This window comes from Arachis hypogaea, chromosome 10, assembly GCF_003086295.3.
Source record: "Arachis hypogaea cultivar Tifrunner chromosome 10, arahy.Tifrunner.gnm2.J5K5, whole genome shotgun sequence".
Lineage (NCBI taxonomy): Eukaryota > Viridiplantae > Streptophyta > Magnoliopsida > Fabales > Fabaceae > Arachis > Arachis hypogaea.
Genome location: NC_092045.1, coordinates 19,462,356 through 19,606,534, shown reverse-complemented (window position 1 = coordinate 19,606,534; position 144,179 = coordinate 19,462,356). Strand labels below are relative to the sequence as shown.

Below are 144,179 nucleotides of genomic sequence, written 5' to 3'. Positions count from 1 at the left end.
TTTAATGAATAACGCATAATTATACTAATATAGAAAAATATATTTATTATAATTATATAAAATCAATATTTAATACATTATTGAACTAATTATCAATCGAAAATATTTTTAAATATTTTAATTATATTCATTTTAATTATATTGATACCCTTCTAATTCTTATTCATTATCTAGTGATTTTATTAGTGGCAAGTTGTTAACCTATTTATATTGATAATAATAATAATTTTATTATGATAAATATCAAATTCTATTCCTAATATAAAAATATAAAATTTAATTCCTTCTATTTTTATTTTACCACTATAAAAGACCATGTATACTAAAAAAAAATATCATTTATTTACCAATTACTCTTTTATTGGATAACTTTTACAACAATTCTTTTTCTTCCTATGAGATGTCGTTGTAAGAAGGCAATTATCGTGGACACAAACTACCACACTCTCCAACTTCCGTGCTCATCATTCGGAGCTATGCATGATATGTTATCCATGAAGTATTATAGACCATGGTGTTATCATGGATGCATAAATAAAAAATGTTTCGTATTTAATTTTAAGTCATTTACCTGTTTGTGGTATATTATAGTGTGAAATTACTTTCCATTTGTGTTGTGTAATGATATTATGCTCTAATTTAAGCTTTTACTTTAGAACTGTATTATGATTTTATCTCATCATTTTTTCTTAGATATCAAGTTGACATATTTTTATTTATTATTATTATTATTATTGAAATGGATGTAATATGAAATGTACCAAAAATAATTGTCACACTCAATTTATTTTATTGTAATCTTCTTTCTATTTTATTTCTTTTCATTTTCTTTTTATTTATTTTATTTTTTATAAATGTTATATAATTCATTATATCTGTTAATTTAATTCATTAATTTATAATATACATAATAAAATAGATCATTTGTTACTTATAACATTAATTCTTCTAAAATTTAAATTCGAATAATTATATATTTACCTTTTGTTATGAACAAAATATTATTAATAATAAATAATAATTAACATTAAAATAGTACCGTTTGATTTTCAAAAATTTTTAAAATTAAACATAATAAAATCCAACCATTTAATTTCTAGATTGTGAATAGAAAAAAAGTAAAATGTACCCTCCAATCTTTCTATTTTACAAAACAAACCTGAATTTATGTAAAATAGTAAAACACAAAAACACCAATTATTATGTAATATATAGTTTTATACGTTGCCCTCCTATATATACAAAGTTAAGCCACTTTTATAATTATATAAAATTATTTTTAAAAAAGTTCCAAAAAATATATATCTAATTTATTGTCACTTAAAAAAAAAAGAAAAAAAATATCACATTTAATAATATCCGGATAAAGTAGTTTAAGAGGTGAAGTAATTTTAGAGATTATTTAAAATTTTTTATAATAAAATATTGTGTTTGGTATCTAAATAGAAGGATTTTTAGATTAAAAACTTCAATAAGATTTTTAATTACGTTATACAATATTATGTTTCGAACAAATATTTTCAAATTCAAATATTTTATACGCATGATAATTTAAAAAAAAAGTTTCAATTAGATTTTTTTGTATTACATATTTTTTTTATTTTAATCAAGTAAATATATTATTTTTATTTATAAAATTTTTGTATGGGTAAAATAATTATATTACAACAAAATTATGCGGGCAAATAATTTTATCAATTAAGTCCTAACCAAATTAGATATGCATGTTTTTTTTATATGTAATCATCATCGTCCTCTTTTTTAATATTGTCATTGTTGTTTTTAACTTTTTTTTCATGGTCTTCGAGATTCTTTTTTCTGTACGTTTCTTCTTCTTTTTCAATAATATTATCATTGCTTTGTGGTTTGTGAGCCTAGATATAAGAGTCAACTCATTTTTTTAATTTATTATTCTTCCTTGACTACTTCATAGAATAAGAATGTATTTTTTATTTTTCATAGAAGTTGATCCTTTTAAGGTATAATTTATAATTTTTATAGTATTTTTTATATATTTATTCTATTATATTATTTTTTTGATAATTTAATGATTGTTCTTACTCCAATTTATTCTTTTCATCTAATGTTCCAGTGCGATTGTGTTTTACCGCAATCGTTTACAATGCACCACATCTATCAAATACCATCTCAAGTTGTATTCACTGATTCAGGTTCTAATTACATGCATGTAAGCGTCTAACGAAGGGACATTAAACTCTATTTTACCAAAGGATATGATGGTTGAATCTACTCACATATTATGACCAACCTAATGGAATGTGGATAAAGTGGGTTTTCTTGGGAGGAGCTCGATTTTTCATTGAAGAATTGTTTCGACGGAGCTTTGTAGGCGAAGTTCAAGTTCCATCCCCTCCATGTTTTTTACGTCTGCCCGAAAATCTTCAAAGTGGAGCACATAATGAGATTGAATTCCCTCAGTTTAAGTTCATTTTTAGTAAATTTGTGTCAAATTCGAAGATGCAATTTCAACAATTGGTAATATATTCAAATTTTCTTATTTTAAACTTTTCATAATTAAAATAATTTTATAACATATTGTGAATTTTTTTCAGAAATTACCGCAATCTTTTGCATCAATAATGCAATGCCATTGAAGGGAATAAATGTTCATAGCATATTTACCAAGGGGATGGTCTGAATTTACAAGAATTCTAAATGTTCGAACTTATGATGTTGTTTCAATTGGTTGTCGTTACGAGAATAATTATAATCTATACGTGTCAACGGACTATAATAGATTAAATATTATTTAAGTAATTTAATTCTAATATTGGTATTTGATTAAATTAGTTTTAGAGAAATTTAAATTGTTACCTCAATTTATATATTACGGCTATTCTTCTTGGATATGTTATTTTTAAATTTTTTAATATAATTTTTTTTCGACTTTTAAGTTTGTTTTCTTTCTTGGATATACGTATCACTTTTTTTATATTTCAGATTAGTAATGCAATTATTAAGAAAGGTATAATTCATCAATAGATTAGAGTGATTAAAAGTTTAATTATATTATATGGACACAAGATTAATTAATTGAGATTAAAACGTGGTAAAAGAAAAAGAGTCACAATACATGATTTTATTTTTCTTGCTAACATACAAAAATACATAAAAAAAATTAAAACATCACTATTTAATTAAAAAAATTTGTTAATCTTGATTATTTTTCTATCACATGAAATTTATTATTTTATTTAAAATTTAAAATTTTTTTGATCTAACATTGCATTGAAAGAATGGCAAGCAAAAAAATGGAAAAAAAATATGGAAACATTCCAAACATAATTATGGCTAATCTTTTTTTTTCTTAGTTTTCAAATATGTTATTTGTTTTATTTATTTACAGTAATAACTAAATTTATTATAACTGTAGTACAATTATCTTTAAATTATTAGTATTATTAGTATATTTTTAAAACTATTGACATATTATAAATAGAATTTAATTTTGATGCACTAGCGTTTTACACAGTTGTGTAAAATTTATCCGTTCTTTTGAATGATTATTCACGTGGTCAATGTAAAAGATATTTATTTTTATTAATGTGTCATTACGTAATTGGATGCACGTGTAAAACTACTTTATACTATCAATACATCAAAATTAAATTCTTATAAATATTTGTAGTTCATATTTTAAGTTAATTTTATAAGTCACCATTTCACAAGTCAAAGACAATTCTTTTTAATAATTTTGTAAATGTTAATAGCTTTTATATTTAATTTATTTTGCAATACGATAAAATTCATTGTTCAATCAAGAATTATTTGGCAAAAATATTTGAGAATGAATTGGTAGAAAGGAAGGTCTATGTCTTCTCAAATTTTGAAATTGAGAAATCAAGTGGAATATATCTTTTAAAAAAGAGTCACATATAATACATACGATCGATGATCGTAAAATTTCGGATAATCATTCTGATTTGCTTGCCCATGCTGATATATTGAAACAAACAAATGAACGATTCTACTTATTTGGTACGTAGTTAATTTATATTAAACCACACAAAATTACTTTCATTCTAATTTTAAGTTTTGCCAAAAAATTGTATAATACCATTATTTTATCGATAACAAAAATTTTAATAGTTTATTTATGAAAATATTTAAAATTATATTGTGACTTTTTTTTATAGATATATCCTTTTATTAATATACTATTGTTAATTTTATCGTTTAACATAAAATAAATCAGTAAATTCTCTTTATTTTATACACGTACAAAGTTAAAATTTCTTATGTTATTCACTCATTTGTTCTTAATTTGGTACTTTTAATTCAATTCTTTTTGTTCAATTAAATGTTATTGGACTTTTGACTGACAACGAAAAACTTATATCATGGCAAAAAATAGAGAAAAATGACCAGTACATTGTGATTGATCTTCATGATTTGCAGTATGTAAAATTTTAATATTTTAATATAAATATTTTTTTTGGTAATAATTAGGGCAATTTACCCAAATAAATAAATTTGTTGAAAGCTTTACACAAATACACAAAACAGATATCCCTTACGTGATTGTGCATTTAACACTTCTATGTAAACCGTGGTAAGCTACCACGGTTTCTGATTATAACATAAACCGTGGCAAGCTACCACGGATTATGATGTTTGTGGTTTGTGTGTAAACCGTGGCAAGCTCCCACAGTTTATGAAGATTGCGACGTGAACGTAAACCGCTATGGGTTACCACAGTTTACGTGTGAGTGCCTATAAATACATAATCCGCTGAAGCTTCTCATGGATCATTTGTGACACAAAGCCAAATTTGGGAGTTGTTGGTTTGAGAGAATCTGTGGAAAGTAAAGAAGGTTGAAAAGAGGTTTAGTTGGTGGAGCATGGAGGATGAGGATCGCTTGTACCGATTAAATGGCGTCGCTCACGTGGCTGGATACATCGACGCCGAGGTTAGTTATTATGATTATTACTAATATTCTTATTATTACTATTTATGTAAATATTGATATTATTATGTTTATTGTTAGTAAAATTATTTTTTTCATTTAATTTTTATTGTTATTGTGAGTACATAGTATTAGTAGTTTTATTGTTATTATTATTATTGTCGTCCTCGTTTCTGATAATGGTAGTTATTATTGTTACTCTTAGATTTTGTTAGAATTGGACCGCTTATTATTATAATCATTGTTATTGCTATAATTAGGGAATTAAGAAAAACAATGTGAGGCTTGTAATAATTTTTTATAAATTACGTTTGATGTTATTAGTAATGGTCGTATATTGAGAGATTTTTTTGCCCACATTTTGCAGCCTGTTAGGGTGATTAGCAGCGTTAGGAGACAACAGAATATGCCCTTACACGACCGGATTATACCCTACCTGGAGACGGCGGGCTTGTATCATTTGGCTAGGCTGAACAGCCAGTGGTTCTGGGTTGATGAGCCTCTCCTTAGCGCATTTATTGAGCGGTGGCGTCCTAAGATGCACACCTTCCATATGCCCTTTGGTGAGTGCAGTATTACTTTGCAAGATGTGGCATATCAGCTGGGTTTGCCGATCGATGGTGAGCCCGTCAACGGGTGCCTGACTGAGTTTGAGAATCTGATGGAGCATGGTAGACCAGCATGGGTATGGTTCCGCGAGTTGTTTGGGGAGTTACCTCCGCAGAGTAAAGTAAAGCAGATGACAGTGTGCTACACATAGTTCCATGAGAGGTTCCGAGTTCTCCCAGCAGATACTACTGATGAGACCGTGCGTATATACGCACGTGCTTATATTCTGACGCTATTGTCTTCTCAGCTGTTTGCGGACAAAATACAAACTAGGTCCACCTTCGTTGGTTGCCTTATTTGGCATCATTGGACGACTTGGGCAGATATAGCTGGGGTTCGGCTGCACTGGCCTGGTTGTATAGATGTCTTTGTCGTGGGACGAACAGAAACATTGTTAACTTGGTCGGGCCGCTACAGCTTCTACAGTCTTGGATTTTCTGGAGGTTTCCCACGTTGAGGCCTAGTGGGCTTGATGTATTTGGGTTTCCTCTTGCCTCCAGATACAGTTTATTATTTTTGGTTCACAAGTTGTTCAACATTATGTGTTATTTCTAGTTATGACATGATTTCAATTAAAATTCTAGGTGAGCTACGTTTCTGCCGAGGAACGATCCAGGGGATCAAAGATTAGTGTCTGCATGCCTTTCCTTGGATCGATTGCGTGTCCACGATGTGAGTCATTTAGTTATTGCTCTTAGTTTCAGTGGTTTATGTTAAGTATCGTGGTCTGACGAAACCCTTACTATTTCGATACAGTTTGTGTGGGAGCCTTATTCTTCTGCCGAGGTTGGTGCTGTTATTCACCCGGAGATACTAGCTGACGAGCACCGTAGGCTATGGACGGCCGTCACTAGCCTGATATATTTTGCTGTGATTGAGTGGCATCAGGTCGACCGGGTTCTGCTGCAGTTTGGCAGTCTTCAGCATCTCCCTGAGCCAGCTCTGAACATAGATTGGCTACGTGCGAAGGATGGCAGGGGTGGGGACAGGTGGTTCCTCACATATTATCGGGAGTGGCATCAGCATTGGGAGAACCGACTTCATTTAGTCATCTAGGTCGATCGAGTCCTTGATCTCGGTCCATCATCAGACTACCTGGAGTGGTGGTGCCGTGTGGCGCATAGATTCCTATCCCCAGATGTTGCATTTCAGGATCCTAGGCCGATTGTGTTGACTGAGGAGGCTCGTCACAGAGGGTCGTCGCAGGCACCTCCTAGAGTGCACGTTTACGACAGACCAGATAACAGGCGAGTAGATCGGCGTCAGCGTATAGGCACCCGTACCACAGATCGAGAGTGGCGAGAGCTGGCTGACCGTTTGGAGGAGGACATCCCTAGAGCTGATCATGGATATGCGACAGATTATCGTGTTCCTCGACGTAGAGGCAGACGACAGGCAGGGCGGGACGGCCGTGGAGGGGCTCGAGGTAGAGTACCTTCCGTTGATGATCAGAGCACTCAGCATGGTGTTGGTGAGGATGTAGTTGGTTCAGCCTCAGCTATGGATCAGCCGACCTACGATGTGGGTAGTAGCTCTCAGCTCTTTGGGAATGTCACCCCACATGCGTTTGCTGGGTATACCACCGTAGCTATTGGGATGGACATCGATGATCCTGTTACTGAGTCAGAGATCTATAGGGATATAGCAGACATGCTCATGGATGATGATGGGACCCATTATAGGCCACAAATACCTGACGACCAGTCCCAGTTTGCTGATCTGCAGCCACAGACTAACGATGTTCTTCCTCAGTTGGCCGTTGACCTCAACGAGCCTGCAGCATCTCCGACTGACCCATGGATCCCATTAGGAGGGACCCCAGCCTCAGCATTCAGCGGCATTCCCGCACAGCCATCAGGACCAGCAGCAGAGCAGAGACCTAGGAGGGTGAGGTGTCCTCCATTGTGTGGCACCGGAGGTCACCTGCTCGGTCAGTTCGACGATGATGACAGTGACACCATTGAGGATTCTGATTAGTTATGTCATATTGTCATGTCCGGTAGGAATTATGTTAGTTTATGTTCTTCGCATGCTATTTAGCCTTATGTATTTCAGACTTCTGTAATTTATTATCTGCCATGTATTTGATAGTTAAAAATGTTTGAGAATTGTCTAATATGTTATCTGCTATGTATTTGATAGTTTAAGCGGTTTGAGCTTCTATTATATACATGTATTCTGTCACAATTATCATGCGCAGTCTAAATGATATCACATTGATGCAATCAAACATCTAAAAATAAATGGTTTATGATAAAAATTCCTCCTTCATAAACCGTGGGAGCTTGCCACGGTTTATGCTTAGCTTTCTCTCTTCGTAAACCGTTAGAGCTTGCCACGGTTTACACACAAACCACAAACACCATAATCCGTGGTAGCTTGCCACGGTTTATGTTAAAATAAAAAACCGTGGTAGCTTCCCACGGTTTACATAGAAGTGTGAAAATGCACATGTACGTAAGGAATTTCTGTTTTGTGTATTTGAGTAAAGCTTTCACCCAATTTATTTATTTAGGTAAATTGCCCTAATAATTATGTGTTGTGGTGCAATTTTTTTCTTTATGTATTACTACTTACTTCTCTTAATTCTCGCTTTCATTCATAAATGAGAAAAAAATAAGATGCACGCTGTGAGATCAATTTACAATCCAATTACTTGATCATCTATGTGATCACCAAGCAACCAAATGTATTCTCTAATTTATAAAATTTAACAAAGACATTGGTAAGCATATTGGTTTCGCATTTATTTATATATTTTATTTATTTATGTTATATTTGTAATTATATTATATCTATTTTTATCAATATATTTTTTTAAAAAAATATCGTTACTGTTAGCACATGGTGTATTAAATAAATTAAATGATAGAAACACGTAACTATTTTCTTTTTCCGTCAAGATTTAGTAAAATATTATAATTTAGACTTGCAATATCAATATATTAATAGTAAAGTGGAAAAAAATGTAATATCATATCAAAGTATTTTTTTTAGATCATAATTGTAATTTATGATTGAAATCATAATTTAAATATTTTAAACGAAAAAATTTTATTTAGAGAATTTTTAATTTAAACATAATTCTTATATACTTAATACCTATATTCGAGTTAATACATTTAATACTATATTTAAAAAATAGGAACAATGCACATCATATTACTTATTTATTAATTAAATTATTACAATTCAAATTAATTTTAATAAAATAATTTAAAATTATAATTTCAATCTTATTACGTGTATAGTACGGGTTATTACACTTTTTCTTATAATTAACCACTTTGCTTATTTGATATGCTTCTAAACTTGATAAATGGTTAAACTAACTTTTATAACTAATAATCACTTGCAAAGGGAGTTGATTCTTTCTACTGTGTCGAATATATTTCAAGCAGGTGAAGCAAAACTAAAGCTTTAAGTCAAGTCATTAGACATTAATATTTTTGGTCAAATATACATTCTCCTAAGGCAATATTACTCAATTATGCTAAAATCCTTTATATGAAAACCCCCAAAAAAGGTTAAAATCCTTTCTGCATTAGATTAGAAGCATATTCAAATTCAAATATACAGTATACCTTTCTTATAATAAAAGAGATGAATCTGGACTGAACAATAGTATAAGTCAAAAAACAATGGTGATAGAAATGTAAGATAACAAGGACAAATTTTTGAGTCACTAGCCGCGCCTAATGGCTATGCTATATGAGTTGGGTTTGGAGGTTCTTGAGAGGACAATTTTGGTGTGATTAAGGTAAACAAGTTGTCTGAGATTTTATCATTTCTCTCTAAGCTCTAGGTAATATGTTGAATGTGAGAGAAAGAGAGTAAGACATACATTATCGTTGAATTATTGAATGTGAGAAGAACGAGAAAGACACAATAATTATGTGTTTTATTTACACATTAGAACTTAGTTGTGTTTTATTTAAACTCTATTTAAAAGTTATTTAATTAAATAAGTGAGCTGACTATTTGACTGTCTAAGTTAGTTCAGAAATTTATATAACCTAAAAGATAGAATTTTGTACATAATTACATGATATACAACCAACCTATTATAACGGATCTTATATTATCCTAGCTTATTTATTCACAAATATTCTAATAATATGCACCAAATAAAAGACGTATACATTTTCAATAGAGTTAAAAGAAATTTTGGTCTTTTGTACCAAATAAAAAAAAAAGTAAAATGAAAGGTGGTCTCTATAATTGCCTTAAATTTTGAATCTTACATATTTTTTATTTGCTATAAATCTCTCTGTAAATTCTTAATATTTAAGCTTTGATACTCAAATTCAAAATAGATAAAATGATAAGAATCGATGTTTTATGAACAGAGAGCACTTCTATGTGAAAAATAACCAACAAAAAGTATCACTGAAAAAAAGAGCTTAGATGTAGAAACCCAACTAAATTTATAGATTAAAAAAACTAAAATATAAAATTACAGAAACCAAAATTAAAATCAATAACAATTAACAACCCTATTGTTTAAACCTTTTCAATATTATGATTTATCCACATCACGAAAATATGTACATGATGAACAAAGGTGGCCTTCACGTAAATACATAAATTAACATGACAAACATTTATCAGTACCAAAGTGGAGGGCACGTTGGTCTACATCATCAATGATCATCAACTATATATATAAACATACACCAGTTTATGAAAATGCATCTTTATTTCTAGTCTCTTAACTCTTTCTAGTTATTTCACTTTCACACCCCGCCAAGTTATGGCAACCATACACTTCAATATCCTTTCTATCTTGCTTCTCATAGTTGCATTCCCTTATACAGAAGCTGATTATAATATTGTTCCAAAAACAACAGAGAAGAAAATAGAGGTGGTGGTGGAATCCATAGTGTACTGTCAAAGTTGTGAGCACCTTGGAACATGGTCATTGAATGGAGCAAAGCCAATTCCTTCAGCAAAAGCAAGTGTAACCTGCAATAGCCATAAGGGTCATGTTAGCTACTACAAGGTCTTTGAGACAGATAAAAATGGTTACCTATATGCACCACTTGAAGGGTTCAAGATGGAGAATTATCTACTTGATCACCCTCTGCACTCTTGTTATGTTAAGCCTATTTGGTCCCCGCTTGAGAGTTGTAACCTTCTCTCAAATTTGAATTATGGTCTGAATGGCGCTTTGCTTCGATTCGAGAACAAGAGATTGCGTGGAAGCAAATATGAGGCAGTTATCTATGCTGCAGGACCCTTGGCTTTCCGTCCCTCTGACTGTGCCCAGGTTCACTACTAGGATCTAGTTGCGGGTTGAAGTTTTGGAGAAGGAATCAAAGAACAAAATAAACGGGGGAAAAGTTTCCTTTACACTTCAAGGCTTCCCTTTCTTCCAAATTCTCCAAAATTAAAACTCAACTCAAAAACACTTTTTTAATGTATCAAACAATTAGTCAATTACCCTTGACCCAAGCATTCATATATGCTTCATCAAGTTTTCTCTTCTCCCACCCCCTCCCCCTCTTCTGTTTTTTCCCTCTTGGTTTATCTTTGCTTGTAATATTCAATATATAAAGTAGAGAGACAGAGACCGAAATAAATCTCAATATTCTATTTGGTGTAAAGTGAAAGATAGAAATTAAAACGAAAATGAAGCTCTAATTTAATTTGTACAAAGGATAAAATTAGAATTAATTAATTAAAATAAAGGTATTTTAGGTATAAAATGTTATTAAAATTTCAATCTTCATCTCTAAAAATTTCAATCCCCTTTGTCCTCACTTTTTGGAGGTATTGAAATACTGAAATTTTGAAGATAGAGACAGAAATTTTAATACCCGTCTCTGAGCCAATAAATATGATACTAAATTTCAGTCTCCCAATCTCTGTCCCATTACTTCAAAACAAACGCTACCTAATTGTTTTATGCCTTTTTATGATGAGTTGAATTGTAATGCTGGTCCAGTCAGTCTTTGGTTTCATTTACATTTCTCACATTGAACTCTAAATTAGTAAATTCATAGGCAATTTGTATAAACCATAAACTTTGTTGGGGAATAAAAAGGACAACAGAAAACTCACATTTGTGTGCCTCCCAAAAATCAAATGCATATTCTTACAACTTATAAATTGTAATCATTGTTAATCAATCACCTTGCACTTAAAAATCCAATGGCATATTAAACATCTTGTTTATGTTGTCCATCGCTTCCTTTGTGTGGATAGTTGGCTCATATAACTCGCATTCCTTTGACTTTCGCGAAAATTTTGGTGGTGGCGCAACTTGTTGCTGCTCCATATCATCATCATCAGCAAGGATTGAAAAGCCATCAAGTTCCTTTCCCCTGTTGATCTCAGGAGCTTTCTCCAGTTTCATTGATCTTTTTTTCCTAACAAAATCCATTGGCTTTCCAAACATGTTATTTATGTCATTCATGGCTTCCTTCATGTTGATTGTAGGGTCCACCAAGCCATGGTGGCAAACATTCTCCACCTCTGGCTCATCCAAGATTGCAGAGCCAACAAATCTGCACACAACTGTATCCTCTCTAAACTTTGATTTATGGGAACTTTCTTCGTCTCTATCACTGGATTTTTCAGAAGGAAGATCCTTGGGATGGGGGAAAACCAAACCATTCGGTTGTGAAGCTGATGAAGTAGAATCTTCATGAGAATTCGCATTTACATCACTGGTCTCAGAGAATCCTTCATCATCAACATATATCTGAAGTAGTTCTTGGGGAGGTTGGCTGGCTTCAGTTCTCTTCTGTGAAGAACCAGTTGGTTTCATTCCATTATCCAAGTTTTCGTCAACAAATACTTCAAACCCATTCTTCATACTACGATCTTCCTTCAACTGATTTCTCTGTGATTTCCGGGGTACTGGGACTGTCTCTAATGGTGCCCGGAACATGCTGTTAATGGCATTCATGGCCTCCTTCATATTTATTGTGGGATCAACCAGTCCATGATGGCATGCATCTTCTGCTTCTGATTTCCCAACAATGGCAGTGTCAACAAATTTAGATACAACTACTGTGTTCTCCCCCAAAACCCTTTTGCATTCATCTTTTCTATTCCTTACATTTCTATCATTGGCATCATTAGCTTCAGAACTCACAACTTGGGGTCCCTTTTGCACACCCTCAACACTGCATGCTCCACTGCTTCCCTCAATATTATTCGCAACAGAAGGGTTGCCTTTTGCAGCCAGAGCTCTTCTGGCACCTCTCACTTCCTGCTTCTGAAGGAGCAGAAGTTAGTTAATTCAATAATTAACTGACAACTTTTCCCGTACTCACTCCAGCCTCAGATACTGATCCAGCATGCAGCCGCCCACCATTAGATAAGATGTAGGGTCTTATCGACATAGTTCTTACAACCAATCGAATGGTGGAGGGATGTATGTTGACCTAGTGTTTGGGGCAAGATGAGAACAGAACATCTCTCAACAAAGTAAAAACTAACAACGATGAAGAAATAAATGAACAGGTAGCCGATAAAATACATTGTTTCTCTTGTTTTTCCTACGTTCCATGCGCTGAAGGAATTGATCATATGATTTCTGCAACTCATCCATAGGCTCTGCAAGGCTGACCCAAAAATAAAGGCAATATGAGGAAAAGCATCACTAGTTTCATCACAATTGCTGATTTTGGGCAAAGAGAAACCACAATAAACATCCATATCAATTATAGCTAATTAATGTGGCAGTAAACAGAGGTTGTGTTACGAGTTAGGATCTTAGAGAGGAAGAGAAAGGCTTGGTAACTAAAGCGGAATCCATTTTTACCCTTTAATTTAAGCCCTTCCCTTCTTTTCCCTCTAAGATTGGAACTCAGAAACACCCTAAATTGAATTTTCAAAGTTCATTGAAAATAATAACTTCAGCATATTCCAATGGGAAACTTATTAGGGTCTTCTAGCTTCTATCCCCATTTCATGGCTAATTATACTTATAGCATCACTTAAAAAAAATAAAAAAGGGAAATAAAGCAAGATGCTGATTACAGCAAATAACTTACTTCTTCACTCCAAGATGGTACATCCTCTCAGCCTCATCATACTTCTTGCTTTTCTCATAGAAAAGTGCATATGCTTGGTAGAATTGACAGCGCTTTGTTCCAATATGATTAGCTTCCATTGTTCTCAAAAGTTCCCCAGGATCATCCACAAAGTCCATCTTCATTATAACAAAAAGGAATACAAAATCACTAATCAATATAACCATCACTCTATCTCAACCTAAAGTAATAAACCCTAAAAAACTAAACTTTTTCAAACCTTAGTTATGCAAAATGGTAAGAGAAAGGGGGTTACCAAGTGAAGCCAAACGCGAAGGTAGCGCATGTCGTTTCTGTAACGGCGATCGAGCTGGAACTTTTGTGCGCATTTCTGCAACAACACTGGTAGCTTTTCCTTGAGGGCTTCAGGGGCAAAACTGTCCTTCATTTTTCGGATACCCCTGCAAACGTTTGTAAGTGAGTGAAGAATTTTATTTTACTTCTTCAAAATCTGAACTGCAGAGAGAAAAAGCGAGAGGGAAGCACCGGAGCCATGGAAGAAGCGGGTCTTTTCCAGTGTAGTTGCTGGCTTCATTTATTATCGAAGAAAGCATTCCTTCGTGAGACATTTAGGTAGTGAATCGGCGGCGGCGGCGACGGTGAGGGTAGACGGTGGTCGTTGCAGTGATGATTTGGTCACTTATTCATGGAAGTAGTTTGAATTTGAGTCTGAGCGGCTAGGGGTGTTCGCGGTGCCTTTTGGTGTTCTCACTTTCACTGATTCAAACTGCATAAATATCCCCAAACAAAATTTAGAACCAAATAATTAGAATGTATAACCAAATAATTAAAACCAAGAACAAAAGAAATCAGAATAAAAATTAGAACACAACCAAAAATAGAACAAAACCAAAACCCTAAACAAAAAATTAGAAGAACCAAAGAACAGCCTAATATCCAAAAATCAGAAACAAAAATAAAAAAACGAGAGACATGACTAAAAATTAGAACAGCACCAAGAACAATTAATCATATAAAAATTAAATTAGAACAAATAATTAGAAGAGGGAAACGGAAATTACTTAAAGCTCCATTCCAAATGCAGGGTACGACGGAACCGACGACAGCAAGGAGACAGAGACTGAGCGAAGATGGCGACTGCGATGGGGCTAGACGGCTGAACAGAAACGACGGCGACTGCGCAAGGGACTGGCGCCTTGATGGATCCGGGCGGTGGAAGCTGGAGAGGGAGGACTGGACGATGGCGCTGCGAAAGGAAGGGAAGGCGTGCGCCGTGCAGGGCTGGACAGTGACGCTGGAACACCCCTACTGCCCGACGGAGAGTGGAGTGAAGTGAGGGCCGAGGGGCTGTGACGCTGTGTGTGTGTGTGTGATGTGACTCTCAGTTGGAGAGAGTGGAGAGGGAATATTTTTGAAATTTTAAACTATACTCGCCGGTTCGGTCTGATTTGGTTCAGATTTTTTCTTGCACAATCGAAAGTCAAATCAAACCAATTTAAAAACCGAGAGTGAATTCTCTCTGGTGAAACAAAAATTTGGATGGTATCCGGTGTTTAATTTTATCATTTATTATTCTCTCTTCTATTTATTTTTGGTCCCATTTATAGAATTAAACGTGAGAAATCACATTTTATTCTCTCAAATATTAAAAAAAATACAGATGATTCATTTCCTCTAAAAACAACAAAAATTCAATATTTGGTTTTTAATTATTTTTAGTTCGGTTCGTTGATTTCTTCGGCTTTGTTCAATTTTTAACACTATCTTTTGTGATAAGGGATGAGTTGGATGCCCATTAATACTTTGGCGGCTCAGTTTTTCAATGAAAGAAGGCTTTAATGAAATTAGAAAAATCAAAGCTTAATATGTATATAAATAGAAAGTTAAGCCTCCGTTAATAACACACATCAATAACAAAACATTCTTCTTTCTCTATACATTACAATAATATAAATTCTCTCTTTTCTCTATCTCTCCGTGGGTCTTAAGTTTACAATATATATAATATTAGTAAATATATTAATCAGCTCTATTATATTGAGATAGTAATTGTGGTGAATATTATTACTAGAGTTATTTAATTATACTTTTTTATTTTATATTTATTACATCTTTCTTATTTATTTATTTATTTTATAATATGTTATCAGTACGAGACTCTGATCAAATTTTAGGAAGACTCAGATAATAAATTTTCATTATGTCAAAACTCTCTCATCTTGAATTTAATGTTCTTGATATATCTGAAAACAACTACTTATCATGGATACTAGATGCTGAAATCCATCTTGATTCAATGGATCCTGGAGATACCCTTAAGACTGAAAATAGTGCATCCCAGAAGGATAAAGCCAAAGCCATGATCTTCCTTCGTCGTCATCTTGACGAAGGATTGAAAAATGAATATCTCACATTAAAAGGTCCTGCAGATCTGTGGAAAAACCTTAAAGAATAGTATAATCATCAAAAGACAGTAGTACTTTCTCAAGCCCGATATGAGTGTACGCATTTACATCTCCAGGATTTTAAATCCATAAATGAATACAATTCAGTAATGTTTCGAATCACCTCACGAATGAAATTATGTGGAAAAAAGATAACTGATAATGACATGTCAGAAAAAATTTTCTCGATCTTCCATGCATCGAATGTGCTCATGCAACAACAGTATCGAGAAAAAAGATTTAAAAAATAATCTAAGTTAATTTCTTACCTTCTTGTTTATGAACGCAACAATGAGTTGCTTTTAAAAAATCATGAAGCGCGTTTAGCTGGCGCCGCCCCATTTCCTGAAACAAATGTGGTAAATCATAACCCCAGAAGAGGTAAATGACAAGATTTTGACAACAAAAAATATTATGAAAAGAAGAAAAATTATGTTCACAAGAAAGCATCTCACCAGAAGTGGGATAAAGAAAGAAACAATGGGCAAAATAAATCAACAGAGGATAAATATTTCTGTTGTGGTGGAAATGGCCATTGGTCGAGTATCTGTTGTACCCCAAGGCACCTAGTCGATCTTTATCAAGCATCTTTAAAAAAGAACGACAAAGGAAACGAGATGAATTTCATTTCAAATTATGCTGGTAAAAATTACACCACTCATTATAATGTATCTGATTTCTTTGAAGATCCTGAAGGAAATATTGGTCATTTGATCAATGATGGAAAAGTTTAATATGTGGATTTGTTAAGTACTCATGTAAATAAATAAAATAAAATAAAATTATGTTTCATTCCCTATGAATTTGAATTTCAAGTGTGATGTATATAAATAATATTTAATAAAATATTTATGTTTAAGAATTTTAAAATTACTAAATGTGCCAAATTCTAAAATAATAATAAAATTTTTAGTATAGGATACTATGTATAGTATTTTTTAGAAAAACAATCAAGAAAATAGTTTTACTGCGCATATACTTATACTCATTTTATTATTATTATTTGTCTTTGAAAAAATGGCAAGGACATATAGTAAAGATGTTTGCTTGTAGATAGTGCAAGTTCGCATACTATTCTCAAAAGTAATATATATTTTACTCATCTTGTGCCAAAAGAAGAATAAGTTAATATTATTATTGGCTCAAGCATTGTAGAAGGCTCCGGAAGAGCTATAATTTTGTTTTCCAGAGGAACAAGATTCATAATAAATAACGCACTATTGTCTACTAACTCTCTAAGAAATTTATTGAGTTTTAAAGATATTTGCAGAAATGGATATCATATTGAAACAATGAATGAGGGAAATAATGAGTACTTGTATATCACATCTCATGATTCAAATAAAAAGGTTATATTAAAAAAGTTACCCTCACTTTCATCAGGATTATATTATACTAAAATTAGTGCAATTGAATCACATGTCATTGTGTTGGTCAAAGTAATTAAATTTGAAGAAGGAGTTATTCGAATTTTAATGAGTGGGATTTCGGAAGGAAGTTGATATCGAAGAAGGTTTGTGTTAAGGGACATCAAGTAAAAGTCCGATTAACCTAGCAAGTCAAGAAGTTATTTGAAGAAATGGATCGAAGGTCTTGAGATTTAAAGGTTGTTTTTCAGCCGTTACATGGTCAAACAAAAAAGCGGGAACAGTTACTCATGTTTTCACACACGTGGAAGTTACGTTTTAATTCAATCGGTTAAGAAATGGCTATAAATAGAAGAAGGCTTGAAGATACAAGCGTTGGAACTTTGATTCAGAAATTACTCACGCACACTCATATCCCAGCGACTTTCTGAGTCTGCTTCGAGTCAAATTTCTGTAGGGTTCCTTCCACTTGTTTTTATTTTCCATTTACATTTTCTGCAAAATTTACTTTTCTTGCAAATTTATCTTTCAAGCAACACTTAATTTATTTGTTCAAATTTACATTCTCGCTTTGTTATTTTCGAATTCAAAGTCCTTTGATCTAATCGAAGGCATTTTATTGCCCTATTTAAATTCAATGCAAACCATTTCAAATTCAGTCTAGTTTATTTTCAAAGTCTTTGTTTAATTTTTTTCAGTCTTTTCTTTAAATCTTGTTTAATTCGAGAGTCTTTGATGCACTTTTAGAAAACTGGTACTTGCAAAAAAGGAGTAGGTTTTGCTCCCAGACCATTAGAATCGAACCACCTTTGATTTGCTAAAAATTGATAAAACAAATTGGTACGCCTGGTGGGACAGTTTTAAATTTAAGTGTGTCAAATGATTTTAGTATTGATTAGTGTATGCAATTAAGGAGTGGAAGAATAATTCGCATGGCTGATGAAGTTTCGAATATGAATGGTGGTTCGTCCACAACTAATAGTGTATTAGTAGTTGTACAACCTTCGGACGGTACTTCACGTTTGGAAGGTGTTATTGTAAGTGAAAGTGTAGCGGTTACAAGTGTGCAGGCTGGTAATAATGGGTGTAATATTTGCCCACGTGGTAATTCAATACCAATGCAGCCCCAAGTAAGTGCTGGTTGGCCTCCTTAAGGTCTTCCTCCAGGTTATACACTACCAGTAAGTGGTTTTAACCCTTCGATCTGATTTGGAGGTGCAAGTGGAATACATAATGTTCAAATTCTACAACCACATACCGAGTATTCTCGAGATGTTAATGTGGGTTCTACATCGAATACTTCTAATTCAACAATAGCATTTCGACAATATGTAAAAGAAAGTCATCATGATTTGGTCAATTTATTGACTCAACAAATGACTACAATTCTGAATCCTATGATGGCTGATCATGAAACGAAGTTTGATTGTCTTGCAAGGCAAGTCGAGTGAATTGCTCGAATTGTTGATGATGATGAAGGAGAAAGGCAAGACACAAGAGGAAATAATGAGGGATTTGAAAATTTATTTCAAAATGAAAATGACGCTCTTAGAAACAGAGAAAACCCTTAATTAATTCCTCGTGGTCAAAATGCAGATGACGTTCTGGCTTGATTACGTGCTAATTAAGTCGGTGAACATTATCAGGTTACAAGAATTGTAGAAGATGTTCTTAATAGAGTTGGATTCAATATAGGGTTCATGAATCGGCCCCACTTTGTATCAGCTTTTCTCCATAATGTTCAAATGGCTGAGGTGCCGCAAAGAGTAAAAAATCTCAAAATAATTACAAAGTTTACAGGAGAAGTTGGGGAATCGACTATTGAACATGTTGCTCGATATTTGGTTGAGATTGGAAATCTAGCCAATGATGAAAATTTGAAAATAAAGTTTTTTCCTTCTTCGTTAACGAAAAATGCATTTACTTGGTTTTCGAATCTTAGACCAAATTCGGTAACAACATAGGTTCAGTTAGAAATTGCTTTTCATGCCCAATTCTACCTGGGAGAAATGAATGTGGCAGCTACTGATCTACTGGCTTTGAAACGTGAAGATGGTGAAACCATTGATGATTATATGATTCGTTTCAAAAATGCTAGGAGTATATGCTATGTGTCTCTCCCTGAAAGTGAAGTGGTAAAAATAGCGGTTATGAGATTAGGATTTTATATGCGACAAAAGTTGCTTAATATTCATATACCTGACTTGGCTCTTTTGGCTGAGAGAGTTTGTCAGGTTGAAATTCTGAGGAAAGAAAAAGAGAAATATAAGAATGATAAAAGGAGTTTGAAGAGTAAACCTTTTCCTCAAATAGAGAAAGTCTCTTATGTGGCAATGGAGTCCTCCAATGAGGAGTTTGATTTAGAGGCAGAAGTTGATTTGGCCAAACTTAGAAAAGGCCCGCCTTATGTTTGTTCTTTACTTAAGAAAATACCTAATAGTGAGAAATCGAATGATTTAAAACAGAAAAATGGAAAAAGATATAGTTTTGATATTTCAAAATCTGATCAGATTTTTTATGTGTTGCTTAAAGATAAATAGTAAATTTTACCTGAAGGAAGAACTTTGCTTTTTGGTAAAAGATTTAAAAGGGAAACCTTATTGTAAGTTTCATCAAACAACTAGTCATTTGACTAATAACTGTGTCCGTTTTAGGGACTTGATATAAGAGGCTATCATGGAAGGGCAATTGAAATTCGATGATAGGAAAAAAGAGATGAATCTGGTGGGAATGTCTTATGACTTCGATCTGGCCCTGGAAAATTTCGAATCGGATGTTTGACTTGTTTATCCTGGGGCAGGAGATGGGTTGTTGGATTTCTTAATACAGCAGAAACTAAAAGGTTGGGATATATCTCTGTGTCCTCGATATAATGCAATTTTCGATGCTGAAGCTACAGCAACTTTCGAAAAAGAAAGGATGATGAAGGAATTGGCTCACAGAGAAGAGTAAGCACGTTAAAAACATCCCATTTGACGAATGGAAGGACAAAGTTCTAATGGCTCTCGGAGAAACGTTGTTGCACCTATAAGTCGTTCTCAAGCCTTGGGTGTACAGTGGATTCGAAACTGTCAAGAGTTTTAGAACAGGGATGCTTATTATAAGCGTAACCCACAATGGGGACATAGAGGTCCTCCTCGAGGTCGATATCCTTACTTCCATGGCCAAGCCAGAGGGTGTCAAAGGGGCAGAGGAAGAAGGGGACGGCAGCCATCCAATGTATCTCCAGTTGACAAAGTTAAGGGGGCAACACCTTCTGTGCACTCTCGAATAGTCTTCCCGACTGATGGAGAGACATATTCAGAGGGAGTTCCCTCCCCTGTGAAGTTGGATAAAGGAAAAGCAGTGGTCACTGCTTCTGATGGTGATAAGGATAAGGTTGCTGGTTTATATGAAAAGTACTTCGAAGAAGGAGAAGATGAAATGGTCAGTACCATTTCGATTATCCCAAATGAGTATCTGGGAGAATATGAGAGTAATCCAGTGGAGGATTATAATGTTGATGATGAGGAAGCCTTTTCGTTCATTCGATATGAGGATGAACCTGGTTATTTTCAAAAGCCCTTTGAGAAGCAAAAATCTCATTTGGGCCCATTACGCATTACCAAAACCATGAGTGGGATCAAAATAAAAAAAAATCCTGATTGATGGAGGAGCAGCTATTAGCCTCCTGCCAGAGAGGATGTTGATGAAGGTCGAAAAACATCTTGATGATTTAATCCTTACTAATATTTCAGTAACAAACTTTAGTGGTGCTTCGACCCTTGCTATAGGTTTGGTTACTTTGGAAAGTGAAGGTTGGATCCTCTAATCAAAACACCATCTTTGTTGTGGTGTCTTCAAAGGCTAGTTATAATGCCTTACTAGGACATGATTGGATCCATGAAGTTGGGGCTGTGCCGTCCACTATGCATTAAAGCGTCCTCCTTTGGACAGATGATGGAAAACCTAAAGTAGTCAAGGCTGATTCGAATCTGTATGTCGAACAGTTACACGTTGACTTCAGGGTGTATAGTCCTAAATTGAAACCTTTGAATGTTGACAGGGTACTTAATTCTTTCAATTGTGAAAGGTGCTATCTGACTTCAGAGGATTTAAGTGTTAAGCTTCATTATCCACAACTCAGTATTCTTCCGACTGGGTGGGATTGTTCATCATAAGCAGTGGTTCGAGGACGTTTTTTATGGCAGAAGAACAAGACGTCTCAAGTTATCTGGTAACTTTAAATAAATATTTAAATAATTTTCCTTCAGTTGAAAATAAAGGTGATTCTTCTGATGAAGTCAAATCATTTAGGAATGTAATTTCATCTTCTTCTTATAGTGTAGATTCGATTCCTTCAATCAAATTTAGTCATGGTTTAAATTCCTTTTGTTTTCGTGATTTTAACAATGATGTCAATCAAATTGCTACTGATATAGCAGAAGTACATTGTATTGAAAACAAAGTTGATGTTAATTCAATAAGTAATTAAGTATGTTTCGATCCCAGTGAATCTGTTGATTTGTCTTTTGATTGCATCTATGATTTAGAACCTTTGGATTTTGAAAAATATTCGGTAAAAGATGAGGAGTATGCAAAAGGTTTCGAGTCGCAGGACCCCTTAGAAGAGATTAATTTGGGATCTGTTGATGATGTTCGAATTACTTACATAGGTAAGGACCTTACAGTGCCATTTTGAACAAAATTATTCCATCTTTTACATGAATTTAAAGACTAATTTGCTTGGGATTATCATGAAATGCATGGTCTCAATCGTTCTCTTGTGGAACATCGATTAGCATTAAAACCAAATGCTCGACCTGTAAAGCAAACGCCTTGATGATTTGCTCCTGAAATTAATCAAAGGATTAAGGAAGAGATTGAATGCTTGATCAAAGCAAAATTTATTCGAACTGCGCGTTATGTAGAATGGGTTTCGAATATTGTTCCTTTAATGAAGAAAAATGGGAAATTAAGAGTATGCATTAATTTTCGAGACTTGAATAATGCTACTCCGAAAGATGAATATTTTATGCCCATAGCAAATATGTTAATCGATTCTACTGTAGGTATTGAAATTCTAAGTTTTATGGACGGTTATTGATAAACCCCGTTTTTAGGGTTTATCTTGTGTTAAATTTAGAGCATTTTGTTAACATTTTCTCACATTTATTTAATAAATAGCATAGTTTTATGATTGTCTCCTAATTTATGCTCAAATTTGAAAACATGCTTTTAGACCCTTGATTTGATAATTTTAATCTTCCTTTGATTCTACTAAATGCCTTTATCTGTTTGCTAGTGATTTCAGGTTGAAAATTCTAGGAATGGATCAAAGGAGTGAAGAGGAAAGCATGCAAAGTGGGAACACATGGAAAAGCCAAAGATTTGGGATATGTCCATGGACGCGCACGCACACTAGACACATACGCGTGGATTGTAAAAGCCTCATGGACGCGCACGTGTGCTGTACGCGTACGCGTCAGTGCTAGCACGTGATTTTTGAGTGAAATCGTGCCCAGCAAATTCACAGAGGCTATGGGGCCCAGTTTGGAACCAACATTGGTGCCAAAATACTTAAAAGGACCAAGGATTGAAGGGGAAGGCACCTTAGAACATTAGGACTTTAGATCTAGTTTTAGAGTTAGTTTTCTAGAGAGAGAAGCTGTCTCTTCTCTCTAGAATTTGGATTAGGTTAGGTTAGAATTTCTTAGATCTAGGTTTTAATCTTTGCTTTCATCTACTTTTACCTTTCAATTCTATGTTGCTACATCTTGTTCTTCTATTCTCTTGTTGTAATTCCTTCTATTTTGTTTCTATACTTTGTTGTTGATCTACTCTTCTTCCTCTTATTTTCTTTTAATGTAATTTGAGGTAATTCATGTTAATTGTGTTTTTCTTGATTGTTGTTATTAATTTCTTTGCAATTAATTGTTGTTAGAATTCATTCTTGTTGTCAATTTACCATGCTTTCCTTTTATGCCTTCCAAGTGTTTGATAAAATGCTTGGAAGGATGTTAGAGTATGATGAGTTTGGAAAACTCTAATTTAAATTGATGATGATCAAACATTATTAACATTAATTGCAAAATTATTAATTTGATCATATGTGCTAAACTAAATAATTTTGTGATGCAGATTGGGCCAAAATGTAGCAAGCCCATTGGACTAATTTTTCAGCCTTGGAATGAAATTGTTATGGCTGATTTATTACTCTCCTTGTTGGGCCAGATTTGATTATTATTAGCCTAAATCAACTTTGATGGAGAGATCCACTAGCTTGGTCCAAATTGAAAAATGAGAAAGAGATATCCATGCATGCTTCCACGGATGTCATATGCATCTTTGGATGGATTTCAAATTATGTTCTATTACACTTAATGCAGACATTGGAAATAGGAAAGAGAAAGTGGAAAAATGATGTGATTGCCTTAAGTGTTCTACACGCTTCTAGGCTTGGGTTTCGAAACAATTAATTCATTTCATTCTCTTTCCTAGCTTCACTAAAAGCATTTCAAAGTTATCTCTCTTCTCTCTCTACTCTTTTTTCTCTTTCAGTCATTTCAACAGAGAAAGCATGGAAGCTAAAGCTAGCTATCGAAAAGAAGAAGAAGAAAGCAATAAGACCATCACAATGATGGCAAGAAAAAGAAAACAAAAAGTATGTTGTGGCTGAGATCTTCACCAAATAAGGGTAAGATTTGATGAAGTAAGCTCAAGCTCTCCATACCAAAAATGGAAGAGGAAGATTTTGGTCAGAGGAAGAAGATCCTTAAGGGATGGCTTGTCTCAGCTTTTGATCAACTGCCACAGGAGGTAGCTACTGTAGCTACGTGAAGAAGATGTAGAAGTTTGAGCAGAAGAAGATGTCATGTATCAAGATGCATCAAGGGCTAGGAATCCTTCTTGGAGTGCAAGCAAGGAGGAATGGCTCGGATTGATGAAGCTTGGTGTAAAGGGAAGACTCATAGGTAATTGCATGTTGGATATAGCATTCGGTTATCTCTCCTCTCTCTCTGGTCGAACCAATTTTCTTGAAGAAGAAGAAGTTTAGCTTGGTTCAAATGGTTTCAACCATGGAGACTTCCCCCTTTATAAATACGGGAGAACAGGCATGGCTTGAAGCAAGGAGTGAGAGTGCAAGGCACAGTGTTCACATAGCTACCTAAGTTAACAGAAGTTCTTCTCCTTCAATGTTCTTCATTTTGTATTTTTCTATTTAATTTTGTCTGTCTTGAGTCTCATGGAAAAAGGCAAATAGTGAGGTTTGTAAGAAAAAGCCATAGAGCGAAAAAAGGCAGAGAGTGCAAAATTTTGAAAAAAAGCCATAGATGTCTTTAGAGGTCCGTTGTACATCTGTGTTGTGTTTCATGATTCTGTGGGAATCTCCTTGCAAGTTGCGTTAGCACTTGGCAGTTAAAAGCTTGGCATTGACCAAGGCAAGTTCAGTCTTTGGTTTTAGATTCTGGACTTGTCCCGGATAGGAAAGGTAGTTCCTAGGGAGAATTGGTGTATGTAATCAAAGATGATTATAGTGAAATTCTATCATTATTATGATGGAGACTGGATGTAGGCTGCATTGCACTTTGCAGCTGAACCAGGATATATCTTGGTGTAACTTTCTCTCTCTTCTACTCCATTTCTGATTCTGTTGCATAGGAGACAAAACTGAAAAAGATCTCATGGCTAGTGACAAGACAAAACGAAAAAATCTCGTGGCTAAGCATGAGACAAAACAAGAAAGATCTCCTCAAGTGTTCTGAAGGACAGCAAGGGTTACTAAGCGAAAAAGGGGCTAAGATTCAACTCCCCTTTCTTTTAGCCACTGATAAACCAACAATTGGTATCAGAGCTTGGTCTCAAAGAGATCAAGCTTTGCAGCTTGGAAAAAAGATCCAGATGGCAGAAAATAGTGGCTCTAATCTAGTGTCCTACAACCTGACAGAAGGACAATCAAGCAACATACCTCCTCTTTTTAATAGAAAAAACTACACCTATTGGAAGGAGAGAATGAAGATTTTTGTGCAAACAGTAGACTACAGACTTTGGAAAATTATCCTGGAGGGTCCTCAATTTCCAACCACCACAAGTGCAGAAGGAGTAATCTCTCTCAAACCTGAAGCAGCCTGGACCGAAGAAGACAGAAAGAAGGTGGAGCTCAATGCCAAGGCTATCAATCTGCTCAACTGTGCTATCAGTTTCGAGGAATATCGATGGGTATCACGATGCACAACGACAAATGAAATTTAGGACAAACTTCAAATAACCCATGAAAGAACCACCATAGTGAAGAAGACCCAGATAGATAGTTGAACAGAAAGTATGAAATATTTGCAATGAAGGAAGGAGAATCTATTGATGAACTATTCAAAAGATTCAACATCATCATTGTTGGCTTAGATGCTATGAAAATCACGTATCCTGATTCTGTGCTTGTGAGAAGAGTTTTGAGATGTCTCACTAAAGAGTGGGAAACTAAAGCATTAATCATATCTGAGAGTAGTAGTATAGATTCCATGACATATGATGACTTGAGAGGAAATTTACTTGCTTTCGAAAACACTTATTTGAAAAAAGATTCAAAAAAGAAAGGAATTGCTTTTACATCTGTTACTAACCCCCTGGATGATGAATCCAGTGATAATTTCTCTGAAAATAAATTTGTGTTGTTTGCCAAAAAATTCAAAAAAATGGTGAAGTTCAAGGAAAGAGGTAAGGGAAGTAGCTCAAGAAAACAAAAGAAAGATTTCAGCAAGGTTACATGTTACAAATGCAAAGAGACTGGGCATTTTAAATCTGATTGTCCTAAGTTGAAGAAGGAGGACAAGCCAAAGAAAGGAAAGAAAAAGGGACTGATGGCTTCATGGGAAGACTTGGAAAATGACTCAGATGATGATGAAGAATCAAAGACCAAGTCCCAACCTTGTCTCATGGCAGATCACATTGAACAGGTAGTCTTTCATAACCCTAACACTGAAGATCTTCATCTTATGATAGACCACCTTTCTGAAAAAATTAGATGTTTTTTGCTTGATAACCAAGATCTTGAACAGCAAATCACCATTCTTAAAGCTGAAAATGGTTTTCTTAAAGAAAAACTAAGGGAGGCCGAAACTACTGTTGAACTTGTTGAAGAAAACAAGCAGTTGAAAGCTCAACTTAGAAGTTGTGAAAGTGATCATTCTGTTGTTGCATATGTAAACTGTTTTAAAGAAAATGAAGAGTTTCTGAAAAGGATCAAAAATCTTGAAAACGACTCAGCCAAGTTCACTCAAAGTTCTAAAAATTTAAATCAAATCTTGGCTAGTCAAAAACCATTGTATGATAAAGCTGGCTTGGGGTTTCACAAGAATTTCAAATCTGTTAAAAAACCTTATTTTGAAAACATAGCCTCATCTTCAAATGATACAAGGTTTCAAAACCCAACAAGCTTTAACAAAATAGCAACTCCAAAATTTTGTAAACTATGCAACCGAAATGGCCACTTTCCTATCCAATGTTTTTTTGGTGAAAGAATGATTGGTGACAAAGTTTACAAAGTTGTTTTTGACTACAATGGCTTGGGACATAGAAGATGGTTTAACGTGAAAGGATCCAGGAAGATTTGGATACCTAAGGTCACTTGAGCTCATTTTGTAGGTTTGCCTAGCATCCAAGCGGAAGGATAATATGTGGTATATGGACAGCGGATGCTCTAGGCATATGACCGGAAAGGCAACCTTCTTCATAAAGCTTGATGAGTATGATGGAGGGTTTGTCACTTTTGGTGATGATGGTAAAGGAAAAATAGTGGCCATTAGAAAAGTTGGTAAAGGTTTCTCATCTTCTATAAATGATGTTCTTCTTGTTGATGGCTTGAAACATAATTTACTTAGTATTAGCCAATTGTGTGATCTAGGTTTTGAAGTTGTTTTTAGAAAGTTTATGTGTTTAGTTATATGTGAAAAATCTGGGGATATTTTGTTTGAGGCTAAAAGGTGTAATAACATATATGGATTGACTCTTAAGGACTTGAAAGATAAAAAAGTAGCATGTTTTACCTCTCTTGAATCTGAAAAATGGCTATGGCATAAGAAATTAGCTCATGCTAGCATGGACCAAATTTCTAAGCTAGTTAAGAAAAACTTGGTAAGAGGAATTCCAAATATTTAGTTTGATAAGGATCTTACTGGTGATTAGGCAAACAAGTAAAATCCTCTTTTAAAACAAAAGATGGAATTTCAACCAAGATTCCATTAGAGATGTTACACATTGATCTTTTTAGACCAACAAGAACTCAAAGTTTAGGAGGTAAATACTATGGCTTAGTGGTGGTGGATGATTACTCTAGATTCGGTTGAGTACTTTTTCTTGCTCATAAAAAAGATGCTTTTCATGCTTTTTCAACCCTTTACAAAAGAATTCAAAATGAAAAAGATTTAAAAGTTGCCCATTTAAGAAGTGATTGATGAGTATTTTTGCGGAAAAATGAATTTCTCCCAAAACACACAAATCTAACCGGCAAGTGCACCGGGTCGCATCAAGTAATAAAAACTCACGGGAGTGAGGTCGATCCCACAGGGATTGAAGGATTGAGCAATTTTAGTTTAGTGGTTGATTTAGTCAAGCGAATCAAGATTTGGTTGAGTGATTGGTGATTTGCAGAATTTAAATTGCATTGAAAGTAAAGAGAACAGGAAATAAATTGCTGAATCTTAAATAACAAGAAATTAAATGGCAGAAACTTAGATTGCAAGAAATATAAATTGCAAAATCTTAGAGTGCAAGAATTGTAAATGGCTTGAAATGTAAAGGGGATTGGGGATTGGATTTGCAGAATTTAAATAAGAAAAAGTAAATTGCATCAAGTAGAGAAGTAGAAGAGGGTGTGGATGAAATCAGATCTTGAAGCAGAGAAGTAAATGAACATGGAAAGCAGTAAACAGAATGTAAATTGGGAATTTAGATCTCAGGACCCAGAGACTAGAAAACCAAGTCTAGATCTCAATGCCTTCCTAGATCCAACAAGAACAATTGCAAGGAAATTGTAAATTGCAAAGAAAGTAGATGAAGAGCAATTAACAGAAATTTAAACTCAATTATGCAGTAAAGAAACAGAGAGATCCAAGGATGAGATTGAAACAGAATTTCTTCAATTCTCCAACCCAAGATCCAAGACAAAGTAATTGAAATTGAAAGCAATAAAACTAAGAGGAAGAGAATGGAATTCTCCTTCCCCGAAACTAAGAAACTAAAATTCACTCAATATCCAAAACTAAAAGGAAAGCTCTCTGAAAACTAAGAAAAGAAAACTCAGAAAAGAAAGCTTCTGAATGACTTGAATTCTAGCCTATTTATACACTTTCTTCAAATGATCTTCAAGCCTTGAGTTGGGCCTTTGCTCTTGGTGGAATTGGGTTGAAAGAGGCCTTGGTTGATTGCTCTTGGAGTTTGGAGAGGAACCAAAGTGAACCAATTGAATCGGATTGGATTTTTGTAGAAGTTGGAGTAAAAGTTTGAGCAAAAGTTAGGGGTCTAACTTTTGCTCCAACTTTTCATATCAGATAGCCAAATTTACTGATGCCAACGTTGGTGCAAAAGTTAGGGGTCTAACTTTTGCTCCAACGTTGGCCCTTCCTAATGCACCAATGGCGCCAACGTTAGCCCAAAAGTTAGGGGGCTAACGTTGGCGCAAACTTTTGCCCCTAGCCTTACAACTTCATGTGCCAACGTTAGCCCAAAAGTTAGGGGGCTAACGTTGGCGCAAACGTGAGGAGCCTATGGACAAATTTTTCATGCCAACGTTAGCCTCCAAGTTAGGGGGCTAACGTTGGCGCAAACGTTGAGTAGCCCTGGGGTGATTTTCCAATTCTCACGTTAGCCTCCATGTTAGGGGGCTAACTTTGAGGCTAACTTTTCACCCAAAAGTTTGTGCAAAAGTTTGAGGGCTAACTTCAAATCCAACTTTATGCTTCCTGGTTCAATTTCACTTGTTTCATTGTCCTTTCTTTGCTTCTAGCCATTCCTTCTTACTTCAACCTTTCTCCAAGCTTTCTTCACCTATCATTAATCAACCAAACACATCAAAGCTATGCTCAAAATCATGAGATATTCATTCTATCCTAATATGCAACCATTATGGCATCAAATCTCATGAAATAGCATGAATTTATCTATGGTTGATTCAATCAAAGGAAGCATGAAAATCTACCCAAATTAGCTTGCTTAGGCCTCAAGAAAGTGCATAATTCAATTAAAAACAAAAGAAAGAGACTAGTGAAACTAGGCTAAGATGACTTGTCATCACAACACCAAACTTAAAGCTTGCTTGTCCCCAAGCAAGAAATGAACTATGCTCAGAGGTTCTTTCAACTGAGATGGATTGAAGAACATTTGTAAAGAACAGTGAGTGAAGTGATTAAGAATCAGTGGGGTGAACTCTAAATTATATGCTCATGCAAGGATTTCAGTGCTCACTAGTCCTTACATATTGGGAGTCGTAGGTCTTAGGATTTTCATCCGAATGGTATCATAGAGATCTCTTTATATGTAATCACCTTGAAGCAGCTTATAGTTTCTGTGCTTTGACCTCGACTCTAAGTGTCATGTCTCAAGGCGGCTCTTTAGATAAGTTTTCAATCAATACTCCTAAACCAGTTGGTTTTAAGGTATTAGGTGTTAAAGCACCCCTAAGGATTTACTTGCTCAAGCCTCTTTCCTTGACACACTTCAACCACAAGCATTTACTAGGATAGTAACTCTTTGAGTTTTTGTTTCTTTCTTTCTTTTTTCTGCCTAGTAATTGATGCTCAGAGCCTTGGGCCATGTTCTTTTTGTTTTTGTATTTTCTTTTCTTTTCTTTTTGTTTTGGTTGCTGCTTCTCGGATCAATTGATTTTTGAGAATCTCCACAATACTTCTTTGAACTTCATATCCTGCCTATGAGCTCCCATGCAAGTTTTCACAAGCATGCAACCTCAATACATAATCATACAACTAGAACCACCACTTCTCCTAATCTTTTGCTTACCTCAAAATTGTTTAATTCCTCAATCCTTCGGTTCAAAGAACTTTCATGTGATGCATTCTTTAAAATTGAGTGCAAACAAGTTTTGAAGATAAGAATGTTGTGAATAATCAAGCATCTTGCTTATTGAATTATAAAGAAAGGCTATGCTATGCAGGCAGGCAGGGGTATATAAAGAAAACTACACTATGCAGACAGGCAGGGCAAATAAGGATATAATCCAACTTTCAATTACTGCAATATTTGATGTAAAACAATCACTTAACAATACAACCTGTTGGAGTTCACTTGCTGTCCTTCTTCTCATCATCATCCATTCTGACTTTCATGTTCATCTTTCACCTCTTTGGTTGATGATGCTAAAAATCTCCAAAAGTTTGTATGATATTCTGCAGTGATATTGAAAGTTGCTTGTTCCCCAAGCACTTAGAAACAGTGATTAATCTGCATGATTTATTTGTGGGCTTTTTGAACTTACTTTGGTGTGGGAACACCAAACTTAGTACCTTGCCAAAGGTTTTCATTAACCATGTGTAAAATTCTTTTTTTTTCTTCTTTCTCAAAAGTCATAAGGCTGAAAACTAGAAAACAGCAAAATGGTTAACTAATTCATCCAGTATGTTTGAAGCCCATATTATGCATAAGGTGAGAATGTGTGTTTTAATGGGATTTTGGTGGAACACCAAACTTAGAATTCTTCATTCTCCCTTAGATTGTCTTGATGTGCAACACCAAACTTAGCTTCTTGCAATCTAGATAAAGCTAGTTACCCTTTTTATTGAAATAGATATGAAAAGAGAATTACCTCAGGTTGGGTTGCCTCCCAACAAGCGCTCTTTTATTGTCACTAGCTTGACATTGAGGCTTTCTTTTATGGTGGTTGGTGCTTGTAGAGCCTCAATTTGTCTCCCCTGACTGTGATTCTCTTCTTTGTTTTCTGGTGTTCAATTTCAGCATGCTCTAATAAGAGTATGTTGCTGACAGTGTAGTAGTCCTCAGTTTGTTGGTTTGCCCCCAACTGTTGATATATCAGTTGCACTTTGTCACCTTTGGACAGCCCCTCTGTTGGGATCTTCCTGTTCTTCCAACCCCTTTTTGTCTTGTTTCTGCATTTCATCTTTCCTTTTGTTGATCTTTCTTTTCTGGCCTTGGGTTTCACTTGGGGACTTTTCTTCTCAGTGGCTAATACTCCAATGTCCTCTTGGGCTCCTTCATCAATCTGTACAACTCTTATCTTTGGGATGTTGCCTTGACTCTTCTTGTCATTTTCTTCCTTCAACTGTGACTCTCCCTTGTCAATTTTCATATAGTCTTTCTTCTCCTTGCTAAATTGTGCCTCTGGTAGTACCTTCAGAGTGACACTCTGATCATGCATCCTGAGGGTTAATTCCCCTTCCTCTATGTCTATGATAGCTCTAGCAGTGGCCAAGAATGGCCTTCCCAATATAACAGAGTCACCATCATCCTCGTTTGAATCCAGAACCACAAAATCAGCAGGGTATATAAAACTGTCCACCTTGACCAAAAGAATTTCAATTACACCCCTGGGGTATACCATTGACTTATCTACCAACTCCAGAGACATTTGTACTGGTTTGACTTCCTCTATATGCAGCTTTTTCACCAGGGAGGACGGTATCAAATTAATACTTGCTCCGAGATCGCACATTGCTTTAGTGATGGTCACTTCCCCAATGGTGCAAGGCAACAAGAAGCTCCCTGGGTCCTCAAGCTTGGGAGGAAGCCCTTTTTGAATCAAGACTCTGCATTCCTCAGTGAGTAATACGATTTCCTTCTCATCCCAACTTCTTTTCTTATTGATAAGCTCCTTTAAAAATTTGGCATACAGAGGCATTTGCTCAAGTGCTTCAGCCAAGGGGATATTGATTTCCAGCTTCTTGAAGGTCTCAAGGAACTTGTGGAAATGCTGGTCCTTAACCTCTTTGTTGAATCTCTGAGGATATGGCAGTGGATGTGTGATGCTCTTTCCTATTTGCTATTGACTTTGGTGGTTGCCCTTCTCTTTAGGTTTTTCAGTGCTTTTGTTTGTCATCACCTCTTGATCCAGTGCTTCATCTTCCTTCATTTGCTTTTTGTCCTCTGTTGGTTCTTTGATGCTCTCTGCTTGCTTCTTTGTAGTGTCACTGTTACTCATCAATGTTCTCCCACTCCTTAATTGCATTGCCTTGCATTCCTCCTTGGGATTTGGGATTGTGTCACTAGGCAGTGAGCTTGAAGGTCTCTCAACAGAAATTTGCTTGGAGAGTTGTCCAATCTGCCTCTCTAGGCTTTTTAGTGATGCTTCATGGTTTTTGTTTGTTATTTCCTGGTGTTTCATCATTTTTTCTACCAAGGTCTCCAAGTTGGTGAGTCTTTGAGGTTCAGGTGGTGCTTGTGGTGGGTTATGAGCTGTGGGTGGTGGATGATAAGCATTTTGGTTGGTAGGTTGGTTAGTGGGTTGGTACTGGTTGATATTGGGGTAGTTGTTTTGAGGTTTTCTATAAGTATTTTGGTTTGTTTGCTGCTGGTTGAAATTTTGATTGTTTCTTGGGTTGTTTTGGTTTGAGTTCCTCTGCCATGGTTGTTGGTTTTGGTTGTGAGTGTCTCCCCATCTGAGGTTGGGGTGATTCTTCCATGAGGGGTTGTAAGTATCACCATAGAATTCATTTGGACTTGAATGCATACTCTGGACTTGTTCCTGCTGTTGCTCCTCTTGAGTTTCTTCATTTTGCCCCCATGTGGTTGATGGTTGGCTAGTGTTAACTGCTGCAACTTGGAGGCTATCAATCCTCTTGGTCATTTGCTCAAATTGTTGTTGAATTTGCTGCTGCATTAATTTGTTTTGAGCCAGGATTGAATCCACTCCTTCTAGCTCCATTACTCCTCTTCTTTGTGATGGTTGGCGGCTTCTTTGATGAGCAAAGAAATATTGGTTGTTAGACACCATATCAATAAGTTCTTGAGCCTCCTCTGCAGTTTTCATGAGTTGCAAGGAACCTCCAGCCGAATGATCCAAAACTTCCTGGGATTTCAATGTTAAGCCTTCATAGAAGTTTTGCAGCTTCTCCCATTCATTAAACATGGCAGGGGGCATTTTCTGACTAGAGCCTTGTACCTCTCCCATGCCTCATAAATAGGTTCAGCCTCCATTTGTGTGAATGTTTGTACCTCAGCCTTCAACCTTATAATTCTCTGGGGTGGATAAAACTTGGCAAGGAACTTGGTTACTAAATCATCCCAGTTGTTGATGCTGTCCCTTGGAAACGATTCCAACCATTGAGTGGCCTTGTCCCTGAGAGAGAATGGGAATAGCATCAGTTTGTAACTGTCAGGAGGCACACCATTAGTTTTGACAGTGTTGCATATCCTCAAGAAGGTGGATAAGTGTTGGTGCGGGTCTTCAAGTGATCCTCCACCAAAAGAGCAATTGTTCTGAACCAAAGTGATGAGTTATGGCTTAAGTTCAAAATTGTTTGCATTGACATTTGGAGCCAAGATGCTGCTTCCACAATGTCTAGGATTGGCAAAGGTATAGGAAGCCAAAACTCTCCTCTGAGGTGGGTTGTCATTGTTGTTGTCTGCTCCACCTGGTGGATTAGTTGAATGTTCCTCCATCTCTTGAAATTCTTCGTCTGATTCCTCTTCTCCAACAATATTTTTCCCTCTTTCAGCTCTCCTTAACCTCCTGAGAGTTCTTTCATCTTGTTCATGAAAATCCAGTGTGTTTCTTCTTGTACCTGACATACAAGCATAACATGAGAAATGCACAAACCAGTGATACTTCAATCTACTGCTAAATTGAAGTTTTAGTTAGTTTAAGCAAAAAATCAAACAGTTAGTGGGTTAATCAAAAATTAAGAAAAAGTGCTTGATCTAAATTACCACCTCACTTAATCATTGTCAATCTAATCAATCCCCGGCAACGGCGCCAAAAACTTGATGAGTATTTTTGCGGAAAAATGAATTTCTCCCAAAACACACAAATCTAACCGGCAAGTGCACCGGGCCGCATCAAGTAATAAAAACTCACGGGAGTGAGGTCGATCCCACAGGGATTGAAGGATTGAGCAATTTTAGTTTAGTGGTTGATTTAGTCAAGCGAATCAAGATTTGGTTGAGTGATTGGTGATTTGCAGAATTTAAATTGCATTGAAAGTAAAGAGAACAGGAAATAAATTGCTGAATCTTAAATAACAAGAAATTAAATGGCAAAAACTTAGATTGCAAGAAATATAAATTGCAAAATCTTAGAGTGCAAGAATTGTAAATGGCTTGAAATGTAAAGGGGATTGGGGATTGGATTTGCAGAATTTAAACAAGGAAAAGTAAATTGCATCAAGTAGAGAAGTAGAAGAGGGTGTGGATGAAATCAGATCTTGAAGCAGAGAAGTAAATGAACATGGAAAGCAGTAAACAGAATGTAAATTGGGAATTTAGATCTCAGGACCCAGAGACTAGAAAACCAAGTCTAGATCTCAATGCCTTCCTAGATCCAACAAGAACAATTGCAAGGAAATTGTAAATTGCAAAGAAAGTAGATGAAGAGCAATTAACAGAAATTTAAACTCAATTATGCAGTAAAGAAACAGAGAGATCCAAGGATGAGATTGAAACAGAATTTCTTCAATTCTCCAACCCAAGATCCAAGACAAAGTAATTGAAATTGAAAGCAATAAAACTAAGAGGAAGAGAATAGAATTATCCTTCCCCGAAACTAAGAAACTAAAATTCACTCAATATCCAAAACTAAAAGGAAAGCTCTCTGAAAACTAAGAAAAGAAAACTCAGAAAAGAAAGCTTCTGAATGACTTGAATTCTAGCCTATTTATACACTTTCTTCAAATGATCTTCAAGCCTTGAGTTGGGCCTTTGCTCTTGGTGGAATTGGGTTGAAAGAGGCCTTGGTTGATTGCTCTTGGAGTTTGGAGAGGAACCAAAGTGAACCAATTGAACCGGATTGGATTTTTGTAGAAGTTGGAGTAAAAGTTTGAGCAAAAGTTAGGGGTCTAACTTTTGCTCCAACTTTTCATATCAGATAGCCAAATTTACTGATGCCAATGTTGGTGCAAAAGTTAGGGGTCTAACTTTTGCTCCAACGTTGGCCCTTCCTAATGCACCAATGGCGCCAACGTTAGCCCAAAAGTTAGGGGGCTAACGTTGGCGCAAACTTTTGCCCCTAGCCTTACAACTTCATGTGCCAACGTTAGCCCAAAAGTTAGGGGGCTAACGTTGGCGCAAACGTGAGGAGCCCATGGACAAATTTTTCATGCCAACGTTAGCCTCCAAGTTAGGGGGCTAACGTTGGCGCAAACGTTGAGTAGCCCTGGGGTGATTTTCCAATTCTCACGTTAGCCTCCAAGTTAGGGGGCTAACTTTGAGGCTAACTTTTCACCCAAAAGTTTGTGCAAAAGTTTGAGGGCTAACTTCAAATCCAACTTTATGCTTCCTGGTTCAATTTCACTTGTTTCATTGTCCTCTCTTTGCTTCTAGCCATTCCTTCTTACTTCAACCTTTCTCCAAGCTTTCTTCACCTATCATTAATCAACCAAACACATCAAAGCTATGCTCAAAATCATGAGATATTCATTCTATCCTAATATGCAACCATTATGGCATCAAATCTCATGAAATAGCATGAATTTATCTATGGTTGATTCAATCAAAGGAAGCATGAAAATCTACCCAAATTAGCTTGCTTAGGCCTCAAGAAAGTGCATAATTCAATTAAAAACAAAAGAAAGAGACTAGTGAAACTAGGCTAAGATGACTTGTCATCAGTGATCACGGAAAAGAATTTAAAAACCAAGACTTCGAAAAATTCTGTGATGATTTTGGAATTACTCATAACTTTTCATGCCCAAGAACACCTCAACAAAATGGGGTTGTTGAAAGAAGGAATTGAAGCCTTCAAGAGATGACTAGGGCTATGTTATGTGAAAATGAGGTTCCAAAATTTCTATGGGCTGAAGCTGTAAATACAGCTTGTTATATTTTGATTAGGACCATCATTAGAAAAGGGTTGAAGAAAACTCCTTATGAGCTATGGAAATGAACCCCTCCTAATCTTAAGTATTTTCATGTTTTTGGATGCAAATGTTTTGTACTTAACAACAAAGAAAATCTTGGTAAATTTGATCCAAAATCTTATGAGGGAATGTTTGTTGGAAACTCCACCACTAGCAAAGCTTATAGAATTTACCTCAAAGAACATAGAACCATAGAGGAATCCATACATATATCTTTTTGTGATTCTAATTCAATTCCCATTACTGTAATAGAAAATGATTTAGATTGTGAAGAAGTTGTCAATAAAGAAACCAATGAAGAAAATCCCAAGTCTGTTCAAAATGAAGAATCTGTCTGCCCAATTTTGTCTCGTCAGAATGGAGGAGACATTTATGTTTTGTCTCCTGAATCAGCAAGAGACACTGGAACAGAACAACCCACAGAAGCTCAGCAAAGCTCAACACACATTCAAAAACAAAGGGAGTGGAAGTCTATGAGGGGTTATCCTCATGACTTTATCATTGGTGATCCCTCACAAGGTGTAACAACAAGATCCTCATCCAAAAGGCAATCCAAACCAAGCAACTTTGCTCTCTTGTCATAAATGGAGCCCAACAATGTGAAGCAAGCTCTTGAAGATCCCTCTTGGGTCAAAGCTATGCAAGAGCAGCTGGCTCAATTTGACAAAAATGAGGTTTGGACACTAGTACCCCATCCGGATGGTAAGAAGGTTACGGGTACTAAATGGGTTTTTAAAAATAAACTTGGTGAGGATGGAAAAGTTGTTCGTAACAAGGCTAGATTAGTGGCCCAAGGTTACGATCAAGAAGAGGGAATAGATTTTGATGAGTCTTTTGCTCCGGTAGCTAGAATGGAAGCAATTAGGTTGCTTCTTGCCTATGCTGCCCATAAGGGTTTTAAAATGTTTCAAATGGATGTTAAATGTGCTTTTCTTAATGTCTTTATTGATAGAGACGTGTATGTGGCACAACTCCCCGGTTTTGAAAATAAAAAATTTCCAAATCATATTTTTAAACTCTCTAAGGCTCTTTATGGTCTTAGGCAAGCTCTAAGAGCTTGGTATAAAAGGCTTATTGCCTTCTTATTGGAAAATCACTTTCAAAGGGGTACCATCGATACAACTTTATTCATTAAAGCATCTAATGATAATATTCTCCTAGTTCAAGTTTATGTGGATGATATTGTGTTTGGATCGGCCAATGAATCCTTGTGTGAAGAGTTTGGAAAACTCATGACTAGTGAGTTTGAAATGAGTTTAATAGGAGAGCTAACTTTCTTTCTTCGCCTCCAAATTAAACAAACTTCTAGTGGTACTTTTATTTACCAAGGAAAGTGATGAGCGGATAATTTATACGTTTTTTGGCATTATTTTAGGTAGTTTTTAGTATGATCTAGTTACTTTTAGGGATGTTTTTATTAGTTTTTATGCTAAATTCACATTTCTGGACTTTACTATGAGTTTGTCTCTTTTTCTGTGATTTCAGGTATTTTCTAGCTGAAATTGAGGGACCTGAGCAAAACTCTGATAGGAGGCTGACAAAGGACTGCCGATGCTGTTGGAATCTGACCTCCCTGTACTCGAAATGGATTTCTGGAGCTATAGAACTCCAAATGGCACGCTCTCAACGGCGTTGAAAAGTAGACATCCAGAGCTTTCCAGCAATATATAATATTCCATACTTTATTCGTGATTAGACGACCTAAACTGGTGCTCAATGCCAGTTCCATGCTGCATCTTGGAGTCAAACGCCAGAAACACGTCACGAACCAGAGTTGAACGCCTAAAACACATTACAACTTGGCGTTCAACTCCAAGAGAAGCCTCAGCTCGTGGATAGATCAAGATCAGCCCAAGCACACACCAAGTGGGCCCCAGAAATGGATTTATGCATCAATTACTTACTTCTGTAAACCCTAGTAGCTAGTTTAGTATAAATAGAACCTTTTACTAGTGTATTAGGTATCTTTGGTCTCGGTTTTATTTTATTATTCATCTTAGGAGACTATTGATCATGTTTTGGGGGCTGGTCATTCGGCCATGCCTGGACCTTTCACTTATGTATTTTCAACGGTGGAGTTTCTACACACCATAGATTAAGGGTGTGGAGCTCTGCTGTACCTCAAGTTTTAATGCAATTACTACTATTTTCCATCCAATTCGATTTATTCCTGTTCTAAGATATTCGTTGCACTTCAACTTGATGAATGTGATGATCTGTGACACTCATCATCATTCTCACCTATGAACGCGCGTGATTGACAATCACTTCCGTTCTACCTTAGACCGGGCGCATATCTCTTGGATTCCTTAATCAGAATCTTCGTGGTATAAGCTAGAATTGATGGCGGCATTCATGGGAATCCGGAAAGTCTAACCTTGTCTGTGGTATTCCAAGTAGGATTCCGGGATTGAATGACTGTGACGAGCTTCAAACTCCTGAAGGCTGGGCGTTAGTGACAGACGCAAAAGAATCACTGGATTCTATTCCAACATGATTGAGAACCGACAGATGATTAGCCGTGTTGTGACAGAGCATTTGGACTATTTTCACTGAGAGGATGAGATGTAGCCATTGACAACGGTGATGCCCTACATACAGCTTGCCATGAAAATGAGTAAGAAGGATTGGATGAAAGCAGTAGGAAAGTAGAGATTCAGAAGGAACAAGCATCTCCATACGCTTACCTGAAATTCCCACCATTAATTTACATAAGTATTTCTATCCTATTTTATTTATCTTTTAATTATCTAATCCAATCAAATTTGAATCAGCCTGACTAAGATCTACAAGATGACCATAGCTTGCTTCATACCAACAATCTCTGTGGGATCGATCCTTTCTCACGTAAGGTATTACTTGGACGACCCAGTACACTTGCTGGTTAGTTGAGCGAAGTTGTGGAAAGAAAGTGCTGAGTTAACAGATGCACATACCAAAGAGCCATTATTGATGATCACAATTTCGTCCACCAAGTTTTTGGCGCCGTTGCCGGGGATTATTTGAATTACAATTACGTGCAACTACAGCACCAAGTTTTTCTGATCCGGCAACAACACCAAGTTTTTGGCACCGTTGCCGGGGATTGTTCGAGTGTGGACAACTGACGGTTCATCTTGTTGCTCAAATTAGGTAATTTTCTTTTCAAAATCTTTTCAAAAATCTTTCAAAAAAATTTTTTATTCCTATTTTCAAAATTTTTTTAAAATAAATCATTCTATGGCTTCAAAACATTTAAGAATGGATTCCAGAGTTTCATGAAGCATGTTGAATCCTGGCTGGCTGCAAAGCCATATTCAAACTCCTTTGGAATTGGTCTTCAACTAATCACCACAATGCATGTAATTCCATCCTAAAGCTGACTGGCTATTAAGCCATGTCTAACCCTTTGATTGGAGCTTTGGGCTAATATTAAAAGATTCCTGGAATTTTTCTTAAAGATTTTGAATTTCTTATTTTCTTTTTCCTATATGTTTTTCGAAAAAAATAAAATAAAATACAAAAAAAATTAGAAAAAAATTCAAAAATATTTTGGGTTTCTTGTTTGAGTCTTGAGTCAATTTTTAAGTTTGGTGTTAATTGCATGTTTTTAAAATTATTATGCATTTTTCGAAAATTCATGCATTCATAAGTGTTCTTCATGATCTTCAAGTTGTTCTTGGTAAGTCTTCTTGTTTGATCTTGATGTTTTCTTGTTTTGTGTATTTTCTTGTTTTTCATATGCATTTTTCGTTTGTTAGAGTCCAAGCATTAAAGATTTCTAAGTTTGGTGTCTTGCATGTTTTCTTTGCATCAAAAATTTTTCAAAAATATGTTCTTGATGTTCATCATGATCTTCAAAGTGTTCTTGGTGTTCATCTTGACATTCATAATGTTCTTGCATGCATCATGAGTTTTGATTCATAATTTTCATGTTGTGAGTCATTTTTGTTGTTTTTATCTTTCATCATTAAAAATTCAAAAATAAAAAAATATATTTTCCTTATTTCTCTCCTAATTTTTGAAAATTTGAGTTGACTTAGTCAAAAAATTTTAAAATTAGTTGTTTCTCATAAGTCAAGTCAAATTTTCAATTTTAAAAATCCTATCTTTTCAAAATTTTTTCAAAAATCAAATCTTTTTCATTTTTATCTTATTAATTTCGAAAATTTTAAAATTATTTTCAAAATCTTTTTCTTAATTTTATTTCAAATTTTCGAAATTATGCTAACAATTAATGTGATTGATTAAAAAATTTGAAGTTTGTTACTTTCTTGTTAAGAAAGGTTCAATCTTTAAATTCTAGAATCTTATCTTTTAGTTTCTTGTTAGTTAAGTAATTAATTTTAATTTTGAAAATTAAATCTTTTTCAACCATATCTTTTTATCATATCTTTTTCAAAAATTTTATCTTATCCAAAAATTTGATTTCAAAATATCTTATCTTATCTTTTTATCTTCTTATCTTTTCAAATTTGATTTTCAAATCTTTTTCAATTAACTAACTAACTTTTTGTTTGTTTCTTATCTTTTTCAAAACCACTTAACTACTTCTCCCTCTCTAATTTTCGAAAATATCTCACCTCTTTTTCAAAATTCTTTTTAATTAATTAACTAATTGTTTTAAAATTTTAATTTTAATTCTATCTCATCTTTAATTTTCGAAAATCATTAACTACTTTTTCAAAATTATTTTCAAATTCTCTCTCTCTTCTCTTCTTCTATTTATTTATTTATTTGCTAACACTTCTCTTCACCTCTCTTCATCTCCAATCGCTGCTTCTATCCTCACCCTTGTGTTTGGGTTCTTCTTCACTTTTATTCCTTTCTTCTTCTACTAATAATAAGGATCCTCTTTGTCCAGATATAGAGGATTCCTCTTCCTTTTTCTTTTTCTCTTCTCTTTTATATGAGCAGGAATAAGGAAAAAGGTATCTTTGTTGAAGCTGATCCAGAACCTGAAAGGACTCTAAAGAGGAAACTAAGAGAAGCTAAATTACAACAATCCAGAGGCAACCTTTCTGAAATTTTCGAACAAGAGAAGGAAATGGCAGCCGAACCCAACAACAATAATGCAAGGAGGATGCTTGGTAATTTCACTAAACCAACGTCCAAGTTTGATGGAAGAAGCATCTCAATTCCTGCCATTGGAGCAAACAATTTTAAACTGAAACCTCAATTAGTTGCTTTGATGCAACAGAACTGCAGATTTCATGGACTTCCATCTGAAGATCCTTATCAGTTTTTAACTGAGTTCTTGCAGATTTGTGAGACTGTCAAGACAAATGGAGTAGATCCTAAAGTCTACAGGCTCATGCTTTTCCCTTTTGTTGTAAGAGACAGAGCTAGAACATAGTTGGACTCACAACCTAAAGATAGCATGGACTCCTGGATAAGCTGGTCACGACCTTCTTGGATAAATTCTTTCCTCCTCAAAAGTTGAGCAAGCTTAGAGTGGATGTTCAGACCTTCAAGCAAAAAGATAGTGAATCCCTCTATGAAGCTTGGGAAAGATACAAGCAGATAACCAAAACGTGTCCTTCTGACATGTTTTCAGAATGGACCATATTAGATATATTCTATTATGGTCTATCTGAGTTTTCCAAAATGTCATTGGACCATTCTGCAGGTGGATCCATTCACTTAAAGAAAACGCTTGCAGAAGTTCAAGAACTTGTTGACATGGTTGCAAATAACCAATTCATGTACACTTCTGAGAGGAATTCCGTGAATAATGGGACGCCTCAAAGGAAGGGAGTTCTTGAAATTGATACTCTGAATGCCATATTGACTCAGAACAAAGTGTTGAGTCAGCAAGTCAACATGATTTCTCAAAGTCTGAATGGATGGCAAAATGCATCCATCAGTACTAAAGAGGCAGCTTCTGAAGAAGCTTATGATCCTGAGAACCCTGCAATAGCAGAGGTAAATTACATGGGTGAACCTTATGGAAACACCTTAATTCATCATGGAGAAATCATCCAAATTTCTCATGGAAGGATCAACAAAAGCCTCAACAAGGCTTTAATAATGGTGGAAGAAACAGGCTAAGCAATAACAAGCCTTTTCCATCATCTTCTCAGCAACAGACAGAGAATTCTGAACAGAGCCCCTCTAACCTATCAAACATAGTCTCTGATCTATCTAAGGCCACTTTAAGTTTCATGAGTGAAACAAGATCCTCCATTAGAAATTTGGAGGCACAAGTGGGCCAGCTGAGTAAGAAAATCATTGAAACTCCTCCCAGTATTCTCCCAAGCAATACAGAAGAGAATCCAAAAGGAGAGTGCAAGGCCATTGATGTAATCAATATGGCCGAACGCACATGGGAGGAGAAAGACGAAAATCCTAGTGAGGAAGACCTCCTAGGACGTCTCTCAAATAAGAAGGAGTTCCCTATTGAGGACCTAAAGGAATCTGAGGCTCATACAGAGACCATAGAGATTCCACTAAATCTCCTTCCGCCATTCATGAGCTCCGAAAACTATTCTTCCTCAGAAGAGGATGAAGATGTAACTGGAGAGCAAGTTGCTCAATATCTAGGAGCCATCATGAAGCTGAATGCCAAGCTGTTTGGTAATGAGACTTGGGAAAGTGAACCTCCCTTGCTCATTAGTGAACTAGATACATGAATTCAGAAAACTTTACCTCAAAAGAGACAAGATCCTGGCAAATTCACAATACCCTGTACCATAGGCACCATGACCTTTAACAAGGCTCTGTGTGACCTGGGGTCAGGCATAAATCTTATGACACTCTCTGTAATGGAGAAACTAGGGATAATTGAGGTACAGCCTACCTTATTCTCATTACAATTGGCAGACAAGTCAGTAAGAGAGGCTTATGGATTAGTAGAGGACGTGTTAGTAAAGGTTGAAGGCCTTTACATCCCTGCTGATTTCATAATCTTAGACACTAGGAAGGAAGAGGATGAATGCATCATCCTTGGAAGACCTTTCCTAGCCACAGCTGAAGCTGTGATAGATGTTAACAGAGGAGAATTAGTCCTTCAATTGAATGGGGACTACCTTGTGTTTAAGGCACACGGCTATCCTTCTGTAACAAGGGAGAGTAAGCATGCAGAGCTTCTTTCAGTACAGAGTCAAACAGAGCCCCCACAATCAAACTCTAAGTTTGGTGTTGGGAGGCCACAACCAAACTCTAAGTTTGGTGTTGAACTCCCATATCCAAACTCTAAGTTTGGTGTTGGGAGTCCACAACATTGACCTGATCACCTTTGTGGCTCCAAGAGAGCCCACTGTCAAGCTAGTGACACTAAAAGAGCGCTTGTTGGGAGGCAACCCAATTTTTATTTATCTAGTTTTATTTTATTTTCATTGTTCTTTTATGTTTTATTAGGTTCATAATCATGTGGAGTCACGAAAAAAATATTAAAATTAAAAACAGAATCAAAAACAGCAGAAGAAAAATCACACCCTAGAGGAAGGACTTACTGGCGTTTAAACGCCAGTAAGGAGCATCTGGCTGGTGTTCAACACCAGAACAAAGCATGGATCTGGCGCTGAACGCCAGAAGCAAGCAACATTATGGCGTTTGGACGCCAGGAATGTGCCCTAAGGAAAGCTGGCGCTGAACGCCAGTAACAAGCATGGAACTGGCATTCAACGCCAGAAACATGCTACACATGGGCGTTGAACGCCCAGAACGTGCACCACTTCGGCGTTTAAACGCCAGAATGGTATGCTAAGGCATTTTACATGCCTAATTGGTGCAGGGATGTAAATCCTTGACACCTCAAGATCTGTGGACCCCACAGGATCCCCACCTAACATACTTCCACCTTACCTCCTAAGTAATCCTATAACACACTTTCCCAAAAATCCTTCACCAATCACCTCAATCTCTCTTCCCAATTACCCTCTTCACCACTCACATCCATCCACTCTTCCCCATAAACCCCACCTACCTTCAAAATTCAAAAATCTTTCCCACCCAAACCCACCCTAAATGGCCGAACCTACCCTCTCTCACTTCCCTATATAAACCCCTCCATTCTCCTTAATTTTCACACAACACAAACCTCTCTTCTCCTTCTTGGCCGAATACACCTCTCCCCCTCTCCTCCATATTTTCTTCTTCTTCTTCTTCTTTTCTTTCTTCTCTTGCTCGAGGGCGAGCAATATTTTAAGTTTGGTGTGGTAAAAGCATAAGCTTTTTGTTTTTCCATTACCATTGATGGCACCTAAGGCCAGAGAATCCTCTAGAAAAGGAAAAGGAAAGACAAAAGCTTCCACCTCCGAGTCATGGGAGATGGAAAGATTCATCTCCAAAGCCCATCAAGACTACTTCTATGATGTTGTGGCCAAGAAGAAGGTGATCCCTGAGGTCCCTTTCAAACTCAAGAAAAATGAGTATCTGGAGATCCGACATGAGATCCAAAGAAGAGGTTGGGAAGTTCTAACCAACCCCATTCAACAAGTCAGAATCTTAATGGTTCAAGAGTTCTATGCCAATGCATGGATCACTAGGAACCATGATCAAAGTGTGAACCCGAGTCCAAAGAATTATCTTACAATGGTTCGGGGGAAATACTTAGATTTTAGTCCGGAAAATGTAAGGTTGGCATTCAACTTACCCATGATGCAAGGAGATGCACGCCCCTACACTAGAAGGGTCAACTTTAATCAAAGGTTGGACCAAGTCCTTATGGACATATGTGTGGAAGGAGCTCAATGGAAAAGAGACTCTAAAGGCAAGCCGGTTCAACTAAGAAGGCTGGACCTCAAGCCTGTGGCTAGAGGATGGTTGGAGTTCATTCAACGCTCCATCATCCCCACTAGCAACCGATCTGAAGTTACTGTGGATTGGGCCATCATGATTCATAGCATCATGATTGGAGAGGAAGTAGAAGTTCATGAAGTCATCTCCCATGAATTCTACAAAATAGCCGATAAGTCCTTTACTTTGGCAAGGCTAGCTTTTCCTCATCTTATTTGCCATCTATGTTACTCAGCTGGAGTTATCATAGAAGGAGACATCCTCATTGAGGAGGACAAGCCCATCACTAAGAAAAGGATGGAGCAAACAAGAGAGCCCACTCATGGAACCCAAGAGACGCATGAGGAAGCTCATCACCAAGAAATCCTTGAGATGCCTCAAGGGATGCATTTTCCTCCCAACAACTATTGGGAACAACTCAACACTTCCTTAGAAGATTTGAGTTACAATGTGGATCAATTAAGGGTGGAACATCAAGAGCACTCCATCATTCTCCATGAAATTAGAGAAGATCAAAGAGCAATGAGGGAGGAGCAACAAAGGCAAGGAAGGGACATAGAAGAGTTTAAGGACATTATTGGTCCTTCAAGAAGAAGATGCCACTAAAGTGGACTCATTCCTTGCTCTTATTTTCTGTTGTTCGGTTTTTATGTTATATGTTCATCTATGTTTTGTGTCTCTACTTCATGATCATTAGTATGTAGTAACTATGTCTTAAAGCTATGAATAAATTCCATAAATCCTTCACCTTTCTTAAATGAAACATGTTTTTTAATACAAAAGAACAAGAAGTACATGAATTTCGAAATTATCCTTGAATTTAGTTTAATTATATTGATGTGGTGACAATACTTTTTGTTTTCTGAATGAATGCTTGAACAGTGCATATTTTTGATCTTGTTGTTTATGAATGTTAAAATTGTTGGCTCTTGAAAGAATGATGAACAAAGAGAAATGTTATTGACAATCTGAAAAATCATGAAAATTGATTCTTGAAGCAAGAAAAAGCAGTGAAAAAGCAAAAGCTTGCGAAAAAAAATGGCGAAAAACAAATAGAAAGAAAAAGAAAAAGTAAGCAGAAAAAGCCAATAGCCCTTAAAACCAAAAGGCAAGGGTAAAAAGGATCCAAGGCTTTGAGCATCAATGGATAGGAGGGCCCAAGGAAATAAAATCTAGGCCTAAGCGGCTAAATCAAGCTGTCCCTAACCATGTGCTTGTGGCATGCAGGTCCAAGTGAAAAGCTTGAGACTGAGTGGTTAATGTCGTGATCCAAGGCAAAAAGAGTGTGCTTAAGAGCTCTAGACACCTCTAACTGGGGACTCTAGCAAAGCTGAGTCACAATCTGAAAAGGTTCACCCAGTCAGGTGTCTGTGGCATTTATGTATCCGGTGGTAATACTGGAAAACAAAGTGCTTAGGGCCACGGCCAAGACCCATAAAAGTAGATGTGTTCAAGAATCAACAAACTTAACTAGGAGAATCAATAACACCATCTGAAATTCTAAGTTCCTAGAGATGCCAATCATTCTAAACTTCAAAGAAAAAAGTGAGATGCCAAAACTGTTCAGAAGCAAAAAGCTACAAGTCCCGCTCATCTAATTAGAATTAATATTCATTGATATTTTGGGATTTATAGTATATCCTCTTCTTTTTATCCTAATTTATTTTCAGTTGCTTGGGGACAAGCAACAATTTAATTTTGGTGTTGTGATGAGCGGATAATTTATACGCTTTTTGGCATTATTTTTAGGTAGTTTTTAGTATGATCTAGTTACTTTTAGGGATGTTTTTATTATTTTTTATGCTAAATTCACATTTCTAGACTTTACTATGATTTTGTGTGTTTTTCTGTGATTTCGGATATTTTCTGACTGAAATTGAGGGACCTGAGCAAAACTCTGATAGGAGGCTCACAAAGGACTGCTGATGCTGTTGGAATCTGACCTCCCTGCACTCAAAATGGATTTTTTGGAGCTACAGAACTCCAAATGGCGCGCTCTTAACGGCGTTGAAAAGTAGACATCCAGAGCTTTCCAGCAATATATAATAGTTCATACTTTATTCGTGATTAGATGACGTAAACTGGCACTCAATGCCAGTTCCATGCTGTATTCTGGAGTCAAACGCCAGAAACACGTCACGAACTAGAGTTGAACGACCAAAACACGTTACAACTTGGCGTTCAACTCCAAGAGAAGCCTCAGCTCGTGGATAGATCAAGCTCAGCCCAAGCACACACCAAGTGGGCCCCGGAAGTGGATTTATGCATCAATTACTTACTTCTGTAAACCCTAGTAGCTAGTTTAGTATAAATAGAACTTTTTACTAGTGTATTAGGGATCTTTGGTCTCAGTTTTATTTTATTATTCATTTTAGGAGATTATTGATCACGTTTTGGGGGCTGGCCATTCGGCCATGCCTGGACCTTTCACTTATGTATTTTCAATGGTGGAGTTTCTACACACCATAGATTAAGGGTGTGGAGCTCTGCTGTACCTCAAGTTTTAATGCAATTACTACTATTTTCTATCCAATTCGATTTATTCCTATTCTAAGATATTCGTTGCACTTCAACTTGATGAATGTGATGATCCGTGACACTCATCATCATTCTCACCTATGAACGCGCGTGATTGACAACCACTTCCGTTCTACCTTAGACCGGGCGCATATCTCTTGGATTCCTTAATCAGAATCTTCGTGGTATAAGCTAGAATTGATGGTGGCATTCATGGGAATCTGGAAATTCTAACCTTATTTGTGGTATTCCGATTAGGATTCCGGGATTGAATGACTGTGACGAGCTTCAAACTCCTGAAGGCTGGGCGTTAGTGACAGACGCAAAAGAATCACTGGATTCTATTCCAACCTGATTGAGAACCGACAGATGATTAACCGTGCTGTGACAGAGCATTCGGACCATTTTCACTGAGAGGATGGGATGTAGCCATTGACAACGGTGATGCCCTATATATAGCTTGCCATAGAAAGGAGTAAGAAGGATTGGATGAAAGCAGTAGGAAAGCAGAGATTCAGAAGGAACAAGCATCTCCATACGCTTACCTGAAATTTCCACCATTAATTTACATAAGTATTTCTATCCTATTTTATTTATCTTTTAATTATCTAATCCAATCACATTTGAATCAGCCTGACTGAGATCTACAAGATGACCATAGCTTGCTTCATACCAACAATCTCTGTGGGATCGACCCTTACTCACGTAAGGTATTACTTGGACGACCCAGTACACTTGCTGGTTAGTTAAGCGAAGTTGTGGAAAGAAAGTGCTGAGTTAACAGATGCACATACCAAAGAGCCATTATTGATGATCACAATTTCATCCACCAGAAAGTATGCTAAAGAATTAATCAAAAAATTTAGCCTAGAAAATTCCAAACCAATGGGAACACCAATGCATCCAAATACTAAACTTGAAAAGGATGATAAAAGAAAATATGTGGATGAAACAAGGTATAGAGGAATGATCGGATCACTTATGTATCTTACCTCCTCTAGACCGGATATTGTTCAAAGTGTGGGTGTGTGTTCAAGATTTCAATCTCACCCAAAAGAATCCCATCTTTCAGCCGTTAAATGCATCATTAAGTACATTAAGGGAACTAGTGATTATGGTCTATGGTACCCAAAATCTGATGAGTTTTTTGCAGTAGGGTTTTGTGATACAGATTATGCGGGAGATCGGGTGGATAGAAGAAGCACATCAGGCATGTGTTGCTTCCTTGGAAGCACACCAACATGTGGTTAAGTAAGAAACAAGCTACAGTAGCTCTATCCACAGTCGAAGCTGAATATATCTCTGCCTCCGCTTATTGTTCACAATTAATATGGTTAAAAACTCAATTAGAGGATTACAAATTAAAGATCAATAGTATACCCTTGTTTTGTGACAATATGAGTGCCATAAATATTTCAAAAAATCCTGTTTTGCACTCAAGAACCAAGCACATTGAAATAAAATATCATTTCATTAGAGAACATGTGTAAAAGAGAACTATTGATATTCAATTTGTAAAATCCGAAGATCAACTTGCAGATATTTTCACTAAGCCCTTGTGTGAAGACAGATTTTGTGCTTTGAGAAGTAGTTTGGGAATGATAGAATTATGTTCTATTGATAACTTGTGAATTTTCTGATTCTATGTGTTTTTGTCTCGTTAAAAAGTAGGAGACAAATTTCAAGCTATGATGTATGGGCCATGAGACAGGGGGAGACAGCGCTTACATTAATTATCTTGGGCCCCAAAAATCTCTTTGACCTTGGTTTGACCCTTTTCTATTTGAAGTTGCTTTAATCATGATTTTGGAGGTTGTCTTATCAAAGGAAGGAGTTGTGTGTCAAATCAAATCTTTAACCTTCTCTCATCCCTTGATTCTAGGAACAAATCTTTCAGTTTTTAATTTTTAAATCTTTTCTTGGTTAATAATGGCGCCTTCTAATGGTCATTAACTCCCTCCACTATCTCTCTCCAATCAGCATTTAATGCACCTCTAACCTCCCTCCACTCACCACTCCCTTCGGCCCTCTCTTCATCTTCCCTCTCCATTCACCTTCTTCATATCATGAAAAAGAAAGTTGTAGTAAGGAGGAGTAGTCGAACCCCCTTACCCAAAAATCCTCCATTCTCAACCCATCAAACCTACACACACATTCATATACACTCCACATCTTCTTCATCCCACTCACCTCCATCCAAACAAACTGACACAATGCGCAGAAAAGTGGTAGCCCAGAAAACCTCAGGAAGAAGAAAAAACTAGAAAAGAGGAGTCTCACACTTCACCCCTCCCTCACCACCTAAGAAGGCAACCCCTGGACGAATTTCACAGAAGACCAAGAGCTTTGTGTTACACAACACGAGGGAACCGGCTAATCTGGAATCATTGGAATTCAAAAATAAATACAACAAACATCATTCACACTTTAATCCCACAAGGTTCAATTCGTGTGCCTCTTATGAGTTCCAAAAGGAAGTATTGGAGAAACGTCACTTGTGTGCCTCACACCTGGTGAATCTGGAATCACTTGTAGCAAAAGGAATGAACTTTTCTCCTCTGTTTGAGAATCTGAAATGGACTCTTTTGCTCCATATTCAGAGACCTGTTTACCCAGGATTGGTACGAGAATTTTATGCGAAATGAGGCTGATCGATGGTACCATTCATTCCTACGTGAAGCGGGTATATATTTATGACTCTGAACTCGGAAATAATCAGTGCTGCCTTGGGTTACACTAATGAGGGACTAAGAGCATACATGTCTGAAAAATGAGACTCTCAGGTTAGAGTTACATACCAGATTGCCCTGCAACAAATCTGTGAGAACTTTTCTAGTATGGATGGCACCGTCCCCACTCACAAGGCCCTCGGTCCCAAAAAGTCTTTGCTGCATAGAATCATTACTCATATTTTGACTCCACAGAGTGGCTCACACAACAGAGTAACTGTCTCTGATTCTCTTGTTCTTTTTGCTATTGTTACTTCCTCTCTAATTTTTTTTGCAGACCTTATGATAAGGCATATGTGGGAATATGTTAAGAGTACCAAAAAGGCAAACCTTTTCTATGGCATATTTCTCACCAGCATTTTTAAATTTTTTAAAGCTGATCTAACAAATGAAACTGTAGAGAATAACGTCTCATTCATTAAGGGAGGAGGAGCTTCAGGTAAAAGCATGAAAGAGAAAAAGTTAATGCTCTCTGACATTGACCTAGAAAGCCGTCCTGCAGAACCCTCCAAGATGGCAAAATTAATCCGAGAAGTTCTCAATGAATTTTTAACATGTCCAACATGATGGTACAATCTTACAAGGCTGCCCACAAGCTAGCCTATAAAAATGAAAAGGCATGGATGAAGTGCCAAGAAAGGATGGGTCTAATGTTGTAAAATTTTGAAGAGGAAATGGGGGCTGCTGAAAAGGATGAAGGATCTGAATTAGAATTCAATCTCTCTGATGATTGACCACTATGTTTTTTGTTGATTTCTGGCTTTGTTTAGCTTATTTTGATACTTTGTAGGCTATTATGGATACTTTATACCTGTGATACTTTGATATTTTGGCGCTAGTTATATTTTTGGTATTTTGCATATCCTTGTCACTTTTTGTAGGTTGCCCCTTTGATGACAAAAGGGGGAGAATTGGCTGAAAAATTGAAATTGAGACAAACAACAAACAGGGAAAACAGGGGATGAAATCTTTTTATGATTCATGATCACCCTTGTTTCAATTATTTATTGTAGTGATTTAGTGATTTGCTTGCTTGATGCATTTGATTTATCTTTGTGGATATGCTTGCTGTATTCGGGATTAGTGGTTACTCTTTGGAAGCTTCCTTAAGCTTTGATATGTGAATAAATTTTGGATACTTGCTGTGTTTTGATATGATCATACTTGATTAAAAAGGTTTTTCTTGCTGTAATTATTTTGCTCTGATATGATGGCTGGAAAATATTTTCAAAAGTCTTGAATAGCATTTTTTGAAACATCAAAAATATTTTTTGGTTAATATGTACTCAAATGCTTTGTGTGTGATTGAGTAGAAAGTCATTTATATGATAACAAATGAGTTTTGTTTGTCATCCAATTCTGCTCATAAATCAAGCCATTCAACATTTCAAAATTTATATGTTGAATAATATAGTTGCCTTAAGCTTGATTTCAAAAAGTTACAGGTAAAGCTTCCCTTGATAAAATAACATACATTAAGGGGGAACTATGTAACAATTGGAAAGGAAGGAATCCAAGTATTCAAAGAGAGTACTCTAATCTTTGATTTCTTTCTATTTCAATTTTTAATAATGTTTGTCATCAAGGGGGAGATTGATGAGTTTGAAAAACTCTAATTTAAATTGATGATGATCAAACATTATTAACATATTTAATTGTAAAATTATTAATTTGATCATATGTGCTCAACTAAATAATTTTGTGATGCAGATTGGACTGAAATATAGCAAGCCCATTGGAATAATTTTTTAGCCTTGGAAGGAAATTGTTATGGCTGATTTATTACTCTCCTTGTTGGGCCAAATTTGATTATTATTAGCCAAAATCAACTTTGATGGAGAGATCCACTAGCTTGGTCCAAATTGAAAAATGAGAAAGAGAGATCCATGCATGCTTCCACGGATGTCATATGCATCTTTGGATGGATTTCAAATTATGTTCTATTGCACTTAATTCAGACATTGGAAATAGGAAAGAGAAAGTGGAAAAATGATGTGATTACCTTAAGTGTTATACACGCTTCTAGGCTTGGGTTTCGAAACAATTAATTCATTTCATTCTCTTTCCTAGCTTCACTAAAAGCATTTCAAAGTTATCTCTCTTCTCTCTCTACTTTTTCTTCTCTTTCGGTCATTTCAACAGAGAAAGCATGGAAGCTAAAACTAGCTACCGAAAAGAAGAAGAAGCAAACAACAAGACCATCACAATGATGGCAAGAAAAAGAAAACAAAAAGTATGTTGTGGTTGAGATCTTCACCAAATAAGGGTAAGATTTGGTGAAGTAAGCTCAAGCTCTCCTTACCAAAAATGGAAAAGAAAGATTTCGGTCAGAGGAAGAAGATCCTTAAGGGATGACTTATCTCAGCTTTTGATCAACTACCACAAAAGGTAGCTACTGTAGCTACGTGGAGAAGATGCAGAAGTTTGAGCATAAGAAACTGTCATGCATCAAGATGCATCAAGGGCTAGGAGTCCTTCTTGGAGTGCAAGCAAGGAGGGATGGCTCGGATTGATGAAGCTTGGTGTAAAGGGAAGACTCAGAGGTTATTGCATGTTGGATATAGCATTCGGTTATCTCTCCTCTCTCTCTGGCCAACCGATTTTCTTAACGAAGAAGAAGTTTAGCTTGGTTTAAATGGTTTCAACTGTGGAGGCTTCCCCCTCTATAAATAAGGGAGAACAGCCAGGGCGTGAAGCAAGAAGCGAGAGTGCAAGGCACAGTATTCACATAGCTACCTAATCTAACAGAAGTTCTTCTCCTTCAATGTTCTTCATTTTGTATTTTTCTATTTAATTTAGTTTTTCTTGAGTCTCATAGAAAAAGGCAAACAGTGAGGTTTGTAAGAAAAAGCCATAGAGCGAAAAAAGGCAGAGAGTGCAAAATTAAAAGAAAAAGCCATAGATATCCTTAAAGGTCCTTTGTACATCTGTGTTGTATTTCAAGGTTCTGTGGGAATTTTCTTGCAAGTTGGGTTAGCACTTAGCAGTTGAAAGCTTGGCAGTAACCAAGTCAAGTTCAGTCTTTGGGTTTAGATTCTGAACTTGTCTCGGATAGGAAGGGTAGTTCCTAGGAAGAATTGGTGTATGTAATCAAAGATGATTATAGTGAAATTCCATCATTATTGTGATGGAGACTGGATGTAGGCTGCATTGCACTTTGTAGCTGAACCAGGATATATCTTAGTGTAATTTTCTCTCTCTTCTACTCCCTTTCTGATTCTGTTGCATAGGAGACAAAACTGAAAAATATCTCATGGCTGGTCACGAGACAAAAGGAAAAAATCTCGTGGATAGGCACGAGAGAAAACAAGAAAGATCTCCTCAAGTGTTCTGAAGGACAGCAAGGGTTACTAAGCGAAAAAGGGGCTAAGATTCAACCCCCACTTCTCTTAGCCACTGATAAACCATCAGAGTAGAATTTTATGTTCTTGACTTGAGATGGTAACTTAGGAATTCTTGAGTTACTAATGTCCAAGTAAGTGATGATTGTTAGCCATTGACTCTAGCTCTCATTAATTCAATTAGTGAATAGTTAGGACCTATGGACTTGGATTGATATAGCTCATTTAATTCTCCTTTACTAGTTAGAGGATGATTTAATGGGATTGATCCATGCAATTATCATATTGTGATTAGTGATAAGGATAGAGATCCTTGACCACCAAACCTTGCCAAGACCGCTTTATCATTTGATTTTTATTGCCATTTACTTTTCATGTTTCTTATCCAAAATCCCAAAATATACAACTCATAACCAATAACAAGAATACTACCCTACAATTCCTTTGAGAGACGACCCGAGGTTTAAATACTTTGGTTATTAGATTTATTAGGGGTTTGTTGCTTGTGACAAACCAATTTTTATATGAAAGGATTATTGTTGGTTTAGAAACTATACTTGCAACGAGAATTCATTAGTGAAATTCTATACTATCAAAATTCTGATCATCAGTTATTCGGGCTATAACAGATTTTCATTTCGGAAGATGATGTGTCTAAAACTATTTTTTGATGCCCTAGATCATTAGGGATGTATGAGTGGGTGGTGTCGGTGCTACATACCAACACGCCATGAATATTATTTTCCATGAGTATATTAGAAAATTTATGAAAGTTTATATTGATGACATTATGGTTAAGTCGATTTCAGTAGCCTAACACATTGACCATTTGAGAATGGCTTTCAGTACAATGCAGAAGAAGGGATTAAAAATGAATCCTTTAAAATGCGCATTTGGCATTTCAGTAGAAAATTTCTTGGGATTTGTTGTCCATAAAAAGGGAGTTGCTATTGATAAGAACAAAGCCAATGCGATCTTGGAGTTATTTCCTTCTAGATCGAAAAAAGAAGTGCAGTCCTTCCTTGGGAAGGTTAATTTTCTTTGAAGATTCATATTGAACCTTTCAGGTCGAACTCGAGTATTTGTAGTTTTGGTGAAACTTAAGAATGAATCACAGTTCGAATGGACAAAAGAACATCAAGAAGCTTTCGAGTCAATTAAAGCTTATCTGTCCAAATCCCTAGTAATGGTAAATGTTCGCCCTCATGAGCCTTTAAAGTTATACATTACAGCATTCATGAATATGATTGGGTGTATGTTTTGGCTCAAGATGATGAAAATGGACATAAACAAGTCATTTATTACCTTAGTCAAGTATTAACTGATATAGAGACAAGGTATTCACCTATTGAAAAATTGTGTTTGTCTCTTTATTATGCTTGCACAAAGCTGAAATGCTATATAGTTGCCAAACTTGTGAAAGTTATTGCACAAATTGATCTAGTTAAATATATGCTAACTTATCCAATATTGAGAGGACGATTAGGGAAATGGATGTTGGTTTTAACAGAATTTGATCTGCAATATGTCTTAGCAAAGGCTGTGAAAGGTCAAGTCATTGCAGATTTTCTAGTAGACCATTCAAAAAATCTTAATGACCAGGGGGCAAACATAATCGATGTTCATGTTGATTATTGGAAATTATATTTTGATGGCTCAAAACATAAAGATGGTGTTGGGGTAGGCATTTTAATTATCTTACCAGACAGGGTTCCATCGGAATTTTTGTTTGAATTAAAATACCATTGTTCGAATAATGTGGCTGAGTATGAGGCTTTAATATTAGGCCTCGAAATCTTGATTGGAAGAGGGGCTTCAGAAGTTCAAATCCTTGGGGATTCTCAGTTAGTTTTGAAATAGTTATCAAATGAGTTTAAATGTAACAATGAGAAGTTGCAAAAGTATTTAACAATGGCATGGAAGTTGTTCACTTCTTTCTGGAAAGTTTCATTAGTTCATATTCCAAGAATTCAAAATGAAATTGCTAATAAGTTGGCACAAATTACTTTGAGATATAAGATATACCCAGAAACACTAAGAAAACTGGCAAAAATTCGTCAGATTTTAGTGCCTATCGATGAAAGTGAGGCTTTGTGTTTAGATGAATGGGAAGATGATGATTGGAGGAAACCCATTGCCGATTATTTAAAAGATCCCAATGTTCGAGTTGATAGGAAAGTAATGTTGATAGCAATGAACCTTGTATTGATGGCTGAAGAGTTATATAAGAAAGGAATTGATGGAAGTCTTTCGAGTTGTTTAAGGCAAGCCGATAAGGATATTGCTTTAAGGGAAGTTCACAGAGGTATATGTGGGGCCCATCAGGCTGGGATGAAAATGAAATGGGTGTTACTTCAAAATCACGTTTATTTGCCTTCTATGATTAATGATTGCATCGATTATGCGAAAGCATGCCAAGAATGCCAACGTCATGGAGTGGTACAACAGATACCAGCATCTGAATTACAATCGATTATTAAACCATGGCCTTTCCGAGGATGGGCTTTAGATCTAATTGGATTGATACACCCTCCTTTGTCGAAAAATCATAAATTTATTTTGGTAGGAATTGATTATTTCACGAAGTGGGTTGAAGCTATTCCTTTAATGGAGGCTGGACAAAATAAACTGATAGATTTTATCGAGGAACACATAATCCATCGATTTAGAATTCCACAAACCTTGAGTACTGATTAAGGGACTATGTTCACTGGTCAGCAAATTAAGAATTTTACAGCCTCGAGAAACATTAATATGGTTACTTCGACTCCATATTATGTGCAGGCCAATGAGCAAGTCGAGACAGTGAATAAAATATTGATCAATTTGATCAAGAAACAAATTGGTAGTAGACCTCGAACTTGGCATGAAACTTTGAGTTAAGTATTGTGGGCCTATTGAAAATCACCAAGAGGGTCAACAGGTACTTCTCCATATAAATTAGTGTATGGTCATGGCGCAGTTTTACCATTAGAGATTAACCTCAATACGTTGAGAATTTTAAGGCAAGATGACTTGGCCAGTTGATGATTATTGGAATGCAATGTATGATGAGTTGAATGATTTAAACTCAGAATGCATTTTGGCACTCGAAAAAATGATTCGACAAAAAGAAAGTATTGCTCGAAATTATAATCATCGAATAAAAGAGAAATGTTTCAGTATAGGAGAATTGGTTTTAAAAGTTGTATTACCAATGGAAAAGAAATCAAGATTCCTTGGCAAGTGGTCCCATACTTGGGAAGGACCTTTTCAAGTTGTTGAGTTGTATTCTGGAAATGCATATCGAATTAAAGATATCGATTTTGGAAAGGTGATTAATTCGATAAATAAAAAATACTTGAAACAATATTGATGTATGCTAAATCAAGATTAGTAGTATAAATAAATAAGTAAGAGCACATAAAGAGTCATTATATATAAAAGTGTCCAAGGCACACAAAAGTAAGAGCACATAAAAGTGTTCTAACTAGGTGGAATCGACAGAGCCAGAAGTTCTGCTAGTTCAGAATGAAGTTGAACTCTATCACTATCGAAGAAAGAAAGCATTTTGACTTGCTCATATTCCTCACGATGAGCCTTTTCAAGTTGTTTGTTGGATTCTTCTTGTTTGCCTTCTGCAATGCGAAGTTCCTTGAAGATTGCTTGGTGTTTATGTTGAACTTTGGTCAAAGGGATAGCTAAGTCAGCTTTTCTTTTTCGAATCTTAGCTAGTGTTTGTTCGATTCTGACCAGTTCTACTTCAAGTTCTTCCTCCTATTTGCCATAGTAGGCTTGAGCATTGAAGGCTTGAGTAATCCTCAAATCATATTATTTATATGAAGTTCTTAGTGGTTGAAGAACTTTATTAATTTCTTCTGATTCGGCCTTAATTTTAGCCACTTTCTCCTTGGACTCTTGCAACTTGTCTTGAGCAGTGATATAATCATTTAAAATTTTTGTGAAATTCTTTATTATAATTGAAAACTGGGGAGGAACCTGGAATTCGAGTGAAGAACTCAAAATGTCATAAAGGAGAGATTCAGGTTCGTTTGACTAGTCCATTCCAAGGGGGCATGTGTTAGAAGCCCTAGAAGATTGCTTAATTGTTCGAAAGTATACCGATTGAGTTCTGAGGGAAGGCAAGATGTAGAAGGGCCTACAGGAGTTGGAGTCAAAATGGGTACTTCATCTTTTTGAACGATTTGTGTCAAAAAGGCAACTAACTCAGCAAGATCAGCATCAGAAGGTTAAGAAGTAATGTTAGGAATCTTGAATGATGGTTTTGGGCCATGTGAAGTAAAAGGCTCGATGTTTTTGTTTGGGCTTGGAATTTTTTTAGGAGAAAGGACAGTCCCTGGATCCTGAGTGGGTAAATCAGAGACATGGGTAACAGGAGACCTATTAAGGGAATCAACTTGAGTTGGAGATGGAGGATTGTCGATGCCTTGGTTTTGTGGTGAGAGCTGTTCTTGAGTCAGGTCGACCACTTGAGTTTCAATAGGTGTTGACAAAACAACTTGTATGGGTTCATTAGATATTATGGTTTGAGCTTATGAATGGAATTCTTGTTGCTCTGGTCTTGGTTGGTCTTGTTGTGTTGATTGACCGAAAGCAAATGGAGAAGTAGATGTGGATTGAGCAGTTGCTTTAGCCTGAAATAAGACATTTAGCAGGTCATATTTTTCCAATTAATTCATCATATTCGAAATTGACATAGAATTACTTGGGTTGATTTTTTCCGAATTAGTGGAGGAATTGTTTCGATTGCTGAGTCATTGTTCGAATCGGAAGAAGCAGCAAAAATATTTTTTGCTAACTGCTCACTTTCTTCTGGGGAGCTTTCACTTGATGATTAAACCTGGTAATAAAGAAAGATTCGAAATCAAGGTGTGTCCAAACAAAAATGATTGAAAGATGTTTAGAAAAGTTTGATTGAAAGATTACCCTTTTAGAGGTTATTATAGAAGCCTTTCAAATTTTCTTTTGTGGTTGTCTTGGTTGTGCTGCAGCCTCAATTCTTCTTTTCGAAGTTCTTTTTGGTGAACTTTCAGTAGTTGGAATGGTCCTGATGGCAGAGTTTTTTATCTTATCAAAGGTGCGACTATATTTGGAAAAATATGTAGTCCCCCAGTTGAAGTAAGATTTGGTTATGTATGAACTGTGCTAAAAAAATAAGGTGAGTGTAGTTTTCTTTTTGCTGTTGGTTGGTGGAAAGACAGAGTTCAAGTTGTTCCTTTGAAACCAACTTGACGTGACAAACATGTCGACTGTTTCGAGGAAGAGGAACTGGAATGGTTTAGGAGAAACCAAATTGTCTGGCAATATAATGAGGAGCATAGAGAGTTGATTTGAATTGTTCTTTTTTGTATTGAGGCAATCCAGTGGGGATTATCTGAACAGTAAGCAAGTTTGCCCAATTTTTGTTGGCAATCTCGTTCTCTTGATCGTCATTGGGAAAGAGAAAGCGTTCGAGCCATGAAGGACCACAGTTTCGACGCAGATAGGGGGTGAAATTGAGATCATTATTGTTGAAGTTTTTACATGAGTGAAAGAGAGAAAAAATAGCCCAGAAATAGTCTTCAATCGACAGAGCATTTTGAAAATTTGGTTGAAAAGAGGTCAGACGGAATCCTTTGATATGTTTTTTACTAGATGAATTGTCCCCATCCTTTTGCATAAATATCTCAAAAACTGCATTTAACCAAAGCTGGAGAAGCTAGAGGGGACCTCCTACATTAATCGGAGAATTGTTTCGAAGGCAGTTGACTAGGTGGCCAAGTTCTTCGAATAAGTGTCCCAGGATTAGCTTGGCCAAATTTAATGTATATCTCTCATGTAAAAAGGCATCCAGAGGGGGAAAGAGCTTCTGCATTTGAACACTTCGAGAGCAGAAGACAATGGCATTCAGCCAATAATATAGAAATGCAATGTGCTCATCATCAGTCACATGTTTATTCTCCTGACCCATGTTCTGAGTAATAAAATCGCTATAGGAAGTCCTATGAACTACCTTGTAATCTCGATTTGGTTGCACGTTAGAAGTCAGTTCAGAAAAACTAACTGGGAGGCCAATGATAGCGACCACATCGAGTAGAGAAAGGCCAATCATTCCATAGGAAAGGTGGAAATTGTTTGTGGTCCTGTTCCGAAAATTGACCATGCCCCAATCATCCAAGGATGAGTTGAAGGTGTGAAGTGAGAAAGTCGAAGCAGGTCTTGGATACCAAGGGCCCTTCAGGCGGCGTTCTTCTCCGATTCGAGGCGACTGTGCCAAGTCCAGAAATTGGCTCCTCGTGGGGTGATTTTGGTTGATAAGCAAGTCTTCCCCTTGTGCATTGGGGAAGAAGTGAAGACGTTTGTTGGCACGCTCCAGAGTTTGAATAGGGCCAACGAAACAGTGAGTTTCATCGCCAATGGTAAAAGGGATGAGAATCCTTGTGTCATCGAGTCGAGGCTGGGGGTCTTCGATGATCTCATCATTGATCTAGTTGAGTATTTTCAAAGTTGGAGGAACTTGGTTATGAACCATAAGGCCTTTGCCCTTATTTTGAGCAGTAGCATGAGTTGAAGGGGAAGCCATTGATGAGTAAATTGAGAAATTGATGGAGAGATTAAAGTTGCAAAACAGAGAGTTTAGAGGAGGAAAAATAATTAGTGTTTCAGAAAGTAAGAATTCAGGAAATGAGAAGACGGTAAGAAAATTTAATTTAAAGAAGAAGAGTTGTTTTTAGCCGTTGTTGCAGAAGGGAATTCAAAAAGGGAGGTAACTTTCTGAAGAAGGTAAAGTGGTGGAAGAGAGAGACTGTAGATCATGGGAAACGTGTTAAACGAATAAAAGTAAATGGGAGAAAGTGAATGTCATTTATGATTAGTTAAAGTGCTTCCCGTTAATGGTAAATTTAGGATTAAGTGTTTTTTCATTCAAAAAATAATTTCAAGAACAAACACATTAATCCTAGGGGACAATTTGTTAGTCAAAGTAATTAAATTCGAAGAAGGGAGCTATTCGAAGTTTAATGAGTGAGCTTTCGGAAGGAAGTTGATATCGAAGAAATCTTGTGTTAAGGGACATCGAGTAAAAGTCCGATTAACCTAGCAAGTCGAGAAGTTATTCGAAGAAGTGGATCAAAGGTCTTGAGATTTAAAGGTTATTTTTCAGCAGTTACATGGTCAAGCAAAAAAGCGGGAACAGGTACTCACGTTTTCACACATGTGGAAGTTACGTTTTATTTCAATCGGTTAAGAAATGGTTATAAATAGAAGAAGGCTCGAAGATACAAGGGTTGGAACTTCGTTTCAGAAATTACTCACGCATACTCACAGCCCAGTGACTTTCTGAGTCTGCTTTGAGTCAAATTTCTGTAGGGTTCCTTCTACTTGTTTTTATTTTTTATTTACATTTTCTGCAAACTTTCATTTTCTTACAAATTTATCTTTCAAGGAACACTTAATTTATTTGTTCAAATTTACATTCTTGCATTGTTATTTTCGAATTCAAAGTCCTTTGATCTAATCGAAGGCGTTTTATTGCTCTATTTAAATTCAATGCAAACCATTTCAAATTCAGTCAAGTTTATTTTCAAAGTCTTTATTTATGTTTTTTAGTCTTTTCTTTAAATCTTGTCTAATTCGAGGGTCTTTGATGCACTTTTAAAAAACTGGTATTTGCAAAAGAGGAAACTTGGCATTAGAATCGAACCACCTTCGATTTGCTAAAAATCTATAAAACACATTGTAAACCCGAAGTTTACCAGCCCAAATGAATTCATAACTTGGCATGATCGATTGGGTCATCCGGGAACAACCATGATGCAGATAATTATTGAAAACTTTCATGGACATTCACTAAAGAACCAGAAGATTCTTAAATCTAGTAAATTTTGTTGTGCTACACGTTCTCAGGGAAAGTTAATTTTAAGGCCATCACCAGTAAAAATTAGATTTAAGTCTCCTAAAATCCTAGAAAGGATTCAAGGTGATATATGTGGACCTATTCATCCACCATGCGGATCTTTTAGATATTTTATGGTCCTAATTGACGCATCTTCGAGATGGTCACATGTGTGCTTATTGTCTTCTCGCAACCTGGCATTTACGAGATTACTTGCTCAAATTTTTCGATTAAAGGCACAATTTCCAGAAAATCCAATCAAAGCAATTCGTCTTGATAATGCTGGTGAATTTACTTTCCAAGCCTTTGATGCTTATTGTATGGCTAACGGAATAAGCGTTGAATATCTAGTAGCTCATGTTCACACACAAAATGGGTTAGCAGAATCACTTATTAAATGCCTTCAATTAATTGGTAGACCCTTACTTATGAGAAGAAATCTCTCAACCTTGGTTTGGGGACATGCTATTTTACATGATGCAGCACTTATTCGTTTGAGGCCAACAAGTTACCATCAGTTCTCTCCTATGCAATTAGCTTTTGGCCAACAGCCAAATATTTTCCATTTAAGAATATTCAGTTGTGTGATATATATTCCCATTGCACCACCTTTTTGCACCAAAATGGGACCCCAAAGAAAATTGGGAATATATGTTGGATATGATTCTCCCTCTATAGTGAGGTATCTTGAGATACAAACTGGAGATGTATTTAAGGCCCTTTTTCGGATTGTCATTTTGATGAATCAAAATTTCCAACATTTGGAGGAGAGAATAAGCTTCCTAAAAAGGAACTTAATTAGAATGCATCATCCCTGATGCATTTAGATCCTCGATCAGGGCAATGTGAACTAGAAGTTCAAAAGATTATACATTTGCAAAGATTAGCAAATGAATTGCCTGATACATTTTCTGATACGAAAAGGATAACTAAATCCTATATACCAATTGAAAATAATCCAATTCGAATTGATGTCCCAGTCCAACAAAGAGCCACCGAAATAAATTCACGTCAAAAGCGTGGTAGGCCTGTCGGTTCCAAAGACAAAAATCCTTGAAAAAGAAAATATGTAAATACTATTCCTGTTCAAAAAGATAAAGACATAGTAAAGACACTTGCAGTTGTCCAAAATTATGATATAGTTTTGATGACAGAAGACGTTCAGGTACCTGAAAATTGTGAAAATGACGAGATCTCGATAAATTATGTCTTTATAGGAGAAAAATGAGATTGAAACAAGACAATTGTCAATGAAATATTTACATATAATGTGGCATTAAATATCATGCATGAAAGTAAGGATCTTGAACCAAGAACAGTCGAAGAATGTCGACAATGGAATGATTGACCAAAATAGGAAGAAGCTATGAAAGCTGAGTTAAACTTACTTGCAAAATGTGAAGTCTTTGGACCTGTAGTTCGTACACCAAAAGATATAAAACCTGTTGGATACAGATGAGTATTTGTGAGAAAAAGAAATGAGAAAAATGAAGTTGTACGCTACAAAACTCGACTTGTGGCACAAGGGTTTTCACAAAGGCCCGGTATAGATTATGAAGAAACATATTCCCTTGTAGTGGATGCAATAACATTGCGTTATTTGGTCAGTTTATCCGCATACCATAAACTACATATGCATTTAATGGATGTGGTAACAGCCTACTTATACGGATCATTAGATCGTGATATCTATATGAAAGTTCCTGAAGGACTAAAGATATATAAATGATCCAATGAATATTCGCAAGGGTTATACTCAGTCAAATTGCAAAGATCTTTATATGGTATAAAGCAATCTGGACGTATGTGGTATAATCGTCTTATTGAGTATCTGGAAAAAAGTGGGTTAAAGAATGATGATATCTGTCCATGTGTTATCATAAATAAATCTGTATCTGGATGCATTATAATTGCTGTATACGTTGATATTTAAATATCATTGGGACCCCTGAAGAGATTCCAACAATTATAAAAGTTCTAAAAGAAGAGTTTGATATGAAAGATCTTGGAAAGACTAAATTTTGTCTCGGCCTGCAGATCGAGCATACAAAAAATAGGATCTTTATTCATCAAACAACATATACAGAAAAGATCTTGAAAAGATTTTATACGGATAAGTCGCATCCATTAAGTACCCCAATGATCGTAAGGTCTTTGGATGTGGAAAAGGATCAATTCCGTCCTAAAGAAGAAAATGAAGATATCCTTGGTCCTGAAGTACCATATCTTAGTGCCATTGGAGCGCTAATGTATCTTGCTAATAATACACGACCTGACATATCATTTGTGGTGAATTTATTAGTAAGGTATAGTTCCTCTCCAACCGGAAGACATTGGAATGGAATCAAACAAATGTTTCGATATCTTCATGGGACAGTTGATATGGGATTGTTCTATCCATATGGATCAAAGTCACAACTAGTTGGCAATGAAGATGCAGGATATTTATCTGATCCACACAAAGAGAGATCTCAAACAGGCTACTTATTCACATATGGTGATATAGCTATATCATGGAGGTCAACGAAACAGACGATAGAAGCAACATCTTCTAATCATACTGAAATACTGGCGATACATGAAGAAAGTCGCGAGTGTTTTTGGCTCAGGAGTTTGATCCGATATATTCTATCATCATGTGGACTGATTGATCATAAGATAGCTCTAACTGTTCTGTTTGAAGATAATACAACATGCATTGTGCAACTTAAAGGCGGATACATCAAAGGTGATAGAACAAAGCATATTTCTTCCAAATTCTTCTTTACTCATGATCTTCAAAATCAAGGAACAATTGATGTCCAACAATCCGCTCAAACGATAATCTGGCAGATCTATTTACAAAGTCACTTCCAAAATCCTCCTTTAAAAGATTGGTATATCAGATTGGGATGCGCCGATTCCGAGACATTAAATAATGTTGACAAGAGGGGGAGACTATACTCTTTTTTCCTTGGTCAGGTTTTTGTCCCTAATGAGTTTTTCTTGATAAAGTTTTTAACGAGGCAGTCCCCATCACAAAAGATTTTGTACTCTTTTTTCTTCACTAAAGTTTTTTTCATTGTGTTTTTCTTTAATAAGGTTTTAACGAGAAATAATCCTAAATAGCATTCAAGGGGGAGTGTTGTGATAAGGGATGAGTTGGATGCCCATTAATACTTGAGCGGCTCAGTTTCTCAATGAAAGAAGGCTTTAATGAAGTTTGAAAAATCAAAACCTATATGTGTATAAATAGGAGGTTAAGCCTCCGTTAATAACACACATCAATAACAAAACATTCTTCTTTCTCTATACATTACAATAATATGAATTCTTTATTTTTTCTATCTCTCCATAGATTTTAACTTTTAAGTTTACAATATATATAATATTAGTAAATATATTAATCATCTCTATTATATTAAGATAGTAATTATGGTGAATGTTACTACTAGAATTTTCTAATTTACTTTTTTATTTTATTTTTATTACCTCTTCCTTGTTTATTTATTTATTTTATAACATTATCAACTACGCATATGCACTTAAAAATTAATTTAGGATTTGAGATTTTTTTTGTAATTTTTTTTACTTGGGGTAAAAATTTATAGACTGGCCTATTTTCTACTATTAAGCCATAATTGGGCCTTATTTAATTGGACTAAGCAGATTTCATTTTGCTTCTGCCTCAAATTTTGTTTGAGTAAATGATAAATAAATTGCCTTATGCATGCAATAATTTATTGGCCAGCGACAAATTCTTAAATGGAGCTCAGTACCGCGACGAATTAGTCTTTGCCCTGTCGGGCGGAGGGATACCGTGAAAAACAAAAAAAATAATAATAAATAAGTCCTCATTATTTATCTAGAAGACAAATACATTTTGACTAATTAAAAATATAAAAATAATTTATAAGCAAAATATAATTGATAAAAATGATTTAATTTTTTCAAATTTAATAAAAAAATTGGGATAAAAAAAGAAAATATATTTTATTACTATCCAATTTTTTAAGCGTGATTCAATTTAGCCAGATTATTTATCCTTTTGATATTGCTTCAACTAGAAATTAGATATAACCTAAAAGAGAGCATAAAGTTTGGTCATAGAATACTTAGTTATTAAAATCATATTAGACCATTCGATTTGGCTGCAAAAGTGCTAAACGGATCTAAAAAATCAATCTAAATCAGTCATAAGAGCGGATATACATCAGAATCGATCAACTTAGTCAAAATGCAGTAAAAACTGACCAGTTCATGCCAACCGTGTGTGAATCAGTCATCAAACTAATCAATAGATGTACACCATCAAAACTGATCAACTTAGTCGAAGACTCATTAAAAAATGACCGACTCAAGCTAAACTGTGTTAATCGATCATCAAAACCGATTATTGACCTGCTGGTGCATCGATAGACGTGCAAAGAAGAATTCTTAAGAGAGATTTGATTATTGACCATGAAATGTTAGTTCCCTTGACTCTCAACAACTTGCCACTCAACCAAACTAGCCGTATGTTTTAATATGTTAATAATTATTAGTCATTCAATAAGTATCGTAACTGTTCCGCCGCTTTTTATTATTTTAAGAAATTAATTTTTATATTTATTTAAAAATTATAAATTTGATAAAAATTAAAAATATAAGATTATTTAAAAATAATTATAAAAATTGCAAAAGTTATATAATATTTAAAATATATAAAATTAATAAATTTAATTTAAATAAGGTATGATAAAAATTATTATATTGTAGTTAGATAACAAAATTAAGTTAAAAATTTATAAACATTATTTTTAAATTAATAATGATAAATGTTATTAATTTATTTATTTATTTTCTCAAAATATTTAATTTAAAGCAGATGAAAAATTCATATACAAAGCATCCGTTATCTTTATTCATAATTATAGTGGATAAAAAATATTTTATTTTTTTTAAATTATTAATTTATATTTTTATTATATTCTCCCACTCTTATTGTATCACACATTATCATTGTGTTTTATTATTCTCTATACACATGTTTATCATTGTCTCATTAGTCATCCTACTATTATATTGCATTGTTCTCTTTATTTTTTTTTTTTTTCCGTTTTCTTCTCTTTTCATTTTATCTTCACTCAACTGCAATTAATTATAGTTATTTTTGTTTACTCTCATTTGTGAGGAGTTGACTTATATCCCAATTATCATGTACCATGAGGTCTTGCTAAATTGGTTTAAATAGCTATTTTGCCTTGTGAAAAATTCTGATTTAGACAAAATGGATTCTAATTTTTATTTTTTACAAAATAAATCTCAAATATCAGTTCTATTTGATAAAATGGCCTAAACATCCTCAGCGATGAGTTAATAATTAGTATATTTTGGTCAAACAAAAATGATATTTAAAGATTTATTTTATTAAAAACAAAAATTAGAATCTATTTTATTAAAGTTAGAATTTTTAAGTGTCGAAATGACTATTTACTCTAAATAAAAAGAATATCATAAAAACAAAAACTGGAATAACAAAATAGTACAAGAGAATTTATTTTAATTTTTGCTTCTGTATTGCTCAAATTATCTAAAATCTTAACAAGTGATACAGAAATTTATTGTTGAATATTTTGAATTGATTTTTCATGTATGCAAAGCTGAAGATGACATGATTTCAATATTGGAGGTTAGTTTTCAATATTAAATGGTTAATAACTTGATGACAATGGTTAGCAATGAACACAAAGGAACTAAAAAGAATAGGTTGAGAATATAATCTTAAAAAAAACAAAAGCAAAGTCAGTTCTAACCTTTTAACCATATTAAAGTACCTTGGAACAAAGCATTTGGTTAGGGATTCGAACATGGTGATTATCCTTGTTTTGGACTAGGCACATATCATTTCAATTCAACCTCAAAGTTTGATTTGGAGAAACCAATCTAGATTAGTCTACTGATTAGTTCATTAGTCTATTTATGTAAATATTGGAGGGTTTGAATTCTGCTTTGCGTAGACAATAACTCATTGGTCAACGATAAATTTTTAAATAGTGCTTCAATTTGCGACGAATTAGTTTTTGACTTATTAGATTAAAAAATACCGTTGGCAACCAAAAATTATTTTAGAAAAAATAAATATAATTTGTAAAAAATGATAAAAATGATTTTTTTTCAAATCTAATAAAAAAATAGAGATAGTACTAATTATTTATATTTTCATAATCGCAAAAAAGAGAACAAAGAAATAAATTCATTTCATTAGTAGCCATTTTTTTAATTGTAATTCAATTCGAAAAGATGTCTAACTAGAATATTTGTCTTTTTGATGTTACTTCAACTATAAACTAGATATATAGCCCCAAAAAAAATGCGAGCTGAGGATGGAAGCTTCCTTGGCTTCCTTGGCACAGAGGAAGAGACGAGAGAGTGCACGAGCCATGAGCGACGGGGGGTTGTCTCCTGAGCAGGCTAAGCACATAAATTTCTCGGAGGTGCCAGGCGACCCCCTCCAATCGAGACCACTTCCATGACCGTTTTCTAGAGAAGCGCAAAAAACTTGATGAGCTAAAAATTAGTGTGTTCAGATATTGACAAGTGTACCAAATTGTTCAAGTAATATTACGGTGAATGGATATTGTTTCCATGAGAATTAATAGATTAAGGCAAGCAATATCTAATTGAATATCTAATTAGATCAATCAAATATTGGCAAGAGAATTGTGGATCTTGAAGAAAAGAAACACAACTAGAAAATTGATTAATACAGACAGATTTACAGACGGATTTACTCTTTATTACAGACGGATTTTTGGTTACCGACGAAATTACCGACGAATTTTGTCCCTCTGTAAAAGCCCCGTCGGAAATTATTTACCGACGGATTTTTTTTCCGTCGAAAAATTACAGACAGATTTTTATCAGTTACCGACGGATTTTCCCTCTGTAAATTTTCTATCCATTTCCCAAAGGCGACGAACTTTCCGACGGATTTTCCGTCTGTAATTACAGACGGATTTTCAGACGGATTTCCCGTCTGTAATTACAGACGAATTTTCCGACGGATTTTCTGTCTGTAATTACAGACGGATTTTCAGACAGATTTTTCGTCTGTAATTACAGACAGATTTTTCGACGAATTTTCCGTCTGTAATTTGAACCTTGGAAAATGATCTCACACTCTGATTACAGACAGAAAATCCGTCTGTAAATCCGTCAGTAAGGTAAAATAGAATTTTTTTATTTTTTCAATTACAAAATTAACTTGTTTTCATACAAAATAAATATAAATTTAATACAAATTTTTATCTAATTTGTATTCAAATATTTATAATATTTCAAAAAAATAAACAAATTCATTGTATTATCAAACTAAAAGAAAAGTACTATAATAAACAAACAAGTCAATATAATTCAAAATACAAACAAAATGTATTGATACATCAACTATAATCCTCAATGTATTATTCAACCATACTAAAACTATCAACTATACTAAAAGCTGTGTTATTTTCCATACTAAAACAGAAATTGAAAAACTCCAAAATCTCCAGATCAATTTAGACCTCAGATACAACAATCTCTCAAGTGAAATCCCAACTTTTCTTGGGAATCTGTTGAAATTAGAAGCACTTGATCTTTCCCACAATCAACTCACTGGAAAAGTCCCTCCACAAGTTGGTGACATGAGCAGCTTGGGAGTGCTTGATCTCTCCTACAATAACCTTTAAGAAAAATTGGACAGGAAATTCTCTCATTGGCCGGACAGGAAAATCATGATCATGCTCACCATATACTGGCTTTGAATTAAGGTCATTAATCTCAAAACTATAGAAAGTGCAGCAAGCCAAATGTTCCACTTAGTTGACCAATAAAAAGTCTTTTTTCTTTAATATTTTCTTTAATAACTTAATTTACAGACTCTTCTTTTCACAAGGTATCTTTCATTCTTCATTCATGCATTTTCTTATATATTCAGTTTCGTATTTAAATGATTTTTTAAAATTAATGCAGGTATGCAAAAACTGATTTTTAATGATTTTATCCAAAAATATGCTGAAACACAACAAAATAACTTTTCATATACAAGAAAAGAAGCCAGCACCTTTTCAATGGGAACCTCATTCCGTTTGCACCAGGCAACTGTAATCCTAGGGTCAAGATAGTTTATCTTGGACGTGCCCAATGCCACAGTTTTCAGATCTTCTTTTGTCTTCATATCACGTTCCATTTTCTCAATCTTTGCATTGGTTTGAGAGATCTTTTCTCTAGCCTGTGCATTACATTTACCAAAATTATACATCACATCTAATCAAAGCAATCATTAAGAATTTCGGAAAAGGTATATTACGCTTCAGGGGCCAAGTTCCTTTTTGTCTTTCCATCTGAACCCTTTAGAGGGGACCTTCCTTTCCTTGCTCTGTCCAAATCTGTCTTTAGCTCCTTCAGAACATCCTACAAGATTAAGCCAAATCCAATTATATGTTTATGAGCCACAAGGCAAGTCTACTGTAAAATTCAAGCATATCAATCAAGAAATTCACCCAGTAACAAGTCCATTACCTGAAGCTCACCAATCTTGTTTGTTAACTTTTCAATTTGTGACAAGTGAGATTTTGAAACACTGCGTTGATGATTACAAATGATTGCAACCTTTTACGGAAAACACGTCAATAAAACTTGAACATGAAAAAAAAAATTACACAACTGCAATATCATTGGTATAAAGAATTGATCACTTAGTGAAATTACCTGTTTATTTGCATGTTGATAAACAAGAATCTTTTCGACAACATCACCCTCTTTAGTTTCCTTATTCAACTGTTGTCACATGATTCCAGGAAAATTAAGCATGCATGTCCATATATAATCCAACACAAGAAATCATCATAAATACATAAGAAATGAACTTTCCACTTGGAATATATCTAGAAGCACAAGGATTTATTATAGAATTTCATGGTGAGTAGCTCCAAGAGAAGATTTTGTGTTTTTTCCCATGTTTATTGGCACATAGTTCTGTGCTTTGTACATTTTTATGACCTTCGACATGTAAACTAATCCAATATTCCAATGGTGCCAAAATTAAAAGCTAATAGAAAATTTTAATAGTTAAAATTGCCCTCTAACCTAAATGGATAAGGGTGGACGAAAGAGCACTTTCAATGTCAGACATAGAATTATTAACAAAATATACAAATGCCAATTGCTACAACACAGAACATGCCATTTCAATAAAGCAGTTCTTACCATATCATCCAACGTGATAGATGCATTGAATGTACGGAAGACCTTTGCAGTTAGGCCAGGCATGAGTTCCTTCAGATGAGCATTTAATTTACTTGTATCCAACTTGTCAAAAAGATCATCACCGGGGCGCTTATCTGAAAATTAATAACAGGAATGTATTTGAAAGCTTCTCACTTATAATGGTAACAAATAAAGTTTCTTTGTCTTTTTCTCTTCTTTTTTTTTTAGTGATGGGAAGACAGTTCCTGACCTTTTTGGAACTTCAAAATTGCATCGTAAACAGGAAGCTCAACCTCAATTGTATTCTCATACTTGATAGAATCTTTACCAAGGAAGTTAAACTGTAATTTAACAAAAAGGAAATATGCCAACCATCAAGTATAAGAGAAACCTGAAAGTGTTGCTAGTGAAAATCTGAATTGCAGAAAATAGTTGCTATGGTTATCATGCTCCCTTCCATGTTCTCATCAAATACGCCGTAATCACTATGGTTATCATGCTCCCTTCCATGATACCAATATACCACACAAAAGAAAAGCACCTTAACTTCAATGCTTTGTTAATATCAGAGGAGTCTTTAATACAAAAGGAGTACAGCAAACTAAATTTCAGATAGCCAAAGTCAGAAGATCAACTGACCCTCTTCAGGAATCCGGCACCAAATGCTCTGGTGACTTTTAATTGTCCTTTCACTCTATCATTCAATATGGCTTGATTATCATCTGGGTGTTCTGCTCTTATTCTAAACACTTCCTGCAAGAAAAATTGAAAAAAAAATAATCAGCAAAGGAATAAAACCAACATCTTAAAAATACGAAAACTTTTCTTTCTAGTAAAGGCTTATAATTAATTATGTTCATAAATAGCACCACACAAACTTTTCCTTTTAATTTGCTCTTATCCATTTTTAGAAGTTTCAATCAAGCTATCTCATCTAAATAATAAGGTCAATCTTGTTCTTGACTGCAATATGTGTTGCATGTGTAAATCATGGATATGAAAATATGCAGACATTGCTCACAAAAAAGGGATAGTAAAAAATATTATGATGATGAAATTTGAATAAAAGTCAATGAGACAGAAAAAACTGAAACATAAACAAAATTATTCAAATTCCAAACAACTCACACATACACATGCAAGCACCAAGTAGTAGAACGCAATTCAATAACTAATGTATGTCTAGTGGATCACATTTCAGAATTTCAAGATGTGACCACAATTCCTTAGCTTCTCAAAATAAATACCATTTGTTATTTACTACATTGATCAACAAAAACATTTTTTTTTTCTGAAAAAAAGAAGGAAACACACCTCTTCAATACTTGTGCTGTGATCTGTTGAAAGCTGAACAGCCCTCATTTTCAGTCCACAAAGGGATATCTCTCTGTTTTTGTTCATCATGTTAAGACGTCTGTTTATGTTGTGCATTGAGACTCCTCTGAAATTGTGTAGCAGAATATCAAAGGCTCATAAACAACAGAAAAATTGTGGCATTTCCCTTATAATAGAAAAGGAGCATAAATACCTGAGCATTGGCTTTAAGAGTGAGATTTTCAGAGACGTCGCACTTGACTCTTGCATTGAGCCTTCCATTAGTCAATATTCTCCCCAACACCAAGCACAATAATATCATCGTCAATGAGTGTTGGAACTTACAACAATGAAACGAAACTAAGCAAAATCAGAGGGGGGAAAAGCACCTTGGGATGATCAATGAAGGTTGCACCAAACTCATAGATAGCGGTAGGAATCTTAATAGTCTCCGTTGACTGAGAAGGGATCTCAGTAGACCCCATCGAAACGCTGGTCGCAATCAGATTCCAACCAAGAACCAAATAAACAAATTAGATAAATATTTTTGCATAATTTAATTTGAAGTCAGCTAAAAGATATGAAGAGGTACCCGTGATTGAGGGAGAACTTCTGGTTGAGCATCTTGGTGAAATTAAGTCAGCTTGTAAGTCAGCTTCTCATTGATTTTCTTCACAATTTCGGGCAGAGTTTTGGATATGATCATGCCTTGAACTTGAACTAGCCTCTGTGCCAGAACAGGAACACCAACAATGGATTTGTCAATCTTTGAAAGCATTGGATGAGACTCAAACCAGTTAACATCATCAGCAGTTACCTTTTCCAACAAGCCTTCAGGAGACTTATCAGCCTTTGTTACAACAGCCAAGGTTCTCAAACCAGTTTTATCCACAGACTGAGACATTCTTATGGATTCACAAGTAGTAAAATCAACGGTAGCAGAAAGAACATTCAGAATAATGCTCTCTTCAGGCCTAATATACTCCATGATAATATCCTTGATCTGATCATAGATATTTTCAGGCTGGCCATGAACAGGAACCCTAGTTATACCAGGAAGATCCACCATTGTCAAGTTCCCTCCCAAACTAATACTGACAAAATATTGTAAACAATTATAATTCAGATTCAAACCAATCATGGTCCTCAATCAAAAGTTTGAATTAGTAACTAAAAAAGGAACTGAGAAAGCACATAGATCACAATAAACAATGAGAAAGCAGAGCGATTACGATAAGCAAAAAAAATCATATGAATTTTGAGTTGAAGTCTGGGAAAAATATAATGCTGCCAATACGAAGATCACCTTGAATTTAGAATGCTTGAGAATAGGAGCATCGCCAGTGGCTCTCCGATGAACAACCACTGCCACAAAACCAAAACCCTAGTTCACGCACCATATCGGTTCGAACAGGGGGCAAGAGAAAGGTGGAACCGCGGCTGACGGCGGAACCGATTTTAGTCGCCACGGAGCTAGGGCTTGCGCGAAGGTATGCGAGCCAGAACTGAAGGGAATAAAAGGAGAGAGAGGCACGGCGGTGGTGGAGCTTGAGCTTGCTTTGTTCTACGAACGAGAGACACAGGGGCTGTATTCTACTGGTTCCGTGCTTAAAGAAGAGGAGAAGAAGGAGAAAGTAGCTGCGGCGGTTAGAGTGGCCGGCGGTGGCGCTGTGGGTGAGGAAAGGAGAAGAAGAAGCTCGTCGGTGGTGGCGCTGTGGGAAATGCTAGGTTTGATTTGTGTGCTGCGAATGAATGGAGCTCGTGGATAAATATAACCCCAACCATCATAAACCTAAAATATCAAATATTTCCGACGGAAAATTTTAAATTACAGACGAATTTGCTGTCTATAATAATTTAATAAAATGCAGCGTTTTGTCTATTTAATTATAGATAGATTTTCCGTCTGTAACTATTTTTTATGGAAAAAAATTAATTTTTCCGACAGAATTATCGACGGATTTCTTTTTCCGTCTGTAATTTATGCTAATTCATTTTTTTTGTTTTCCGACAAAAAATTCCTCTGTAATTCCGTCTGTATTTCCGTGGGATAAAATCCGTCGGAAATATCCCTCTGTAATAACTACTTTTCTAGTAGTGAAAGAACATATAAGATAGAATTTATTTTGTTTAGATTATTGGGCGAGAAAAGGCTTAGAGAATTAAGAAGTAATCTATGAATGAGAATGTTGAAGGCTTTGAAGATATTTGATTCTTAAAAAGAATAGTGCTTGTGTTTTCTTACTTTAACTCATGCAAAAAAATTTTCATAACAAATTATTTATAATCAAATTTCAATTTCTTGGTAATTTAATTTTTCTTAACTTAATTAATCGCTAATCTCTTGGACAACTAATTAAGAGAAGAGGCAAAGAATGGTTTCAATTTTAAGCCACAAAATATTCAAAAATTATCCCTAGTTGAATTATATGTCGCATATTCAAAGACTAGTTCTAAATAATTAAAGATTATGAGATGAATTTCAACCTAATTTCGATATTAAATTTTCTAAGATAATAACATAATACAAGACATAATTAGAATATTTTACAATACTTCTAACCATTAATGATGAAGAACGAAACTCAATCTTGAAAAACTAGAAAAAAATATGAATTAAAATAAAGAAAACACTTACATTATAAATCCATAAATCAAACAGAGCTCCTAACATTCAACAATGGAGGTTTAGTTACTCATGATAATAAAAAAAACTAAAAAGATGAGAAAGATGCATGTATGTGGATTACTGGATGTCCTCTCATGTAATCCTTGTTCAATTATATATATTCTAAGTTCTATCTAAAATTTAAATTTAAAAACTACCTCTTAATCTAATCTTATCTTTAGGAATGATAAGATAACTACCTTTTTAAATTCAAATCAAATCTCAAAATAATAATTCAAATCTAATCTAGAAATAAATACTAACAACCAAATCTTATCTTTATAAAAGGAGTTAATACTAACTAATCAATTGATTCTTGAATCTTCAGTAAAGATTAGAGCTTCTCAAGAGTGCATATTAGAATTGAGTCTTGACAAGTGTTTATCCCAGGGAGTTAGAGATTGGGGGCGATGGGCGCTGCTCCTTGGTATTGGCTCCAGGGATAACAAGGGCACTGGGCACCGGTGGTTGGGCGTTGGGTGCCTAATTTGATGTTCTGGGCGCCCAGTCCTAGTGTTTTAGGTCCTGGTTGGGCCTTTCTTCGATCGTACTTGTGTTTTCTTGTTAAAAATACTTTAATTCTTGATTATTTTAAGAATAAAAACTCCTGAAAGCACAATAATACTAAAACAACTCCAAATACTTGATTAGTTTTAAAACTCCACTAGAAAACTTAAGAATTTTGATTAAAATCTAAGAAAACTAATTAAGAAAAACCTAAGAGCTACTAAAGATTCCTAAGCATCACTTGGATGAGGCTCCACTTCAAGAATTAAGGGCGCTAGGCGCCCTGTTAGTGAATGCTTGAAGACGTTGGGTGCCCACTTTTGGACAAGTGTGTAAAACCTGGTTAATTAACGGCTAATTAACCCATAAAATGAGAATTTATTTTAGAAAGCCCAAAATGTGATTTTTGTGGCTAAATATGATAGAGGAGATTGAGACGAGAATTTCGGTACCAATTTTATAGAAATCGGACCAAGATTGGACCGAACGGGCCAAATTGGGCCAACCGGACCCAAAGTGGGCCCTTGGCCCAACATAACTAAACCAAAACCCTAGTTTTCAGCATTCTCTCTCCTCACTAAACACACTCACATGCTGAAAATGGAGGCCATGGAGGAAAGAACACTCTCTCAAGTTCTTTCTCTCACTTGATCTTCAAACCACCATAACTTTTGATCTAGAGCTTCGATTGCCGCTCCGTTTGCGGCCATGCGTTCACTGCGGAGAGCTCTACAAAACCCATACAATTAATCTTGAGGTAAGCCATGTTTTGCTCTTCGAAATTCCAGCCTTGTTTTCGACTTTTATGAGCAAAAATGTTGAGATTTTGGGCTCTTTGATGTTATAGGACCCAACTCTCTTGAAGGAGAAGGTTAATCTTGTCTCCTTGGACCTTGGGTGTGGTAAGATTCTCAACTCTAGTGTAATTTATTGTTCTATAATGTTTGGGTATTGAGATATTGTGTACGGGTATGATGATTGTGGCTTAGGTTGTGTATGTGTAAATATTGGAGCTTGATTGGTGATATTGAAAAGCTTAAAAAGGGATTGGTGGTGAAAAATCTGTTCTTGGAGGTGTTGAGGCCTTGAGGGCTTGTGGATAAGTGATTTGGAAGTGCTCCGGTTGAGCTTGGGAAATCGGCCAAGGTATGGTTTCGGTTTCCCGTATCTAATATGTAATGTGGTAGGAAATATTTAGGCTAGAGGCCCTAAGATAGGCATTGAATTGTTGATGTTGTTGAATTGTTGATATATATGATGTGGTCATATATGTGATGATGATTAATGATGCCTTGATGGTATGATGTATGAGAAATATGCATGTTGTGATATATGCTTGATGATTGGTTATGGTTGAATTGTGGGTTGAAGCATGTTGATGGTGAGTATGATATTAATTGTGTACAATGATGATTTAGTGAAATTGATGTTGTTGAGAATTGGCATGAGGAAGAGTATATGATATGTCAATATATTTGAGTTTGAGCCACTTGGGTGAAGTGGGTTAAAATGATGAGATAGTGATTTTGATAAATTGTGGTAAAGTGTCAATGTGTGAGTTGAGGAGGCTTGATGTTGAAATTGATATATTTTGATTGATTTCAAAGAAAGGGGATGAAAATGGCATGTTTTGATTGATTTTGAAAAGAGTTGAATATGGCTTGTTTTGAAAATGGCATGTTATGGTTTTGTATGAAAAACATGGTTTTTGGGCATACTTTGACGAGACATAACTTGGACTATGGATCTCTGTTTTGCGCCAAATCTGTTTAGAAATGAAATTTGATCCGGGATGTCCATGCCGTTCGAAGAACGGATGAAAAATGATTTAAAATGAGGAAGTTATGTCCATTGGAAGATAGGGGTTTGAATCTGTGAATTCTGCAGCTTTTAACTTAGAAAATTTTTAGCAGAAATACCCCTCGCGCGTAGGCGCACTTGGCGCGTACGCGCCGTTCTTCCAGAAAGCACCATTCACGCGTACGCGTGATGTGCGCGGGCGCGCCGATGTGCTGCACCCAATGCCCAGTCATTTTCCAGAGAGTTATGCCAGAACTGTGCCAGTTTTGTGCCTGGGGCACAAGAGTACCCACGCGTACGCGTGGTTGACGCGTGCGCGTCGTTTGGCTAGTTTTCAATCCACACGTTAGCGTGCATGACGCTTACGCGTCGATGAGTTTTCGAGGCCATCCACGCGTGCGCGTGGAGTGCGCGTACGCGTGGACCTGTTTTCATCCCAAAGTTGATTTTTGAGTTTTAAAAGCCAAATTTCATACTTCTAAGCCTCCGATCTCACCACTTATATCTTAAATCATTATGATATGTCTAGCTATGAGAAGAAAGGCTAGTGAATGTGGTAACTTGCGAGTGAAGCAAGGGGAAAATGAATGATCATTGAGGATCAAGCATGATTATGTGAGATGCGGAGGATGGTGGTGGAAGTGCTTGTTAAGCCATGGGCCGAAAGGCCGTATTCGTTAACGAGATGGCTGGTTATGGATTTAACCATGATGCCAATGGGCTGGTTATGGATTTAACCGTGAGACGGATGGCTAGATTATTGCCGTGTTACGGCGGAGCCATGATTATGGCCATGTATAAATGCATATATCCTGTTGAATGAATTGTGAATGTTGCACTTCCACTGTTGGAGATAAGAGTTTTCTTGGGAGGAAGCAGTGGCTAGCCACCACGTGCTCCAGGTTGAGACTCGAAGCTCTTTTGATCCTATGTCATAAGTGTGGCCGGGCACTGTGAAAGACCCGGATGAGCTCGCCCCCGTAAATATTCACCAGTGAAGGTGATGGATATAGATCATGATTATGATCAAGTTTATGACGAGTATAACTCGAGTTGGGGATGCGTGACAGAGGGACAGTCCAATGGTTAGCTACCAGGACTTGTCGGGTTGGCTCTATAACCGACAGATGATATCATCAGCCACTAGGGACAGGCATTCATCATATGCATACTATATGAATTATTTGAGATTGCCTATTTGACTGCATATTACTTGCTAATTGTCTAAATGCCCTACTTGTTCCTAATTGTATATTTCTTGTCTGATATAACTGTGTTTGCTACATTATACTCCTGCTGGTGGTTGGGAGGTTTGAAGGAATTGGAAAGGGAAGTATTAGTTAGACTGAAGTATCTTTAGTCAGATGCCCTTTTTGGTTTAGCTTGTTTATAAGTTTTGATATTATCTGGAGGAAGTTCTAGGATTGCCTTCGGCTTTCCTCTATTATTATGTATTATATATGTGGAAGCTGTTACCATGCTGGGGACCTCTGGTTCTCACCCATGCGGATTTTGTGGTTTTCAGATGCAGGACGTGAGGTTTCCCGCTGAGGCATGCTGGAGACTTCTAAATTTGCGAAGATCCTTTGTTCTCGGGGCTATGTTTTGGTTTATATGTTTTGCTTAGATACTTTTATCTCCATTAAATAATACAAACTGTGATGACTCCTCTTATGGGAGATTTTGGAGAATAGGTTTTATGTATTTGTGTCCCTTTGGGTTTCCTTTGGGGTTTTCCTTATTTTTATCATATGTATATATTGCTATGCTCGGACCGGTTATCTTCGCAGCCGGATCTTGAGTCTTGATATTCCTGTTTTTGACACTCTTTTGTATATATATAATCTCGCGTTGGTTTATCCTTGCTCGTTACGTTATCGATCGGAGTGTTGCGCTTTAGAGTTGCGATTTTTGTTTACCCTTTTTTTTACAAAGGCTCCTAGTTATAATCAATCATTCATACTACTATACGTACTAAATTTTTATTTTAGAGGTCGTAATACCTTGCCATCTCTGAATTATGACTTAAGCATAAGACTCTGTATGGTAGGGTGTTACATTATGGTATCAGAGCAGTTCGTTCCTGTAGAGCCTGAGGGATGGACTGACTATGCTTCTGTGCATTCTCTGTGTGTGTGTTATGTGCTATTAGTATATCTGCTTGATATAATTGGCATAAACGTTCATGAGCATGCATTTGGGACGCTGAAGTACTAGACTTCCGATATTGAGACTGATCAACTTAATATCGATTGTTTGGTATGTATAGGAACCCGATGGCTCCTCGTGGACGCGGTAGAGGTAGTGCGAGAGGTCGTACGAATGCTCGTGCACCGGAGAATAACCCTAATGACCCGGTGAACTTTATGACTGCGTTGGAGCACATGGATGCTGCTATGCAAGCCACTGCTGAGGCTCTTGGTCAACAGATGAACAACCATGGTAATGATGGAGGTGGAGTTCAGGGCCCGATGACACTGGCAAACTTTTTGAAGGTTAATCCACCTAAGTTCAAGGGAACTACTAGTTCGACTGAGGCTGATACATGGTTTCAGGCTATAGAGCGAGCACTGCAAGCACAAGTGGTACCTGAAGGGCAACGTGTCGAGTTTGCTACCTATATGCTCACAGGTGAAGCGTCGCATTGGTGGCAAGGCATCCGACGTCTTCTGCAGCAGGGTGATGACTATATCACTTGGAATGTTTTCCAAGAGGAGTTCTATAAGAAGTACTTTCCGACTTCTGCTAGGACGGCCAAGGAACTTGAATTGTTACAGTTGAAGCAGGGTACTATGTCCATATCAGAGTATACTGCAAGTTTGAGGAGCTGTTCAGGTTCTCTCGTATGTGCCAAGGGACTCCGGTGGAATATGAAGAATGGAAGTGTGTTAAGTATGAAGGAGGACTCCGGAGTGATATTTTTAGTTCAGTGGGACCAATGGAGATTAGGACTTTCTCCAAGTTGGTAAACAAGTGTAGGGTTGCTGAAGAGTGTGTGAAGAGGGCAACCGCTGAGAAAGGGAGTCACAAATGATCATTTCCACAGAACCGAGGGAAGAGCTTTGCACCTAGAGGTCCGTCTTTCAAGAGGGGAAGCTCTTTTAGGAGGCCCAATAACAACAACAACTCCCAAGGGAAGAAGTTTGGGAAGCAGCCTCAGAATGATCAAGCTTGTACCAGATGTGGGAGTCACCATCCGGGAGCACCATGCAAGGCCGGATGGTGTTTGTGCTACACTTGTGGAAAGGCGGGGCATAAAGCCGCAAGTTGTCCGGAGAAACAGAAACAAGGTGCTGGGAAAGCACAACAGACTGGTCGGGTGTTCACCACCTCAGCTATAGGTACCGAGGGATCTGAGACAGTCATTCGAGGTAACTGTGAAATGGCTGGTCAAACTTTAAATGCTTTATTTGATTCGGGAGCATCACATTCATTCATTGCATTTGAGAAAGCCCATGAGTTAGGATTGAAGATTGTAACCTTAGGTTATGATTTAAGAGTTTATAATGCTACCCATGAAGCCATGGTGGCTAGGCTAGGATGCCTGGAAGTTTCCTTTAGGTTCAAGCAGCGTGATTTTATTCATAATTTAGTCTGCTTGCCGATGATCGGTCTTGATCTTATCTTGGGATTGGACTGGTTATCTAAGAACCATGTTCTGCTAGATTGTTCTACAAAGTCGGTGTACTTTATGCCGGAAGATACAGAAGGACCGGTCGTGGTGAATAATTATTACTTGAATTCGATGATCGTGAATTGTTCTGGAATCGAGTGTTAGGGTATCATGTTGTTAACCGCGGGCGTTTCGGGTGATGATCAAAGTTTGGAACAGATTCCGGTTGTGTGTGAGTTTCCGGAAGTGTTTCCCGATGATATTGATGAGTTTCCACCTAACCGAGAGGTTGAGTTTGCTATTGAATTGGTGCCCGGGGCGGGACCAATCTCAAGTGCTCCTTATAGGATGTCACCGTTAGAGATGAACGAGCTAAAGTCTCAGTTAGAGGATTTTTTGGGAAAGAATTTTATACGACCAAGTGTCTCTCCGTGGGGTGCTCCAGTGTTCCTGGTGAAGAAGAAGGATGGGAGTATGCGGCTCTGTGTGGATTACAGGCAGCTAAACAAGGTTACAATAAAGAATAAGTACCCATTGTCGAGAATTGATGATCTCATGGATCAGTTACAAGGAGCTGGAGTTTTCTCCAAGATCGATTTGCGATCCGGTTATCACCAGATAAGGGTGAGGGGTGAGGATATCCCTAAGACCGCTTTCAGGACTCGTTATGGTCATTACGAGTACACTGTAATGTCTTTCGGGTTGACGAACGCTCCTGCAGTTTTTATGGATTACATGAATAGAGTTTTCCGTCCGTTTTTGGATAAATTCGTTGTTGTCTTCATTGATGACATACTGATTTATTCCAAGACTGAAGAAGAGCATGCGGAACACTTGAGGACCGTGTTACAGATTCTAAAGGAGAAGAAACTTTATGCAAAACTGTCTAAGTGCGAGTTTTGGAAAAGTGAGGTGAAGTTTTTGGGTCACGTGGTGAGTAAGAAGGGAATAGCCGTAGATCCAACTAAGGTGGAGGCTGTGATGGATTGGAAGCAACCAACCACCGTAACAGAGATAAGGAGTTTTCTGGGTTTAGCTGGCTATTACCGAAGGTTTATCAAGGGCTTTTCACAGATAGCTTTGCCAATGACAAAGTTAACCCGCAAAGACACTTCGTTTGTTTGGACTCCTGAGTGCGAGGAGAGCTTTCAGACATTGAAGAAAAAGTTTACCACTGCACCTGTGTTAGTGTTACCCGAGTCGAATGAGCCATTTGAGGTGTATTGTGATGCCTCATTGAAGGGTCTAGTGTGCGTGCTGATGCAGCATCATAATGTGGTGGCGTATGCCTCACGACAGTTGAGACCTCATGAAGTTAGCTACCCTACGCACGATTTGGAACTCGCTGCAGTTGTGTTTGCCTTGAAGGTGTGGAGGCATTATCTCTATGGGGTTAAATTCCAAGTCTTCTCCAATCACAAGAGTTTGAAATATCTCTTTGATCAGAAAGAGCTTAATATGAGGCAGAGAAGGTGGATGGAATTGTTGAAAGACTACGACTTTGAGTTGCATTACCATCCGGGAAAGGCGAACGTAGTGGCGGATGCGTTAAGTCGGAAGTCGTTATATGCGGCTTGGATGATGCTTCAAGAGGAAAAGTTGCTCAAAGGATTTGAGAGTCTGAAAATTGGTGCTCGAGAAGTATCCGAAACTTTGTGTTTGAGCCGATTAGAGATCTCAAGTGATTTTAAGTCCGAACTCCTAAAGGCTCATCAAAATGATGAAGCGTTATGGAAGGTGTTACCGGCTATTGAGCAAGGAAAACAATGGAGAGTGTCGGAAGAAAAAGATGGGTTATGGAGATTCAAGGGTAGGATCATTGTGCCGGATGTTGGCACTTTGAGGCAAGATATTTTAAAGGAGGCACACAAAAGTGGATTCTCCATTCACCCGAGAAGTACTAAGATGTACCGTGATTTAAAGGCAATGTTCTGGTGGCCGGGTATGAAGAATGATGTGGCGGAATATGTTTCAAAGTGCTTAACTTGTCAAAAGGTAAAGATTGAACATCAAAGACCTTCCGGGATGTTGTAACCTTTAGATATTCCACAATGGAAGTGGGAAAGTATTGCAATGGACTTTGTGTCGGGATTGCCAAGGACTAGGGCTGGTTTTGATGCTATTTGGGTGATTGTGGACCGACTGACGAAGTCAGCTCACTTTTTGCCCATTCGGATGACTTACACCCTTGAGGAGCTAGCACGGTTATACATAAAGGAGATTGTGAGACTTCATGGTGTACCTGCTACTATAATCTCTGATAGAGATCCTCGTTTCACTTCAAGGTTTTGGGGTGCATTTCAGAAAGCTTTTGGAACCCGATTAAGCTTGAGCACGGCTTACCATCCTCAAACAGATGGTCAATCCGAGAGGACAATCCAAACACTGGAGGATATGTTGAGAGCTTGTGTTTTGGACCAACCGGTGAGTTGGGATCGATATATGCCATTAGTGGAGTTTGCATACAATAATAGTTATCATGCGAGCATCGGAATGGCTCCGTATGAGGCCTTGTATGGGAGGAAATGTCAATCTCCGCTATGTTGGTATGAAGCTGGAGAGAAAAGCTTGTTAGGGCCAGAAATGATAGCTGAGACTACTGAACAAGTCAAGAAAATCCGTGATAGGATGCTTACGGTGCAGAGTCGTCAAAAGAGTTACGCCGATCAGAGGCGAAAGCCCTTAGAATTTGAGGAAGGAGATCATGTTTTCCTTAAGGTTACTCCGACTACAGGAGTAGGTAGGGCGATTAAGGCAAAGAAGTTGAATCCTCGATACATTGGTCCATTTCAGATCCTGGAGAGGATTGGACTGGTGGCGTATCGGATGGCTCTACCACCTCATCTTTCGAATCTGCACGACGTGTTTCACGTGTCGCAGCTTCGGAAGTACACTCCTGATGCTAGCCCTGTGTTAGAACCTGAATCGGTTCAGTTAAGGGAAGATTTGACGCTTCCAGTGGCTCCGGTCAGAATTGATGATACTAGTATCAAACGGTTGCGTGGAAAAGAGGTTTCATTAGTCAAGGTGGCATGGAGTCGAGGCGGTGTTGAGGAACACACTTGGGAACTCGAGTCGGAGATGCGAACGGATTATCCGCATTTATTTCCAGGTAATTGCATTTGAATTTTGTGGGCAAAATTCCCAATTCGGTGGGTAGAATGTAAAACCCGGTTAATTAATGGCTAATTAACCCATAAAATGAGAATTTATTCTAGAAAGCCCAAAATGTGATTTTTGTGGCTAAATATGATAGAGGAGATTGAGACGAGAATTTTGGTACCAATTTTATAGAAATCGGACCAAGATTGGACCGAACGGGCCAAACCGGGCCAACCGGACCCAAAGTGGGCCCTTGGCCCAACATAACTAAACCAAAATCCTAGTTTTCAGCATTCTCTCTCCTCACTAAACACACTCACATGCTGAAAATGGAGGCCATGGAGGGAAGAACACTCTCTCAAGTTCTTTCTCTCACTTGATCTTCAAAACACCATAATTTTTGATCTAGAGCTCCGATTGCCGCTCCGTTTGCGGCCACGCGTTCACCGGGGAGAGCTCTACAAAACCCATACAATTAATCTTGAGGTAAGCCACGTTTTGCTCTTCGAAATTCCAGCCTTGTTTTCGAGTTTTATGAGCAAAAATGTTGAGATTTTAGGCTCTTTGATGTTATAGGACCCAACTCTCTTGAAGGAGAAGGTTAATCTTGTCTCCTTGGACCTTGGGTGTGGTAAGATTCTCAACCCTAGTGTAATTTATTGTTCTATGATGTTTGGGTATTGAGATATTGTGTATGGGTATGATGATTGTGGCTTAGGTTGTGTATGTGTGAATATTGGAGCTTGATTGGTGATATTGAAAAGCTTAAAAAGGGATTTGGTGGTGAAAAATCTGTTTTTGGAGGTGTTGAGGCCTTGAGGGCTTGTGGATAAGTGATTTGGAAGTGCTCCGGTTGAGCTTGGAAAATCGGCTAAGGTATGGTTTCGGTTTTCCGTATCTAATATGTAATGTGGTAGGAAATACTTAGGCTAGAGGCCCTAAGATAGGCATTGAATTGTTGATGTTATTGAATTGTTGATATATATGATGTGGTCATATATGTGATGATGATTAATGATGCCTTGATGGTATGATGTATGAGAAATATGCATGTTGTGATATATGCTTGATGATTGGTTATGGTTGAATTGTGGGTTGAAGCATGTTGATGGTGAGTATGATATTAATTGTGTACAATGATGATTTAGTGAAATTGATGTTGTTGAGAATTGGCATGAGGAAGAGTATATGATATGTCAATATATTTGAGTTTGAGCCACTTGGGTGAAGTGGGTTAAAATGATGAGATAATGATTTTGATAAATTGTGGTAAAGTGTCAATGTGTGAGTTGAGGAGGCTTGATGTTGAAATTGATATATTTTGATTGATTTCAAAGAAAGGGGATGAAAATGGCATGTTTTGATTGATTTTGAAAAGAGTTGAATATGGCTTGTTTTGAAAATGGCATGTTGTGGTTTTGTATGAAAAACATGGTTTTTGGGCATACTTTGACGGGACATAACTTGGACTACGAATCTCTGTTTTGCGCCAAATCTGTTTAGATATGAAATTTGATCCGGGATGTCCATGCCGTTCGAAGAACGGATGAAAAATGATTTAAAATGAGGAAGTTATGTCCATTGGAAGATAGGGGTTTGAATCTGTGAATTCTGCAGCTTTTAACTTAGAAAATTTTTAGTAGAAATACCCCTCGCGCGTAGGCGCACTTGGCGCGTACGTGCCGTTCTTCCAGAAAGCGCCATCCACGCGTACGCGTGATGTGCGCGGGTGCGCCGATGTGCTGCACCCAATGCCCAGCCATTTTCCAGAGAGTTATGCCAGAACTGTGTCAGTTTTGTGCCTGAGGCACGAGAGTACCCACGCGTACGCGTGGTTGACGCGTGCGCGTCGTTTGGCTAGTTTTCAATCCACGCGTTAGCGTGCATGACGCTTACGCATCGATGAGTTTTCAAGGCCATCCACGCGTGCGCGTGGAGTGCGCGTACGCTTGGACCTGTTTTCATCCCAAAGTTGATTTTTGAGTTTTCAAAGCCAAATTTCATACTTCTAAGCCTCCGATCTCACCACTTATATCTTAAATCATTATGATATGTCTAGCTATGAGAAGAAAGGCTAGTGAATGTGGTAACTTGCGAGTGAAGCAAGGGGAAAATAAATGATCATTAAGGATCAAGCATGATTATGTGAGATGCGGAGGATGGTGGTGGAAGTGCTTGTTAGGCCATGGGCCGAAAGGCCGTATTCATTAACGAGATGGCTGGTTATGGATTTAACCGTGATGCCAATGGGCTAGTTATGGATTTAACCGTGAGACGGATGGCTAGATTATTGCAGTGTTACGGCGGAGCCATGATTATGGCCATGTATAAATGCATATATGCTGTTGAATGAATTGTGAATGTTGCACTTCCACTGTTGGAGATAAGAGTTTCCCTGGGAGGAAGCAGTGGCTAGCCACCACGTGCTCCAGGTTGAGACTCGAAGCTCTTTTGACCCTATGTCATAAGTGTGGCCGGGCACTGTGAAAGACCCGGATGAGCTCGCCCCCGTAAATATTCACCAGTGAAGGTGATGGATATAGATCATGATTATGATCAAGTTTATGACGAGTATAACTCGAGTTGGGGATGCATGACAGAGGGACAGTCCAATGGTTAGCTACCAGGACTTGTCGGGTTGGCTCTATAACCGACAGATGATATCATCAGCCACTAGGGACAGGCATTCATCATATGCATACTATATGAATTATTTGAGATTGCCTATTTGACTGCATATTACTTGCTAATTGTCTAAATGCCCTACTTGTTCCTAATTGTATATTTCTTGTCTGATATAACTGTGTTTGCTACATTATACTCCTACTGGTGGTTGGGAGGTTTAAAGGAATTGGAAAGGAAAGTATTAGTTAGACTGAAGTATCTTTAGTCAGATGCCCTTTTTGGTTTAGCTTGTTTATAAGCTTTGATATTATCTGGAGGAAGTTCTAGGATTGCCTTCGGCTTTTCTCTATTATTATGTATTATATATGTGGAAGCTGTTACCATGCTGGGGACCTCTGGTTCTCAACCATGCGGATTTTGTGGTTTTCAGATGCAGGACGTGAGGTTTCCCGCTGAGGCATGCTGGAGACTTCTAGATTTGCGAAGATCCTTTGTTCTCGGGGCTATGTTTTGCTCTATATGTTTTGCTTAGATACTTTTATCTCAATTAAATAATACAAACTATGATGACTCCTCTTATGGGAGATTTTGGAGAATAGGTTTTATGTATTTGTGTCCCTTTGGGTTTCCTTTGGGGTTTTCCTTATTTTTATCATATGTATATTGCTATGCTCGGACCGGTTATCTTCACAGCCGGATCTTGAGTCTTGATATTCCTATTTTTGACACTCCTTTGTATATATATAATCTCGCGTTGGTTTATCCTTGCTCGTTACGTTATCGATCGGAGTGTTGCGCTTTAGAGTTGCGATTTTTGTTTACCCTTTTTTTTACAAAGGCTCCTAGTTATAATCAATCATTCATACTACTATACGTACTAAATTTTTATTTTAGAGGTCGTAATACCTTGCCATCTCTGAATTATGACTTAAGCATAAGACTCTGTATGGTAGGGTGTTACAAAGTGGGTGCTGGGCGCCTCCTTTGAACAATTTTGGACATTTGGCGCCCCATTAAATAATACCCGAAGGTGCTAGGTGCAAATCGTGGGCGCTAAGCATTGTGGATAGTAAAATTTAAAACGGACTTTCAAAATAATTAAGAGGAAAAGTATAAATTATTAAAAAGATATAAAAGGATTTGATAAAAAGTGAAACCAGTGACGTTTAAGATAAGAATATAATGGTAATTATAATAAAATTCGTAGAAAGAATATTTAGTAACTTATATTCTAGGAACTTCTTCATAAAATGCTTAGGGAAATGCTCGAGAAGAAAGTCATGTTTTGTTATAAAACTAAAAAAGATTAAGCGTGACAAGTAAAAATATTAATACAAAAGAGAAGAGAAGAGAAACTTAAAGTGAACTATTTATTCCTAAAATATTAAGAAAAGTGGAATCTTTAAGTCGGGCGTCACTTATAGAAATCGTTGATTGCTGTTTGGGCCATCGGACTGAGACATTGACCGCAAAAACCTTTGAGTTGAGATAATAACCACGAGAGTCTTTGGGCTAAGATAATGATCGCGAGGGCCTTCGAGTGTAAAATTGTTATTTAGAGAGCCTTTGGGCTAGGCCAACTCAAACCCCTGTGAGATAATTATTAAATGAGCCTTCAAGCTAGATTCGAGAGAGAGCCTTTGGGTTGGGCTGACTCGAGCCCCTGTATAGTGGGACGCCCACCAACTGAGAACTGCTTTCTAGACCCTTACTTGCTATAGAAAGCAGAGCTACCATTGAGGACAGATGACTTGCTCTAGAGAGTAGAGCTACCATTAAGGGCATATGAGATGCTGTAATGTGCACATCTCTAGGAAGGCCATATCCGGGATTTGCATCGAGTAATGTCAGAAGCAGGTAGACAACCAATACATGAGCTCATGACCTGCTGATGAGCGGATAATTTGTACACTTTTTGGCATTGTTTTTAGTATGTTTTTAGTATGATCTAGTTAGTTTTTAGTATATTTTTATTAGTTTTTAGTTAAAATTCACTTTTCTGGACTTTACTATGAGTTTGTGTGTTTTTCTGTGATTTCAGGTATTTTCTGGCTGAAATTGGGGGACTTGAGCAAAAATCTGATTCAGAGACTAAAAAGGACTGCAGATGCTGTTGGATTCTGACCTCCCTGCACTCGAAGTGGATTTTTTGGAGCTACAGAAGCCCAATTGGTGCGTTCTCAACGGCGTTGGAAAGTAGACATCCTGGGCTTTCCAGAAATATATGATAGTCCATACTTTGCCCAAGATTTGATGGCCCAAACCGGCGTTCAAAGTCACCCTCAGAATTCCCAGCGTTAAACGCCGGAACTGGCACCAAAATGGGAGTTAAACGCCCAAACTGGCATAAAAGCTGGCGTTTAACTCCAAGAGGAGTCTCTACACGAAAATGCTTCAAAGCTCAGCCCAAGCACACACCAAGTGGGTCCGGAAGTGGATTTTTATGTCATTTTACTCATCTCTGTACACCCTAGGCTACTAGTTCTCTATAAGTAGGACCTTTTACTATTGTATTTTCATCTTTGGACACCTAGTTCTTAGATCATTGGGAGGCTGGCCATTCGGCCATGCCTAGACCTTGTTCTTATGTATTTTCAACGGTGGAGTTTCTACACACCATAGATTAAGGTGTGGAGCTCTACTGTACCTCGAGTATTAATGCAATTACTATTGTTCTTCTATTCAATTCCGCTTGTTCTTGTTCTAAGATATCACTTGTTCTTCAACTTGATGAATGTGATGATCCGTGACACTCATCATCATTCTCACCTATGAATGTGTGATTGACAACCACCTTCGTTCTACCTTCGATTGGGTGAATATCTCTTGGATTCCTGATACACGATGCATGGTTGATCGCCTGACAACTGAGTGCTCGCCTGACAAACGAGCCAGCCATTCCGTGAGATCAGAGTCTTCGTGGTATAGGCTAGAACTGATGGTGGCATTCAAGAGAATCCGGAAGGTCTAACCTTGTCTGTGGTATTCTGAGTAGGATTCAATGATTGAATGACTGTGACGAGCTTCAAACTCCTGAGGGCGGGGCGTTAGTGACAGACGCAAAAGAATCACTGGATTCTATTCCGGCCTGATCGAGAACCGACAGATGGATAGCCGTGTCGTGACAGGGTGCGTTGAACATTTCCACTGAGAGGATGGGAGGTAGCCACTGACAACGGTGAAACCCTTGCTTAAGCTTGCCATGGAAAGGAAGAAGAAGGATTGGATGAAGACAGTAGGAAAGCAGAGAGACGGAAGGGAAGGTATCTTCATACGCTTATCTGAAGTTCCTACCAATGAATTACATAAGTATCTCTATCTTTATCTTTATGCTTTATTCGTTTATCACCATACCCATTTGAGTTTGCCTGACTAAGATTTACAAGGTGACCATAGCTTGCTTCATACCAACAATCTCTGTAGGATCGACCCTTACTCGCGTAAGGTTTATTACTTGGACGACCCAGTATACTTGCTGGTTAGTTGTGCGAAGTTGTGTTTATGCCTTGGTATTGAACACCAAGTTTTTGGATTCATTACCGGGGATTATTTGATTTGTGAAAAGTATTGATCACAATTTCGTGCACCAAGTTTTTGGCGCCGTTGCTGGGGATTGTTGAGTTTGGACAACTGACGGTTCATCTTGTTGCTTAGATTAGGTATTTTTTTTTTCGGAATTCTTGAAGATGAATTCCAGAGTTTCATGATGATTTGTTGAAGTCTGGCTGGCTGAGAGGCCATGTCTAATTTCATTGGACCGAGGTTTCAACTTATCATCACAAGAGCTTGTTGATTTCTATCAATCTTGCTTTTGGAGCAGTGATCTGCTAAGGCTTGGCTGGCCATTGGCCATGTCTAGTGTTTTGGACCGAAGCTTTCTTTGAAAGCTTGGCTGGCTGTGAAGCCATGTCTAATTCCTGGACCGGAGTCTTAGACTAAACATTGCATGATTCCTGGAATTCTCATTAAGAATTTTGATATCTTTTTCCACTTAATTTTCGAAAATCACACAAAAAAAAATTACAAAATTATAAAATCCAAAAATATTGTATGTTTCTTGTTTGAGTCTAGTGTTTCATTTTAAGTTTGGTGTCAATTGCATGCATTCACTCATGTGTCTTAAGGATCTTCAAATAATTCTTGATGATTTCTTACTCTGATCTTTGAATTCTCTTGACTTGAGTGTTTATGTGTCTCATATGCATTCTCATTAGTGTCAGTAGTATACAAATTGCTAAGTTTGGTGTCTTGCATGCATTGATATTTGATTTTAGTTGCATTTTGATTTTTCCTTATTATTAAAAATCCAAAAATATTTTTAATTTGTGTCTTCTCAAGTCAATAATACAGAGAATTGAAGGTTCAGAACATACAGCAGAGGAATTGCACAGAAAAAGCTGGGCGTTCAAAACGCCCAGTGAAGAAGGACAGACTGGCGTTTAAACGCCAGCCAGGGTACCTGGTTGGGCGTTTAACGCCCAAAAGGGTATAGTTTTGGGCGTTAAACGCCAGAATGTGTACCATTCTGGGCGTTTAACGCCAGGATGGCACAAGAGGGAAGATCTTGTTTTTAATGCATATTTTTTTTCAGTTTTCAAACTTTTTCAAAATCAAATCTTTTTCAAATCATATCTTTTCAATCATATGTTTTCAAAATCAATTTCTTTCTATTTTTAAAAATACTTGCTATCAATTAATGATTTGATTCAACATTTCAAGTATGTTGCCTTTTCTGTTGAGAAATGTTTAATGTCTGAATCATATCTTTTCTTGATAGCCAAGTCATTGATTTTCAAAATCAAATCTTTTTAAAATGTTTTTTTAAATCATATCTTCTCAATCACATCTTTTTAAACCAATCATATCTTCTTGACCACATCTTTTTCAAAATAGTTTTCAATCAAATCTTTTTGATTTCTAATTTCAAAATCTTTTTCAAAAATCACTTGATTTCTTTCCCACTTTCATTTTCAAAAATTCTTAAAGTTTTTCAAAAATGTTTTCAAATTCTTTTACTTAATTTTTCCCACTTTATGGACTAACACTATTCCTTAATGCAAAATTCGAACTCCATCTTCTTTGATAAGTTCAAATTTTCTACTTCTGTCTTCTATTTTTCTTTTCCTCTGACACCTAAAGGAATCTCTATACTGTGACATAGAGGATTCCACATTTTCTTGTTCCCTTCTCTTTCTTATGAGCAGGAGCAAGGACAAAAGCATTCTTGTTGAGGCTGATCCTGAACTTGAAAGGACCTTGAAGAGAAAGCTAAGAGAAGCCAAAGCACAACTCTCTGTAGAGGACCTAACAGAAATCTTCAAAGAAGAAGAACCTATGGCAGCCGAAAACAACAACAATGCCAACAATGCAAGGAAGGTGATGGGTGACTTTACTGCACCTACTCCCGACTTTTATGGGAGAAGCATCTCTATCCCTGCCATTGGAGCAAACAACTTTGAGCTTAAGCCTCAATTAGTTTCTCTAATGCAACAGAATTGCAAGTTCCATGGACTTCCATTGGAAGATCCTCATCAGTTCTTAGCTGAATTCTTGCAAATCTGTGACACTGTCAAGACTAATGGGGTTGACCCTGAAGTCTACAGACTTATGCTATTCCCTTTTGCTGTAAGAGACAGAGCTAGAACATGGTTGGACTCTCAACCTAAAGAAAGCCTGAACTCTTGGAAAAAGCTAGTCAATGCCTTCTTGGCAAAGTTCTTTCCACCTCAAAAATTGAGTAAGCTTAGAGTGGAAGTCCAAACCTTCAGACAGAAGGAAGAAGAATCCCTCTATGAAGCTTGGGAAAGATACAAACAATTAATCAGAAAGTGTCCTTCTGATATGCTTTCTGAATGGAGCATCATAGGTATTTTCTATGATGGTCTCTCTGAACTATCTAAAATGTCTTTGGATAGCTCTGCTGGAGGATCTCTTCATCTGAAGAAGACGCCTACAGAAGCTCAAGAGCTAATTGAAATGGTTGCAAATAACCAATTCATGTACACTTCTGAAAGAAATCCTGTGAACAATGGGACTAGTCAGAAGAAAGGAGTTCTTGAGATTGACACTCTGAATGCCATATTGGCTCAGAACAAAATAGTGACTCAACAAGTCAATATGATTTCTCAAAGTCTGTCTGGAATGCAAAATGCACCAAGCAGTACTAAGGAGGCTTCATCTGAGGAAGAAGCCTATGATCCTGAGAACCCTTCAATGGAAAAGGTGAATTACATGGGAGAATCCTATGGAAACACCTATAATCCTTCATGGAGAAATCATCCAAATTTCTCATGGAAGGATCAACAGAGACCTCAACAAGGTTTCAACAATAATAATGGTGGAAGAAACAGGTTTAGCAATAGCAAGCCTTTTCCATCATCTTCTCAGCAATAGATAGAGAGTTCTAAGCAGAATACCTCTGACTTAGCAACCATGGTCTCTGATCTAATCAAAACCACTCAAAGTTTCATGACTGAAACAAGGTCCTCCATTAGAAACTTGGAGGCACAAGTGGGTCAGCTGAGCAAGAGAATTACTGAACTCCCTCCTAGTACTCTTCCAAGCAATACAGAAGAAAATCCAAAAGGAGAGTGCAAGGCCATCAACATGGCCGGATTTTGGGAGGAAGGAGAAACAGTGAACGCCACTGAGGAAGACCTCAATGGACGTCCACTAGCTTCCAATGAGTTCCCCAATGAGGAACCATGGGAATCTAAGGCTCGAAATGAGACCATAGAGATTCCATTGGACTTCCTTTTGCCATTCATGAGCTCTGATGAGTATTCTTCCTCTGAAGAGGATGAGTATGTCACTGAAGAGCAAGTTGCTAAATACCTTGGAGCAATCATGAAGTTAAATGACAAGTTATTTGGAAATGAGACTTGGGAGGATGAAGCTCCTTTGCTCACCAAAGAACTGGATAACTTGTCTAGGCAGAAACTGCCTCAAAAGAGACAGGATCCTGGGAAGTTTTCAATACCTTGTACCATAGGCACCATGACCTTCAAGAAGGCCTTGTGTGACTTAGGGTCAAGTGTAAACCTCATGCCTCTCTCTGTAATGGAGAAGTTAGGGATCTTTGAGGTGCAAGCTGCAAAAATCTCACTAGAGATGGCAGACAATTCAAGAAAACAAGCCTATGGACTTGTAGAGGATGTTCTGGTAAAAGTTGAAGACCATTACATCCCTACTGATTTCATAGTCCTAGAGACTGGGAAGTGCATGGATGAATCCATCATCCTTGGCAGACCCTTCCTAGCCACAGCAAAGGCTGTGATTGATGTTGATAGAGGAGAGTTGATCATTCAAGTGAATGAAGAATCCTTGGTGTTTAAGGCCCAAGGATATCCCTCTGTCACCATGGAGAGGAAGCATGAAGAGCTCCTCTCAAAACAGAGCCAAACAGAGCCCCCACAGTCAAATGTTAAGTTTGGTGTTGGGAGGCCACAACCAAACTCTAAGTTTGGTGTTGAACCCCCACATTCAAACTCTAAGTTTGGTGTTGGGAGGTTCCAACATGGCTCTGAGCATCTGTGAGGCTCCATGAGAGCCCTCTGTCAAGCTACTGACATTAAAGAAGCACTTGTTGGGAGGCAACCCAATGTTATATTTTATCTATTTTCTTTTGTTATTTTATGTTTTTTTTTTGTAGGTTGATGATCATGAGAAGTCACAAAATCAATGAAAAAAGCAAAAACAGAATGAAAAGCAGAAAGAAAAACAGCACACCCTGGAGGAGAGCGTGCTGGCGTTTAAACGCCAGTAAGGCTAGCTGTTGGGCGTTTAACGCCCAGTCTGGCACCATTCTGGGCGTTTAACGCCAGAAAGGGGCACCAGACTGGCGTTAAATGCCAGAAAAGGGCAAGAAGCTGGCGTTAAACGCCAGAAATGGGCACCAGCCCGGCGTTTAACGCCAGAAATGGCTAAAAACGCATTTTTGCATGCCATTTGGTGCAGGGATGACTTTTCCTTGACACCTTAGGATCTGTGGACCCCACAGGATCCCTACCTACCCCACCACTCTCTCTCTTCTTCACCCATTCACCAATCACCTCAACACCTCTTCCCCAAAAACCCTTCACCTATCAAATTCCATCTTTCTCTTCACCACTCACATCCATCCTTCATAAAACCCCACCTACCTCACCATTCAAATTCAAACCACTCTCCCTCCCAAACCCACCCATACATGACCGAACACAAAGCCATTCCCTTCTTCCTCATTTCTTCTTCTTCTACTCTCTTCTTTCTTATTTTGCTCGAGGACGAGCAAACCTTTTAAGTTTGGTGTGGTAAAAGCATTGCTTTTTGTTTTTCCATAACCATTTATGGCATCCAAGGCCGGAGAAACCTCTAGAAAGAGGAAAGGGAAGGCAAAAGCTTCCACCTCCGAGTCATGAGAGATGGAAAGATTCATCTCAAGGGATGCACTTTCCTTCACAAAACTATTGGGAGCAACCAAACACCTCCCTAGGAGAATTGAGTTCCAACATGGGACAACTAAGGATGGAGCATCAAGAACACTCCATCATCCTCCATGAAATTAGAGAAGATCAAAGAATCATGAGAGAGGAGCAACAAAGACAAGGAAGAGACATTGAGGAGCTCAAGCACTCCATAGGATCTTCAAGAGGAAGAACAAGCCGCCATCACTAAGGTGGACCCGTTCTTTAAACTCCTTGTTCTTTAATTGTCTGTTTTTCGAATTTTCATGCTTATGTTTATCCATGTTTGTGTCTTATGATCATTAGTGTCTTAGTGTCTATGCCTTAAAGTTATGAATGTCCTATGAATCCATCACCTTTCTTAAATGAAAACTGTTTTTATTACAAAAGAACAAGAAGTACAGGATTTCGAATTCATCTTTAAAACTAGCTTAATTATTTTGATGTGGTGACAATACTTTTTGTTTTCTGAATGTATGCTTGAACAGTGCATATGTCTTTTGAATTTGTTATTCATGAATGTTAAAATTGTTGGCTCTTGAAAGAATGATGAAAAAGGAGACATGTTACTAAGGATCTGAAAAATCATAAAAATGATTCTTGAAGCAAGAAAAAGCAGTGAATACAAAAAAAAAAGAAAAAAAGAGAAGGAGAAAAACGAAAAAAAAGGGAGAAAAGAAAACGAAAAAAAAAGAGAGAGAAAAAGAAAGAAATAAAGTTGTGATCCAAGGCAAAAAGAGTGTGCTTAAGAACCCTGGACACCTCTAATTGGGGACTCTAGCAAAGCTGAGTCACAATCTGAAAAGGTTCACCCAATTATGTGTCTGTGGCATGTATGTATCCGGTGGTAATACTGGAAGACAGAGTGCTTTGGGCCACGGCCAAGACTCATGAAGTAGCTGTGTTCAAGAATCATCATACTTAACTAGGAGAATCAATAACACTATCTGGATTCTGTGTTCCTAAAGAAGCCAATCATTCTGAATTTCAAAGGATAAAGTGAGATGCCAAAACTGTTCAGAGGCAAAAAGCTACTAGTCCCGCTCATCTAATTGGAGCTAAGTTTCATTGATAATTTAGAGTCTATAGTATATTCTCTTCTTTTTATCCTATTTTGATTTTCAGTTGCTTGGGGACAAGCAACAATTTAAGTTTGGTGTTGTGATGAGCGGATAATTTGTACGCTTTTTGGCATTATTTTTAGTATGTTTTTAGTATGATCTAGTTAGTTTTTAGTATATTTTTATTAGTTTTTAGTTAAAATTCACTTTTCTGGACTTTACTATGAGTTTGTGTGTTTTTCTGTGATTTCAGGTATTTTCTGGCTGAAATTGGGGGACCTGAGCAAAAATCTGATTCAGAGACTAAAAATGACTACAGATGCTGTTGGATTCTGACCTCCCTGCACTCGAAGTGGATTTTTTGGAGCTACAGAAGCCCAATTGGCGCGCTCTCAACGGCGTTGGAAAGTAGACATCCTGGGCTTTCCAGCAATATATGATAGTCCATACTTTGCCCAAGATTTGATGGCCCAAACCGGCGTTCAAAGTCACCCTCAGAATTCCCAGCGTTAAACGCCGGAACTGGCACCAAAATGGGAGTTAAACGCCCAAACTGGCATAAAAGCTGGCGTTTAACTCCAAGAGGAGTCTCTACACGAAAATGCTTCAATGCTCAGCCCAAGCACACACTAAGTGGGCCCGGAAGTGGATTTTTATGTCATTTTACTCATCTCTGTACACCCTAGGCTACTAGTTCTCTATAAGTAGGACCTTTTACTATTGTATTTTCATCTTTGGACACCTAGTTCTTAGATCATTGGGAGGCTGGCCATTCGGCCATGCCTAGACCTTGTTCTTATGTATTTTCAACGGTGGAGTTTCTACACACCATAGATTAAGGTGTGGAGCTCTGCTGTACCTCGAGTATTAATGCAATTACTATTGTTCTTCTATTCAATTCCGCTTGTTCTTGTTCTAAGATATCACTTGTTCTTCAACTTGATGAATGTGATGATCCGTGACACTCATCATCATTCTCACCTATGAACGTGTGATTGACAACCACCTCCGTTCTACCTTCGATTGGGTGAATATCTCTTGGATTCCTGATACACGATGCATGGTTGATCGCCTGACAACCGAGTGCTCGCCTGACAAACGAGCCAGCCATTCCGTGAGATCAGAGTCTTCGTGGTATAGGCTAGAACTGATGGCGGCATTCAAGAGAATCTGGAAGGTCTAACCTTGTCTGTGGTATTCTGAGTAGGATTCAATGATTGAATGACTGTGACGAGCTTCAAACTCCTGAGGGCGGGGCGTTAGTGACAGATGCAAAAGAATCACTGGATTCTATTCCGGCCTGATCGAGAACCGACAGATGGATAGTCGTGCCGTGACAGGGTGCGTTGAACATTTCCACTGAGAGGATGGGAGGTAGCCACTGACAACGGTGAAACCCTTGCTTAAGCTTGCCATGGAAAGGAAGAAGAAGGATTGGATGAAGACAGTAGGAAAGCAGAGAGACAGAAGGGAAGGCATCTTCATACGCTTATCTGAAGTTCCTACCAATGAATTACATAAGTATCTCTATCTTTATCTTTATGCTTTATTCGTTTATCACCATACCCATTTGAGTTTGCCTGACTAAGATTTACAAGGTGACCATAGCTTGCTTCATACCAACAATCTCTGTGGGATCGACCCTTACTCGCGTAAGGTTTATTACTTGGACGACCCAGTACACTTGCTGGTTAGTTGTGCGAAGTTGTGTTTATGCCCTGGTATTGAACACCAAGTTTTTGGATTCATTACCGGGGATTATTTGATTTGTGAAAAGTATTGATCACAATTTCGTGCACCACCTGCGTAGGGTCATACATGCATCATACTTGTTTGCACATCATTTTCTGCTATGCATTCTGTGTGGATGTGTGTGTATTTTTTGTATTATCTATTGTGTGATGTTTTCTATGCATTCTCTATTTGTGTACTATTTTTTGTATTTTACTGCTTATCTGGTAAACAACAAAGTGTTAATGAACTTAACTAATAACTTCGATCTTATTAAAAACCCCCCAAGTTCTTACCCATTTTCCCCTTCAGATGGAGTACTGACAGTCCAGTAATGACGTATGATTGTGTAGAGGAATGATAAATGATATATTGCATTTTGATGACACCAACTTTGTTCACGTTTTTGAAGACTTAGAGTGTTGTTCCTTCATTTGTGTAGTCTAGAGAGATTAGGGAATACCATATGTACATTTATATAAACAGTTAATATTTTGCTACTTCTAGAGATTTCATAAGTAGTGATGCTAATGAACATGCGAAGTATATACGTGAAAGTTCTGATTCTGTTTTATCTATTGTTACCTGTGTTTTTATCTATGAATGTATCTGCTTATCAACCCAAACGCGTTTTAAAAAAATTATCCCATGAAATAATTACGCTTAACAGCGAATCAGGCTCTTATAATAAATACTAGTTAAAGTTAAGGAAAACAAGTTATTAACGCTTAATCTCTAGTGTGATCATGACATGCTAGAAGTCGGGTCATTACAGCCCTAACAAACACACCATTCACACGACCAAAGTCAACCTTATGAACTACAAACCCCTTTACCTTGTCAAAACTCTTGTACGCAACATAAGTCTTTTCCTCTGACATAGACTCTCTTTGCAACAACTTATCTGTTGTGACCATGCCAAGGACACTACCATTCCTCCTGGGTGTTTCATTTTCGGTCCCTTCCTCACTGCCATCCTTATCATCAGAAGACGATGTAGAAACCAACTTTTTGATGTTTACTGGATCACATTCATCCTCTTTGTCACTAAATAGACAATCAAATTCCATTGAAAACAACACTCATGCTCAAAGTTCTTTGAATTATCAACTACAAAAAATTAGCATCTGTTGATAATATTAGTACATATATTGGCAATTTGCACTCCAATATTCACATACAACTTTTACTGATAAAAAAAAGATGATAACGGTCTGATTTTGATAACTACAATTTTCTTTCTAAGGCATAGAAACTGATTTGTTCTAACACTGCACTACTGTATTTTTTCGCATAAAAAATTCTATGGAAAATGTAAGATAATTTACTAAGAATGTGTTTAGAAACCATAAAAATTCAATTCTTTTAAGAATTAGAATTCTTTTTCATGCTTTAATACTAAAAATAGTGTAGAAAAAATTCTTTATAAAATTCTAATTCTCATTTTATAGCGCAAAACAATTTAGACCAGTTTTAGTTTCACTTCCAATTCTATTCTACTAAATTGATATATTACTATAAATGTCTTTCTAAATAATTAAAAAGACAACAAATACCCTTATGACCCTAATTCTTTCATCGACATCATGCCTTCACCCAACTATCAAGTTACCGAGAGTACTAAAAAAATATTAGATTGATATATTAGATTGATAAAGTTAAAATTGTCAAAATATAAAACTTAGTTCAATTTTATTTAATTTTAAATTAGTTCATTCCAAAGATGAAAATTGTGATAAAAATTGAATTCAACTCAATTCTCTCAAGAATTCTTCTCTTATCTTATTATACTTTCCAAACACACTCTAATTGAAAACAAAATTCAACCATCAACTTTTATGTACTATATAGCATTAGTAACGCAATAATAAGCCCCCCCACCAGCCTTACAATTTCTACTATAAACCAAGAAATCCATTCACATTTCCACCCAACAACCCATCCTATACCAAAATTATAACCCTTCAATATTTATACTTCCATTCTTGAAAAATACATAAGTCGACCACACAACAACTAAGCAATATCAAATCACACAGACCAACAATGTTAATCAATAAATATTAAACTCAACCGCTAAATCCAACTTACAAATCTAGCGCAACAACAGCAACGTCAACCCGCCGAGTCAAAAAGGGTTCACACCTCGTCACTCTGTAAAAGGAACGATTCAACATTTGAGCTCCATTTAAAGGTCTGCTACTGGCCAATAGATTATTGTATGCACAAGGATGATTCGAACCCTTGACATTTACTTAAGCAAACGAGTGAGCTGACCACTCGGCCAACCCAAGTTGGTTATTAATTTATTTTCTTAACCCTTCTACCATTACACCACAACCCAAAGCCATCTCCTACCTCCAGCCCGCTCCAAACAATATATTATAGAAGCCCATTAAGACAAAAAATGACACTATACGGGTCTGAATTATATTGTGGAACACGTCGCTGAGTCACGATCTATTGCAACAAGCTATCAACATACTTTAGATAAGCCCTGAGACACAACTGCTTTGTCTACAGCACATCTCGTGTCGATCAAGCAGAGAAACACATAGAATATCTATATATATGTATCAATTTGCATTGTATATACAATGCTTCTCTCTATTTATATGCTTTCTTTGAATTTTTGAAATAAATTAAAAAAAATAATCATCTTTATATTTCTCTAAATAATTAATTCTAAATGATTATTTTTATATTTTTAAATAAATAATTTTAAATAATAAAATTCTTATTCTTAATTAATTAAGCCTATATAATTATAATTTTAATAATATCTAATGCTAATTAGTTATACCAAAAATTTTATTATAAACTTAAGATAATATCAAAACAAATCATTTAAAAATAAAAAAGTATTATAGATAACTTATTTAAAATTTAACTTGAGAAGAGGAGAGATATTGAAAAAAGAGGGTGAAAGTGAAAGTGAAAGTGAAAGGAAGAATAAATTTGAGGGAGAGTTTGCTCCAAGTAAAAAGTGAAAAAATAAAGCAACCACTTGTTTTTATTTAGAGAAAAATTCTACTATGCTGAATGCAAAATCCTTCCGCACCTGCGGATGATACATGTGGTGCCTGTGGTTGGAATGCGTGTCCACAGAGAAGTATTGGCGTTCTCAAAATGGGGGTTGATGATGCCAAGAAAAGTCATCGTGGACCCTGCAGTTGGCAGGGTCTGTGCCAGTTGTCCTTGCTTAGTAAAAAATTTTCTAATGATAATGAATGCAGTTAACGTTAATATAGCTGGTGTAATTAATAATATTTTTTATTAAATGGGCGGGGCCATTAAATAATTACCTGGATGGGCCTTTGATAATGAACATGTAGATTGGGTGATCTGGGTAGAATGATAATCTTCTAAGAAGAATGGGTTCATGTTTGGTTGGACTGTGATTAAAAGATCCAATAGTGTGGAGAAAAAAAAGGATTGGGCATATGGGTATACGTAATGCATGCCTCATTACTTTTAATATCTGAGTCCAGTGTTAGAAGTAATTTGTGTTTTTCTCTATGTCAAATTTTTTATGTTTTAAAATGTTTAGATCAGTTTAAGGGGTTAATTTTTGTCTTTTAACTTTATTTTTAATAAAAGATAAACTAATCTTACAGTTAGTTTGTTGATTGTGTTTTTTAATTAAGAAGGGTTAAAAAAAGATGTTAGATATATACAGTATCCTGAAATTCAAATAGTCGAATGAGATTTAAAAAAATGAGTCATCAAAAAAGGCGTTTCGAATATTATAAATGATAAAAAAATGCGAATTAGTATTTGTGGACTTCTGTAAACAATAATATTAAAATGAATATTTAATATCTTAATAATATCAAAGGGGGAGAATAAAATTATGAATAATTGTTGTAATCATATTATAGCAATTGTCCTTTTCATACATTAAGTTAATCATTTGAGATTTATTTGATATATGTTATATCAATAAATGTAGTTACACTAAATTATTTATGTATTTTAAAAATTCATATTATATTATATAGGGCCAATCACAATATTAAACCAAATGGTAGGAGAAATTACAGAAATTTGACAAAGCAAAAAACGTAATAAGAATGACCCAGAAGCATGTTTTTATGTAATTCGAATCAGCCTAAATCGAACTAAAAACCACAAGTAAATCGAACCAAGTCAATTCAAATTTGTCCCATTCAAACTATGAATGCATGGAATCCAAGGTAGTTCGAATTCAACTAATTCGAATTATGCAAAGAGCAGTCTAATCAAACCGATTCGAATTATAAGGGAAGCAGTTCAAAATGTATTTCGAATATAGCTGATTCGAGATACGTACATATAATTCGAAATTATCTGTTTCGAATTATGAAGAACCATATGTGTGTAGGTGTGGTGTGAACGTCAATTCCTCTTATTAGAGTGACACACAATGGCTAGTGAGGAGAGTGTTTTAGTGTTGGTGCATTATAGAGGGTCCATTAAAAAAAATACGATCTGGTGTGAACTTCACTGATAAGAATCAACTGAGTATCTTTTTGAGACCCACGAGAAGCTTCGGTGAGTTCCTGAATTCTATAATACAGAAACTTAGGCTGCAAGGCGTGAAACTAGTAGAAAAATTAGTCTATCGCATTTCGATCTCGGTCTATTGAGGCAAATATCTTTAAATCGTATTTCTTATAAAAAAACAACATTACCATATGAAAATTTGGATTACTGATTACTATTCATGGTTTAAAAAAATCATACTTTTAAAGGTTTCACTCGTCGTTGTTCTTACTTTTCACACTATTGTATTTATTTGTGATCACTAATAAACCACTAAAAAATCATTTATATAACAATCCTATCTAACTTAGCAACGGTATTATATGCGTGTTTTGTCCTATTATATATATATACATTGGCCCATTGATTAAAACCTTTTACATACATACATATATATATATATATATATATATATATATATATATATATATATATATATATATATATATATATATATATATATATATAAACATGACAATGAAGTCATGAATAACAAAAATTTTTATCTTATAATAATACTAAATAAAAAAATAATTTAAAATTTTAAAATTTAGAACTATTAGTAATTAATGTTACATAATATATTTTAAAATAAGTCATGCTAATTAAACAAGTTAAACAAAGGCACAGTTAAGGTTGAATGGTTTTTGATGTAGTAATTATTTTTTTTTTGGATTGGGTGTTTAGAATTTGTAATTTAGGATTATAGTTTAGGATTAACTTAGGGTTGGGGTATTTTGGATTTAGAATTTGGGTTTAGGATATGTTCTTGAGAGTTTAGTATTCAGAAATTAGGATTTAGGGGTTAAAGATGTAGGAATTTTAGTTTAGTGTTTAGGATCTAGTGAGGTATATTTGGTTTTTATTTTAAATTAGTTTATAATTTCAAAAATAGTAAATATTAATTTAAAATTGACAAATATTTAGTATATACTTTTGAAAGTTTAGGGGTTTAAGGGTTTATGGTTTGTTAATTAATTTGATTTTATGAAAGAGTAGTATTTAATGGTTTGGAATGTTTTGTATATAATTTGAGAGAATGAGGGTTCATATGTACTGAGATTTAGGGTGTATGTTTTTGAGATTATGGGTTGAAAATGAGAACGGTTAGTTGAGGATTTATGGTTTAATATGTGTGAAGAAGATTTCTTGGGTACAAGGATGGACCTAAAGGATGGGCGAGTAGTGGCCTCGCCCCCCCCCCCCCAAATTTTAAGAAACTAAACCTGGGTACAATATATGTATTTAAAAAACCAAAAAAATAGGTAATTCATTAGTTTTATATGTATCAGTTTTCACTATGCGATAAATTTATGTCCTAATTGTGTAATTTATTGAAAATTTTAATTTAACTAATTTAATATCATACCCTCAAATCTTTGTAGTTTGCAAATTATTTTTTATGTAATAGCTTTTTTGACACTAATATGTAATTATATTTTTATGTACATAGAGAAGAAACATATTTTTTTTGAATCATGATATTTAAGAATTGATTATTTCTAATTGTGCAACAGATTTTACACTTAGTTAAATATAATAGTTTGTACGGTAAATTTTTTCAAATTTTAGATGATGAACGCCAAAAGTAAGAGCTAATAAAAAATTAAACCTATTTTGTTAAAGATAGTAACAGAAAAAATTATTGTTTGATAATAAAAACGTGTATTCAAAGAATAAAAGATAATTCATTAATTTTTTTGTGTGTTTTTAATAATAATTAACGAAATAAATTAAGGTATAATTGTATAATAAAATGGGATAGAAATATTTGTAAACAAATGATTTGCCATGAGAAAAACAATTGGATTTACTAAGATGGCGTTATTGTTCTTAATATGTGAATTGGTTTAAAATTTATTACACGTGGATAAAAAACGGATAGAAGATAAATAGTTACATGGTGTAAGTAAATAAATGCGGGAAATTTTGGGAAGAGTAACAGAGAAATATTGATTTAAATTGAAAACGCTTGTTATGAAACTGAAAGTTCCAACGAAGGGGCTATGAGGGTTTACTAGAGGGGGGAAGCTGACAAGACTTCCATTACGATTTGGGGAGTTCCTTCGGCAAGGGAGTTGTACGAAGCCATTCCCACATAACAAGTCCCATACATGGATACTTGTCGTTTTCATTACTATGTAGTGAGGAGAGGAAGAAAGCCCGTGATATACATGTCATGGGAAGAATGTAATCGACAAGTGTTTGGCTTCAAAGGGAGCAAGCACAAGGGCTTCATGGTAAGGCGTGAGGCGGAGTCCTGGTTTGAATTGTGAAACAAAGACCCCGAAGGTGAGAAGACGGTACTGGGGAATCAAGACTTGGCAGTAAGGTTTGGAGAACTCGAGGTTGGAGAGTCTGTTAGTGTTGCGGGCAACGGGAGCAGCGGATCTAGCACAATCGCGAGGAACCTCCTCCTACATGAGCTAGGTACTTCTTTTTGTGAAGTTTTTGGGTTACATTAGGTTTTCCTGTTTCATTTTACACTTGTTTTCATAGTGGTTGTGATCTACTTTTGCATCTGTGGCTATAGATATTGCACCAGATTTTGACAACACTTCGTTTGTGATCATGGAAGACATGGAGCAGCTGTTGTTTAGGGTTTGTGCTGAACTACAGGTTGATCCTCTAGTGTTTTTCCTCCGTGACGACTTCAGGATGAAAGGAAAGGATTATCATGATCGTCATTTACTGCCTATGCATTTTGGTTAATTTTTGTGTCATGGAGACCAAACAGATGTCATTTTGATTGCATATTAGGGACCCTAATATGCCATTCCTCTCCGATATTAGGCACCATAATATGCTTTTTTTAGTGTGATGCATTTGCAGATTATATTTTGGGATTCGTCTGACCATCGATATAAATGAAAAATGGCAATGTCATTATGTGGTGTTTCACATAAACATTTTCTCTTGTTAAAAATACATGTCATCATTAGCGCTATATGTTTTTCCTTGTTAGTTCTAAATTTCATTTTCATCATTGCATAATCACCTTCACCGTACATGCATAGACCGTGTGACCTCTCCATTGCATGGTCTCCAAAAGTGAATTTTCTGACAGAACCCTTTAGAGATTACTTTTTCAAGTCAATAAACAGTGACATGTTGTTGGGCCCGATGTCCACATGGACCCGATTTTGTGTAAATGTATTCTACGGATAGCCCAATACACATTGTGTCGAACAAAAAAGAATGCCAACCCATGACGTTCCAATGAATACAAGGAATAATCCCACGAGGTCCACTGCAACAATATCAATTTGGTATTGACATTTGATGTACCCAGATACAAATTAATTAATCTAGTATCACATTCGAAAAAATTGGCAACAACATCGAACTGAAAGAAATTGAATACAACCCAAAGGGTTCACTCCAACTCGTAACCACAACAAATAATATCAAAGGGATCAACATATCTCGTGCAAAGTTCCTCATACCCCTATGGAACTCCTAACTTGTCTACCCATGAAACGGCCTCACGAGTAACGCTTGCCTGCTGATATGTTGCGTGGGCACCTGTCTTGGCCTTGCAATTGTACCAATCTTAACTCCATGAATGAATGATTATTACTGCAACAGAATATAGCAGATTTTATGTCAAACCAACAGAGGTAACAACATTTAGGGTATTTATAAGATTTAATTCTCTATTTTCAGAAAATTTGACTAGAAATAATTAATTTCATACATAATGCTAACTATAATATCCCACTACCCATCTCCCGATACTTGACCATAATTATTTCAGGCAGATATAACTACATTCTATATGCAAGATAACATTAGGTGATTTCATACTACACTACTACTTAGTCCAACATTATCTCAACTACCAATCATGTTACTCTATTTGCAGGCTATCACGATAAGTGATTTTATGCTTATCTACTTATTACGCCAGCTTATAATTCAACTACCAAACAATCCACTCTTCATGCATCCCAATTTGTTAATTTGTCTTACATACTATTAACTGCTTCTTGGTACTAAATTCATGTCTGCAATACAGAAAACAACTCACCGTGTTGTGATAGACGTTATTCGATGTGCCCCTGGGGCCTAAAAACAGGTTATCACCCACGTGTTCATCGTCCTGTATTCAAAGTACTGGTTAAAAGTTGGATGCTGCATATGGATAACAAGTTTCCAAAAATACTTCGAAGGAAATATCTTACCCGGTCAGGCATGTCTAAATCATCCCCCTCGAATGCATCGTCTCTCAAATCGTGTTGTTCATCATAATCACCCTTGGCTAGGTAGGTTCTCTTTGTGTGTCCCGTACCCTTGCAGCAGGTGCATACCAAGGCCTTTTTTCTTTCCAAGTTTTGGAGCTCCTTTTGACTAAGCAACAAGTGGGTCCCTAACCACAGCATTTGATTCACCGGCATGTTCAGCGCTCGGCTTAACCCCACAATGAAATGCCTTGTAATCCAACTCAAGGTCTTTACATAAGGACTGAATTTCACATATAACCTTTTGGAACAATGCCAACCATTATGCCCCCAGGAAAAACATTCACTGCGATGCGAAATGGAGTGCCCCATGGCGGAGAATAACACCGTGTTCGCTAACGTCACCTCAACTTTTCGTGTACTGCTCAGGGGATTTTGCATCAGTTTTCCACCTCCTCAGAACGAGCTTATCGGGTATCTCCTTCAAGTGCTCTGCCTTCATCACAAAGAACATGTCCTTGCATGGATATCCATGCTTCTTCCAGAAGTTACATTGACAACTTACTTTGCTAGTCGACCGACCAAAGGACGCCATTATGTGTACATTAGGTTCCTCATATTCCTCAAGGGTGTATACCATTGTATTCAATATCCTTCTTTTGTTAATCTGGTTCAAAGCACCTACCCCTTCGATCTCCTTCTTGACATCCCCAAATACTTCTCTTGTGTATACCGTAGTGGCATGTCTTTCAATACTTCTCAGGCATGTTGTCATAACCAAAACCGAGTTGATGGATTGAAACTGGAGCAGCAACCCCCTATTCCGAAACTCTCAGGCAACCATCTCCAAGCTCTGAACCAGCTCGTAAATTGTGTGGGTGGACTTTGAAAACTTGTTCACGTATGCGTTAATGCCTTCACACCTAGATGTTGTCCGATATCTCGCACAAAACTTGTCACGCAGATATGCACTTGCCCACATCTCCTTTTTATCATACATCTGGCATGACCATTGTTTCTCGCGTAGGCCATACTCATCGGCAACCTGCTCCCATTTGGATTCGATGTCATCTGTCGCCATTTCTGCATACAACCATCTTCTAAACAACCCAAGTAATTCTTCACCCTTTACATTAGATGTGACGTTTTTCTCCACATGCCATGCACATAAATGATGGGTCGCAGAGGGAAGCACTTCGGAAACTGCTTTTATCATAGTCTTGTCGCCGTCAGTCACAACTACAGCCGGCTTCTTACCACACATGATCTCCATCAAATTCTCCAACATCCACCGATAGGAAGCAACACTCTCATCAAGCAACAACCCAAACCCAAAGATGGTGGTCTGCTTGTGATTGTTTGATCCAGAAAAAATCACAATCAGTCTCTTGTATTTGTTTTTCTTGTATGTTGAATCAAACGCCAATACATTACCAAAGTATTGGTAATCAACTCTGCTAGATCCGTCAGCCCAAATCAGATTCGTTAGCCTGTTGTCACAAGTCGCATTATATTTTGCGATTGCCATGGGTCTAACTCGGCTTTTCCCTCAAGATACACTATTACAGAATTAGCATCACCGTCAGCTATTTTAATACGCCGTTGTTTGTCAGCGTAGTTGTAGACATCCTTCTTTAGAAACCCCAACAACGAATAGCCACAGGCCATACTAGCCATGTACCCTACAATCTTAGACATTGCAATACCATGTGCTTGCATCCCATCTATCTGACTCTTTACCGTTTTCGTTAACCCACGATGATTGGCAATCAAGTGCACCATTCCTACCGGTGTCAACTCGTGGTTGTGTTCGGTGACTAGCTTCTTCACCTTCCAGCACTTATCATTTTTGTCTTAAAAAACTGATAACATTTCCTTGCAGTTAGTTCTTGTCTCTGGTTTGTGTTCCCTCATTCTGTCAATCCTGTCATAGTGTTTACGTTCCCTCAAGCCTTTCTTGTTACAAAAAAACCTATATCTAACCAAGTTCCCCTCACAGTCTTTCCCTGAGTCACCCTTTCACACACCGAACCCATGTATTTTTCCAAACCTCTGATAGAACTCATATGCACTCTCAACGTTGACTCAAACCTTCTTCAAAATGTCATCCACACTCAGTCTGCTAAGGTCTTCCAAGTCACAACATTCGTCATCGGCCACGGCTCCTCTTTCTTCGGCACGGTTGAACTCCTCGTACTCATCACTTTGAGTCCCTCGACAATCAGCATCCCCTCGCTTAAGTTCACCTCCATTTGTACCTCAACAACACATCGACTGAATCAGGACTTGCAACACCAACAAACGTCTAAGGGTCATATCCATATACTGTTGTTTGGCATATGCTCTCGTTGCATTTAACATTCTACCTAAATTAATAGTATAATAAAAATATTTCCCCTATACACCTGATTCAATAAAAACTTAATGAATAATACAACTACTTCTAAACACTCTTCATCTGCATTTACTTCCTTCACCAGGGGATTATAAACAACTAGTTCCATGCCTAAACATATTACAATGATATACAATGCCCAAAAATAGGCTAATGAAGAAAAAGAGAGACGATTCTCTCTTCAATTTTATGTTCAAGCTTGTGGGAGACCACAATCACCATACTAATACCATTGACATAATCTTCATTCTTAGTTCTTATATACCTCATACAATTTTCCACACAATGCAAAACAAACACAAAATTGATTTCTGAAACAACAAAAGCAGGAGACCAAGGTTCGGAATTTGAGCATCGATCACAGATAATTGATTTCTATTAACTAAACAAAAACAGCAGAAAACCATTCAGAGTTTCGACATTCATCACAAAAAATACATTTTCTATAGAAAATAAACAGAACAAAACCAGCAGAACAATATTTAGAGTTCGAGCAATGATCACAAAAAAATTGATTTTTGAAACAAAACAAACAAACAACAAAACAATGAAACTGATTTTTTCCTTTCAGACGAAGAAAACACGACGTATAGAATAAATCATTGATCACCAACATCCGCCAATAATCTCAAACACAACAATAAATCCGGAACAATAATTGGCCAAATAATCAAGAACAAGACCTAAATACAAAATCCAACAAATTAAATCACAGCAATATAACAATTTAGCAAAAAAAAAAAACAACTATAGCCCAACAATTTAGCAAATTATCAGGTTAGCAAGTCCATATGTAGAGAATCACAACAACAAGAAAAAAATTTAAAAATAACACAAGACCAACAAGCACAAGAACAATTAGCAAATTAACCAGTTCACATTAACAGTTGAACTTTACCAGAAGAAACTGATGCAAGTGGAATCATCATGCTAATATGTTTTCTGCAAAGATGCTATTTGTGCAGCTACATTTTTCTGATTACTAAGATCGAATTATTCTACCTTCACATGCACTCAACTTACTAACTTTCTAAAAGCTACAAATTATAAAACCAACCAGAAATACGGTTAAAGAATTACATCGAACCCCTAGAGTGCAGCCACATTAAAACATAACTATAGAATTCAAAGCTTAATATCAACATCACAGGGAAGAGAACATAGCTGTTTTATACTAATTATGTCTATGAAGAAAGTCCAAACCATTACCAATTCAAAATATTACCTATTGTATTAGTAATCGGAAGTTGTAGAGGTTGAAGCAGAGTATTGGTGCTGTGTGGGTGTATTGTCTGGTGGCGGGTTTGGGAAACTCACGGAGGCGACAAAAGCTAGTAGTACCACAGCCGGGGGTCGCTCGCTGTTTCGTCTTAGCGGTCGAAGGAGACCGACGTGGCTTCCACACAAACGCGAACGCGAACTCGAATGGTGAACGGTGAGTAACGCGAACGGTGAAGGCCGATTGATCGAGGACGGCAAAGAACGAGAACGAAGGCGACCGCTGAACGCAGAGGCGAACCCAACAATGGCAACCAAATGGCGGTTCCTGAAAAGCGTCTGCAAATACAGAGATGACGAACGCTGAGCTCCACCAAGCAGCTACCATCGGTGACCGAACAGGGGTTGAAGACCTAGAGCTCGACGGGAAGCTACATTGAGGGACGGCCGGCAAACATCAAGAGTGCGCCGGAAGCTAGGGCTAGGTATTGGTTTGGTACCAATTTGCGTTGCATCAGAAGGGGGTGAGTCCACAAATGACAGGGGGTAAAGGGTTCTGCAGGTTAGGGTTTTTTTTTTTGTTTTAAAAACATTAAGCCTTTGGATTATTTGTATCTGAACGGTTAAGGGTTGTAGTCCATCTCTTGCCAATTTCCTTAAACTTCCCTAGGCCCATCCAATTTTTTCTACGGACTGAAGCGTGAATGTGAAAACAAAAAAATTACTCTATCACATTATATTTGTTTTCCAATTAATTAAGTTATTAATATACCTTAACTGAGTTGTTAACAACTTCGATTTCTAAAATGTTCTTTTGAATTGTAGGACCCGTGTCTGCACCAGCTACCTCCAACTGCGACACATACAGAAACGTTGAATATTTTAACAAAACAAGTGTATCTATTATGTTCAGACACGCAACATCCTCCGCTGCTGAAGAATCTTTCTCTCAGCACTATAACAACTCCCTTTCCGTGGATAAAATATCTAATTTTCATGAAATTTGCGGATGCAATAGGTGAACTTGTTTCAAGTTTCAACATAAAAAAAAATGATTTCGCAAAATAAAGATAAAATTATTTGTTTCAAGAAATAATAATTATTTTTTTTATTTTTTTTTCAGAAAATTTTCCTGCCTCCTCCTCCTCCTGATTATTCACCTTCTTCTTCAGTGGCAGCGTTGCTTTGCTCACACAACAACAGAACACCACTCACACTATTCACAGAATAAAAAAAAAACTGCCTCCTATCAATGGAAACCACCAAACAGCCAAACCCTAACAACCACCCCTCCCCCAATGCCGACCCCGAACAACAACAAAGCCACTTCACCGACGGAGACGACGACGAAGAAGAATTTGAAGAAGAAGAAGAGGAAGAAGACGGAGACGACGTCGTTTCGCGTGACTCCCAGTCCCCAGTGTCGCAGCTTCGCGAGCAGCGCTTCAAGATGGAGACGCTCTCGCGGCGGCTGTCATCGGAGCTTGTACCAATCAGAGTCCACGACATTGTGATCCGTGGCAACGCGAAGACGAAGGATTGGGTGATCCAAGCGGAGCTCGAGGGGATCGAGAACGCCGCCACCGTGCAGGACCTGATTCGCGCCTCGCAGGTCGCACTTGCAAGGCTCCAGGGACTCGGAATCTTCGATTCCACCAACCTCCGCCTTGAGCCTGGGCCGCCGGAGCTCCCTCACACAGCCAACATCGTCATTGATGTCGTCGAAGCCGCTAGCAAAGTCAGTGGAGAATTCGGCGTTTACACCAAACCCTCGGTAGGTATTGTTCTTGTTTGCTTTTCATTTTTGACATTTTATTATGTTGAGATTTGACATCATAATATTTTGGGTGGGGTTTTAGACGAGTTAGAATTTGATGCGGGTGATGTTACTTATTCATTGCATTTTAAGAAATTTTGTGATCATTTTAGGATGAACACACTGATGTGTATATGCAGCGTTGGTTGTTGATGGTAGGAAATAGAGAAAGGTTCTGTTTGAGATTGTTATTATGCTAAACAATCATTGTTTGAGTGTTGGCTTCCAAACTTTTTCAAGTTAGATAGAGTATGAGTATTGCATTTGCTTCCTCGATTGCGAAGTTCTAGTTACTGGTATTGACTTTGAGGTGGAAATGTCACTTTCTGCTGATCTTGTGGATAAGGATTAGGAAACCATGGCTTTAGTCCCCCTTGGAGTTTGGGTAGCTGGCTAACGAATGACTCACATTATCTCCATCTGTTTGTTCCACAAACTCCTGGTATGATTAGATAGTTATTGAAAAGGCACATCCTCTTACTGCCCATCTAGGTTTTTGTCGTCTTTTAGTATGAGCTTTGATGGTTCAGATGTTCTCCATGGAGATTGAATTAATCTTTTTTCCACATATTCTAGTATAAACTAATGGTTTAACAGAAATGAAATTTTCTTTGCTTGATTACCTCTAAATATTAGAGCTATTATACAGTTGAAGACTTGTAGCAAAAAAGAAAAAAAAAAGAAAAAAAAAGAAAGAGCAAATTTGCTTTACTGCTTGGTTGTCGGTATCATACTTCAGGCTGACGAGGAGTTATTTTGGATATAATAAGATTGGTGATGTAGTATGAGACTGAAAGATAGATGAGTTTTAGCGCTATACAAGATAAAAACTAGGAATAATGTATTTAGTGAGAATTGAGAAAATTAGTGTAGCACTCTACTAAGCATGGGCACCTACATAGACACTAGACACATAGACGTGACATGCCATATATATAAAATATAAAGAAAGTTTTAGATGATTTATAATATCATCTTGATATTTTATTGATATTATAATACACATTAATTTTTTTTTCTTTTTTAATTCTTACCATTAAATTCTCGGAGAGGGTGATAAAACGTAGGTTGAGACAGGAAACACGGGTTTTAGAGAAACAATTTGGTTTTATGCTAGGTAGATCAATTGAGGCTATATACTTATTTAAGAAGAGTGATAAAGAAGTATCGGAGTAACAATAAAGATCTATATATGATCTTTATGGTCTTGGAAAATGCATATGATTGTATATCAAGAGAGGTCTTATAGAAGGTTTTGGAAAAGCAGGGAGTAAGGACTTTATATATTTGTGCAATTAAGGATATGTACAATGGAGTTTCAACTAGTGTAAAGACTCAAGATGGTGTGATAGAGGAATTTTGCATTGGTGTGTAGGACTACACCAAGGGTTATTTCTAGGCACATATCTTTTCCTATTGGTTTCGGAAATACTTATTGTCCGTATCTAAGAATCCATACCATGTTACATGCTTTTTGCCGATGATATCATCTTTATGGGAGAATCACGAGAACATTTAAATCAAAAGCTAGATTTGTAGAGAGAAATTTTAGAGGTGAATGGTTTGCACATAAGCTGTAGTAAGACAAAATATATGAAATGTAAGTTCGGCACGAGAAAGGAAAACAGTAACACAGAAGTGAAAATCAGAAAAAGCATCATAGCACATGTAAAGAGATTTAAGTATTTGGGTGTATTATGTAGGATAATGGTGAAATCGAGAAGGATATAAATCGTACAATTCAAGCGAGTTAGTCAAAGTGACAGAGTGCATAAGCTTAAGGGTAAATTTTTTATTGTATTGTTTAGACCAGCAATGTTATATAGAATGGAGTGTTCGGTTGGAAAAGGTGAGCGTGGGCATAAGCTTAGTGTGGCAAAGATGAAGATGCTGAGACTAGATGGATGAGAAGTTAGACATGTATGGACAAAATAAAGAACGATAATAGAAGAGAGAAAGTTGGAGTAATGCCTAGGCTGCCTATTGTTGAAAAGACAGCTGAATCTTGTCTTAGGTGGTTGGACATGTGGGGAGAAGATAAACATACAGAAGGTGGTCAAAAGAGATTTATATGTAAACAACTCACCATAAACATGATATATCATAGGACACAATGGCACCTTTGATCCATGCAGCAGATCTTATCTAGTAGGATAAGATTTTTTTGTTGTTATTGTTTAATATATTTTTTAATTATGTAAAATATTTTAGATAATTTTTGTTGTATTAATAATTAATAATAGAAATTATTTCTAAACATAATTCAAGAATATATGCCAAGAATAATGTTGGACATGCCAACACATAGTCATATTTGAGTGTGTCCAAACATATCCAAAGCAACATTTTTTATTTTATTAAGACACAATTGGACACCTAAGACGTGTGTGGGGTCTGAAATATGTCTAAAATGCTGACACGGCAACTCAATGATCTTCATAGGTACTAGGAAGCATAACATTTTAGCGTTTAGTCACATATGAAGCAGACCTATATTTGTAGAAATCCCATACCTCCATTAAGGAGAATAGATTACATAGAAAGCAATCCAGTGGTTAGATGTTTGGAGATCAATAAGAAAACTATGGATGAAACAATTGAGGTATCCAGATTTCAATGTTTAAGACATGGTTTATACTAGGACACTGTTAGCATGGAACTGAACGCAACCAATAGAATTGTCTGACTTATGTTGCTGACCCCAGACATAGGAACAAGGCTCTTTTTTTTTTTGGTTGGGAATTGTCATTTGGTTTAAATAATGCGTATAAACTTCAAATTGGAAATTAGGTACATAATCTATGTATTTATTTTGAGCTCCGCTTTGAATGTTTTTGCCGTGAAGTCTGTATTGGCTTTAGATCCTGTTTTATGATTATTGCTATTTCTGATGAGTACCTTCTGCTTCTTGACAGTCAAGATATAGTGCAATTTATCATTTATATGTCTCAACTTGTTAGCATTTTGTGACATGTTGGTTATTGCTGAATTACAATGGTGTATAAATTGCAGATATAATATTTTCCATGTGGTGAATTCAAAAACTTTTGTTTCAGACTTCACTTTATTGGAGTTTGTGCATCAATCTTGAGTATTCATTGGTCTTAATCTGCTACTAACCTTTCTTTTCTCTTTCTCATTTATGAAAATTTGCATTGCTTTTGTAGACTAGTTCCTGGACTAGTGAAGGTACTCTTAAGTACAAAAACTTGTTAGGTTATGGTGATCTATGGGATGCTTCTGTGGCCTACGGTGCTAACCAAACAACGGAGGTGAGTATCGGGGTCTATGCCCCTAGACTTAAAGGATTGTTAACTCCTCTTGTAGCACGACTATCCTTGCTTTCCCAAGATTGGCAAGAGTTTTCTTCATACAAAGAGCAATTGTTGGGCATGTCTCTTGGCTTAATATCAACACGGCACCATGACTTAGTGTACACTCTTGGATGGCGTACCTTAACAGATCCGTCACAAATGTCATCCAGGTCTATAAGGAGACAACTTGGCCATGGTTTGCTGTCATCTCTGAAGTATACATTTAAATTTGACAGGAGAAATTCACCAATCAGGCCTACCAGAGGATATGCTTTTCTTTCTACCACTCACTTTGGTGGCCTCATACCAGATGAACGAAGCTTGCGGTATATTCGTCAGGTGCAATTAACTTCTTGAGCTCTCACGCTAAAATGCAATTGTAATAATTATTAAAATAATGCTGAGTGCTAGTATTTCAGAATTGATGCTAACCAGAAAGCTTATAATGAATTAGTTAATTTAAGTTTGAAACTTCTAGATTTTTTGCAATATTGTTAGTCCTCTTTAAATTGAGATGAAAATTGAGAACCTGGTCCTGCAGAAGAGAATTATGGTTCAAGATTTTTTATTTTGCCCCCCTTTGGAAGTGCTTTTAATTTTGGTAGTTACTGAGTCACCAAAAAAAAATTTTGGTTGTTACTGGGGATGAGGGATTTATATATTTGAAAAGAAGTTTGAATGGAGCCATCCACCTTTACGGCATGTTCAATAGCATTTATGTTTTAAGTTGTTTATATGTAAATACCACTCATGCATCCTAATATTTCTTTTTCTTTCTTGTTTTTGTCACGAGTAACTTGCTTAACACTTTCAATGCAGGAGTTCGATGTTCGTTGCGCAGTCCCCTTTGGGTTTTATAATACAGCACTGAATCTTGGCATTTCTGCCGGTGCTGTTTTTCCATGGGGCCCTGGTTTCTTGAACAAGCCATCTCCCCTTCCTGAAAGGTTTTATTTGGGTGGTGATTTCTCTCCAGTTTGCACCCTTGGAGGGCCAGTAACATTGTGGGGATTCAAAACTCGGGGATTAGGTCCTACTGAACCAAGAAGGCAAAGCAGAGATGGAGTCAGCAATGACAATGATGATTCATCTAGATGGGACTTTGTTGGAGGGGATCTTGCTGTTAGTGCTTTTGCAGACCTATCTTTTGATCTTCCAATCAAGTGGTTGAGAGAACACGGAATCCATGGTCATGTGTTTGCTGGTGCTGGGAATATTACAAAATTAACTCAGAACGAATATAAGCTGTTCTCTCCTCGCAAGTTCTTAGAATCCTTTCGGACATCAGTGGGCTGTGGATTTGTTATTCCTACTAGACTTTTCCGCTTAGAGGTTAGCTCCATTTGTTCAATTTATTTATATTTAATTAAGCTGTAGATCAAACTCTTAACTACGGTTTTTCTTGTGTTTTTATGTATATATGTTTTGAGGGTGGGGATTCAAGCTATAGGAAGTGAATGGTTAATGAGTAATATAGCACAAACTGAGGGTAGTCTTATTTGTTATATTTGTACAAGAACCCTGCAAACTAGCAGCAATTGCTATTTGTCATTTACATTTTATAGGGTTTGACTTTGAACCGATCCATGCCTTGAATTTGTTGTGATGTGCGCACACGCACACACATACGTAGGCAAACAGCCTGTTGTAGATGTAGTTGCAAGCACATCTCACAAATATTCATCTTTTTCTCCAATACATTCCTTACACCTCTGTCCTAATGGAATTTACATTTCTGCAATGAATGTCTTCACTGACATACTCCTCATTGTTTCAGGGTAACTTCTACCATATTCTCCGGCAGGATGAGCATGATCGTGGAAAAACTGGATTTAGATTCAGTTTTTCGTCTCCTTCGTAGAAGCCGAGTTCAGTCAGAGATGAGGTTTTTTTTTTTTTCCCTCCTCTTGATGTAATTGTCAAGCATTCGTTTCCTAATCGCTTGAAATCAAGAGATTGTCTCAGGAAAAGAATTTATAGAGAATGGTTTTGAGTGAAAGCATTTACCCTTGGGGGTCAAAGCATATAAGCCAATGCTCATTGCATGGCAAAGGTGTATGAAATTAGAGTTCATGCACACGTACTTTTGCTACTCTGGAATGCCTTCATTGGCACTGAGAGTTCTTAAACGTTCTTCATCATTAACTGCAAATAACTCGTTAACGTTCGTTGAGAAACGAGAGATCATCCTTGACGATATTTCTGCCCTGTTCTTTCTCCCTCCCCCCCGCCCCTCTCTCTCTCTCTCTCTCTCTCTCTCTCTCTCTCTCTCTCTCTCTCTCTCAAGCAATACACCCACCCCACCCCCATCTCCCAAAAAAAGAGAAAGATAGAGAGCGAGAAGAGGAACCGAGAAATTTTACTTTGTTCTATTGTATTTATAACTTGAACCGACACAACAAAAAACCTAAGAGCTTTGTTTGGTTTGTGATTCGTTTTTTCTTTTGAGAATTGTGTTTAAAAAAGAGAAGATACCGACAAATAAGAGTAAAAATTATCTCTTTACAAACAAAAAAGGAGGCGTTCAACACTTATCTATTTTATTATATAAAAATCAAATTTCTGTACTTAATGATGGAGCTGACGTGGCATGTTTCTAAGAGTGTTTTTTGATTTATTTCTTTTAACACATTAAATACAAGTTATTACGATAAATTAACTATATCAACTAATTGATTTGATTAGATATTTAAATATTATATAATTTATTATAATTTATATCAATTTGATTTGGTAGTATTTCTTAATTTATTTAATTTAATATTCTGTTAATATTTTTTAATTTATTCTTTTAATTTATTAAACCAAATTTATTAGTCATTAAAATAATAAATTTATAAATAAAATAGACGATTGAGATATTTTTAACTAATAATTAAATCAAATCAAATCATATATATATTGAGCTAAATTCAAATCATGTGGATTAAGGACTAAATTAAAATGAGATCACTTCTTACTTATTCAAGTTGAGTGCAATAAATACAAATTAATTTTGTTAGATAATCATAGTTGTCTGATCTACTATATATAGATGGCCACACAAAATTATAAAAATCTTAATTTTTATCGCTCTTGTTATTTCAACTTTTCTTTTCTTCTTTTTTTTTTTCTTTATGTATAATTTATTTTATATATAAATGTATCCAAAATGAGAAAGTACATATGAGTGTTTTATTGATTGTTTGTTTGATGAATATATTTCAATTTAAGCATTCTACTACTGTGGATAGAAGTTGACCTGTAGCAATTCAAAGTGGCAAATGTATATTTTTATAGTATTAGATAGAAGAATATTTATTAAAATGAATATACCCATTGTAATGAATTTTTTTCAATTGTTATATTTTTATGTCAGTTGTGTAAATTTTTTGAAAGCACAAGATAATAAAATAGGTTGACTTTAATATCATTAGAAGCTAAATTTAATGGTTCAAATAAGCACCACTAATTATATTAAAAAAGTAATTTTGTAATAATAATGTGATTTATATATTAATTTTTTCGGGTAAATTTATTTCAAAATGTAGAAATTAGACTCAATTACGCTAAAATTTTAAAGGTAATATAGAATTTGACAATAAAATTAACATTCATTAAGGAAATAAATTTATTTATTGTTATTTTTTAATTATAAATAATAACAAGACTTATGAAAAAATATTAATGTCATCATTTTGTTAATTAAATCATAATATTAGGTAGTTGATAGTTTTATAGACAAAAATTATTAAGTAATTATATAAAAATTAGCAATGAATAAGCAATAAAAATTCAGAAAAATTTATTATATAATACTAATTTCATAATTAAAATATGTCACATATCATATTCTCATATATTCTATTTATTATCTATTCTATTATATAAAAATCAGGTTTCCGCACTTAATGATGGAATTGACGTGACATGCTTATGAGGATGTTTAGCAATTTGTTTCTTTTCACTCATTAAATACAATTTATTATGATAAATTAGCTATATCAACTAATTAATTTGATTAGATTAATTAATTATACTAATTATCTCTATTAATTAATTAGATTAAATTAATTAACTAATCATTAAAATAATTAAAATAATAAATCTACGAATAAAATAGATTCTCGAGATACTTTTCAATAATAATTAAATCAAATCAAATCATATTTATTGAGATAAATTTAAATCATGTGAATTAAGGACGAAACTAAAGTAAGATGATTTTTTAATTATTCAAATTGAATACAATAAATAAAATTAATTTTGTTAGATAATCATGGTCTTCTGGTGTTCTATATATATATAGCCACACAAAATTATAAAAATCATCATTTTTATTGCTTTTGTTGTTTCAACTTTTTTTTATGTATAAATATACTCAAAATGAGAAGGTATAGATGAGTGTTTTATTAATTGTTTGTTTGATAAATATTATAGTCTAAAAATGTCTCAATTTAGGCATTCTATCGCTGTCGATGGAAGTTGAACTTCTAATAATTCAGGGTGACCATGATATTTTTTATAATATTACATAGAAAAATATTTTTTAAAATGAATATACCCATTGTAATTAATTTTCTTTGTCAATATATTATCTTTTACCTAATAAACAATATCCATGTTGTATTATTTTTATCAGAAGTTATACATAATTGATTGATAATTCCATATATAAAAATACTCATGTAATAACTAAATACCATATTGTTATCTCGCTAAAGTTAATTCTCCTATGATTATGCAAATGTATAGCACTATCAGATGAAAATTAATTGGATTACATTTATTTCCAATGAGGTAAATGATCTTTTAGGCCTAATCACGATCCGAGTTGATGAAAAATTTTAAAAAATGCTAACAATACAAATACTTTTTATTTTTAATACCCAATAATAAATATATAAATTAAAACTAATATTATTTCATACAAAATTATAAAATGTATAACATACTCAAAACATATCCAATCCATATTAACTGTCATTATTTATCAATTACGTTATGACAAATCTGGTTATTAAAAAGATTAAAATTAACTTAAATATATACAATATTATTTCATGCTTTTTATTTTTAATTTATTATCATAAAAAGTCATACATATTATAAGAGAACTTCATCTTTTTACCAACAGTTCTTCCATTCAATGGTTTCTATAAAAAAAAAGACATAATAATATTGTGTTTGGCAAGAATATATGAAATTTTGAAAGGTTGAAGCATAAGTTTAATTCTTAACATATTCGTAGATAAAGTGCAGAGAAGATAAAAAGACAGCCAATAAAAGAATAAATGGTTAAAGCTTCCTCAATACTAATAATCGTAGTGTATGATAGGTGTTTTGTAACTTTTTTGGATTTGATTGTTTCTTTATTATTTAGATTGGTATATTTTTAAAAAGGGTTATTCAATTTTTTTCTAAATTATTAAATCAAATCAGTTACAAACTAATTAATTAGGTTGATTAAATATCTAGATATCTTATAATTTAATATAATTTAATTTAGATAGATACATGACTTTTACAATTTTTTTATTTATTGTAATAAATTTTGGAGATAATTTTTGCAAGTTATAATTTATTTTTTTATTTGCATATTCAACTTTTAAGAATAATTTTTTTAATTTTGTATTTATAAATAAATTATTTTCTACTTTAATATATGATTTTTTTTATGATTTTTTTATTGCGCAATTCACTTTATCAAAAATAAATTAATTTATGAAAATTTAAACTTGAGTACTTGCTATTGTTAAACTCAAACTTTAATCTATTTCGTCGCATTATTATATAAATATTCATTCTTTGATTAAACACTTATTTGATTACGAAATGATATTATATGTTACTTTTATATTGGCAACTAAATTTCAATTACTATACAAATATTATATTTTAGGTAATTGTATATTTTTTTGTTATTTTAAAAATTATTATATAATTTTAAGATAATTTAATTATGTTTATTTTTTTAAAAGTATTATCATTATTGGAGAGTAACTAATATTTGTGATAGTCTAAAATTGAGACATAAAAATACAAAATATTAATATATTGAATTTTTGAAGTATAAATCTTGAAGTAAATATATGTGATTATAATTAATGATCATAATTAAAAGTCTTTATTTTATTTCAATTTATTCAGGACATGTTTATCTTAAATTTTATTTCTTTATTAATTAGTATTTTTTTACATTTAATTATCATTAATTTATATAAATTAAAATGTATAACTTTAAAAAATAGATACGTGTCTAAAAAATAAAAAAATATATATTTTTTTTGTTGGTAAAAAATTTATGTCGCTTTACTTTTTTTTTTGGCATCATATCTTATATTTTTATTATAATTAAAGTTAGAGGTAAATTAAATATAAATTAGTATAAAAAATATAATACTTAATAAATTATCATAATCACATTTAAAGATATTTAAGTTATTTTCATATAGTAAAAGTGATATGCATCAAAAAATATTTATATATAATTTATTAACAAATATATGAGATATTTATCATATTTTTTTAATAAAAATATCATTGTATTAAAGTGATGCATTTTAAAAATGTATAAATGAGATTTTTATTAAAAAAAACTACAAGATAGTAAATGCAACTTTATTTTAATTTTATCCTTAATATTTAATTGTAATTTTACTTTTAGAGTTTCAATATATTTCAATTATACCATTAGGGTGAATAATATTAATTGTAACTAATCAATTATATTATCTGATTTGACTAAAATTAAATAAACATTAAATTATTTAATAAATAATAAATAAAAAATAAAATAAATGAATTTAATTTAAATTATTCTCTTATTATTTTCTATATCTATGAATTAGAATGTACTTTTATGTATTTTGATTAATAGTTCTTAAAAGAGTTACTATTTTATTTACTAACATTAAATTTTTTTATAATATTTTCATAAAACATGATTAATTAATAGGTTCTTTTTCATAATATTTTTCTTAAATTTTTTAACAAAAATATATCTTAATTTTTGTCTTTCATATATTTATTGATTATACTAATTTTTTTACAGCATATTTTTATCAACTACATGCATTATTTTTTTGTCTTTTTTACTTTTTTAATTATTTTATTATCTTATTTTTAATTATTTATTTTACTTTCACTCCTCATATGTTTATTATATTTCATTTCATCTTAGTTTTAATTTCATAATTAACTTTTAATTATATAAAATTCAATAGTTTCTTTCAAAACATGCTTAAATATATTATCTATTATATACAATCATTAGGATAAACAAATAAATATAAATTAAATATATAATTTAATTTTAATTTAGACTAATAAATAAATAAATTGTCAGAAAAATAGCAACCAATTTTATTTTTAATTTCTCTATAATTTATTTAAAGGTAAAAATCTCTTTATAACCATTAACATTGCCGATAACAAAATTATGTCTCTATTAAATAAAAATATATAAAATAAATAAAATATTTATAATTTTAAAGTTATTAATCATAGACTATGGACAATTTTTTTTTAAAAAAATCTTATGGGTCAACATGTAATTTTTTGATATTTTTATTTTTTTTTAAATTTTTCAGACTTATCAACATTTAAGTTGTCTATACATCACTTATCAAAATATTATGATTTCACAAGTTATAATATATGGGGTAAATCACCTTTATAAACCATTTATATACCAATTTTACGTATATCCCCCAAAATAAAAAAAGCTACGTGCATGTCTCAATTTACATATCTATATAAATATAAAAGCCTTGATCCTCTCTCTCTAACTCACTTTTTCTGCCTCTCAAATCCGTCACTATGTCACTCAGTATCGTCCTAAAAAATTATGTTATGTTATTACGTTGGATTATGTTTTTATGTTTTCTCCTTTTGAAATGTTATTTTTCATAACGAATATGTTATAAATTGTGTTGAATTATATTGGATCGATTATTTTATGATTATTATTTATATCTTTTTTTGTTAATTTTTTTCAAAAGTTTTCAAAGAATATTCGTAGATACCTGAGGAGATCTGCATTCCCTAAGGAATAATTAAATAGGAACTTGCAATGACAGAGAAAGAACGGGGCATTTTTTTTAAATATGAATGAGAGATGGGAAGGGGGATTCTCACGCTCCCCTGAGTACTCATTACCATATCTAACTAGCAACGGGATCCAATCTGAGCCGATTTAAGAGGGGACGCGTGGACTTCATCTGCGTTGGACATTTAAGGTAATGAACCTAAGTCGAATTTAGGACCCTAACAATAGATTTTAGTTGATCTTACTTGTATTGAGGTCTTACTAGGTCCAAATATATCTTGGATTAATATTTTAAGTCATTGTTATAGCAAATACTATACTATTTAATATTATAACACTTAGTATATATATAAGTTGGATATATTTATAAGATATTTTTTAATTCAAATTAAAAAAATTAATTATCTCTTTTTTAGTTTTAAATATTATTTTCTAATGTAACAAAAAAGTAAAAATAAAAATAATTATTCACATAATTAAAATAGATAATTTTAATATATACATGACACTATATATATCAAGGATTATTATATATGATACATAATTTTTTTCTTTTCTGTAATGACTATTTATATAATTTGTTGAACAAATTTTTCATCTTAATATTTAATAAATTTAACATATAAAATATTATTTAACATACAAAATAAGTAATTTAAGTTATTATCTAGGACAATAAGTATAATAGTGCAAATACTTATTTATTTATTAGTAGTGAAAAAATATGTAAATAATATAAATTGATATTTTTTTAGTATAAAAGCAATAATAAAAGTTATGAATTAAGTTAATTATATAATTAAAAAATTATAAAAATTTTCTTAAATAATAATAAAAAATAAGATCACTATTTTCACATATTACAAAATTTATGAAAAAAATTTTGGATAATAAATCAATTCTCAATAGATTATACATTAAATCTGTCAAAAAAATAAATAATTAATACATTGAATATTATTATCTACGTACTAATATAATATAATATATATTATCAATTATTAAGTTTATAATTAATTTTTAATCCAATTTTTGGTAATTAAAATTGAAATGATTGAAATTATTAAATGCTCAATATTTTATATCGAACCAATTTAGTTTTTTTATTGAAATTAAAAAATGAGTTGTTAATCAATTCTAAATTTAAATTTAAATTTGAGTAAGAAAATAAAAAAATATTTTAAATTTTATCTCACTAACCAGAATTAATTTCAAGATAAGAAATTACTTTGCACATCATATATATTGTAAAATAGTATGATCTTTTGCTATTTTTTAATGATAAATATTGTTAAATAAAATAATGTAAGAAATTAGAAAAAATGTATTTACAAGTTTAAAAAATATTAATTTATTTTTAATAAAATAAATTATATATTGAATAACAAAAGTTGTTATTGGTTTCTCTTCACACTAACTAATATTTAATGATGGTGTTTCGGTACACTATGTTACCAAGAAATATTAATCGATCGATCTAATAATTTTTGTAATGACATCAGTTTATGAATTTGAAAATTTAGAAATCATTTCATAAAATGTAAAGTTTTAACAAGTAACAGTACTGATCATATTGTTTTGACTTCAAGAATGAATATGATACCAACAAATAAAATTGTCCCAAGTAAATTTCAACAAAACAAAAGTCCATAAGTATTGTTATTAATGAAAAGTTAATCTATTTTAAAGACAAATACAATTTTTTTCAACGGATTTTCTAACTCGGCAAGTCGATGATTAATCTACCACATATTGATACTCTATTTATTAAGGGCATGTTACTAACTAATAGATTGTTATCTTGCTTAAATGGACAAATGAGATGACCATTCATCTAATTCAAATTGATTAAAACAAATATTAATTATTTTTAATATTTTTAAGTTATAAAAATATTTATAATAATAATAATTACTATAGATATTTTTCATTTAAATTTTAATAAATTTTTTTATATAATTTTATGTATTATCCCGTAAAAGACCCAGAAACATATACTAGTATTAGTTAACATTCAATCTTTTCGTTCATCAGAAGGAATCAACTGGAAATTGGACGGAGCATTTATGTAGCGCATTAAACACGATAAAGAACTTTTGTTTTTATGTTTAGGTAAAATTTTTATAGAATTATTTTTATATAAAGTTAACAGTTGAGATGATAATTTAGTTAAATTTATCCCAAAAAAAAAATCGCTATTTACTTATTTTTTAAGGTCTAACTTTTTGCTCCTCTATTGAAAAGGGGCGCAAAGTCGCTTTGCACCATTGATAGACTACTTAAGATTTAATTTAAAAGGCTCTATTTAGTTTTCCAAACCTTTGTCATTGTAAGTTAACTAAGCAGGGTTTGCGGCCTCTGTAAATCCGTAAATTTGAGGAGCATGCTGCAATACGATTTTTTTTCTAATAATTTTATCTGAAGACAGACTGCATATGAATTTTAGTTTTAATTTTAGAATTTAATTTTGATGTATTAATAATGTAAAATATTTTATATAGTCGTATAATTACACATATAAAACTATTTTGGTAGTATATTAAAATCAAATTCTTAATTTTATTCTTTGGTCATCAAGATAAAGATGTGTTTATTTCAATTTTTCGGGTCAACAGTTTTTGTTTGTTACATCAGGAGAGATTTGAAGCGAATACCTCTATAAGAAGATAGAGGACAAAGATTATATGCATTATAGTTCATTGGTTTTTGAGTCCAGAGATAAACATGTTAAATAAGAAAATGAAATTCTAGTAATTTTGAGGTTAGTTAATAGTTTATTATTTTGCTAATTTACGAGAGTAATTTACTTTTAGGGTTTTCTAAATAAATAAAATAAGTATATTTATTTTCAATAAAATTTCTTTAGGTTTACCATATATTATTCATGAATGATTAAATTAGAGACTTATATTTAGGATTTAGGATCAAATTATTTTAATCATTAGGAACTTAATTATAGTTAAGTTACGGATTATTGTAATTTGGATTAGATAGTTAGATTCTTTAGAGTTTAAATATATTTTAAGTCTATTTCATACAGATTATTATGTATGTAGTAGGACGAGTGCATTCAAATGAGGCCCTATATAGAAAAAAAAGTTTGATTGTTGGGATCCCATTATCACTGCAAATTAGATATAATTTGGTTGGTTGTGTAAATAGATAAACACAAATAAGTTTCGTACACTATGCAAATAAGATAACAAACAAAATGCAAAAACATAAATATGTCAAGAAATGCATAGATCAATAAATATAATATTTATTTTATTTATTTTAAAAATAGTTTAATTTTAATGCACTATCATATAAAATAATTTTACATGTGCATCTAATAACGTAATACCACATTAGTAAAAATAATTACCTTTTACATTAACCGCGTGAATGATCATTCAAAACAACAAATACGATTGCATAACTGTATTAAACGTTTTATACATCAAAATTAAACTCTTAACAAATCTATGAACATGTCTTCATCTCTTGGACTATATGTTAATATCGCCAACAGTATGCTTAGTTTATGGCGGAGACTCAGGTGCAATCGACTTGACCTGAAGTTGATATCTGAAAGCGGTTAAACAATTTGACTGATTTGACTAAATTTTCATCTAATGACTCTCAAATATCAACTTCACGTGAAGTCGACTTCACCTGAATTTTCACCTTAGTTTATTAGGTAAATTACTATGATCACTTATTTATTGTACAAAGACTTTGCCTATATTTTAATCAGTATATATATATTACAAATAAATAAATAAATAAATAAAACTTCGATTTTGACAGAATCATTATTATTTGAACAATGTTAGTTTGAATAACCCAAATTATTCAAACATATATAACACCATTCAATTCTTTGGTCTATTCTCTACACATTCTTAATACATAAACAATGTAACTTCAATCAATTCCATTCTCTTCCATAGACCATGGTTCCATCCCATAAATTCAATACCATTTATTACTTGGTGCTAGTACTAGAACAACAAAGTGTTACAAAGGTTTTGGACCTGTTATGACCAGGACAAAAAAAAAAAAAAAAGCAAAAAATCGTTGACAACAACATATTTATGCTAATAATTGCTCTTCTTTTATTGGAGGAAAACATGTCTAGGATAATCTTAAAATCACAATTATAATGTAGTAGCTAGCTAGTAACGTATGGAAGCACATTTTGAATGCCATATTGGGCAAGAAACCAGTATCCTGATTGTGTTGGGTGCATAGCATCCCAAAATAGAAACTTTGATGCATTAACACAAGTCAAGTCAAGCACATTGCACACTGGACCCATCTCCCATTGCCCTGTTCCACAGCATCCTTTCATTGTTTCTTCAAACCCTTATTATTAACAAACACCAAAATTTAAGCCATCACTAAAACATAGATTTACCTTTCTTAAACGTTAGAAAATGTTACACACCTTTGGACGACTCTTCTTTATAAATCTAAAGAAGACTAATATCACATTTTATAAAATGGTAAAAGTACCGAATTCAGTATAACTTGAATTCTAAAATAGGTTATTATATTTCCGTTATTCATATTGTTTCCTAAGAAAAATAATTTTATGACATGGTATCAGAATTATGTTCGAAAAGTCTAAAATTTGATCTTTTTGTGAACTTCAAAAACAAAAAAAATAACATAAAACAAATAAAAAAATGCCTATACAAAAATCAAATAAACACACAAAAAAAATTTATTTTATTTTATATTTTTTAATTGCTATTAGAATAATTAAATAATTTAAATGTAATGGCTATATAATTACAAATATTAAATATATGAAATTATGAATATATATTAAATTAAATAAGATAAATTTAAATTATTATCTCCCTAATATTAGTATAGCGCTCAACATAATTTATATCTGAATATACAAAGATGCTTTTGCTACAAAATTTAAAAATTGTCTACCTTAAATAATTCATAGTTTATATTTCGTGCAAAGAAAAGTATAGGTAACTAATAACATTTTTGAACAATGTGTAAATAATGTGAATTAATAGGGTTAAAAGAGTAAATTTGAATTAGTAGCATTAAATTAGGGTATAGTGTATTTTATTTGATCGGTAGTTGTTTATGTTGTTCAAAATAGTCATTGTTCAAAATAATTTGTAACTTTTAATAATACAAGAAAAATAAAAATTAACGAAGAGATGAAGAGAATATCCAATGCTCAATTTTGTTTTTCTTTATCAAAGGTTTTGGATATCTTTGAATATTACTTTCAATAGGTAAAATGGGAATAGGAGAGAACAAAAACAAAAATTAGGTTGGACTAGTCTAGTGGTTAACTCACTAGTTCGCCTAAACAAATGTTAGAGGTTTGAATCATGTCTTATACATGTAGCAATTCATTAGCCAACGATAAATTCGTAAATAAAGTTTTGATTCGCGATGGATTAGCTTTTGGTCTGTCATATTAGGGAATACTCAGAAAAACCAAAGAAAAAAAGAACAAAAACAAATAAAAATTGTGGTGAAATGTTATTACCATATTTGAGTGGACTTTGCACCATATCCAAAAGGGGTGAGTAAATGTCAAAGAAGGCAATCTTAGAACCCTTGAGTGTGGCTTCAAGTGAGTGAACTTTGGAGCTAAGCTTGGTGTTGTAGGCTTCACATTGTTGATTCTGTTTTGGATTACACAAACGTTTTAACCAATTTGGGCCTGGTAAGAAGCTGTTTATTGTCACCATTAGTGGCAAGCATCCCATTGGGGGAAGACCCGTCACTATAATCCTCCTAGCTCCTCTTCCGTACAGTTTCTGCAAAATGCAAACATCATTGGCTTATGATTTTGTCTATTAAAGCACACTTCATATATAGTGTCTCTGCTGCTTTTCATTTTAGTACCCAATCTGTTGAATTTATTTTTTAAAATACATGTCAATACTCAAAATTTATTAGATTTTGTACTCTTTAAATTAAATATGATTATTTAGTTTTTCTTTTTGACAAATTAACCACTAAAATTTAGACACCTGAGCAAAATACCAAATCAGTGTTGTAGCGAAATAATCCAACATTTTAATCAAGGGGACTATCTACCAATAATTTCACCGGGTTAGGTTAATCCACTAATGTATAGATTTTTATTCAACTTACCTGTTAAATAAATTGCATTAGCTAGGTTTATAGGGTGTCTAAGGTTAAAAGAGAAAAAAAAATTTCTCAACGTACAATTTGATTAAATCCATTTACCCATTTTAAATGTCTTGATTTATAGGAAAATACGATATATTTTGCTTTCAACAGGATTTATTAGGAGTAAAATAAACGTAGTTTTTTTTTGTCGCTATAATGAGTCTCTACTATTGTGTCAACATATTTTCAATCTAAAGAGTTTAATGGGCTATATATTTTATATATTTAAATTAATAATGTTTTGTTTTAGCAAACATATATCTTAAAAGCACATGTTAAGATAATTATTAATAATTTTAATTTGTAAAAAATTTAGTTTAATAAATATATTCTAAAAATACTTTTTTAATTAATATTTTTAAGTGACATAAGGACATATATTACCTAATAAAAACCATAATATTTATTTTAAAATACAGTAGAGGACCTAGGAATTCAGCCCAACTGAATCCATTGGTGAGTATGAATTGTGTTAAAAGAACAAGAATTACTTAACCCAAATATACTAATTAATTAAAATGAATAGATCAAGTCAAAAAACATTTTCCAATTTCACTCCATGCAAGATCCAATCCATAAAAAAAATAATTGAAGACTTACCTACACTTGTTTTTATATGAAATTATCAGTTAAAAATGGTTAAATAATAATTTAGTCAAATATATCATATCAATTTTTCAACTAGCAACTTCTTCACATGAAGATAAATTACACGTGAGATTTGGCCAAAAAAATAATAATGATAAATGCATTATATATACAATGGCATAACATAAACATGAAGACAAACCTGAATAAAATACGCTAGATTTTTCAGCAGAAGATCATGGTACCCATAGACATTATTAGCGTACTTAATCAACCTTGTTGGAAACAAATACGCATTGAACAACATATCATTAGTACCAACACCAACCACAAACACAGCTTTCTTTATCAAATTCCTAGTCTTAACTTCTCCAACCGATTTATTCAACCTCTTAAGAACATCCTCAAACAACTTAAATTGCGACATCAAATCCATAGCACTTGTTGCTTCAATTGTTTGTTTATCCAATCCAGAACCCCCAGAAGCAAAGGTAACACCCGTGAGCAAATCATGATCACTCAAATTAGGGTTTAGATATGGTGGCAATAAGTCCTTTAGGCCTAGGAATTGGACTATGTAATCGGTCGATAGCATACCGTTTGAGAATCGGCCGGTTGCCATGTGCTGTGGAAGGTCGCGGCCGTAGGGAAGGTGGTCGCCACGGAAGAGCGTTTTTATGTGGTTGTTATTGCCGCCGTCCAGAGTGGAGTCGCCGAAAGCAAAGACGGCGGAGGCGGAGACATTCTTAGAGGCAATGGTTGAGATTGGTAGAGAGATTTTGACTACTAAGGCAAAGAAAAAAGATATAAAGAAAATGGAAGCCATATAGATATTGAATTGTGTATATTATTAGGGTTTTGCATGAAAATGTGGTATGCTATGTGATTTATTATATAGTTTTAGAATATGAAAAGGTTCGTATGAACTTTTTAGAGATAGGTTGTCACCTTTTGGATTCATAGCTAGTTTTTAATAAGAAACACCCTAAAAGGTGGTTGCATGTCCAATTTCATTGGAAATTGGTGATTATTATTCTCAGCTAGCAATATAATTGAACTTTAATCTATACATTGTGTTTCATGCATATTTATGGCCAAGTTGAAGGACATTCGTAATGGGTCAATCTACTAACGCTAAATATGTTTTTAGGCTCAACAAGAATTTGTGGAATTATTTAGAAATCATTTAAAAAAATATATAGAAAAACTCGAACTTATATTACCTAAAAGAAAAATGCTAGGGATTATCAAAATTTATTATTTTTAATTATCATTTATTCATTAATTTAATTTTTTAGTCTAATAATTTAATAATATATTTTATCCTATACTTTTAAATACTAATGGCTAACTCATAGCTAAAAATAATAAATTTTAATGACACTCTAACATTCTTCTTTTAAAATATGTTGAGAATTTTACCATCTCTGCCTGATTTCCTTTATCTTTCTTCATGCAATAATTATTTAGAATAAATACCTAGATTGGTTTTTAAAGAATTTTATATTGTACAATTTTTATTATTTACTATGAGTCTTCAACTATGATGCACCAACACCGATATTAATACGGATATGGAATACAATATAATACAGGATATGTAACATTCTTCCTTATTTCATGCCGTAAAATAAAGGTTAATCAAAAGTTACAACAAATCTAATATATATATATATATATATATATATATATATATATATATATATATATATATATATATATATATAAGGAATATTAATTTTAGAAGCCCGATGAAGGAATAAGCTAAAAAACATAGTTATAAAAGCGTGAAATATTCACACAAAGCTACAAACTTAAGGCACAAGATAAAGGAATAAGATAACAAAATATAAGTATACAAGAGGATATAATAGTCATAAGGAACTAGTCGCATCCCGCGGAGTTTAAGCAGACTAATATATACGAACATTGATGAGCGGATATTTTATACGCTTTTTAGCATCATTTCCATATAGTTTTTAGTATGTTTTGTTTAAGTTTTATTATGTTTTCATAGGTTTTAGTGCTAAATTCACATTTTTGGATTCTAATTTGAGTTTGTGTATTTTATGGTGATTTCAGGTATTTTCTGGCTGAAATTGAGGAACTTGAGCAAAAGTTTGATTCAGAGACAGAGAAAGCACTGCAGATGCTGTCAAGATCTGACCTCCATTCACTTAAAGGAGCATTTCTGGAGCTACAGATATCCAAATGGCGCTCTTTTAACCGCTATGGAAAGCTAACATTCAGGGCTTTCCAGAAATATATAGTAGTCCATACTTTGCTTCGGAAATGAAGTCCCAAAACTAACGTTCAACGACAGCCACCAGCCCATTCCTGGCGTCTAGCGTCCATAGGGGAGCAGCTGGCGTCCAACGCCCAAAAAGGGGTCCCTAACCAGCGTTCATCACCCCCAAGGAGTCCTAGCACATGAAGACACGCTTTTCTCATCCCAAACACTCACCAAGTGGGGGCGAAAAGTGGATTTTTGTACTACTAGACTAGTTTATCTTATTTTCTGTAATTCTTAGTTAGCAGATTAGCATTTATACAACAAAGATCACCCTTGTTAGAGATCTTGGCCCATTCAAACTTTTCATTGAATTTTTCTTTCAGTATGAGTCACTAACCTCCTAAGGTTAAGGTTAGGAGCTCTGCTGAGCTTCATGAAATATAATACTACTGTTCTATCTCAATATGTCTGATTCTATTCTCTTATGCAACCTCATTCTTCATCTTATGAATTGAGGGTGACCCATGACAATCTCCCGTGTTCTACTTAGATTCCGTGCGAGTCCTGACTCGGATAGCGTTGAACCAGAGCTATAGATTGCATTGCGATTCCAATAGAACATCTGAGCAACTTTGGATACGTGACATGAAATTTCGTTGACTATGGGTGCGTGAGGTTTCTGTGGCGTTAAGGCTAGAGTCAGAGAAGCAGCACTTTCTGATCCGAAAGATCTGTCTTGTCTGTGGCACCTTGAGTAGGATCGTGAAGGGGAGTGGATTGCTTAGAACTTCATCTTCTGCTACAGTGAGAAACCTAGAGGTGGCTTGATAAGAGGACATGAGTCATCTCAACGTGGTGGATTGCTGCAGTGGAGGAGGTTAACTTGATGAGAGGACATGAGTTAATCACTTACGGCTGCCATTGAAGGAATCAGAAAGTTATTAAAGAAGACATACAGTAAGAAAAGTTAATCTGGAAAGACAAAGCATCTTCGAAGCCTCAACCGTTCTATCACCATTGATTTCACACTTATCTAGTAACATTTTATTTATTTATCTATTTTATACATTTTTCGTGACAAACTATATTTTCTATCCGCCTAACTAAGATCTACAAGATAACCACTGCTTGCTCAAACCAACATCTCCATGGGATCGACCCTCACTCACCTGAGGTATTACTTGGACGACCCGATATACTTGCCGGTCTATCTGTGCAAAACGTTTGGAGTCAGTTTCGTGCACCAGACATACAGAGTATTGAAAAGTAAAAAAGTTTATACAATATTTCTCTACCTCTAAGGCATATATAAATACAAAAGTGAGAGATCTAATCAAAATAAGTCAAAAGACTTCAAAATGGGATAAAGGTCCTCCGCTCTGTCACCATCACGTAACTCACCGAGGTGGGTTACGACCTGCATCTGAAAAATAACAACAAAGTATGGAATGAGAACCAGAGGTTCTGTGTATGGTAACAGTGCCCAGTAATGTAAGATATAAGACTCCTAAACACCAAAGACAATCCTAAAGCTTCATATCCATCATGGGAGTCAGGTTTAAAACATAAGTACATTTAAAACCATAACTTTAAAACCACAATGAAAAAGGGTAATCTAACTTAATGGATTTCTAGTCTAACAATTCTCCATTGTCCCAGAGCCTTCGCCAGCCTAACCGCCATGCGATCCCATCGTCACCGCCTTCCGAATCTCCTCAATCCCAGTAGAAAACACAAATAGTACAACGCAAAGAAAGCACAAGTATAAGCATGTATATCAAGTAATTCAAATAGCAATTAATCATGTTATACAATTAGGCAAGCAATTTCAAGTCGGCAAAGCAAACAAACAGATAGAAGATGCACATGATGAATGTCTGTCCTATTGGCTGTGATATCACATTGTTGGTTCAACTGCCAACCTGACACATCTCCATGGAGATGTCACCCTTTGATCTCATAATGGGAACTCCCGAGATATCGTGCCCAGATCACCATCCAGGATGTTAGTGCCTGCATACTATAATGATTATTCCGAAGGGATGCAAGCGGGATACTCTTGCCACAGACATCACATCTCAATGTAAGCGGGATAAACCTACCATCCTTACGCCGGCGCCGCGACCTCGACAGGCGGGATTAACCTACCGTCCCTGCCAGGCGCATATCGTCTCAACAATCTCAGTATAAAACAATAATTCAGTGGTTTTCAGAAATAATTTTTTAGTATATCAGGGATCCAACATTCCATTCCGAGTCCTCGACTCGTCTCAACCACCATGAATTCATAATTTACACAATTCATAGTCAGTGATCATCAACACAATATTCCACCTTCTCACTCAACCAAAACCGTCCTCAACACTCCAGAAACCTAAACCTCCATTTTCTAAACATTTTTGCAAGAAAATACCTAATTAGTTTCACCTAGAGCCTTCTCTGTGTTTTGACACCTAAAAACTAGCTAAAGAGTCTTATACAAGTGTCACGAAAGTTTACAAGCTTGCCAGGAAGGTAAAACAATTAAAAATAATATGTTTATTGAAAAACAGGGCAGTGTACGTACGCACGCACAAAATGATTTTCAAGAAGTGTGTGTACGCACAGAAGGTAAAAGTTTTCGTTTTAAACACGCGCATAGATACGTGTGATCGCCTTGAACAGACTGCCACTCCCAGCGTGTGCGTGCGCACGAGGTTTTGCATACGCACAACTTACAAAATTTGTAGGGTGTGCGTGCGCACCAGAGTGTGCTAACGCTCCCAACAATAGGCATCTCCTTGTGTGTGCGTGCGCACAAGAGTGTGCTTAAGCACGCTTTCAAAAATACACAGGGTGTGCGTGCACGTACGCACAAGTAAAAAATTATCACTGATCAGAGCACGTGCATAGCAGTGTGCATGCGCACACAAATCAGGAATCACAAATTCTGCAACATCACATAATTCAAATTTCTAACACAAACTTCTAATGATCATATCTTTCTCTATAAAAGTCAGATTTCAACAAAATCGATACCGTTTTAAAGCTCTTTAAAGTATCTTTAATTTGATATAAAACTCATTCAATTTCAAAAACTGTAACTCAAGATATGATCTGTCAAAATTCACTAAAAATCCATTTTTACCAAAGGTCACTAAATTCTCAACACCATAAAATTTATAACCAAACCAATTCAAACCCTATTCCATCTCACCACAACACTACCAAATATCACACTTTACCTTTCCATCATATTTCAACCAATTCCACACCAATATCAATCAATTCCACCTCTATAACCCCACAATTACATGAATTAGCACATCAACATTCAATACTAATCACTTGCACCAATTCTCACTACTCATAATCTTCATTTATCATACCTCATCATAGTTTTCATCCCAACACATCAAAACCATCACAAGCATTAACATTATCACATATTATCAATTTAACAACACCATCATGCATTCTCAAATTCAATAATCAATTCAATCCAAACCTATCCTATGGGTCACTAGACTAAGTGTCCAGAAATGTTATATATTACATAGAGAAAATCAAAACCATACCTTAGTCGATTTCTAATATTGACCAAGCCACCAACTCAAATCCAAAGACTCCCAAAATCACAATAATCAAGCTATACACAATTAATTCATAAAATCAATACTTAGGGTTTCATATATACATAAAACCACAAGTGATTAGGGATTTCTTACCTTGCCTAATGTGGATTAGAACAAAACCCACTAAGTACTCGATGTTAGATTGTACCTAGATAATCAAAATCACAAGAACCACTTATTCACCATAGTCAAAATTAAATCTGTTATAGAAGGAAGAACTGGGCAAGAAATTGAAAGTTTCTTACCACTTTGTCCGAATGAAATCGAAGAGCTTGACGAGAATTTTGTGTGGCAACTGACGGCACGCGAATCAGAGCTCTGAAGAGTAAGATATATCTCCAAGAAGAAGAAGATGAATAGTGCTTTGTGAACCCTACCTCTCTTCTCTCTCAGTTCACATTTTAGCCGCTGGAATGTGGTGAAAATGGCTGAGTTTGCCACTTAAGTGGCTTTATATATGTTGGGCTTGGACCCAACTTGGGTCTGGTCCAATCCGTTAATATTTTTGGTTCGTTTGGCATAATTTCGGGTCAAATCTTTAAAATTAATATCCGGTTTTCAGTTCTAAATATTTTTCTAAGATTTTTTACTGTTTTTATTATTCTCGCACAGTACCGGACTTAGTTAAGTCGGTACTGCTAGTTAATTGATCGAGTCGCGTTTTTATGCAATTTTCCGATAAAAATTACATTTTTCAACTCAGAAAAATTTAGTGAGTCCAAAAAATCGTATTTAAATTTTCTAATTAATATTCTAAAATTTTGAACCTATTTCGGACAATTAAATTATTATTATTTTACGTTAATTAATCGGTTAATTAATTTGCGGTTCTTACACGATATGCTGACACACGAATTTTAAAATTTTGTAAGATACGAAAACATACATATATATAAAATATATTTTTTAGATAAATTATAATGATATTTTGATATTTTATTGATATTAAAGTATAAATAAATTTTAATTATTTTTAATGCTTATTTTAATTATATAAAGTATTTAAAATATTTTTTATTTTAATAAATAATAATATATATTATTTCTAATTTATTTTAAAAATATATGTTAAGAATAATGTTGGACACACTGACACATGATGATATTTAGGTAAGTCTAAGAGTATCCGAAGAAGAATTTTTATTTTTAATAAAACACAGTTGGACATGACAGACACGCATGTCAGACGATTGTTGATAAATATCATATCTAAAATATATCCGACACACAAACACAATAATTCAGTGAAATATTCATATTTCATAGGTCTTCAAAAATTATTTTTGTCAAGCAGATTGGTCCTTCAATCATTTATTCAAATTTGAAATATACATATTAGACAAATAATTTTTTAAAACTTTTTGAAGTAATATTACACATACAAATATTTTTAAGTAACAAAGTACGATTAAATTGTCCGAGACTCAGTATGACCGTCTAGTACTTCTTAAAATTTTATTATACGACAACTAAATCTAAAATAATATCACTATATGATAAAGTAATCTCTTTTAAAATGACAAAAGAACCAACACATTCAATAAAAATAATTTTAGAAGACTTATTGAAAATAAAAATTTATTAAAAATCAAAACACTTTATTTAAAAATTTTCAAGTAGCAATTTGAGCATTTATTCTATTATTTACCGTGAACAAATAATAAAGGTCAAGTTTCTTCGGGCTTTTATTTTGTCCTTTTTATCTGTTTCAATATACACATGAAAAAAGAACTTAATTTGAATTTTAGCGAAGCTAACAATAAAAAAGGTTTTCAGTTTTCAGTTTTTGGATTAAAAGCTCTTCACCATGGATAAAGTTTATTTGTTTTTGTAACTTTTGAAGATGATATTTATTGTCAGCAAGATCCGCAAAGCAAGCTCGCTTTTCTTTACCTCACAGAAGCCACATCTCAGGTTCGAATCCCAGGGTAGTGATAGAACCTTTAGTGTGTGTGAGTGGGTGTGTGTTGTGTAACCTAGGATTGGGGGTTGTCCAATCCATCGACAAAAAAAAAAAAACTGCAATTAAAATATAGCTTGTACTTTCACAAAAATAAAGAATATTTTTTTATTGAATTTCCTGCACTCAATTAATTGTTTACTTGTGGTCGAGTTAAATGAACTATATATATAAGCTCACTCTTGGTTTATTAGTAATTAAATCAGTCTATTTTACTTTTACAGTAAACAATTAAATGCTTTTTAAAATTTTCTTAGTTAAATTAATTCTTTCAAATTTTTATTCAATTAAATTAACTTTTTTAAACTTTAGCGTCAATCATATTTATACCTGAATTTTCATTATATTTGTTATTTTCATTTTTTTTGGAAATTTTGCTAGGTTACATTGTGAAAATCGTACTAATAAAAAATAAAAATATTATTTCTATATCACAATCAGCTACTAAAATTAGTTATCAATATATTTATATATAAATATATGTGTGATTTAATTTATTGTCAATATGTATTTATATTCTAATATATTTTTTATATTACTAGATGATTTTAGTAGCTAATTTTAATGTATATGTAACATAGTTGAATAAAAAATTATCAAAAATGCTATTTGTACAATAAAATTAGTTACTAAAATCAACCACCAATGTATTTGTGTATAAATACATGTGTGGTTTAATTTATTTTTAATGTGTATTTGTATTCCAATATGTATTTAATACTGATGACTGATTTTGATGTATACGTAGCATAGTCCAAAAATTATAATTGTCGTATTTTTTTGTAAGACCTGGATTTTTGGAATTAAAAAAAGTAGTTATCTGTGAATTACGACTTCTTAGATGAGTATGAAGAGACTATACCATTTGAGTTATAACTCATTGGCTTCGAAAAATTATCTTGCAAAAAAGTAATTAAATCAAAGTTATGAGAATTTTATATGGTTTAATTTGAATATTGAGATTTTGAAATTTATTTTATACATAAAAAAATTTATTTGATTATCTCTAATTTTAAATTAGAGTACTTAACTGAAAATAATTTGTAAATTGATAAATAAATAGTATTTTTATATGAATAATGCTACACATTCAAGTCTTTTTGTTAACCAAGTCCAATCAAATTAGTCTAATATAATAAGAATCAATTATGGTTAGCATTATTCCAAGTCTTATTGTTTAACTTGGTTAGACTTGATTAATAAAAAAGACTTAGATGTGTAGCATTACTCTTTATATATATATAATTATTGTTGATTAAATTTGGTTTTCAATTATTACATCACCCCTAATTTTATTAAAATTCCTACATTAATTCTAACCCTAAAATTCAAACCCACACTACTAAGAGAGAAGGGGGAGCTCGAAGGAGGAAGAAGGAGAAGGAAGGAGAGGGGTCGTGCCTCGTCACTGGAGCTCCGTCACTGCCGAGCTGTCGCCATCATCGAGTCCGAGACGGAGAGAGGAGAGCGCGAGCGAGAGGAGGAGCCGTTCACCATCGCGTCTACTGTTGCGAGCTTGCCGTCAGGACCGCTACCATCGCTGCCAAGGAGCTTCCATGGCTGTCACCATCGATTAGGAAGAGAGAGGGGCTCACAGAGGAGAGAAAAATCGTGATGGAGCTCCATTGCTGTTGCTGTCATGGCCACTGTTCTTCCTGCTGTTGCCCTGGTTGCTGCTGAGCCTCTGGTCGCTTGAAAGCAGTGCGGACGTCGCTGGAATCAGTCGCTGGAACTTCTGCTTCTGTTTCTGGTTTTTGCAGCTTCCAACGGAGTTTTGTCACGATTTTGCCATGCTTTTGTTGCCGGCAACTATGTTGTCATCGTCGGAAGTCGTCACTGGGGCAGCATCTGCTTCATTTCCTCATTCCTTTTAATCATAGTAAGTTATTTTATTTCATTCTGGAACCTTCGCAGTTAGTACTCTGTTATATTTTATTGAGGATTTTGTAACGTTAATGTCTTATAGTAGAGCTACGGTACTTGCATGCTGTGTTTAATGGTTGTTGCTGCTGTGAGAATGGTCGGAATTGATGTCGCTGCTGTGGGAATGGTCGGAATTGATGTCGCTGCTGCAAAATAAGAATAGAAATAGAGTTTCTCACATAGTTGAATCACGATTGAGGTAGAGGCTTTTCTTATAACCTATTTTATTTCACAAAACGATTATAAATCGATATCAATATGAAACATGTATATTCTGTGATTGTGCGGGTTTTATGGGTTGATGATTTTGTGTTGTTGGTTAATTATGTGTGAATTATGAATTTTGGTTGCTTTAATGATTGTTGTGATGGTTTCGCTGGAATTCTGATCCTTGATGGATTATGTTGATTTGGTTAATATAATATTGATTATTGAGCTGTTTTGGATGAATAAAACTAGTTAAGTGATTTTAGATTTTTGTTAAGCAACAAAATTAAATGAGAAGTGGATTGCTTGTGATTGATTTGATTTCTTAATCGATGGAAAGATTATTGGTATATGCTGAAAATTGTTGAGTGTTTTGGATGGTCTGATTTGCTCATGTTTGAGACACTGTTTGGTTGGAATGAGACTCTTGAAAGGTGGCAAAGTCCAAATTTAGAGGAGATGCTACCAAATTTTTTTTATAACAAAATTTGAGTAATAATTATAATGGAAACCTATGCGATTTTCATAAAAACTAGCGACTTTGTTTTGAAGTTTATGTGGAAAATTGTGAATGAAGGATTATGTTTTGAGAAGTCTTAGTGAATTTAAAACTTTTGAAGTTGATCGGTGAAATAAAATGATTTTTGAGTTTTTTTTGAAAAATTCTTGAACTAAAAAATGAAGTTAAAGTTAGTTTTGAGTAATTGGTTAAATGAATATGAGTTTTGTTTGATTAATTCTAATTAAGGGATTATGTTTTGTGGAGTTTTAGTGAAATCTACAGTAATAAAGTTTAATTGAAGAATTATTTTATTTTATTTTGATTATTTAAAAAAAAGATTATATTTTTAGGATGTTTTAGCTGATTCAAAATATTTGTTTAAGAATAAAAATGATTATGTTCAATTGAGGTTTTGACTCATGAAAATTTTGTAAGTTTAGTTAAAGAAAAGATTTTGAGGCGTGTGAATGTTTGGATGCTGCAGAAATGTTGCTTTGAATTATGTGTTGTGGTATATTATTGAGGATGAACTATCGTCAATGAAGTTATGGAAGTGAATTATTGATTGATGTTTGTCAATGAGATATGTTATGGTGTTGGTAGTGAAAATTTAGTTTGGTTTTTCTATGGAATTGATGTAAATCGAAATGGTTAATTGACACGAGTTGGGGAGGTTGACGATTCCCTCCAGTTATAAATATATATGTATGTGAATGGGGTTATGACAAGTTATGCTTTACGAGGCTGGTTAAGATTATTACTATGATTTGAAATGAGATTTTGATTGATGTTGTGGGGATAGTGGTTTTGTCTCGCTCACGAGTAGGCAAGTTGAGGTTGATTTTTTTCTCTCTTGCGTTGCGATGGACAAGTTAGGTTAAGCATTCCCTCTCTTGTAGCATCGAAGAATTGGATAGAAGGTTGAGAATTCTCTTTGGTTTAATTTTCAACTGTGGTGAGGACAATGGTTTTATCCTGCTCATGATTTGAGGATAATTATCCTTGTAATAAATGTGAACATAATGAATTCTGATTATGATGAGGTTTGATTGAAATATGATTATATATAATTACGATTTTAACTTTGATCTTGGTTACGTTTGATTGTGTTTATGATTAATAATGATTATGATTGAGAAGTGTGTCGAGTACTATGTCTCAACAGTGTGCAGACACTATATCCCGGAGTGAATAGGCAAGTTGAGATTGATGAGCTCTTTCTCTTGCTGTGATAGACAAGTAAATGTTGATGATTCTCTCTCTTGTTACATTGGAGAATTGGATAGAAGATTGATGATTTTCTTCGATTCAATTTTCTGGCTGTGGTGTGGACGAGTGATGATTGGATTTTTGATGGTTTAGAATTTCACAAATGAATTCTCGTTGCAAGTATAGTTCCTAAACCAAACAATAATCTTCTCATACAAAAAGTTGTTTGTCACTAAAACAAACCCCTAAATTTATAAACCGAAGTATTCAAACCTCGGGTCGTTCTCCCTAGGAATTACAATAAAGTGTCTTGTTATTGGTTGTGAGTTATTTTGGGGTTTTTGGATAAGAAGCATGAAAAGTAAATGGCAATGAAAATAAACTAACTATAAAAGGCTCTTGGCAAGGTATGAAAATTAGAAGTCCTATCCTAGTTATCCTTCTCAATTGTGATGAGAATTGTTCATTGCTACCACTTAGTTAACCCTTACTAAATAAAGGAAAGTCAAGTGGATGAATTGACTTGAGCCACAAGTCTTAGCCAACTCCCAAGGAAAGACTAGCTTTAGTGCACTCCAAACCAATTAGCAATCTCTCCAATTACCAATCAACAAAGGAATTAGATAACTCAAGTGTCACTAATTACTCTACCTAGGCCAAGAGGAACAAAATCTACACTAAAACTAAAAGAGACATTTCAACAAACACATAAAGTGCAATAGAAGTAATCATTATTAAATGCAAGAATTAAAGGAATCTACAACTACAAAAACAAGAGATCAACAATAGAAAAGCAAACAAGACACATTTAGTATGAATTACCTCTTATTGAATTGGAAGAATGTAGAAGGAACAATACTAGATCTACAACAAAATATAAGAACAACATAAAGGAAATTACAACAAAAGAGTAGAAGAAGATGAATGTAACAACAAAGAATTGAAAGGTAGAAGTAGAAGAAAGCAAAGATTAAAACCTAGATCTAAGAACTAATCTTAATCCTAATTCTAGAGAGAAGTGAGAGCTTCTCTCTCTAGAAACTAATTCTAACTACTAAACTAAACTAATGAGTGAAAATGAACTAAAATCTCCTTTGCTCTTCAATCCTTGGCTTTAAATAGCAGTTTAGGCACCAAAGTTGGTTGGAATTGGGCCCCACAACCCTTGAGAATTCGTTGGTCACGTTTTCATTAAAAAATCATAAACCAGCACCGACGCGTACGCGCACAGCACGCGTACGCGTCCATGGGGTGATTCGCAGGTGCGCACAAGCGCCAGGTGCGCGTGCGCGTCCATGGGCGAGTTCAACTTCTTTGACTTTTTATGATTTCTCCACTTTGCATGCTTTCCCTCTTCACTCCTTTGATCCATTCCTAGCCTTTTCAATTTGAAATCACTAACAAACATATCAAGGCATCTAGTGGAATCAAGGAGAATTAAATTTAGCTATTTTAAGTCCTAAAAAGCATGTTTTCACATCTAAGCACAAATAAGGAGATAATCACAGAACTATGCTAATTCAATGGATAAATGAGGGTAAAAGATATTAAAATCTCTTAAAATCAATACAAGTTAAACCGTCAAAATGGGGTTTATCAACGAGTTAGGTTGAGGATTCCCTATCGTTGCATCACATTCTCTCTCTCTCATTGTAAAGTGTGGCAGACACTATATCCCAATAGTGTGGCGGGCACTATATCCCATATAGCACTGCCTCCAATGAGATGGTTGAAGGTTGAGGATTCCCTTCTTGTTATTCCTCTTGGAGATGCACGACAGAAATATTATGTCTAGGTTAGCTATCAGATGTGTCGGATTTGGTAGTTTAATCGACACGTGAGCTCATAGCCAGTAGGACAGGCATGCATCATACTGCATTTGTTTGAAATTTCTTAGGTCTGCATAATCGTTTTGGTTTGCGTAATTGATATTCTGTTAACTGCTAATTGTACTACTTGTTATAATTGTTCTCTATATATTATTGTTTGATTGTCTATATGATTGTTTGTGTCTGTGACTTATTGGTTTGGATTATGGTAGAGTGTGATGGCTTGTCAGTGGTTTGATTATGTTTTGCATCGAAGGCCGTGATTTGATTATGTTTTGGACCGAAGGCCATGGTTTGATTATGTTTGGGCTAGAGGCCGTGACTGTTTGGGCCAAAGGCCATAATTGGGTAAATTATATGCCTTGATAAGTTAGTAAAAGTGATATGAACATTCACTTGTGGTGACATGATTGATGATTTTGGTTTTGAACGGATAATCACATAACTTTGAAATAAAGATTGAGGTTATAGAATTAATGAGTAAGGAATTTGATGGATTTAAGAATCAAATAAATTTAAATTGGAAAAAAGAATTCATAAGGCAAACAATGATCATTATTATTAAATGAATTTTGATTATATATATGTAAATCTTTCTATAACAATTCTAAAAGTCATTTGATAAGACCGTGTGGTTAGGTTCTCACCTCCTTACAGCCTTATCTTTTTTAAGAAACGGAAGAGAAAGCTTATGAAGAGTTTTCTGTGCTTTATGGCACATGTATTATCATAGATGTCTTTTTCTTTGCCTTTGTTATCGATATTTACATTTCATAAAGAGGGATAAGAATTGTGATTTTATAACATAGCTTTGTATATATGTACATATATTTGAATGTGAATGTAATATTC

The 144,179-nt window shown here is 35.1% G+C and overlaps 6 protein-coding genes and 1 non-coding gene across 13 annotated transcripts; 2 read left to right on the top strand and 5 right to left on the bottom strand.

Moving 5' to 3' along the window:
- Positions 1–10,036: 10,036 nt before the first annotated feature.
- On the bottom strand, positions 10,037–14,744 carry LOC112715332 (uncharacterized). Of its 2 annotated transcripts, XM_025767090.3 has the most exons (7): positions 14,605–14,744; positions 14,069–14,309; positions 13,839–13,983; positions 13,544–13,701; positions 13,027–13,111; positions 11,673–12,762; positions 10,037–10,502 (listed from the first exon to the last, which is right to left on the bottom strand). In XM_025767090.3, exons 2-6 carry the CDS (start codon positions 14,149–14,151, stop codon positions 11,680–11,682), a joined length of 1,554 nt encoding a protein of 517 aa, XP_025622875.1. In that variant the 5' UTR covers positions 14,152–14,309; positions 14,605–14,744; the 3' UTR covers positions 10,037–10,502; positions 11,673–11,679. The 2 variants fall into 2 exon arrangements, with proteins under 2 accessions (XP_025622875.1, XP_029145459.1); XM_029289626.2 differs by lacking the exon at positions 10,037–10,502 and having other exon boundaries at positions 11,547–12,756.
- Positions 10,237–11,135, top strand: LOC112715334 (non-classical arabinogalactan protein 30-like). The gene has a single exon (XM_025767092.3). The coding sequence runs from the start codon at positions 10,291–10,293 to the stop codon at positions 10,816–10,818; it is 528 nt and encodes a 175-aa protein (XP_025622877.1). The 5' UTR covers positions 10,237–10,290; the 3' UTR covers positions 10,819–11,135.
- A 54,148-nt stretch (positions 14,745–68,892) lies between the features above and the next one.
- Positions 68,893–73,836, bottom strand: LOC112715331 (DNA topoisomerase 1 alpha). Of its 5 annotated transcripts, none has more exons than XR_011866494.1 (14): positions 73,376–73,836; positions 72,887–73,163; positions 72,662–72,796; positions 72,459–72,561; positions 72,284–72,362; positions 72,070–72,196; positions 71,395–71,508; positions 71,006–71,096; positions 70,756–70,889; positions 70,258–70,326; positions 70,069–70,158; positions 69,857–69,960; positions 69,611–69,778; positions 68,893–69,230 (listed from the first exon to the last, which is right to left on the bottom strand). XR_011866494.1 is itself a non-coding variant. In XM_025767089.2 (13 exons), exons 4-13 carry the CDS (start codon positions 72,349–72,351, stop codon positions 69,129–69,131), a joined length of 1,062 nt encoding a protein of 353 aa, XP_025622874.1. In that variant the 5' UTR covers positions 72,352–72,561; positions 72,662–72,796; positions 72,887–73,163; positions 73,376–73,836; the 3' UTR covers positions 68,893–69,128. The 5 variants fall into 5 exon arrangements, 1 of the variants encoding a protein (XP_025622874.1); XR_011866495.1 differs by having other exon boundaries at positions 72,887–73,112; positions 73,376–73,829; XR_011866492.1 differs by having other exon boundaries at positions 72,284–72,561.
- Positions 72,704–73,138, bottom strand: LOC114924529 (dynamin-related protein 4C-like). Its single transcript, XM_029289375.1, has one exon. It carries the CDS (start codon positions 73,136–73,138, stop codon positions 72,704–72,706), a length of 435 nt encoding a protein of 144 aa, XP_029145208.1.
- Positions 73,837–92,123: 18,287 nt separating the features above from the next.
- On the bottom strand, positions 92,124–92,231 carry LOC112719394 (small nucleolar RNA R71). The gene has a single exon (XR_003161697.1). It is a non-coding gene; the product is annotated as a small nucleolar RNA R71 (small nucleolar RNA).
- Positions 92,232–110,734: 18,503 nt separating this feature from the next.
- On the top strand, positions 110,735–117,267 carry LOC112715330 (uncharacterized). 2 transcript variants are annotated; one of them, XM_025767088.3, is made up of 5 exons: positions 110,784–110,956; positions 111,062–111,712; positions 114,922–115,407; positions 115,888–116,400; positions 116,846–117,267. In XM_025767088.3, the coding sequence occupies exons 2-5, from the start codon at positions 111,191–111,193 to the stop codon at positions 116,927–116,929; spliced, it is 1,605 nt and encodes a 534-aa protein (XP_025622873.1). In that variant the 5' UTR covers positions 110,784–110,956; positions 111,062–111,190; the 3' UTR covers positions 116,930–117,267. The 2 variants fall into 2 exon arrangements, with proteins under 2 accessions (XP_029145453.1, XP_025622873.1); XM_029289620.2 differs by having other exon boundaries at positions 110,735–111,712.
- Positions 117,268–127,253: 9,986 nt separating this feature from the next.
- Positions 127,254–130,676, bottom strand: LOC112717395 (GDSL esterase/lipase At2g40250-like). Its single transcript, XM_025769439.2, has 3 exons — positions 130,053–130,676; positions 128,610–128,883; positions 127,254–127,447 (listed from the first exon to the last, which is right to left on the bottom strand). Exons 1-3 carry the CDS (start codon positions 130,674–130,676, stop codon positions 127,254–127,256), a joined length of 1,092 nt encoding a protein of 363 aa, XP_025625224.2.
- Between the last annotated feature and the right edge of the window lie 13,503 nt (positions 130,677–144,179).

What these genes read in the sequence shown, in the direction of transcription:
- LOC112715334 (XM_025767092.3), top strand. Translation starts at nt 10,291, where the DNA reads ATGGCAACCATACACTTCAATATCCTTTCTATCTTGCTTCTCATAGTT.
- LOC112715332 (XM_025767090.3), bottom strand. Translation starts at nt 14,151, where the DNA reads ATGTCTCACGAAGGAATGCTTTCTTCGATAATAAATGAAGCCAGCAAC. An exon ending in TTCGCGTTTGGCTTCACTTG is followed by an intron (nt 13,702 to 13,838) that starts GTAACCCCCTTT and finishes GTTATAATGAAG; the next exon opens with ATGGACTTTGTGGATGATCC. An exon ending in TACCATCTTGGAGTGAAGAA is followed by an intron (nt 13,112 to 13,543) that starts GTAAGTTATTTG and finishes TTTTTGGGTCAG; the next exon opens with CCTTGCAGAGCCTATGGATG.
- LOC112715331 (XM_025767089.2), bottom strand. Translation starts at nt 72,351, where the DNA reads ATGGAAGGCTCAATGCAAGAGTCAAGTGCGACGTCTCTGAAAATCTCA. An exon ending in GTGCCGGATTCCTGAAGAGG is followed by an intron (nt 71,097 to 71,394) that starts GTCAGTTGATCT and finishes GTTAAATTACAG; the next exon opens with TTTAACTTCCTTGGTAAAGA. An exon ending in AGGAACTTGGCCCCTGAAGC is followed by an intron (nt 69,774 to 69,856) that starts GTAATATACCTT and finishes TGCACAGGCTAG; the next exon opens with AGAAAAGATCTCTCAAACCA.
- LOC114924529 (XM_029289375.1), bottom strand. Translation starts at nt 73,138, where the DNA reads ATGGTGGATCTTCCTGGTATAACTAGGGTTCCTGTTCATGGCCAGCCT.
- LOC112715330 (XM_029289620.2), top strand. Translation starts at nt 111,191, where the DNA reads ATGGAAACCACCAAACAGCCAAACCCTAACAACCACCCCTCCCCCAAT. An exon ending in GCGTTTACACCAAACCCTCG is followed by an intron (nt 111,713 to 114,921) that starts GTAGGTATTGTT and finishes TTGCTTTTGTAG; the next exon opens with ACTAGTTCCTGGACTAGTGA. An exon ending in GCTTGCGGTATATTCGTCAG is followed by an intron (nt 115,408 to 115,887) that starts GTGCAATTAACT and finishes CTTTCAATGCAG; the next exon opens with GAGTTCGATGTTCGTTGCGC.
- LOC112717395 (XM_025769439.2), bottom strand. Translation starts at nt 130,676, where the DNA reads ATGGCTTCCATTTTCTTTATATCTTTTTTCTTTGCCTTAGTAGTCAAA. An exon ending in ATCTAGCGTATTTTATTCAG is followed by an intron (nt 128,884 to 130,052) that starts GTTTGTCTTCAT and finishes TGCATTTTGCAG; the next exon opens with AAACTGTACGGAAGAGGAGC. An exon ending in GCAAAGTCCACTCAAATATG is followed by an intron (nt 127,448 to 128,609) that starts GTAATAACATTT and finishes GTTAATAATAAG; the next exon opens with GGTTTGAAGAAACAATGAAA.